Raw genomic sequence first — 139,969 nt, 5'->3', positions numbered from 1 at the left:
GTCACGGCTACCTGGGGCAGCTAGGGGTCCCGCCACACAATCAGCCTGCTGTTCCCAGAGTTATTTAAGAGTTCAGGGCATCCATGTTTCCCAGGGGTTGGTGGTGGGTGGGGAGGCATCAGTTCTACAGAGAGGCATTCTCACTGTTCGCTTAGCTTTGATGCAAAAAAGTAAGCAGTGTGCATCTGAACCCCTCGCCTTATCTCTCCTAGACTGCCGACACGCAGCTGCTAGCGTTAAATAGCAGTCTCCGCCTTGGCCTGCCTTCCTGCCCTTCAGCTTAAGAAGCAAACTGCACTTTTATAAAACGAGAGAACCCTAATGCTTGCTGTTCAACGGGCCCATGTGTTTCTTTTTTTGCCATTTAGGGTCTTTTTTAAATCAAATTTTATTGTATTTAATTTATATAAAGTGTGGATGAGCATGTGACAGCAAGCCTATGGCGGGAAGAGGACAACCCATAAGAGTTAGTTTTCTCCTTCCGCCATGTGAAGGTACCTACAGAGACCAGGGGCATCAGATCTCCTGTGGAGGTAGCATGTGCAGGTACCCACCTACCACGTATGCAGAGACCAGGGGCATCAGATCCCCTGGAGCTGGAGTTACAGGTAGTTGTGGGCTGCCTCATGTGGGTGCTGAGAACCAAACTCAGGTTCCTGTAAGAGTAGTTAGTATATACTCTTAACTGGTAAGCCGTCCCACCAGGCCTCCATTTTGGCTCTTTGAGACAGGGTTTCACCTAGTGAGCCACCCTGGCTATCAAATCAAAGCAGCCCTGCTATCTCGGCAGGAGGACTGCAAATACTGAGCTGCCACACCCAGCTTTACTACTTAATGTCTAAGAACAGCTTGCTATCATGCGGTGGTCCACCCCCTGGAAAGATCTCACCCTGTTTCTCGGCATGCTATATGAATATGAAGAATAGACAAGATAAACCCATCCCCAGACTGCCCTGGGGACAGGAGTGAGGGTGCTGGGACCCTCTACCACGTATGCAGAATCAAAACAGGGCAGGATTTGAGTTAAGTCTCCACCCTCACCCAGTCCTCCACCCCAAGCCTAGGATGGACTCAGTGGAGCTGTGGGCTAAGGGGTCATCTGCCAACAGGCTACTCAGCCCCCTGAAGCCAAGGTCAGTGCCTGGGACACAGAGAATTGTAGCGGCTCCAAAGCCTGTGTTGGTAGCTCCCCTGGAACACAGTGGCTTGAATGAAGGCACCCCACTTCCTGCCCAGGACACGGCAGCCCATTCAGGGTCTCTGGTGTGTGTGTGGTGGTTAACGTGGAGGTCTATCTGACGGGATCCAGAATCTCTGAAGAGACTGTGAGGAAGTTTTTAGATTGGGTTGATGGGGAAGGAAGATCCATCCTGAATGTGGGGGGCACCCATTCCATGAGCCGGGGTACCAGACTGAATAAAAGAGAGAGAGTGAGCTGAGCACCAGCATTCCTCTCTCTACTTCCTGATTGTGAATTCGATGTCATTTGGTTTTGAACCTGTGACTGAGGTGCCGAATTAACAAATCAAAGTGGACCTGGCCTTCAGGTTCTCCCTGCATCTGTCCCTATCTGGTACAGGGCCCTCCTGGGGGGGCATATCTCACCCTTTACCCTAAACTCTCCAGTCCAGGGACTGGGCTGCCCTTCCCCCAGTGGCCCATTCTTGGTATTCACTGTCCACCCTGGGACTGTGGATGTCCACTTGGTGGCTGGTGCTCACCACTCAGCCAGCCCTCTCTTCCACTGGGCAGCCACAGATCTGTGTTTGGATTCGGTTCACTCTGATGTCTCCAGCAGGCTAGAGTCGCCTCTACTACAGGAGACTAAGCAGCTCTTCAGACATTGCTCCTGCACCCTGGAGAGGGCCCCTATATCATCCCTCCCCACCACCTGTGAGACCCCTGGAGCCAGAACCCAGGGGAGAGACCACAGACAGAACACAGACGGGCTTCATGGATGGCAGCAGAAACTCTGAAGGCGGGGACCTGCTTTCCTGGTCAATGAGCAGCCCAAGTGGGCTCCCTGCTCCTGTGCAGCTCATAGAAGGTCCAGAAGCAAAAGTGTTCGGGTCAGAGCCATGGAATCTTCAGCGCATGCAGAGCCCTGACTCCGTGTCTGAGGTTCTGTAGACAGCTCTCTTCCCAGCACCACTTACTTGGCCACTGCAGGCCCCAAGCTCCACCCAGCACTCTTTCCACATTCTCTGTGAGCCCCAGCCTTTCCTGTTGGCAGTCACCCTCTTGAATTGCCACCAACTCCACAGGAGTCGCCTGACCCAGAACAACACATGGGACTCCAAGTCAGGAGAGTCATAGGGTGACACCTGACCTAGAGAAAGAAAGGCCCCACAATGGTGCCGATTATGTAGTGTAAGTCACACTCCAGACTCTCTCTAAGATCCCTCATAGCCCTCCTAGAGGTCCCCACCCCCACCAACACTGCCTCGGCTGCTTTCACTTCCTTCCTAGGTGGATATGAGAGATTGAACCCAGGCCCTGGCACAGGTATGCAAGCACCGAGTTACATTTTCAAGCCCTCAATAAATCACATGGAGGACCCAAACCCTTGTCTCAGGCTCTGCATCCTGAAGAACCGAAGAGCCTATTCTTTCAGCAACCCCTGGCTCTCTGCCACAGTGACCTCCTCTGAGGGAAGAGATGAAAATACAAACGCATACACAGATGACTTCATGAGGATGTAAGGAGAAGATGGCATCTGTAAGCCAAGGAGAGAAGCTTCCAGAGGAGCTAGCCCCGTGACACCTCTGCATCAGGCCTCTAGCCTCTGAGACATGAATTGATGGCGCCTGTTGTTGAAGCCCCCATCATGGCATCCCAAGAAAGTTGATGCGCCCCTCCACCGAGGAGAATGTGTGTGTCCTCTATGGTCCAGCTAGACTGGCACCTACGAAACAGGGCTTCCCAGCCACTCCGAGGCAGGGAAAATCACAGTTCCACCTTTCCTTACAGACTTTTCTACCATTCCCATAGGCCCACATCTTCCCTACTCATTTCCTGCTTGGTTTTGGCTGCATTGAGCTCCCAACAGAGCCTCACGGGAACTTATCCATCACTGTATTCCACACCAGATCAGGTCAGCTGTCAGTCCTGGCACTGAGCAGGACAGCGCCCTGAGTAGGCAGGCAGCCTTCTCTCGGGTGTTTGTTGGCAGATCAGATGACATTCTAAATGACATCCTAAATAGCAGGGTCGCCCTGGGCTCCAACACTGACCCCACTTAAATGGCTCTGAGGACAGAGCCCAAGAACTTCAATTTCTCTCCCCCACATCCTCAGAAACACTGACCGAACTCTCTCCAAAAAGGTTACAGAGGAACTTAAGCTGTGAGATCTCCCTTGCTTCCCTGGCTCCTGACCCCCTTTGACTCCTCAGAGGCACAGCTGCCTGCTGGAGCTATCCCTTTATCTGTGACCCCTGCCACCAAGCTGAGACTGTTTAACATAGTGTGAGTGTCACAATGGGCCTATATCACACACGATACTGTTTTTCTTCTTGTTCAGTGAAATAGATATTTTTGTGAATTAGCCAAGAGAAGAATGTGGGGGTAGGGCGTTGTGGGCTCATTCACCCTCACCCTCAAAGGGCCATTGGAACAGGGGTGTGGCCTTATCAAGGGCTTCCTATGGCTTCGGTCCCCTCTTAAACAAACAAATCCCTAGGTGCTTGTCTGAGGAAGACAGGGTGGGTTCATAGGGCCAGAAAGTTCTATGTTGGTATCTGCAGCAGATAGCTAATGTGCCTGGCTCTCCTGCTCCCACCCTCCTCTACAGACCAGGACTGTTCTGCACAACCTGTGGGGACAGAGACTATCACAGCTGTATTGGAAGTGAGGGACCCATCCTGGGATTCCCTGCAGCTAGGTTGCAAGAACAAAGGGATTTTTGTGTAGGCTTCTCCCTTCTAGGACTCAGGAGTCCCTTCGGAGACATCAGAAGTGTTCTGTGCATACACAATAGAGGCCCCCTCCTCCCAGGATGACTGCCTCAGAATATGCCCCCTGATTAAAGTCTCCTGATGAATGGAAGATGAAAGACAAGTTATGGACCTCTGGGAAATTACAGCTCACCGGCTGCTCTTTTCCTCTCTGGCTCGTGTGCATTGCTGGCCACGGGAAAGGAGCATTTTACAGTTTATGAGATCAAGCACGTACTTTTCAACATTTCCGTACAATGTCTTTCCATAAAGCCGTGTCAAAAATATCCTGGGGGCTGGGGAGAGATGTTTCAGGGGACATGAGTGCTTACTGTGCAAACATGAACCCAAGTCCAAAATCTCTAAGTCTCACCTAAAAAGCCAGGTGTGGCCTTGTGAGTGAAATCCAGATGTGTTGAGGGCAGAGGAAAGAAGATGGCTGGGGCTTGCTGACGGCCAGCCTAGCTCTAAGTTCAGTGAGAGAGGCTTTCTCAAAAGAACAAGGTGGATAGTGATAGAGAAGGGGACCTGGTGGCTTCCTCCGGCCTCTGCCTTTATTGGAGAGAAGAAGACATGCACACACAAGAGCATACGTCTCTCTCTCTCTCTCTCTCTCTCTCTCTCTCTCTCTCTCTCTCTCTCACACACACACACACACACACACCTCATATACATGCAAATGCGCTGGCTAATTGGTGCTGATAAAAGGCCATGATACCTCAGTGGTCCAGGGTCACCCAAGGATTCCCTACATGACAAAGTTTCCACATGAGTTTGTTGAAATGCTTGTATCTCTCTCTGACCCAAAGTTATCAAAACAGTCCTGGTCAGGACCAGGAAGATGGCTCAGAGGGTAAAGAGCTCTTGCTGCCAAGCCTGATGTACTGAATTCAATCCCAGGAACTCATGTGAGGGAAGAGAACCGGTTCTCACAAGTTGTCTTCCAACCTCCACATGAACAACAGGGCTGTATGCACACGCGAATAAAGAAATGCAAAAAAAAAAAAAAAAAAAAAAAAAAAAAAAAAAAAAAAAAAAAAAAAAAAAAAAAAAAAAAAAAAAGAAAGAAAGAAAGAAAGAAAATGAAAAAAAAATTATAGAGAGACTAAGTCAGCTGGAGTTGGTTACAGCAGAGCTAGACTCGAGCGCCATGCTAGCTGTTCGTTTTAATGGACCTCAAACAGGCTCGACCTGGATCTGATTAGACCCACTACAGGGGGCCTCTGCAAAGTATAATTATGTGATGCTTTCAGATCCTCAGATGAAAAGAGACTACAAGCACAGAACATTCCAGAACCTCATCAGACGTCTGCCTCTCCACGGCAAACGCTGCGGGCCTTATCTGAACTGTCCGACCCACAGCAGTTGACTCTGAGGCCACAGGCAAGGTCCCTTGCATCCCTGTGCATTCTACCTTGATCAAAAGCAGCTTACGGTTCCAGGTTATGGTCTGTCACTGTGGGGAAATCGAGGGAGGAACTCCAAACATCATACCATATCCTGTCACATCACATCCCCAGTAGAGAGCTTAACGAAACGAATGTAGGCATATTCGCTTGTTTTGGGTACTCAGGTCTAGTTCTCTCGTTTCATAGTCCAGGAGCCCTGCATAGGCGTGGTGCCACCCACAATGGGCAGGGTCTTCCCACATCAATTAATTCATCAAGACAATCCACCTGCCCCCAGCCATGCCCACTGGCCAACCCAGTGTAGATAATCCCTTTTTGAGGCTCTCTTCACAGGTGATCCCAGGTTGTATCAAATTGACAACTAAAACTAACCATCACAATATGGAACCCTGACATAGGACACACCTGGATGAGGTCCTCAGCAATGTTTCTTGACTCTGGACTGTTACCACCCAATGTTCTTATCCTCAGCAGTGCCATAAGGGAAAGCTGGCTCACCACACACACCTGGGCAGAGTGCTCCAAATCAAAGGGGTGTTTCCTTAACGTGTGTCCAATGTGTATGTGTGCATGATCGTGTGTGTTTGCATGCACACGTGTGTTCACATGTGTGTATGTATGTGTACACACACACATGCACTCACCCATACAGATATATGCACATGATGGCCAGAGGTCAGTGTTAGCTGTCTTCCATTATTTTCCAGCTATTCTTTAAGACAGACTCTTACTGAACCTGACGCTCCCAGAGAGCCAGGGAGCTCCCAGTGATCCACCTGTCTCAGCCTCCCCAGTGCTAGGGTTACAGGTACGCGCATTATCGTGTCCCCCTTTTTCATAGGTGCTGGAGATCTGGACTCGGGTCCTCATGCACGCATAGCAAGCTCTTTAACTCACTGAACCATCTCCCCAGCACTTAGAGCGGTCTTTCTTTAAAAACAATTATTCTAGAGCTGAAGAGACGGCTTGGTGGTTAAGAGCACTGGCTGCTCTTTCAGAGGATCTGAGTTCAATTCCCAGCATCCAGGTGGCAGCTCCCAACTGTCTGTAACTCCAGTTCCAGGGGACCCAATATCCTCAGAGAGACATACATGGAGGCAAAACCCTAGTGCACATAAAATAAAAATAAATTATAAAAAATAATAATTGTTAATATTCTAGCTAAGTGTAGTAGTTCACACCTTTAATCCCAACACTTGGGAGGCAAAGATAGATGGGTCTCTTGTGAGTTAGAGGCCAGTCTGACCAAGCTCCAGGCCAGACAAGGCTACATAGTAAGACCTTGTCTCAAAAGTAAAGTAATAATATAATAACAACAAAAACAATTATATTCTGTGTGTGCGTGCGTGCGTGTGTGTGTGCGCATGTGTGTGTGAGCGTGGTGTGTGCGTGGGTGTGTGATGTCATGGTGCATGTGCAGTGCTCAGAAGAAACTCTTAGGAGTCAGTCCTCTCCTCCACCACATGGATTCCAGGAATCAACTTCTGCGATGCGCGTTTATCCACTAAACCGTTTCACCAACCCTCTGTGAAGTCTTCCTTAGTGCACAGTCAGGAAGGGGCTCAGCCTTCTGCCTTTGACTGATCCTTTGAAAAGGCTGGACTAATTTTCAGCAAGCTTGGTCTCTAATAAAGGGTCCTGGGACACATGTAATTTTGATCTCTCCCCCTTTCTGTTTTTTTTTGTGACCGGCTCTCACATAGCCCGAGCTAACCCTGAGAAAGCAGAAGTGCACTTTCCCATTTGTGTAGAAGTGAATGCCAAATACACAAATGGGGATCAAGAGAACAAATGGGTTTGAACATGCAAAAAACTATTTTAAATTCTTCCATAATCCTGTGCTCCATAAAAAGCACAGGGAGGGACAGACAGGGGACAAGAGTCATTTGTATAAATAAACGGCACTGAGCCACATGCTTGAAACTTCACTACCCCCTCTGCAAGCTCTGGCGCTGGAGGGTGACTCACTGGCTAAGAGCACTGGCTGCTCCTGCAGAAGCCCCAGGTTCAGCGCTCAGCACCTGCAATGGCGGCTCACTGTAATCGTGTATAATCCCACTCCAGGAGATCCAGTACCCTTCTCTGGCCTCTGCGGGCACTAATGCACATGACACGTACATAGACAAGCTGGCAAATACATATGAAATAAAAATAAACAAGTCTTTTCTTAAAAAAGAAAGAAAGAAAGAAAGAAAGAAAGAAAGAAAGAAAGAAAGAAAGAAAGAAAGAAAGAAAAAGAAAGACAACATGATGTACAGGTCAGAAAACTCAGATAATCAAAGTATTCCTGGGAATTCGAGGAATAAAACTCAGAAGAGAACAGGCATCCTCAGGGGCCGGGTCAGGGGAGTACTGGCGAGCAATACCCTGGGCTCCAGGCCCCACAGTGCGTACACCAGGCTTTGGTGGTGAGCACCTGTGGTTCGACAGGAGGGTCAGGAATTCAAGCCCATCTTCGGCCACGTAGCGAATTTGAGAACAGCCTGGGCTACAGGAGACCCTGTCTCAGAAACAAAGCCGACATCCTTAGACACTGCTAAACTGCTCAAAGGGACGAAAAGAGGAAACCCTCAGTTGTGGGACCACGAGGAGAGAACGGGTCCCTCACAGCTGGTGGTGCCCGGCAGAGTCTGGTTTTATTTCTACAAAGTACCCCAACAGTCTCTGTCGCCGCTACTGTCCTTATTGAGGGCAAAGGGCAGACTATGCTATACACTCCTCTTCGTCGTCGTTTTCTGTTGCTGTTGTTTGTTTTGCTTTGCTTTTGAGCATTTGTCGCCAGGGCACTGAGGTCCAAATAGTGTTTCTGGAGCAAGTCTGTGGGGGTGACAAAGGGCACACAGCAGGGACACTGACAGCAAGCAGGTGTGCTTCTTGGCCACAGGGCTTCTCAGAGCTTTGACATGTAACTGCACTGTGAGTACGAAAAGCGTGCGACAGTGTCCCTCCCAGACTCACGTGACTTCAGAATCCATCAAAGAGTCCACACCTGCTAGTTGCCGGGCTGTTCATAAGGAAAGTATCTTGGGGACTGGCGAGATGGTTTGGTGGGTGAAGGTACCTGCAGCCAAGCCTGACGACCTGAGTGTCATCTCTGGAGTCCATCTGGTAGGAGAAGAGAACTGACTCCTGCTAGTGTCCTCTGACCTCCAGGAGCATCCCCCACCACCTATTGGTCTTAGAAGTGATGGTGCACGAGGTACTCCCAAGCAGTCAGGAAGCTGAAGCAGTAGGATCTCCACTTCCAGGCCAGCCTTGAACACATAGTGAGACCCCATCTTTAAACAGCAGTGAAAAGATGTAACCCTTAGAGCGTAGGCACAGACTCGGCTCCTGTTGGACGGGTTCTGTTTGTTTGCAGGCTCAGTGGACTTGACTGGAGCAGAGCCCTGTGGCTAGTCAGGAGAGACCTGCCTCCTCAGCAGCCATCGCTCCTGGACTTGTTATTTGTTAGCAAAACCCACTGGGCTCTGTTCTCATGTGGTCCAGAGACATGATCAGAAAACAATTGCTGGCTCAGGGAAACCAGACCAGAAATGGGGAGAAGCAGAGTCTGCTTCTCTGTCCTTTGAGTCATCTCAGCCGGCTGACCTCCACTAGACCAGGGTTGGGACCAGGCACCTGCACTGCAGGGACAGTCACATGGGTGTGCTCTGGTGGCTGTTGGCCTCAGTGTCCTAGGACACAGTCTGTTTGGAAACTTCTAGTCCTCTCTTAGGCAGGGAACCAGAGGGTCGCCCCACGCTAGACATGGGGACAGGAGGAACTGAGCCTAAGAAAGAAAACTAAAATCTCCAAGATTATGTTGACACCAACACGTTACCAACAATCACAGGACAATGTGACAGTCCCAGGCTCACAGGGCCCATGGGACTGAGAAGATGGAGACTCACAGCTTAGATACCAAACTGGCCCATCTCCTTCCATCCCCATTTCTCACTCCATCTCTTAGGATAAGGAAGAGAGAGACACATAAGACAAGATGTAGTCCCCAAAAACACATCCCCAGTTACTATTTCCTCCGACTGAGCCCCACTTCATCCAGCTGAGCCCCACTTCTGAGTGTTTCCACCCTCTCTTAGGAAAGCCACCAGATTATAAGCCCAGAAATGAGGCCAGCAACACCGGACCCATCTATGATACGTGACCGCATCCACTAGGTGAGGACCAAGCCTCCAAGGCATGGCACTTCCCATCCAATCTGCAAGTCCAAGAGGATACAAACGCTCCTTGTTTTTTGATGACACCAAGACACTCCTGGCCATGCGACAAACACCCCAACTAGGATGTCTCACTCTTCAAATCGGTCCTATTCCCTACTCTCCTTTCCCTTCTTACAAGGTCCCTTAAGTTCTAAGACCCCAGGGTAAGACACGAAAACTTTGGTGTCCTAGGACTCAGGCAACAGCAGACAACGAAGCTCAACAAAAATGAAACCAGCAAGATAGCTCAACAGGTAAAGGCCTTTGCTGCCAAAACTGAAGACCTGAGTTCAATCCCTGGGACCCACACAGCAGGAAGCACTGACTCCAGTGGTTTTCCTCTGACCTCCAGACATGTGCTGTGGCATGTATGTGACCACACACATACACAAAATACATAAAGATAATTGTTAAAATGAGATTCTGAACTGGAAGGATGCCCAGTGGTATAGAGTGCTGCTGCTGTTATAGAGGACCAGAGTTCAGTTCCCAGATGCCACCTAGGAAGACTCACACCTGTTTGCATCTCCGGCTCCAGGCGATACTATGCCCTCTTCTGGCCTCTATGGGAAACGACACTCACATGCACATACCCACACAACCGCATAATTAACACAATCACACATGCACACACACACATGCACGCACGCATAAAAGAATTCTCTTGGGGCTGGAGAGATGGCTCAGTGGTTAAGAGTATTGCCTGCTCTTCCAAAGGTCCTGAGTTCAATTCCCAGCAACCACATGGTGGCTCACAACCATCTGTAAAGAGGTCTGGCACCCTCTTCTGGCCTTACAGACAGAATATTGTATACATAATAAATAAATAAATAAATAAATATTTTTTAAAAAAAGAATTCTCTTAAAAAAAAAGAGAAAAGGAGACTCAAGGGGAGTGTACATTTTCAACTCAGATCTGAAGAAACAGGCCCCATGGATGTTCTTATAAAATTTCAAGTCTGGTAAAAGACTGCCGAGAGAGTGGAATGAGGGTTCACAGGCTGCTTCGATGGCGGTTGGCAGGGACAAGGTTTACAAGGTTGTTGCATTAACTGTGCCTGCTTCCTTGCATGCAAATTGTAGGCCAAAACCACAAAATTGCCCCCCAATAAGAGGCTTTCTGCTGAACGACCCACAAACCCTTGTTGGCCTTGATCAGCGCTGGGTGCCCTCCTCACAGAGCTTCACGGGTCTGCCGCGCTGTAGAGTCCTCACGGCCTCTAATTTTCCTCTAAGTGCAGCTCTGAGGAGGTCTGTGGGCATCAGGTCAAGGTCTCATGGTAGAGAGACTGTGGTAACAACACGAGCAAGAACGATGGTGAAGTCATTCCAGTGCTGTGCCTTGGGAGTCTTTGAACCCGGGGCTTTCATGGTTAAAACAGACAGACACACACACACTGTTCTACTCTGGCTTCTCTACCCACAGTTGACCTCCCTTCCAAGGTGGGCCTTCCTGGGTTAAGTCCCTCCTCGTTCCTTGGAGGCTGGAATGGGGATGGACTGGGAGGGGACAGGTTGGACACAGACCCTCCAGAAAGCAGCTGTTCCATAGGGCGGAGAGCAACATCCCCAAGCAAAGGAAGGGACACCAGAAGTGCAGTGCTAGGCTCTTGATAGAGCCACTTGAGAAAGAGCTGCAAGCAGTCAGTCCTAAAGACCATGATGCCATGCTGGGAGGACCTGGGTCCTGGAAAGTGACAGGACAGAAATTTAACTCAGGCGAGTAGCTGGTTTGAGTGAAGAGGGTTTAAGACATGTAGAGGTAGCGTTGATGTGTCTTCAGAGAACCTTCGGCAACCATGGGGCACCTGAGTAGGATGTGGTACCATGGGACAACTCGTCAGGTGCAAGGGATATAGAAGACAGATGGCAGCTCTATGTCCCAGGTATGCTGAGGTCCTGACTGCCGTGTCCAGGAAGCGAGAGAGGACACCCTTAAAGAGTGACATACTCTCGGCACTATCGTTTCCTTCAGAGAGGAGCGCCCAGAATGAGGACAAGCCTGGTTCCTTAAGGTGGCATGGCAGCTTGCGGCATGGCTGGGATTTGGTTCTAGGTGACATCCATGTGCTGGCCAGCAGTCTGTGAGCAGGCGCACAGGAGAGTGAGCCTGAAGGCTGCCTAGAAAGGCTCGTGTGACGCTATACTTCTCCTTTCCTGTTAGTTTCTGCTGCCTGATGAATTGTCCCCAAATGCTGTATGCTTTAAAACAACACCTAGATCCTGTGCCCCAGCCCAGGCAATGGAGATCATTACAGGAAGCCACAACCAGTCAAAAGCCAAAAACCACTAACTGGGGGGGTCCCAGTCTCAACTAATACCCACATCAAAGACTCAGGGACCGTCATGGAAGAGGGGGCAGAAAGAATGTAAGGGCAGAGAACACCATCCAGAGGACCAGGAAATCTACTGCGAGACTGCTCTTCTACTTACGACAGGGAAGGACACACGTGAAACTGCAAAGAGACTCAGTAGGAGAGGTGTGTGTGTGTGTGTGTGTGTGTGTGTGTGCGAGTGAGTGTGCATGTGTTAAGGTTTCTATTGCTGCAATGAAACACCATGACCAAAAGCAAGCTGGGGAGGAAAGGGCTCATTTGCTTCACACTTCCACATCTAGTCCATCACTGAAGGAAGTCAGGACAGGAACTCAAACAGGGCAGGAACCTGGAGACAAGAACTGACACACGGACCATGAAAGGGTGCTGCTTACTGGCCTGCTCCTCATGGCTTGCTCAGCCTGCTTTCTTATAGCACCCAGGACCACCAGCCATGGGTGGTCCCACCCACAATGGGCTGGATCCTTCCCCATCAATCATTAATTAAGAAAATACCCTCCAGGACTGCCTATAGCCCAGTCTTATGAGGTATTTTCTCAGTTGAGGTTTCCTCCTCTCCAGTGACTCTAGCTTGTTGACATAAAACTAGCCAATAAATAAATGTGTGTATCACATTATACACATATTTGTAATATAAAATATATATATTTTTTTAAATAGAAAGAAGAGGCCATGAATGGAGGGGCATGGGAAGGACTGAAGGGAGGAGAAGGAAGGGAGAAATGATGTAAAAACTTAATTAAAAATACAATTTTAAAAACAACACCTAGCCGGGCAGTGGTGACACACGCCTTTAATCCCAGCACTCGGGAGAAACCCTGTCTCAAAAAACCAAAAAAAAAAATTAAAAAATTAAAAAAAAAAAAAACCACTTTCTTTAATAAACAAACCCAGGGGGTTAGGAAGCTGTCTGTCTCAATGGTTAGAGTACTTGCTTTCTGGCACAGGACTTGGATTCAGTTTTCAGTCCCTACATGGTGATTTCATAATGATTCACATCTCCAGATCCAGGGGATCCACAGCTCAAGGCTTCTATAGGCACTACACACATATGGTATACATGCATGCAGGCAGGCAACTACCATACATATAAATACATATATTAAATAAATCTTTAAAACATTTTTAAAAACAGGTCTGGAGAGAAGGCTTAGTAGGTAAGAGTACTTATTTCTCTTCCAGAGGACCCAGATTTGGTTGGCAGAACCCACTTGGTGGCTTGCGACCATCTATAATTGCCATTCCAGGGGATCTGGTATCATCTTTGGGCCCCACAGGTACCTTATACATGTGCTGTACATACATGGTATAAAATAATATAAATAAAGACATTATAGGACCCACAGAGCTGGGAGGGTAGGTCAGTCCAGCAAGTGTTTGCCATACAAACATTACTATCTAAGTTCACTACCCAGGTCCCACTTTAAAAAGCTAGTTGTGGACTGGGCAGTGGTGGTATATGCCTTTAATCCCAGCACTCGGGAGGCAGAGGCAGGCAAATTTCTGTGAATTTGAGCCCAGCCAGGACTACATAGAGAAACCCTGTCTCGGAAAAAAAAAAAAAAAAAAAAAAAAAAAAAAAAAAAAAAAAAAAAAACAAAGAAAAGAAAGGAAGAAAAAAGTTAGGTGTGGTAGCACATGCCTCTAAGCCCTGTACTCAAGAGGCAGACAGAGCTCTGAGAGTTTAAGATCAGCTAGGATCACAGAGAGACCCTGTCTCAAAAAAAAAAAAAAAAAGGCCTGGTTTAGGGTGCACACCTTTAACATCATCTGAAGGAGGTAAAGGAGGCAGGTGAATCTCTGAGAGTTCAAGGTCAGCCTGGTCTACTTAGAGAGTTCCAAGGCAGCCAGGGCTACATAGAGAAACTACTTCAGAAAACAATAAAATAAATAAACTAGGTGTGACAGAGGGGCCCTTAGAGCTTGTTGGCCAGCCAGCATAGGCAAATTGGAGAGCTTCATCCCAATAAGAAACCCTGTCTCAAAACAATGGGGTGGAGAGGTTTGCTCTTGAAAGGACCTAGGTTTGGTTCCTATAACCTGAGTTCCAGGAGATTTAATGCCCTCTTCTGGCCTCTGCAGGTACTGCACACACACACACACACACACACACACACACACACACACACACTCAATAAATAGCAAGGCATTATGACACACACCTTCAATTCAAACACTGGGATGGGGAGGCAGAGGTAAGTGGATCTCTGTGAGTTCCAGGACAGCCAGGGCTCTGTTACACAGAGAAACCCTCTCAAAAAGCCAAACCCAAAAATAGATAGATAGATAGATAGATAGATAGATAGATAGATAGATAGATGATAGATCTTTATAAAAAAAAAAACTAAGAAAACAAGAGAGATGGCACCCAATAAATGGCACCTGACATTGACTGCTGCCTGACCCCATACACACACACAAACGCGCCAGCCCTCTAGTTGGAACCAACTGCTGCCTGGCCCCATACACGCATGCAAACACACCAGCCCTCTAATTTTCTGGGCTTCTGATTTAGCACTAGCATTTGTTAGAGTTTCTTTATCCTTTGCTGCTGCCATGATTGGCCTCAGGTCCTGCCTCCTTTGGCAGCACCCTGGCAGGCTTGCTTTTTGGACATAGGATAGTTCTGGGGTTCAGGCCATGGCTCAGTGCCAAGAACATTACTTGCCAATGCATTGAATCTGGTGCCCTGGTCTTACTGCCACTGGTAGCAACAACGAAACAAGAGGTGGGGGCTTTGTGAAGGAAGGGGGAAAAATACAGAAAACAGGTAGGAACTAGGTAGGTGGGACAGCCTGTATCCCATCAAATACCCGTAATACTATCCCCACCTGAGACACAGTCACATCAGGCTCCATCTATTTGTCCCCCCAACCCATATCCTTGTGACAGCCACCCAGGTATTACTGCACTGCCAAGTTCTACACTGAAATTTTTCTGATTCTTTCTACCACCAGCTCCCAGTTCAAACTTTCGCTTAAAAAAAAAAAAAGACCCTGACCCCGGGTTTAGGCCATAACTCAACTGGTAGAGTTGCTCTCACTAGCACACAGGAGCCTTGGCTTCCATCCCCAGCGAGACCTGTGACAGCCACTTTCACCGTTAGCCCTGAGTATCCTCCAGCACTTCTACACAGCTCTGCCTGTCACCTCGGAAGTCTGCCTGGGAATTTGTTGGTGGGTGGGTTCTAGGCTTAGCTTCAGCTCTCCCTGAAAAACCGGGTGTAAGGGCCCAGGCCTGAAGAAGCACTGAGGAGACACATTCCCCAGCACCACACACACCGGGTATGGTGGAGCAAGGTTACCATCCCGACACCTGGAAAACGGAGGAAACAGTATCCAGAGTTCAAGGTCAGCCTAGGCTACTGAGACTCTCTCAAAAGACAAAACTAAAGTAAGCAGGTCACATTCTCTGCCTGCTAGGAGTTAAAAGACAGGAGAACAAGAACAAGGGGGAGATTCCTGAGCTACAGTTTTTTTTCCAATTTAAAAGTTTCTTCTGTGATTTAAATCTCACTCCCATAAACAGCTCAGAAGTCAACAAAGAGAAAGGAGTAGATTCATGATGAAGTCATTTTAAAAATTCTCTTTTTGAATATAAACCAAAATGTTTAATTACTTCCACATACTGCAGGCAGCACACTAGAGCCTTCTGGGTGAATACCCAGCACAGCCCCTGCCCTCACCAGGGCTCTGCTAAAATGTCCAATGCATATTACCTTAATTACTCTTGGCCTCGGCCTGGTGAGGACACTATTACCCTGCACAGTACAGATGGACAGATCTACCCACAGCCTCTCTGGGTGCCCCATCCCATAGGAAGAGAAATGTTTTCTGACTTCCTGGCATCCTGAGAAGCTTGAACATTACTTCTCCCTTTGACAGGTAGCTCAGGCTGGCCTCAAATTTTCATTCTCAAGAGTCCTTAGTGCTGGGATGTGGTAGTCCATGGATTTTCGGCATTTGCCTTGGTTTTTGGTGGTGTTTGTTTTGTTTTTTGCTGTTTTTGTTTCTGAGATAGGGTCTCACTATGTGGCCCAGACTGGCTGAGAACACCTTAGGTAGACCAGGCTAAATTTGAACTCACCTCCTCCTGTTTCTGCCTCACCAGTGCTGGTATTCAAAGCAGGAAGCTGACCTATGGGCTTCTGGGGACTCTGCAGTGTCTGCATCCCACCTTCCCCTTGGAGTGCTGGTATTCCAGGTGCCTGAGCCGGGCTCTGTGTGGATGGCCAACTCGCCAAGCACCGCTCTGTGCTCCAGCCTTCTGAGCTGTTACATGTCTGCAAGGACAGCAGCCACCTGGTAAATCTGGAGGGGGAGGCTTTTCCTCCATCCCACCAAGCAGCTTGGGGCAGGGTGGGGGGAGAGGAGCTCATTTGGGCTCAGAATTCCAGGTTTATAGTCCACTGCTGCAGGAAAATCAAGGTGGCAGGAGCTAGAAGCTGCTGATGGCAAGACATTCACCAAGCAGTGAGACAGGACTGTACGGTGCTCGGTTTCTCACTTTTGCTCAGCCCAGGACCTCGGGAATGTGCCCTCCACTTCCACACTGGGTCTCCCGGCATCAATTAAGGCAACCAAGACAATCACCCACAGCCATCCCACAGGCCTCTTGAGACTCTCTAGCAAGGGAGTCAAGGCTGTGTCAGGTTGACAATTAAAGCTGTCCATTACAGGGCCCAACTACTCCCTGAATTTGATGTGGTGGAGGCAGGTATCCATCCCAGTGGTTAAGGCCAGGACCTGTTATCCCTCCTTGGACTGAGTCTTACCTTTAAATTTTATTTATTTGTGCATATGTTCGTTTATTAGTGTGTGTCTATGTGCACGTATGAATACAGGTACCCTCAGAGTCGGGAAGAGTGTGTAGAATCCCCTGGCTGGAGTCACAGGTGCTTGGAAGCTGCATTATGTGAGTGCTGGGTACTGAACCCTGTCCTCTAGAAATTCAGCAAGCACTCTGAAGTACTGAGCCATTCATCCACCCTAACTCATTAAAAAAAATGGTTATAACGGGCTTATGAACACTTCCCTGTTGGATAAGCACCTTCCGGATGGGGCCTCCTGACATAGGGCCTTAGCCTGAGACACAACTGACTTGGCAAAATGACGAAAATTCAACTTTCAGAAGCAAAGGCTGTAGCTCCTCTCTGGCTTCTTCCGCCGTCAGTCACCACCAGACCAGTTCCTTAGATGGTCAGTCAGTCCCCTTATTACACATACCAGCGGAACCAGGTCAGTATAGTGCTCTGTATAAATGTGAAAGGGCAGTTCCTACACACGGGGGAAGGGGGGCGCAGGCTCGGCGTCTCTAAGAAAGTGCACATATACAGTTTGCCTTGGGAGCGTCCGTGGGCGCTCGCGAGCCCCTGCTGCGCGTCGCCTCCAAACTTTACGGTAAGCGCGGAGCGCAGGACGACCACGTGGCGGCGAAACACCGGCCGGGCGGGAATGCACGGAATGCGCGGTGCGGCCTTGCGCGCTCCCAGCCGTGACCCCGTGGCTCCCGGCGCGCGTTTGTGGGACCGCTGAACCCAGCAAAGGGGTCCGCTCGCGTGTCCTGCCACCAAGAACCACTAGAGAGCAGGGACCCTTGGAAGGGCTCAGAACGTGAACCTAGATGACCTTTTCAGAACCTGGGGCTAAGTTTGCCCTTCCTGGTTGGGTCCCGCCACAGCCGGTGTCCCGAGATCTGGAACCCGCAGAGCCTCCTCCCCGCCTGTGCCTAAAGCCCTCGCTGTCCCCCACTGGTCTAGATTAAGAATGAAAACGCCTAGGTTTTGCAGGAAGCAGGACAGAGAGGCTCTGCCCCCTGACAACCTTCGGGGTGCAGAGGGACCAATGCTGGAGGCGCGGTGCCCCCTAGCTCCAGCAGCTGGGCCCTAGGGCTCGCTCACCCTCGATTGGGCCACGTGGTCCTGCCTGGTCACGGGTAGCCCACACTGGTCCAATCGTGAGGGTTTTCTTCTCCACCTTGGTGCACGCTCCCCACCACTTGATCTGAGACGAGACGTGGCCCAGAGCGATATAAAGTCGACAAATCCCAAAAGGACTTTGGGGTTCGGACTGCTCAAGGCATCTGTGATGGAGGCCGAGCAGCTACCCCTCCCTAAAGCTACAGCTCCACCCTCGAGGTCTCTTTGCTCCGGGGATTGGGTATGGGGGACTGAAACTGACTTGGAAATGCAAGCTCCGGAAGATGGGGTGTTGCTGTCCCATGCGTGTACATGATGAGCCTAGAATACACACCCGTCCTTAGCTTAAGGGTGCCTGGGATCAGCTCAGGGTAACCTAGGTGGAACAGCCGCGTAGCACGTGGGCTGCCCTGCGCGCTCCAAAACGCCTGCAGGGTGCGGGGAGGGGAGCTGCAATGTCCGGGAACCTTGGAGCCAATATTCGGAAGCGTTTTCCAGAGCGACTTAAAGGCTAAATTAACAATGGCTAACTGGAACAGAAGCAGCGAAGTCCTTTCAAGTTGCCGCCAGGTATACAGGTGGCCCCACCTAGGTGCGTCTGCTCACTGCCCGGTCCTCTCCCGCTGAGGGGCTGCTGCCGGAGGCTCAGGATTGTCTCCCCCCCCCCCTCCACACCTTCTGCCAGAGCCCCGAGCTAGGCCGCGCGGGTTCCTCAATGAACACGCTCCCTTCCCCCCCCTCTCAATGAAGTTCCCACAGCCAGGGACGGTGGCAAGTCTACGGGAATCCGCGCTCTCTCTCGGGAACCCTGTCCTGAGGCGAAGGGTCGAGGAGGGAGGAAATCGGAAAGGGGATTAAAGTTACTTTGAGATTTTCTTTCCAAATAACGTAGTCCCCACTCGAATGGACGAGTGGCCTTTTGTCTCCCAAAAGGTCACCGAAAATAAGCGCAGAGCACTTTAAGTGAGCCCAGAGCGTGCAGTTCCTGCTTTGGGGTGCTGGTTTTTTTTTTTTTTTTTTTTTTGGTTTGGTTGGTTGAGTGTTTGCCAATGTAAAAGTTAAAATTGCAAGAGAAAAGTGTATGTTAAATTACTTTTTCGTTGGAAAATAAAAATTAAAAATACAAACGTTTTGTCTGAGATTCTTAAAGCAATTGGCCCGGAAAGAACCCTGAACTACTGCCCCCCTCTAGTGCTCCAGAGCTGGCCGAACGGGGTTCCCCGGATGGGGGATGGGCGCTTCTAGCCGGGTCCCAAATTCCTGCGCCTCCCCCACGGGTTCCTGGACGGCTCCTCTGCACGCTCTCCGACCGGACTTGCACTTTTGCGCCCGTCCCTGAGCGCACAGATCAACGAAGTTCCTCGTGGAGATCTGCCCGGTCCGCCTAGTAACAGCGCTGCGTCCGGATTGGCTCATGCTAATTCCAGTTTCCTGATCTTTCCCGCGGTGGTGGGGGGGGGGTGCAGGCTGCGGGTCGTGAGCTCGTGCTGCCGGGTGGGCGAGCCCCTTTATGCCCCGCTGCCCTCGATGGCGCACCCTGGCTAGGCCCGCGTGCTCCGCTTGCAGGCACTCAGCCGCGGGTGATAGTGCGCAGCCCCATAAATCATGCTTACTGCCGCCCGGTAGGGATTTTATGAATGAAAAGGCAGCCGGGCCGCCCTCGTGCTCAGGCTGAGGCTCCCAGACTTGGCGGGGCCTGTGGCCAGAGCAAGCGTGGGCGCACTGCCCGGGCCACCCACCACCTTCAGAGCTGCAATGGGATCACTGTCCCACAGGACCTAGATATTAGGGACCCCAATGTCGGGGGAGGAGGAGCGGGTAGAATGGGATCCGAAGATGATGAGCGTGTTCGCGTCTTGCATGTAACCTGTCCCCCCTGAGCTCCTTTACCAGTTTCGTCCATTCATTCTTGGGGACACGAAACTATTACAGGGAAAATATGTGACTAGTTCGCCCGACTGGGGTCGGGATTGTGAAAACTTTTTAAAGATAAGGGAATTAAATAATGGGCCAAAGTGGTGGGAGCCCTTCATCCTAAAAACTTATTTGACTAAATATTAGAGAAGCCTGGGAATCCATTCGTCTAACCACGAACATCTATAAGTTTCTTTTAAATATATCGGAGCACACTTGTCTTGATTCTGACCAGCCCCCCAGGAACTCACAAATGCGGCCCCAGTTGCTGTTCTAAAGGTGGAGGGACGGCCACACCCCCAACAAAGCCTATCGGAAAGCTTCCGGTGGTCTGGTTCCTGGCAAAGCGACTAATACTTGCAGCGATTTAGTTTTCTTAATTAAAAAATAAATTAGGAAAGAGCCCATCGTGTCTCAGCCTTTCCTTAAAAGGTTTATTTTTCTTGGGTAAATCGCCCGCACTGGAGAACCCTGGCCAGAATGGACTGATCACTGTAGGAATCAAATCGAAGATACCCCCACCCCCACCCCCGGCGACGAGGAATGAATGAAGGAAATAATGGCCACCATCTTGAGCTGTTTCTGGGGTTTTTTGAGGTTTTATTTTATTTTTGAGCGAGAGCATGCTAGGCTGGGAACCCTTTAAAGTTCAGAGCTGCATCTCTGGCTCTTTGCAACGACCCCCACGGCAATAGGATGGTGCCTGCCTGCACCGGAGCTTAGGGCTGGTCCGGCATCTTCGCATGTTAACAGTTCCTGAATTTTACACGTGTTGATGAAATTGATTTCTAAGCAATCAGTCCTCCCGTGGGTGCCCTCGTGGCGTCCTCGGAAACGTGTCCTTGCGTCCCCAGGATCCCCCATCCATTCAGTCTTCCCTAGTTTGCGTGTGGCCTGGCCTCCCTCCTAGCTGTCCGGTCCAAAGCCAGCACCACCCCACCTCCACAGGTCTCGGAGGACCCACTTGGGTAAAGAAGACACCCCCACCACCACCCTTGCACCGCTCTTTCTTAGCTCCGAAGAGAAGCAGTCCGAGCAATTTGCATATCTACGAAGGTCGAGCGGGGGGGGGGGGCTTTGGGCTTGTCCCCCCCGCCGCTCGCAGCTCCCAAGCCCCCTCCCCCTCCGCCCGCCTCGGCCCTCCCCCTCTCTTTCTCTGCCTGGCTTTGATCTCTGCTTAACAACAGTAACGTCACACGGACTACAGGGGAGTTTTGTTGAAGTTGCAAAGTCCTGCAGCCTCCAGAGGGCTGTCGGCGCAGTACCAGAGAGCAGCAGATTCCGCGCGCTCCGGAGACCGGCCGTAGAGCGCCAGGCAGAGCGCGCCAGCACCAGCAGCCACCGGAGCCCAACCCGGACCACAGCCCTCCCCAGGCGGCCGCGCCATGGAACACCAGCTCCTGTGCTGCGAAGTGGAGACCATCCGCCGTGCGTACCCTGACACCAACCTCCTCAACGACCGGGTGCTGCGAGCCATGCTCAAGACCGAGGAGACCTGCGCGCCCTCCGTGTCTTACTTCAAGTGCGTGCAGAGGGAGATTGTGCCGTCCATGCGGAAAATCGTGGCCACCTGGATGCTGGAGGTGAGGGGCTACAGGTTATTGGCTTGGGACCCCTTGGCAACTTATTGCCCCCACTCACACTCTTCCCTTCCCTTCCAACACGGAGTTTTCCCGGTGTGTTGTTAGGAAAACGGATTCTCAAAATAAATAGATAATGCGGGTCTCTTTGACCGAGAAAGGTGTAGGAGTTGGGATGATGGGGATTCCATTTCCTGGTGGGGGGCAGTCGGGGAGGAGTGCCTTCAAGGGAGGATGGTGCCATAGTGTGCCAGGGACACCTCAGAGGGTGCGGACTGGACGCCTTTTGTGGCCCCCGTTTGCGCCCCATTCCTGCTGCGCCTCGGCGGTGGCCGCCTCCGCGCGTAGCCGCCAGCTCGGGGGGAGGGGGCATAGATTTGATTTTTAAATTAATATCCGTGGACACGTATGCAAGGGCCGCTCGTGCCAGTATTATGCGCCATCTTTGCTCCTTTATTGCAAAGCAAAAGTGTTTATTAATAATTGGGGGCAGGGCGGAGAGCGTTGGCAGGAGTGCTGGGACGGGCACGAGGGGCCTCGCGGCGACGAGAAATCACTAAACAGGACATAGCGAGGGATATTTGGGGGGACCCTTTGTTCAAGCAGCGGATCCCTGGACACCTCCACACACAGGCTGTCTGGCCCAAAGAGCACGCCAGTCTGCAAGGTCGCGTGGCCCCCTAGTTGCTAGAGATTGACTGTGGTCCTCGCGGGTCTGCACTTGGGGGGTACCTACCCAAGTCAAGCCGGGAGACCAAAGCACGTTTTCAGATATTTAGCAGAAGTCTCAAAGGTCCCAAAATATTTTTAAATAATTTCTAAAGTGCGGCATGGTGCCCTTGCAGAGGCAACCGGCACCCGTACCCAGCAAAAGGGGGGCCCCGAGAGTTTGAGTTGCTGGGGCTCACTCCCCAACGTACACCGAGCTCCTGACCCTCGGGTTGGATTAAGGGTCGCCCGATGATTATTTTCGGGCCGTTTTTAGGCACCTAGTTATTTTTTTAATATTTTTAAATATTTTTTGAAAAGATGACGTCTGGGAAATGAGGCGCGGCGGCCTGGGACGCCACCTTTGTGTCTCGCGTGCGCGCGAGCGGCGCCCAACCCCCGGCGTCCTGCCAGCCCCGCGGTGGGATTCCCTGGCCTGCGACCTTCTAATTTCAACATGGGTCGGGGTCTCCGTGGACACTCACTGCTGCTGAGCTCCACCGAGCCAGCTGCCCAGGAACTTTCCCTTTCAGTTTCAGGGTGGGTGGGTACTGGGCACCCGCGCATCCCCGGGAGCTTGTCACCACGACCCATTCCTTTCCCTCTCCTTTCCCTCACGAACCCATTCACTGTGTAATCTACAAAAGGGATGCAGGGTCACATACGAGCGACCCCACCCCCATCCCCGTTGACGGTCATGCTCCGGGTCCCCGCAGGTCTGCGAGGAGCAGAAGTGCGAAGAGGAGGTCTTCCCGCTGGCCATGAACTACCTGGACCGCTTCCTGTCGCTGGAGCCCCTGAAGAAGAGCCGCCTGCAGCTGCTGGGGGCCACGTGCATGTTCGTGGCCTCCAAGATGAAGGAGACCATTCCCCTGACCGCCGAGAAGTTGTGCATCTACACTGACAACTCTATCCAGCCGGAGGAGCTGCTGGTAACCGAGGACTCCACCACCCGCGATCCCTCATTAGCTGCGCGACCCCTGGGTGGTGGGAGATGCAAGTGACAGGAGGCCGAGCCAGCCTCGGACAGACCTCCAGCCCCATGGAAGTCACCCACACTGCACGACACCGAAGTGGCAGTGGGAAGAATCCCAAACCCTCAGAATTCCACCTCTGTGGTCCCCCTCTCCTCCTGGACTCCCCACCATGTCTGTGGTGAAGCCATTCTGAAATGTGGTCTGCGTGCGCCCCCTTGCGGCGCTTGAGCCATAGCCCAGGCCGTAGTGTGTGTGTGGGGGGGTCTTTTTGTCTAGCGCATGTTGTTGCCCACTTGTTAGTTTTTCTGCATTTTGTTGTTTATCTATCTGTGGTGCCCGGTTGTCCCCACTCTTTAAACCTCCCCCCAACCGGCCTGCCCTCCTATTGACCTTGTTCCCCATTTTCTGCAGCAAATGGAACTGCTTCTGGTGAACAAGCTCAAATGGAACCTGGCTGCCATGACTCCCCACGATTTCATCGAACACTTCCTCTCCAAAATGCCAGAGGCGGATGAGAACAAGCAGATCATCCGCAAGCATGCGCAGACCTTTGTGGCCCTCTGTGCCACAGGTAGGGCCCCCACCCCCACTCTTCCCCAGGAGATCTCAGGCTCCTTGTGGTTCCCTGGCTAATGCCTCTTTCCTTGCTGTCTGTTCTGTGCCATGTGATGGTCACAGGCACGCCTAGAAGGGGGTCCCCTCATCTCTGTTCTGAGCCCAGGGTGTGGGTAACTTGTTGGGGATAGATGGTGGGGCGGGGGGGGGGGGTACATTGAAGGACAAACAGGATGACCCAGCCTCCCTATCCCATGCTTTCTGAAAAGGTTTTTGCCCCTGCTCCTGGGCTGTTTGCCCTCACCTACCTTCTGTTCTGTCTTTAAGCAGCCTCAGCTATAGGGGTAAGGGTAGGGGTTCCTGGTTTCTCCCAGCCTTGACCACCTGTCAGGGGTGGAACAAATGGCCCCAGTGCCAGCCCCAGGTGCTACAGTACAGTCCCAGTACAGGGTGACCAGCTCAGGAGTTTAGAGAGCCTCTTTCCCCACCCCACCCCCAACCAGGGCTGCTACAGGGCCCTGGGAGGGCTGGTTGGAAGCAGAGAGACAGGACCTCCGGGTAGTTCCCCTAAGGGACCCAACCTGGCCCAGAACTCAGGGTGGACAGACATGCTGGAACACAACACACATAGACACCCTGCTACCTCTGGGTGGTCCCAGTACTACATCTGACAGCTGCTCCCTGCCCAGGAGGCTTAGAGGTGCTGAAGGGGTCCAGCACTCCCCCACCTGCTTAGGATCCCCCCACCCAGGTAGCCCTGACCGCCCCAGCTGCTACATCTGTTTGGAGCTCAAGCTGGGCGACCTGTAGCATGGCCAAAAGGCAACGTGGTATAAGCAGGACATGTGGTGTCTTCTTCCACCTGCCGTCTCTGGCACCTTCTCAGGTCTGGCAGCCCCCGTGGCTAGTGTTCCTACACCGCTGTGGTGGGTGTGAAAATTTGGAGATTCTAGCCTCCCAGCTACCTGCTGAGGGTGCCAGCCCCTCCCCAGAGGCCTAGTAAGCAAGGGGGGGTGGCAGATGGGAGTGCCAAGGCCATCAGTAGTCTGGAAGGATCTAAGGGGCGGGGGCGGCCCTACTGGCTGGCAGGCAGGGAGGCGTCTGGCTGGGGTTCCTCTGGGGAGAGCAGAGCCCTTGGAGGCTCCAGGAAGCCTTTTAAGGAGCTGAAAGTGGCTTCGAGGAAGCTGCAGAGTTTCCCAGAGATAACATGAGGGATGGGGTGACAGAGCCTCCCCAGGACGATTCTGGCAGCAAAGTGCCCCTCCCAGGACCCCTGGATACCAGCAGGGAAGCCAACAAGCATTAATGCATTGTGGGTGCGGCTGGACCCTGCTTACTGTATTGCCTGTGCCTATGATAGCATCCACTAAGAGCCCCCAGAAGACAGGTGGAGGCAGAGCACAGCTTGAACTGCAGTAGGCCAGTATTCTGGGCCCAGAGACTTTGTCCCCCTGAAGCTCCTGTCACATGGGGGTCACCCTGGGAAGGGGTCAGAGGTCAAGGCCAGGAGATCTGCCGTCCATGTGGCAAGGTTTCTAGGAGATGGCAGGGTGTGACTTTTCTTCTCCCTTCTGGATACCCCCAGACCTGGGTCATGACCGTGTGAACAGTACACTAACCTAGGGTTGGGGTTGGTCACATTGGCATGCACAGGTGACCAGAGTGCACGGGAAATTGAGCTAAATGAAGGGTGTTGGTATGTGCCACTGAGCTGGGTGACAGCTGAGCCAGCAGCAACCAGGCAGTGTGAGGGAGCAGATGTTAGGGCTCCTTACAGGACATAATGGATCCATACCGCTGCACTCAGGAAGGGGAAAAACAAGTGGCGGGCTGGGGGCTCTGGCCCATGTGCCAGCTAGTGGTTGGAGTTTCTCTCCCTGAAAAAACGATGTCTCCGTTCACTGGACTGAGTGAGCTAAGTCCTTGGGACCACCTGGAGGTCTTTCTCCCTTCTGTGTGGCTGCTCTTCCTGGTACTCCCCCCCCCCAACCTTTAAGAGCCAGAGCTGTACACTCTGTCAGGGTAGTCTCCAAAGGGCCGCCTCACCACGCCAGCCCTCTCCCCTCATGGTTCCCGTACACTTTCTTAAAGCCTCCCTGTCCCAGGCACCGGGTGACACCTGTTCTTTCCCGTGTCCTCCTCTGGCATGGAACCCCTACTTCACAGGGAAGCAACTTGTGGGCTTAGCGTTGATGGGGAGGCATTCCATTGGTGCGGCACGCCACTGCAACGCTGGGTCCATTGGGTGAAAGAGGCAGACAGCTGGTGACCCCAGATAGAGTCCTGAAGTGACACCCCGCTGCAGTACTGTGGGGGAACATGACCCCAGCTTTCTAACAGTGGGGCAGGCTGGCACTCCCCTGGGGTTCCCCCTTGGGGCCTGTGCATATGAGAGAGACTTCCCTCACAAGGGACCTTGGCCTAGAGTTCTGGGGCTACTTCCACCTGGTTTACCTGGTCTGGAGTCGCATGTCCTCTGCCCTAACCTGGCATCCGTGAACCAGGACAGCAGCCTGAAAAGGATGCAGGACAATGTTTGTGACTAGAGAAATGGCTTTGTGGGGGTTTCTGAGAGTCAGTCCTCTGGAGGAGCATCCCTTCTGTGGCGGCTATCCTAGCCTTCTGGAGGCCTGCTCCTGTCACCCCTGCAACTTACTGTCATCTTTCTGAGGAGCAGCCTTGGCGTGCTGCCAGACTGGCTCTGGAACACACAGCATTCCCCCTGCCTCAACCTCTCAAATACTGGGAATGCTGATATAAAGCACCACATCCGGCTCTGGGTTAAAGGGTTAAGAGCCTGCGCCTTTTGAATTCGGTACTGTGTCCTCTTCCTTAAACTTGGAAGTGCTTAAAGCCACAAAGGGGACCTAACCAACTCTTCCTTAGTGTTTGCTTGAGGTGCTGGGGTGAAACCCCGGGGCCAGGGTCAGCCACTCCACTTTTTAAAGCGAGACAAGAACTTGCTTAGAACTCTTGATCCTCCTTAGTGCTGGGGTGGCAGGCCTTAACACTATGCATCTAGCGCCACCTAGCTGTCTCCAAAGGAGCTGGAGTTAAAGCAAGCATGTAGAGGTTTGGAGGACTGACTGGGTGAGGCTGTGCCGAGAGCTGGGTGGGGACTGAATCACGGGCTTGTAGTTGTCCCCACTCACAGCCACCTCTGTCCCTCTCTGTTGCAGATGTGAAGTTCATTTCCAACCCGCCCTCCATGGTGGCTGCTGGGAGCGTGGTGGCTGCGATGCAAGGCCTGAACCTGGGCAGCCCCAACAACTACCTGTCCTGCTACCGCACAACGCACTTTCTTTCCAGAGTGATCAAGTGTGACCCGGTGAGTGAGTCTCACTGATGGAGGCTGCCTCTGGTGAGGGCCAGGGAACCCTGCTGGGGGCAATGTCAAGACGCTGACCAGGCTGAGCCTGTGAGAGGTGGAGCACTGACCTCTGTAGCAAGAGGGAGCCAAACCAGGGCCCCCACCAGCCTCTTCCCAGACTTGAGGTTTGGGGATCTTCCAGAAGCCATTGATCCTAAAAGCGGGGCAGGGGCATGATATACTGTCAGGTGAAGCTGAAGTCTGGCCCAGCTACCATAGGACCACATCTCCCTCAGTGTAGTCTATAGGCCTTCTACTTGCAGAAGACACATTCTAGAAATCTGGGGGTAGGTGGCATGCTGTGCCACACTGGAGCACCTTCTCACCGAGGGGTATGGCTGATGGCTGCTTGGAGTGCTGGCCATGACGGTGTCCTCGAGGACATTGCAGGCTGGCATAGGCAGAACAGACAAAAGTCCAGTTCTGGCTTGGACTCAGCTGAGAGTTCGGTGTAGGTCAAAGTCACTGGGCATGTGGAAGGCTTCTGACATCAGCCACAGGGACCCCTAATTCCCGCACTCCTCCAGTGTACCTCAGCATGCGGCCTCCTTCCCCCAAGCATCTGGGGCTCCTGAGAATGGGGGGGGGGTAAGTGATATAGGTGGGAGCCTGCGGACTTCAGAGAGAGGCTCAGGGATGCCTGTGGGTCCACACCAGGCCACCTGTGCTTCAGTTGCCCCTTCTGTAAAATGGGGCCATTTGCCCTGCCACCCTCCTTAGGCATAGTACCTGTCAAACAAAGGGGAACAATACCCAGACTCTGAATGTGGGGGCTCCCCAGGGTTTCTGCAGAAGTACTACTGGCTTGAGGAATGTACACAGTGCCCTAGCCTCATCCCATCTAGGCAGGGCTTAATAAGTTCATCAGTCTCATTCCGGGCAAAATGCTTTCCAGGCTCCAGTGGTGACCCTGGAGCTGGATTCCCTCAGAGGCCACCCGGGGCAGAGGCTGTGAGGGAGAGATAGGTGCTCCTTGTGGGGAGTACAAGATACAGCCCCAAAAGAGGAACCTGAAGAGGTGGAGGTGCATTCCCTCAGCCAGGCAGAATCTGTCACAGGTGCTTATGGTAGGCTGGGTTCACCTCCCAGAACCACCTACAGAAACTGCATCCAAAAAAAGGTGGAGTTCCCGGGAGGATGTGTCAGGCAGTGCTGCAGGAGGCCCGGGGAGGAATCTCTGCTGGGTAGACCTGGGGTGGACAAGCAGGTGTCCCGTGACTCGGGGGCAGGGGCAGAGGTGGCACTCTTGCTCTCTAATCCTTTGTAGTTAGTTCTCTTACTGCTCACAGATTTGGGGGTGGCTCGAGGAGTTTCTTCCAGCCTTACCCTTAGCAAAGCCTGCCTCGCAGGTCAAGGCCCTGGCCACTAGCCTTTGGCTAAACAAGGACCCCCTCCATCTCCGCCCGCCTCTCCAGGACTGCCTCCGCGCCTGCCAGGAACAGATTGAAGCTCTTCTGGAGTCCAGCCTGCGTCAGGCCCAGCAGAACATCGACCCCAAGGCCACCGAGGAGGAGGGGGAAGCGCAGGGAGAGACTGACCTGGCCTGCACACCCACCGATGTGCGAGATGTGGACATCTGAAGGCCACCACCGGCCAGGCGGGAGCCACTAAGTAGTGGCAGCCCGCGATGAGAAAGGAGCTAGCCCGGGGTGCTCCTAACGATGTTCCTCTTAGGGACATTTGTTACCAGAAAGGGAAGTTTTGTTCTCTTTGTTGGTTGTTTTTCTTTAATCTTTCTCCTTTCTATCTGACTTAAGCAAAAGAGAAAAAAAAAAATACCTGAAAGTTGTCTTAAAGAGAGAGAGAGAGAGATAGAATTTGCATCACCCTGAGTGTAGGGCGGAGGGTGCTACAAAAATAGGATTTTATACCCCAGTAATCAACTAGTTTTCTATTAATGTGCTTGTCTGTTGTAAGAATAGGATTAACACACAGGAAGTGTCCAGAAGGATTTTGATTTTATGTGTTTAAAAAGCTTGAGAAACATTGCTTTAAAAAAGGAAGAAAAAAAAAAGGCAAATAGAGCAAACCGTTGTTAAAGTAGAAGAGTTTTAGCTAGAGAACGTGCTCGCTTTGCTGAAAGACACAGCTTGGGCGGTCCTCAGCCTCGCTCCCCTGCATGTTCATGGCTGCCACTGCCAGTCACCTGTTTCCCAGGGATGAGTAGACTTCTTCACTTACTGATGGTCGGTGCGACCTCTAGCGGTCTTGCAGCGTGTGGCACCCCCCAGGGCTCTCTCCCAACGTGCAGGTCCATAGCAGTGTGCTCCAGTAGAGCAGGGATGAGATAGTGGCATCGTATATTCTATTTTTGTAATCTTCCTATTTTGTAGTTCCTGTTTAAAGAGACGCTGGTTTTTGCCTGGCGGCCCTGCAGCCCACTCACATCAGGTTAAACCCACAGCTTTTCTCTTGTGTGTGTGGTTTGTTCTGTTTTCTTGTGTTTTCCTTCTCCATGTTCCAAAACCATTCCATCTCAAAGCACTTTCGGTCAGCTAGCTGGAGGCAGTGTCGCTAGTGTGTGTGTGTGGGGGGGGGGGGAGTCCTAATGGAATGGTTGGGGGTATCCACACACTCATGGCTTCTCAATAGAGTGGCACAGTAGGGCTGGTAGCATGGGGTACTTGGGAAGTTTCTTTGGGTCAAGGAGAGAGAACTCTGTTCTCGCACCGCCAGGATCTGTCCTACAGAGAAGGTGAATTGAAGGGATCCTTTGGTGCCAGCTGGTATTTGGAAGTAGGAACTGTGGTGGCATTACCTGGACAGTGAGGGATTTTAAACACTAAAATGTCTAATTTATACTTAAGGCTACAGAAGAGTATTTATTGGAAAGGCTGCCCATGGCCAGTATGATTTATACAGCAATGTGATCTCCCTTGATTCAAATGCACACCTTCTGCCCTTGCTGGCGAAGGTGCCATGTCTGAGAAATTGGTCTTTTAGTGGGGAGGGGAGGGATTCTCAAGAATCATATAAAGACGGGCATTTGGTTTGCTTAACTTTCCAAACCCAAACGGCCCCATTGGAGAGCCATCCGAACTAAGGAAAACTAGGGGATCCCAAATGAGTTTTATTCTGGCACATTCTTGCCGCCCCCCCCCCAACAGTAGGTAATTTGTATTGTGCTTTTCTAATTAGAAAGTGTTGAAGGGAGGTGACAAGCGGGAGGCTGGAGAGAGGACGTGAGGGAAGTGTGTGGAGGGTAGGGACCACACGGGACAGGCTGCGGCTCCTTTCACAGTGCTGCTACCGATGGCTCCCGGCATCCCGGACGTTCGGACCCAGATTCGCGTCGCTTCGTATCTTTCACATTGTTTTCGCTGCTATTGGAGGGTCAGTTTTGTTTTGTTTTTTTTACAATGTCATAGACTGCCATGTTCAAGTTTTAATTTCCTCATAGAAGATTGTATTTACAGATGCCCTTTTTTTGTACTTTTTTTTTAAGTTGTGATCAATTTTGGCTTAATGTGATTACCGCTGTATTCCCAAAAAAAGAAAAAAAAAAAAAAAACAGGTTCCTGTTCACAATACCTCATGTTTCACCTAGCCATGCATGGGCCTAGCAGGCGGGTAGTCTGCCTCCTGGGACTGGTCTGGTGGGGATCATCCCCCTGCACCTGTCATGCTGGGCCCTTCATTTGATCTGGGACATATAGCATCACAGCAGTCGGGACAACTGTATTTTTCTTTGTTAATTATCAATATTGTTATTTTTGTAGCGGCCTGTTGTGCATGCCACCATGCTGCTGGGCCCGGAGGAATTTGTTCTGAGTCTCCGGTGCATCATTTATTGTTAGGTTCTAGTATTCTGTCTTGTTTTGTGTTAATTACAGCATTGTGCTAATTTAAAGACTTCAGCCTCGGCAAAGCCAGCTCCAGTGCTGCAGGCCTCCAAATTCCCTAGCTAGCTGTCAAACCAAAATGGTCACCTCCAAGGTCACCACCAACCTAGCTGAGGCATTTGAACCAGGCAAGACCCTTGAGGGCCACTGTGTTCATGGTGATGGGTGAGGGCTTGGCCAAAAGGCCAAAGGCTGGTGGTGGGTCCACGGAGTCTGCCCTGTGACATGAAAGGCTTTGAGGGGCTCTGGCTGATGGCCAAGTTGGGTTTGTGTATTTCTGGTTGACACACCATGGCGCTTCCCAGCACGGACTTGTGACCAGCATGGTCCAGAAAAAAAAAAAGACACAAAAAAATCTAGAAATAAAATTGGTAAAATCCCAGCTTGGTGTTGTCTGTTTTCTGGGCCTTGGGGAAAAGGAATTGGGGATATATCACTGTTACCATAACCATGTGGGACCAACCTGGGTGGGGTTCCCAAAGGAAAGGGTGTTTGCAGGTGGCAGCCTCTGGCGTCAGGGAGACCGGCGGCAGCCACTGATGAGAAGCGGCTCTGAGTCTGTCGCTGCCAGCTTGCCCTCCTGTGTGTTTGCAGATGGAAGATCAACAGAGCCCGCGTTCACTGCCCCTTGTCTGGCACAAATGGGTGTTTGCTCTGGGTGAATCACCATCCTTAGGTGCTGCCAAACGCCCAGAGAGCAATGCTGAGTGTTAGGGCCAAGGCCCAAGGTGGCCTTTCACACAGTTACAGGGGACCTGAGTGGCCTGGCTGGACTCCTTTGACGTCCTCTGGGTGGCAGTTCATGACTGGCATTGTTTGCCAACCCTTGGGGAATAGGCGGCATGACTCTCCCTAGCACTGGGGGTCCTCTGCCATCACCCTATGTAGCCATTTGGGAGCCACCTAAAGACCTGGGTCTCGGGTTGGCTGTGTTGGTGCCAGGCTGGCCCCTGCCCTTCTGAAAGATGGGGAATGTAGTTAATGCCTGGCCTGAATGGTGCCACCCAAAGATGAAAGCAGAAAGGGACGTGACCCAAAGGCAGATGGAGCCCCTACCAGGCATCCTACCCCCGAGTTTAAAGGAAATACTAGAGCTGGAGACTCCTGTGTCCCCTCTGGTGGCTTAGGAAGACTTAGGAAGTCCTCATCTTGGGCAAAGCGGCTACCTGAGGGCAGGGTCCAGAAAGGTGTATCAGCTCCATCCGAGCTTCAGAGCCTGTTACAAGGCTGAGGACCCAGGAACTGGCAGAGCTCTCCCCACAACCACACATGTCCAGGAGAGTTGGTATAGGGCCTTCAGCATTCCGGGAACAGGCCAAAGGGCAGGGAGGTGGAAGAGCTGCTTTCCCATTGGATCTTAGAAGCACCGAAGAGCAAGCTTATCACATTCAGGTGGGCTGATGGGAAGGTTAGTATGGGAGACACAATAAACTACGCTGGGATGAAGCAGGCTGGCGGCCAGTGCAGCAGAGTGGTCCTAGGAATGCAGACACCAATAGTGTGGGGCTGAGCATACACTAGAGGAAGGCAGGCTGCTGCTGCTGCTGTTTTCCACCATTGCCTATCAAGGGTGGTCGTGGAAGGACACCCAAGTGGAATGGGTAAGCATCACCATCAAATGCGGAGAGCTCACACCATGATGTGGTCTCTAAAGGTGCAATTGGCTTGTGTCTTTATCCAGTGGTCTGTGGTGCCCAGCTACGGCTGATGTCCAAGCCTCTTTACATGGCTCAGAAGTTAACCCCAGATACCAATGGCCTCCAGGCTCTGATTCTAACCCTCGAATTTTGCTGATAAAACTGGAGGGTAGGCTGGGTGGTGACAGTGCACGCCTTTAATCCCAGAACACAGGAGGCAGAGGCCAGCCTGATCTATAGAGTGAGTTCCAGGACTGGCTCCATTGCTACTCAGAAATACTGTCTCGAAAAACAAAAACAAAAAGACTGTACAGCAAATCCCCAGTGGGATGAGTAGACACTCGTGTTCATGGGGTGATGGTACAGTGGCCTTTGGACAGCCTCAGAAACAAAGGCTCAGGGAGTTGGCCCGCCCAACTGTCTCTTCTCAGAAGCCCAAAGACCAGCTCTCTCCATTCTCTGCCTCCACCAGCTCCACGGATCCTTGCCCAGTATCCTGGCCAGGCTTCCTACATGCAGAGAGCCCCCATCCTGCTGAGCCATCCCACCCCTCTCAGCCAGGCCAAGGTCTTGAACCTGCCTGGCCTCGGTGAACCTCAGCTTCCTGACTCCCGTTCTAGGTTACTTCACTGCCTGGACCTGCCCGAACCTTCATTTCTGCTTGACCTAGAGGACTCAAAGTGTGGCCTCTGTGGAGCTTCTGCATAGCATTACACAGGTGACTGTGTGGCCTCCCCTCCTGACCTCACATCCTGGGGCTGTGAGGAAGTTAACCTGTTGCTCACAGGCCAGCCCAGCTGCAGCACTTTGTCCTAGAAAGCAAGCCACCTTCACTGACCCTACAGAGTACCTGGGCTCCTGGGGCCCACGAGATGCCAGCAGTGGGGGCTGAGGACTTCTGGGATGGGACACAAGGCAGAGGAGCGGGACCGTGTGTCCTCCTTGCGATGCTCCAGAGCCCTTGCCATGGCAGTCCAGGAGACGGACAATGTCTATCAGGCTCCACAGGACTGGATCTGGCCTCTGCATTTAGTGGCATGGCTGTGCAGGCCACACAAGGCCAGAGTTGGGAGCTGGCACTGCCAGGTGTGCCTGCCAGGCAAACCTGGACTTGGGCTGTTGTGACAGCCTGTGTGTGTCTTAGGTGGTGTGCACAGACTGTTTAACACGAGGTAGACAGGCTTGTATACAGGGGCCCCGCAGGGCCACAGCACAGTACTGGTGGGATGCGGTACCCCTGGCTGAGCTGAGCTGGCCTCTCAGGGCTGTCATCCCAGGAATGTCTTTGATCAAAGGGTTGTGCAAGAGGGCAAAGCAAGAGCAGGACCTCTAATCCCTTCCCAGCTCCCTGGCCCACAGAGCCCCCGCAGCTCAGCACCACACTACAGGGCCAGCAGACAAAAGCCTCGGGTGGTGGGGATGGTGGGCAGGCAGCTCAGGGCTGCAGACCTCGGGGCCCGCATCTGGGGGCATTGTTACTCACAGGGCACATAAGAAGGATGGAGTGAGAATACAGAATGCTCTGCTGAAGGGGCTTCAGTGGGTCTTGAGCCTCTTAGACTGTGGCATCCATTAAGCCTTTGAATTGTCCCCAAGAGACAGCTGAGACAGCCTGTCAGCTGGGAGCCACTTTAAAACTGAGCAAGCTCACCCTTGGGGTCATCTGTGTGGGGCCTCCCTGCTCAGGGCTCAGGGCACCCTTCCTTCCCTTATTCTGTCCCAAGTGGCTAGGCCAAGTCTCTGACAACTGGGTCTTTCTGGACACCTGCCTCAGTTCCCTTTTCTGCTGCTGTGATAAACACCAGATAAGTGCAAGTGGAGGGGAAAAGTTTTATCTGGCTCATGGGTGAAGGTGCGGTCCATCATGGTGGGAAAAGCACGACAGCAGAAGCTCCAAGCAGCTGTTCACATTACATCACAGGGGAAGCAGGAAAAGATGAACACGGGCACTCAGCTTGCTCTCGCCAGGACTCCAGCCCAAGGGATGGTGCCTACCATACTTAGTGTGGGTATTCCCATCTCAACTAACCCAGTCAAGAGAATCCTTTAGGGGCTGACAGATGGCCCAGCGGTTAAGAGCACTGGCTGCTCTTCCAGAAGACCCAGGTTTGGTTCCCACATGGCAGCTCACCCATCTCTAACACCAGTCCAGGGATCTGACACCTTCTAACCTGCGTGGGTACCCGGTATAAGCATGGTATAGACATACATGCAGACAAAACATGCATACATATAAAATTAAATTAAAATAAAAAATAAATCTTGGCTGAATATTCAACATCTTTTAAGAGTCAAACATTTTTTTGGTTAAACATTTTGATTTTATAGTTCCAGGGCAGGAACCAAAAGCTACAGAGAATCCCTGTCTCGAAAATAAAAAAAGTTTTGATTTTATAATGGTCAGTGCTAAAAGTGCCACTTCACACAAAACACAGAATAAGAGTGCTTAAAGCCAGTTCAGACATTGGTGAAAATTCTGTCCTAATCCCAAGACAAATTTCACTGAACAATTTTTTATGAACATAAAGCCAGCCAGGCAGTGGTGGTACGCGCCTCTAACCCCAGCACTCAGGAGGCAGAGGCAGGCAGATCTCTCCAAGATTAAGGCCAGCCTGCTCTACATTCCAAGTTCCAGGAAGAAATAACAGCTCTGACAGGGAGAGGGACCTGGTGTCAGTGTCCTGGGTCATCCTTGACTAATGACATGATTTGAACAGCATGAGCTGACTCTCTTCAGGGGGCTAAAGGTAAAGCTGGGTATGGCTGGGCCAGCCCTGCTTCTGGAGGGTTCCTGGCCAGCCTTGGTGTTACTCACCTGGAGCCCTCCTGTTTGCAGGCCTCCTTAGGTCTGTATGCTGCATAGCCTCCTCTTCATGACCCCCCCCCCCTTTTAAGGAGCCAGATGCTTCCCAACTCTTAGCTGATACCGAGTGTGGAAGTTTGAATGTAATTGGCCCTCAGAGTCTCAGGAGTAACATAGGTATGGTTTTGTTTGGGATGGGTGTGGCCTTGCTGGAGGAAGTGTGTCACTGTGGGGGCAGGCTTTCAGGTTCTCTATGCTCAGGATACCACCCAATGTCTCAGTCAACTTCCTGTTGCCTATAAGACGTAAGACTTCAGCTACTTCTCCAGCACCACGTCTGTTTACACACCACCATGATCCCAGTCATGATGATAATGGAATGAATCCCTGAAACTGTAAGTGAGCCACCCCAATTAAGTATTTTCTTTATAAGAGTTGCTGTGGGTCATTGTGTCTCTTCACAGCAATAAAAACAAGTATGACAGGCCCCAGCCACGCTTGAGCAGGCCTTCCTCACCCAAGTATAAACACAAGCAAACTCCAGCTGGACAGGACTGCTAAGACCCTGCTGCCAAGCAGATGCAGTGGACCAGCAGCAGGCCCCTGCGCTTGAGAGCAGGCTTGGGAGCTCGTTTTTCAAGGGTACAACGCCCACTGGCAACAGTAAGGCCCCTGCTAGGAGAACTGCACCAGCACTTCCAAATCTTTAGTCCTGTCTTCAGACCCCTGGGGCTCACTGATGCATATTCTCCAATAGAGGCTATGAAGACCCCATCTAGGAAGTCACCTACCTACAGGGTGAGTGCTCCCCTATCTCTGTGCTCCCAGAAGGCAGTGGTGTTCATCATGAAAGATCCCACAGGTTGGGTGGTTGGTGGTTACATGCCTTTAATCCCAGCACTTGGGAGGCAGAGGCAGGTGGATCAAGTTTAAGGCCAGCTTTAATCCCAGCACTCGGGAGGCAGAGGCAGGCGGATCTCTGTGAGTTCGAGACCAGCCTGGTCTACAAGAGCTAGTTCCAGGACAGGCTCCAAAACCACAGAGAAACCCTGTCTCGAAAAACCAAAAAAAAAAAAAAAAAAAAANAAAAAAGTTTAAGGCCAGCCTGGTCTACAGAGCGAGTTTCAGGATAGCCAGGGCTACACAGAGAAACTTTGTCTCAAAGGAATGAAAGAAAGAAGGAAGGAAGTGAGGGAGGGAAGGAGGAAGGACCCCCACAGAAGGGTCTGGAGCATCTGACAGCCCCTTCAGTCACTGTTCCTCCTGATATGGGTTCCTTCTTTATAAACCTGTGTTTTCCTGGATCTGCTAAATACAAGACCTAGCATGGGCTCAGCCAAGCCTGAAACCAGTCTGGAGCAGTTGGCAAAAACTACTCTTGCCTGCTGTGCTTTGTGCAGCCATTCACAGTCACTCCGCCAGCCCATGTTGCCATCCTTAGTCTTGCACATGGAGACTAAGTAGTGGAGTAGTGGTATAGAAAAGTCAGGACTAAGCCAGGCGGTAGTGGCAGACATCTTTAATCCCAGCAATAGGGAGGCAGAGGCAAGTGGATCTCTTGTGAGTTCGAGGCCAACCTGATCTAACATTACAATTGATAACAGTAGCAATTACAGTTATGAAGTAGTAACGAAAGTAATCTTATGGTTGGGGGTCACCATAACATGAAGACTGTATTAAAGGGTCGCAGCATTAAGAAGGCTGAGAACCACTGTTTTAGAATGTGGGGTGCTCCATTACTAGCCACTGTGGGGTTGAAAGCACCCAGCCAGAGCTTCTGGGGTGTTTAACCTTGCTTGTGTCTCAAAACTACAATTCTACAAAATCAAACTTGACTACAGGGCTGGAGAGATGGCTCAGCAGTTAAGAGTGCTTGCTGCTCTTCCAGGGGTCCTGAGTTCAATTCCCAGCAACCCCATGGTGGCTCATAGCCATTTGTAATGAGATCCGGTGCCCTCCTCTGGTCTGCAAGCACACATGCAGGCAGAACACTGTATACATAAGAAATAAATAAATCCTTTTAAAAAAAAAAAAAAAAACAACAGCCGGGCGGTGGTGGCGCACGCCTTTAATCCCAGCACTCGGGAGGCAGAGGCAGGCGGATCTCTGTGAGTTCGAGACCAGCCTGGTCTACAAGAGCTAGTTCCATGACAGGCTCCAAAACCACAGAGAAACCCTGTCTTGAAAAACAAAAACAAAAAAAAAATTAAAAAACAACAACAACAACAACAACAAAAGAGTGCTTGTTGCTTTTGCAGAGGACCCAGCTTTGGTCCCAGTGCACGTGGTGGCTCACAACCTTCTGTAACTCCAGTCCTAAGGCATCCGATGCCCTCTTCTGATCTCTGCATGCACTGCCACCATGCGGTGCAAGTAAAAACCTCATACACACTGAAGGAACTCTAGCAGGCCCGAGCATGGCCAACATGGCTCTGGCAGGCCTTGCCCTTCCCATTCCCTCTGCTTTGCTGAACTATTAAATTCATTCCTAAAGCTAGCCACCAAGGTCTATTCCCCTTATTTGACCACACAAACCCCAGGCTGATTACCAAGGTCCAGTTATCAAAGTATTGAAGTCCAGCAATCAAAAGCCCTTTTTGGCTGCCCTAATTAACACGCCCAATCAAAACAAAACACTTCATCCTAACACAGAGTTTCCCCCTCTAATCTTTATAAACTGCCATTTGCCTATGGGCCATGTCTACCTCCTCTCCAGAGACAATCCTTCGTCCCTCTGGGACAGATTCCCCTACCCCTCTCCTTTGTTCCTTTCCCTCATCTTCTATCTCCTGTCTTTGTCTCTTATTTTCTGACCTTTGTCCTTCTGTAGCAAATAAATTTCCTCTGTGCTGATTTATTTATATATTGGTTTCTCAAAACTGGGTTTCTCTGTGTAGCCTGGCTATCCTGGAACTCACTCTGTACACCAGGCTGGCCTCTGACTCAGAGATCAGTCTGCCTCTGCCTCCCAAGTGCTGGGATTTAAGGGGTGTGCCACCATCGCTCAGCAATAATCTTTATATTTTAAAAACTCCTCACTAACACTAGCTTTACAGGGAAGAACTTCATTCTGCATTTAGCCTCGGGCTGAAATTGGTACCATAGCCGCAAAAAGGCTGCCTGTTAGAGGTCACACGGTACTTTTGCAGGTCTGAGGCCCTGTATTTAGTGAGTTTTCTCATCCTTGCTGTGACAAAATCCCCCAAAGTGGCAAGCTAAAGGATGAAGGAGTTTATGGGGCCACAGTTAATAAGGTGGCAGCTATCAGGGTGGGGAGGCATGGCAACAGGAGCCCGAGGCAGACGCTCACATTGTATCCAGTCCGGAGGCAGAGAGACATGTACACTGGCGCCCAGCTTGCTTTCTCCAGTTCATGGGACACAGCACACTCAGGGTGGGTCTTCCCTCCTCAGCTAAGCCTCTCTGGAAACACCCTCACAGCCATGCACAGAGATGTGTCTCCTAGGTGATTCCAGATCCTGCAGAGCTGGCGGTCACAAGCCCTGCCCTGTGACTGCAGATAAATCTGTAGGTGACTAAGGGAGAATGAGATCACTGGTAGTCCCTATTCAGTCAGGACACAGCTGTGCAGGAGACACGGGCAGCAGGCTCAGCAGAGAGACTTGGGAGGAGCCAATCCAGACACCTCTGGCCTCCAGCATGTGACACACTGCCGCTCATAGGGGATGGCATCAAAGCTAAAGTCATAGCAAAGCCACTCTGCCAGAGAGCCGGCCAGAACATGGTAAGATGGGTGACAGAAAACAGTCCAGCAGTGGAGACACTTAGAGCTCACAGGACATGGTCTGAGAAGGCAGGCAATTAGCTCGCAGCTCAGTAGTGACATTAAGGACACACGTTCCATGGGTGCCACTCTACCACACTGAGGTGCAGCTTCACTGCAGCTCCCTGTGGTTGTCTATGGCAGTTCCGAGTATCACCTGCGTGGGATGACATTTAGAAGTAGCAACCTTTTCATGACTATGTCACCTTTCACAGTAGACACAGCCATATCAGCGGGGGAAGGGAGGGCACACCCACATGGCAGAATGCTCCTCTGCACTGTCTATACTGTGATCCAGAAGACCTTTGGGGTAACCAAAGCATGCTGGGGATTGGATGGGGCTCTTGAGAACACAGGAGGTATCAGACAGGTGGCTGTGGCAATGCTGACGGGTGGGAACTCTAACACCTATCTACAAGGTAAGGGGAATGGGGGAACAGACAAAGCTGAGAGGGAAAGGGGGCAGAGACAAGAGAGGAACTAGTAACTGCTACCTATGGTAGCAAATCCAGGGCAGAATGTGGCTGGAATGCTGGGCCCACATCTCTGAACAGAGATCCTGACATCAGCATCTTGGTACTGGAGGACTGCAGCAGCTGTCAGTACAATGATACCAGACAGACTGTCGCTGTAAAACACATCATTTATTCTTTTCTCCAAAAAGAAAAGTAAACTATGATCAAAACAGTAGCCACAGCTCTCTGAGCTCAGCACCCAGAGAAGCTCACTGAAGAGCACCCCTGATCCTGGGAGCAGCTGGAGGATGGTCTGAGACTCCAGAGAGGCCACTGCCTGGCTCAGGAAGCCAGATGCGTGGCACCCCGGGCCTCAAGCACCAACACCATCCCTCTCTGGCTAGGCTGGGCTGACGGAACGAGGGAAGAGCTCCAGCTGTACCTACTCTATCAAGATGCTATGAAATGATATTAAAAACAGTGTGCTAGGGCCACAGGCCTGAGATCCCAGCACTCATAAGGCTGAGGTAGGAGGATCACACTTCAAGGCCAGCTTGAGCTACACAGTGACTCTGTTTCTAAAAGAAAATAAAAAAAAAAAAAAAAAAAAAAAAAAAAGAACCCAAACCAAAGTGGCACACATCCACGGTGACCCCTTCACATCATGCCCTAGAACTGAAGTAGGGACAGTCAGGGTACAATGGAGCCACCCAAAGGAGGGCATATCAACGCATGCTGCCATGTGTCCACGTCTGTGAAATGGTATATACTGAGCCTACTCCTATTAGCTCACCTTATACCTGCCTGTGAACACCATGCAAGACTCGCAAGCTGCTGCTAAAGAAGCAGTGGCACAGAGGCAAGCCCCTGGACAGTCACAGTGGCAGTCACCATCTGGTCCTGCTCTGGTTCCCAGTAATCCCCCCGCGGCCAATTCTTAATGTGTAGAGCTCATTCCACACTTGGGGACAGCGTGAAAGCCATGCCTCGGCTTCCTAGGGATCTGACTGGCCTTGCCTTCTCAGCTGGGCATCCAGAGGCAAACCAAGCCCAATGGAGTCTGAACCCTGTACCCCTGTACGCACTGCAGGAATCTGGGCCTTCTGCAGCAGAGGACAGGGTCCCAGTGGTGCAGGCAATGACGACACACGTTCAAGGCAGAGGCACTGTATGGCACTGCAGGACGTGGATCTGGGGTAGCAGGCAGCTCTGATGGCAGGCTGTTACACTAGGTGGGTCTACTTCATCACCTCTAAAGTGGAATGGCACCCACCTCTGGGACTCCAGGGGGGCGGAGTGAACCAAAGGAAGCCCAAGTGTGGTCAGCAGAAGCTCAGCACACAGCAGAGAACCTGCTGCGGCTCCCCAATAAGGGCTTTTACATCAGCCTGCCTGAGTCCTACCCTCAGGGTGATCCAACCCAGGACCACTGGGATGACAAAGCCACTCACTCTGGCCAGCGGCGAGCAATCTCTTGAGGGTGCTGCCAGGACCCTGTGCAGAAGGCAGGGTAGTGTTACCTCGGCCAGCCAGCCAGCAAGAGCCTAGGGAAGAGGCCACACTGGTCCTCTCACAGAACAATGAGGGCCACTCAGGCTGCCTTTAATCACTGACATTATATGTGCAGACATCTGCTCTTCTGAGTCCTCAAAACGCAAGTCTGGAGGTTCCCGCGGTCACCCTGAAGTCTGGCTGCACGTTGAGCAGTGAGCATAGCTGAAAGTACCCAAGAGATGGTGTCTCACCAACAGAGTCTCACACCCCTGGACTTCTGTCAGGCTGAGGACACACCTCTGCTAGCCCCACTTTCCCTATCCCAGCACCACCCCACAGGCAATGTCAACACACCGTCCCCAGCCTATCTCAGTCTTCCTACAAGGGGCAGGGGAATGAGGCCCGGACACATGCTGCCCAGCACAGCCATCACACAAACCTTAAGGCCTGCACCCGCCCTGCTGTTACAGTGCACTCAGGCACACCCCAGACAGAGGCTATGGAGCACAAACCTGTCTGAATTTCCCTCTGATTATGTCCAGGTCTTCATGGAGCCTCTCGTAGGTGGGGTCATCAAAGGGGAAGTGCTGCAGCAGTGTGATCAGCGCCTCCACCACCTTCATCTTCCTGCTGCGATGCATGGGGGAGAGAGGCTGTCACCCAAGGCCCTACTCCATCCTTCATCACATCTCAGAGCAGTGGGCAGGCTAAGCTGCCTCTCTGCTCCTGGCAGTGCTGGCCTCCACCTGCTGTAGAGCAACCACTCACCACAGGGCCCCTACCCCCACCTGGGGAACTGCAGGCTGGAGCAAGGGAGACCACCGCAAAAGGATGGCAGTCGGTCTCGGCTGTAACTGCCACCAGTGGTGGCATGAATAGCCAACATCATTCCTCCAGGATCAGTCGGCCTGGCCACTCCTAAAGCCACGAAGTTAAGGACCTTGCCTCTCACCTGCTCACACTAAAAACACAAATAGAGAGCCAGGCATGGTGACCCAAGTCTTTATTCCCAGCACTCAGAGGGCAATGGCAGAAGGATCTCTTTGAGGTTTTTTTTGTTTGTTTGTTTTTTTAAAGTTTATTTATTTATTATGTATACAACATTCCTTCCATGTATGCTTGCATGCCAGAAGAGGGCACCAGACCTCATTATAGATGGCTGTGAGCCACCATGTGGTTGCTGGGAATTGAACTCAGGACCTCTGGAAGAGCAGTCAGTGTTCTTAACCTCTGAGCTATCTCTCCAGTGTCCGATCTCTTTGAGTTTGAGGCCAGCCTGATCTAAATAATGAGTTCCAGGACAGTCTGGACTAAATAGACCTTGTCTCAAATTTCACAAAAGGAGGAAAAAGGAAAAAAAATGCCGCATAGTATGAATTCCTTTAATCCCAGCACTCAGGAGACAGAGGTGGGCAGATCTCTGTGAGTTTGAGGCCAGCCTGGTTTACAGAGCAAGTTCCAGGAGAGCCAGGGCTACACAGAGGAACCCTGTCTCAAAAAACAAAGAGAAGCCAGTAAATCATGTAGTGGATAATCAGAGCGAGAACCCCAGAACCCCACAATTAGTCACAAATACCTTGTTCTTACTTTTGAATATGAGCGTGGTATGAGTCCTAGACACTCAAAGTGTCAAACAAAAGGGTGAGTCCTACAGGCAGGGAGCTGCCATCCTCTTTGCTTGGTTTGCTAATACCCTCCTCTGGGCCCTCCTATACCAGGCCAGGAGCTATAGGAAGACTACAGAATGCCAGCCTAACCCTATGCTTCTGCACACGAGGGAAATATGCCTTTCACTTCAGGGCTCCCTCCCAGCCTCGGGAAGCAGGCAGATGGGGCAGCTCACAGGACCAAGGCGGGAAGAACACAGTAAGGCAAGGTACCAAAGCTAACACAGCTCAAAGAACAGTGACAATCACTAGGAACTGTGTGTGTTACAAAAAGGATGACTTCAGGATGACTTCTGGCTGGCTGTGGTGGTACATGTCTGTGAGCCCAGGATATAAGAGGCTGAGACAGAAGGATGGCTGTGAGCTAAAGGCCAGTCTGGGCCATAATATAAGCCCCTGCCTCCCAAAAAGATAATACTGTGTTCTGGTTGGCTATGAGACACCATGGACAACAAAGCCAGCATTTCTTTCTTTTTCTCCTCTCTGGTCCTTGCTGTACTGGAACTCCTATGTAGACCAAGTTACCCTTGAATTCATAGAGATCTGCCTGTCTCTGCTGAAATAAAGGCGTACACCACCACGTCTGGCACAGCCAGCATTTCCGAGGCCTCGTTTCATTGACAGTACTGCAGTCTGTTATCAGACGCCTAAGTGAGAAATGGACAGGAAATAGGATCCACCTGACATTACCCTAGGTGTGACATCACACAGCGCTCATCAAGTACCCATGAGGTACCTGTCACATTTTACTTATTATTCTTTGAATAACAAAGTCAAGTTGGCCATTACTATTTTCTGTATGAATGAATGACACAGATACCTATGCACACATTAGGAACACTCAGAGTTCCTCCCGGCCTTTTCACTGATGGCATGCTGATGGGAGGTGGGAGGAAAATGGGGGGGGAGGGAAAGGGGTGGAAGGGAAAGGGGTGGGGAGGAAAGGAGAAAGGGAGCCTCAGCCTCACCTGTCTTTCTCGCATGCACCACTGTGTAGGAGATACTTCCATGCAAGAGCAAAGCCACGGTAGCACCCAATCTGTGAATTGAAAACCAGCCCAGAGTGAAGGCGGTAAGCAATCAGCCACACCACACCAGTTACCAAGATCTCAAAGCTCAGGGCCGGACAGAGGGCTGCCACAAGGCTTCTTCAGCTATTCTGGAACCTTTGAGTTTTTGGGCAATGGAAACTGAATGGTGACAACCCCAGCGGGTGAGCCAGGCCCCAAAATGACAGCAGTGATGCTCATCCTCTATATGATGCTGTGGGCTGGCTCCTTGCCCCTTGTCCCGGGTTCATGTATGCACAACAGAACAGAGGAGAGGAGTGTGCTCAGCTTCTGAGGACACAGAGGAAGAAAGAGTTGTCTAGTTCCTGGGGCTGGGTAGAAAAAGCAATGCCACTTCTGTCTTGTTCTCACAGGCTACTTGCTCTGGGGTGTCATGAGGACACCTGAGCAAAGGACACCAGTTACAGGGTGTGCTACCTCGGGAAGAGATTCCCTGGTCCAGCCAAGCCTGCAAATGAGACTGGAGCCCTGCTGACCGTCAGACACTGTGTGACATAACCAAAGATGGTTGTTTTAGGCCCACCAGTCTGTTTCGTGGCATCAGGTACCTGATACTGTCATGACCTCCTCAGCCAGTCAGGGTCAGTGATCTGTAAGAGGACAAAGGCAAGAGGAGAAAAACTATGGGGCTTATGGAATTCCACTGTAAACATGGCACCCCTCTGGGTGAGGACTGAGCTGGCTGAAGACGCAAGACAGCACTGTGCTACTCCTATAACATACTTTGGTGGTTCTGTGCTAAGAATTTTCTGTCTGGTCTATGAATCCCCACCAAAGGCCTTGCAGTAGGAAGTGATTAGATGCTTTGGCTTCAACAGCAAAGGAAGCAACTGTAGAGGAAAATGATCCATGCCTTTGTTCTTTTCCTCTAGGCCACTGATTTTCAACTTGAGTCTTGACCCCTTTGGGGTCACATGTCAGATATGTATACATTATGATTCATAACAGTAGCAATATTATAGTTATGAAGTAGAAACAAAATAATTTTATGGTTGGGGGGCCACCACAACATGAGGAACTGTTTGCAAAGGTTGCAGCATTAGGTTGAGAACTGCTGCTCTAGGCAATGTTTCAAAGTTATGGCTAAGCATGCTGGGTACATCCTCTGCCACTGAGCTACTTCCTCAGCATCTGTTTTTTGAGGCAGTAGCTCACTCTTTAGCCCAGGCTGGCCTAGGACTCCTGCCTCAGTTTTCTGAGTCTGGGATCGCAGAATGGATCCCCTGTGACAGAGGATGGATCACTACACTCATCTATGAAGTTCTTTCTAAGTGGCCCTCCCACTTACCTCAGATCCAATTTTGGCTCCATGTAATGTGCCATACTGCCTTCCTTCGACGATCCCCAAGCTGCTGCCTTCTTCATAGCCTTCCTGATATCCCTCCCCATGGAATCTGTGACAGAGAAACACACTTCATCAGGTAAGACACTGTTCCTTGAAAAATCTTCCCACCTTACATTATCTAGATTCCCACAGGACACAGCAGAATACAGGAAGAAAGGGTTAAAATTCAAGTCATGCCAGGTGGTGGCACGTGCCTTTAATCCCAGCTCTCTACTCTCTGGCCCATTACTGTGCCCCAGCCCTACTGCTAAGACAGCTCTCACTATGCAGGTTCTAGGTCTAGCTCTTCTGCTCTCTGGCCCATTACTGTGCCCCTGGCCCATTACTGTGCCCCACCCCATTGCTGAGACAGCTCTCACTATGTAGGTTCTAGGTTTAGCTCTTCTGCTCTCTGGCCCATTATTGTGCCCCAGCCCCATTGCTGAGACAGCTCTCACTATGCAGGTTCTAGGTCTAGCTCTTCTTCTCTCTGGCCCATTATTGTGCTTCAGCCCCATTGCCGAGACAGCTCTCACTATGCAGCCCACGCCAACCTCCGTCAAGTAACTCTTTCCATTTCTTTTTTGTTGTTGTTGCTGTTTTGTTTTATTGGGGTTTTTTGTTTGTTTGTTTGTTTTCGGGACAGGGTTTCTCTGTGGCTTTGGAGCCTGTTCTGGAACTAACTCTTGTAGACCAGGCTGGCCTCTAACTCACAGAGATCCACCTGCCTCTGCCCCCCAAGTGCTGGGATTAAAGGCGTGCGTAGGCGTGCGTTACCACCGTCCGGCTCTTCCCATTTCTTGAATGCTGAGATTACAGGTGTGTGCCACCACCTCCATGTGAAACCATGATGCGTATGGGCTTCATGCATGCTATGAAAAGCACTGTACAAACTGAGCTACAGCCCCAACCCCTAGGGACCCAACCGTGGGTAGGATTCACGAGTGACTTTCAAACCGGCAGAGCACAAGAACCCACAAGAAAAATGTAAAAATACAAACTCAAGCAAGCTTAGTCCACACTAGAAATCTACTTTTCAAAAAGAGTCGGTGTAGCTGAGCCTACATGCCATCCTAACTCAAGTCTCTGTTTCTAAAACACCCCCAGGATGCAGGAGTAACAGAAAATATCCGAAAGATCATCACAGTATGCCAGCACTACGATGCTCTGACTAGATGGTATTGTCTCTGAGGAATCAACCAAAAATTGGCAGTAACTTGAAGTCTGCACTGTGGAAGGAATGCTCTGGAAGCCCCCATGAGGGGTGAACAGCTCCCCACTTGGCAGGTGGGTGGCCTGGGGAGCTCTTCTGCCTTCACAGATGTCAGGACCCCACTCCCTAAACAGAGATCGAGCAGTCACCCCGGAGAGGTGAGCAGCCGTCCAGGAAAGGCCAAGATGCCCTGGACCACCGTTCCGCCCAGGCATTTCCCCGGGGAACTTTCCACATCCAAAGGGGCCTGCCCGACACATCCATCAGCAGGTCCATGAATACTGCCGTATGTGCAGCAATTAAAGAACAAGAAGATGTGGCAGCTCGCAGATGGCGAAGGCGGGTGTCCCCGAGGACAGCGGGACTCCGCCAAGCAGCTGCCGGGGCGGGGCGGAACTGGGCCGCTGCCTACCTCTCATCCGCCATCACGACGGCGTCGAACATGTCCTGCTCCACAGCCATGGCAGCGGCCCGGTTCTCCCCGGGCTCTCGCACTTCTGCCATTCTGTGTAGTAGTCGCCAGCCGGCGAGGAACGGCTACAACCGCCCGGCTTGTCAGCTGGAGGAAGCCACTTCCACGTGTGCTGCGCGGAGCACGGCGGGTAAGGACGGCAAGCGAAAGAAGCCAAAAAAAATAAAATAAAAATAAAATCTTTACTGCGCATGGGCAGACCCCGCTCCTCCTCCCAGGCACCTCCCTCTCCTCTGAGAGTGGGGCGGGTCCGGCCGTGCAGGGATGCTTCGCTGTGCCGCGCGCGGGGCCCAGGCGAAACCAGCTTTTATTTTCAAAAACCAAACAAATGGGACCGAATTTACAAACGTAGGTCTTAAAGAAATGAGAAAAATTATCAAAGATCTAGCACAGGACCATTCCCAGGAAGTGGAGGAAAGGCCCCAGCTGCAGGCAACATGGAGGAGGGTGGAGCATCCAGCAGCCTCAGCTGTCACCCGGCTGTCAATCACTACATCTGCACACCCCACAGAAGACTCTTCTGTGGGCTGGAACCGATTTGATACTGCGACATCCTGAAGGACAAATAATAAATATTGCCCCCAGCCAGGAAAATGTCCTGGGGGGCGGGGGATCTCTGAAAATGAAAAAGGTTGTGTGTGCCAGTTACCTTGTTTTTTTTTGGTCTTTTTGTTATTTTGTCTTTTTTTTTTTTTTTTTTTTTTTTTTTTTTTTTTTTTTTTTTTTTCTGAAGCTGAGGACCGAACCCAGGGCCTTGCGCTTGCTAGGCAAGCGCTCTACCACTGAGCTAAATCCCCAACCCCGAATGCTGGCTCTTGCTGCCAGTATTTAAAGCAAAACTGAAGTATTTCATACACAGTCAAGTATCAGGTGGCACCGAAGGGCTTGCCAGCAGGAGGAGCCACTCTGTCTAAGCGCTCCCGATCTCATGGGCACCCACTCTCCAAAAGGCAGAAACTGAAGTTAGTCCATTTCCATCAGAGCTACCTTCCAAAGCAGAGCTTTAAAGAGTATGCCAGGCTGTCAAGACGGACACGTGAGGTACCAGGAGCCCTCGGGTGCACATAAATCAGAAAAAAAAAAAAAAAAGAAAAGAAAATTCTTATCATACAAGATTAGGCACCAAGGAGGACAAGGTGTCACTACGGCAGCACCCACCATGACAGCAAAAGACGTCTAAAATAGCAAGGGCCGGGATCCACCAGCCGTAGCCTGGGCCAGAGTGCTGATGGGAGTGAGGCTTTATGGGGGCCACGATAAGTTTCCTAGACCACAACTGCTGACAAGTTAAATAGCCTTTGCGTAAAGGAGACCAGAGACACACCATTATACTGGGTCAGAGGGCTGAACCCGTGAACAGCAAAATTCCATGGGATTCAGAAGCTGCTTCCAGTTCTGAATTTCATCTTTACGGATGAGAATAACTATAACAAGGTGGGTTTTGTTTTTGTTTTTTAATGAGAACTGCCATATCAGATACAAAAAAGCTTAAGTCTCATATGAGCACAGCATCATCATGTTGGCTGAAGAAGAGCTGAGCCTAGGGAATAGACTAGAAAGGCCCAAGGAGGAAGTCTCATATGAGTAAAACTCCACACTGATAAAAAAAAAAAAAACAGAGTCACAAGCTCTGTGGAGGACTGGAGCACTAACCACTAGCCATGTTGGGAATGTATTGGTGTCTCAGGAAAAACAAGTCCTGTGTGTACCTCACACTGCTCATCAGAACAATTCCACGTTCCATAAATAAAGATGTGACCTTTAGAAAGGATACTGGGCAGTGGTGGCGCACACCTTTAATCCCAGCACTCGGGAGGCAGAAGCAGGCAGATCTCTGAGTTTGAAGCCAGCCTGGTCTACAGAGTGAGTTCCAGGACAGCCAGGGCTACACAGGGAAACCCTGTCTCAGGGAGAAAAAAGGTCTTGAAAATGGGTACAAAGTAGACTTATTGGAGAAGCAGGCAGACAGCTCCCATCTGTCATTCCAGCGTGTGAGAAACCGAGGCAAGAAGACTGTCGTGAGTTCAAGGCCAGCCTGGGCTACAGAGTGCATTCCAGGCTGGCCTGGGCAAAAGAAAGAGACTATATCTCAAAAAAAAAAAGTTTAAGAATAGATAAATGAATAAATTCATCCTAATAGGGTAAATAATGGGCCTTTTTTAAGTCACATTTTTTAAATCGGGGAGAGTCTTACAAGGAACAGAAGGAATGCCTAGGAAGAGCATCAGAGGCAGCATCTCCTTCCGAGATGTTTAAAATCCCCCTACCGCTCTCTGTTTTAGTTTTAAAGGGACTTTCGTGTTTTAGTTTTAAAGGGATTTTCATTCTAGCATGAGCACTGTGCTAAGTCTTGTAAAACTGAGCTGGGCTTGGCGACACACACAGAGAACAGTGCACTCAGGCCCTCGGAGACTCTCTTAAACTTAACACAAGTAAAATGGAAAAAGGTCAGCTGTGGCCCCAGTGACCTTTGAACTTCTTCCTTTGTGGTCCTGGAACAACATGACTGTATGGCACTGACCAGTTCTTTCTCTGTGCTAGAAATCCCAATGATGCATAGATTTTGAAGGTAGAATGAAACAGGTTCTCCGCTGTTTCCTAAATGTCTTTTACATTTTTACTTTTTCTTGATCAAATAAAGTCACCGAATACCTGTAATGCAGAGAGTGGGAAACAAGCAAGCACAGTAGTGCGTTTCTCCAGTTCCCTGATCGCCAATTTCTTTCCCCCTAAGCTTCTCCCCATAAATTTATACCCCCTCTAAAAATGTGCACACCACTGTGCTTTCAGCATGTCTCCATTGCACTTATTATTGTGTGCATATTCGAAGCATAAAAACTTTTAGCTGAAGCCAGGAGGTGGCGGTGCACACCTTTAATCCCAGCACTCCGGAAGGCAGAGCAGGTGGCTCTCTGTGAGTTTGAGGCCAGCCTGTTCTACAGAGTGAGTTCCAGGAAAGCCAGGGTTGTTACACAGAGAAACTCTGTCTCGAAACAAACAAACAAAAAACTATTAGCTGAGATAAAAATAACAGATAGTTTTGACATAAGAAGATGGTTATATAAGGAGGAGAAGGGAGAGGACTACTTACAGGTATAGCCTGATGTTGGGGGCTGCAGACCCCTGGCCCCTTGACTTTCTTTGCCTGCCTCAGACCCTTTGCCTGCTTGAGTGAGCTGAGCAAAACAACTTGTTTTCCTGTGCCTGCAGCTGCTCTGAGCACGAGACCCTAATGGCAGGGGAGTGAGTTCTGGTGAGACCTGCAGCTGAAAGATCTCGAAAGCTGGGGTGTGACTATCAGTTAAGGATCCCTATATAAGTTGACATTCTTGTATCAAGGATGACTCGTGTCCCCATGTCTCTGTCTGTGTGCACGTGTTTTTAAGTCTCCAGCCTAGTTCCCGGTTGGCGTACCATAGAGCATAGAGTAGTTGTGTTTTACAGCCTGAGGCTAGGATTCTACAGAAGAATGTAACTGCATGTCATATTTTTATATAATTCTGTAAAGTATGGAGAAATAACATATATCGCAAAACTCCAGACTATTGGTTGTGACTCTTAGTTCGGAACATGGCTTTGGTGAGACTCACCCCTGCTCACCTTGGTTTCGGTCCTAAATATCTTTTGAATCCAGCTTGTCACAACATCAGAAGCAAAGAGACCCATAATGCTAACTTGAGTTGTTAAAGTCCTGTTTGTAAATTGCTTTATTCTCAATAAGGTCCAGACTTTAAAACTGGGATCTTAAAAGCAAGAAGGGGGGGGGCTGGAGGTGTGGCTCAGTGGCAAAGCACTTGCCTAGGGTTCACAAGGGTATGGGTTTGAGGCTCACCTCAGTCAAAGGAGCTTCCAAAGAGCCAGAGGTGGTAACATTTTTAAAGTACAAATATTATTGCTTTCAAAATTCCTACATAAGTTTCAAATTTAATTTTCATTTTAGTCACTGTACATATTAAAGTTGTGTGGGAGAAAACTGAAATGTTCTTGCTGATGTCTGTTTTGGGAGGAACCAATTGTGGCAATCACTTCTGTAACATGGGGGAATTACAGCCCAAATGATAACGTTGGACAGATGGCCTGAGAATGCCTGGAAGGGGTCAACAAAAGACCCGAGCACATTTTTAGGTGTCTGAAGAACTGTGTGAATTCTATTTAGGTTGGTAGTTTTAGAATGCTTTTGCTGGACTAGAAATATGGCTTGGTGGCAGGGCATTTACCTACCATACATAAGGTTTCTGGTTCGATCCCCGGCTTTGCTAGCATAAAGTTATTATTAGTATTTTATTTTTGACAAAATGCACAAAGGGGATGGCAGATCAGCTTCCAGAAAGCCAATGTACTAATACTAAACACTTTTTTTGGGGGGGGGGGTACAGGGTTTCTCTGTAGTTTTTTTGGAACCTGTCCTGGAACTAGCTCGCTCTCTCTCTCTCTCTCTCTCTCTCTCTCTCTCTCTCTCGACAAGATTTCTCTGTAGCTTTGGAGCCTGTCCTGGAACTAGCTCTTGTAGACCAGGCTGGCCTTAAACTCACAACGATCTGCCTGCCTCTGCTTCCCAAGTACTAGGATTAAAGGCGTGCACCACTACCACCCGGCAACACTTTTTTTTTTTTTTAAGGACAAAGTTTCACATATTCTTCTTTGGGTTTAGAGAAAAGCCAAGACAATACAACTCAAGTAAAAAGCAAATTCCTCCAAGTTCAGTAATGAAGTGTGATCCCTGTAGTAACTCATACTTGTTGCTATTTTCTTGGTCATTTGTCTATTTCTTGGTTTGCTTTGAGGCAAGGTCTTTGCAGCCCAAGCTGGCCTCAAACTCAGGGCAATTCTTCTGCCTCAGTTTCTGGAGTGTTGAGGTTATAGGTGTGAGTTCATGCGTGGTTTAACAGTTGATTTTTTTTTAATGTTATATCTGCAACTGAATAGTAAGCAGGTGCCAAGCCAAACCTGGCTGTGAGGACCTACCGTGATTAGCCTGGAAGCATCCATGTTGTTAGAATGAAGAATAACAAGTAAAACAAAAATGGCTCACTTGCTCTGATTTTGGTCAAGAAGAGACCCTAGAAATATAAACAGGTTTCGGACCAGTGCTCAAAAGGCAGGACTCCTGGGGTCACATGATAGCACTGGGTAATAGGTTTTTTGTTTTTGTTTTTCTGTATCTGGTCATTTGGAAAGTGTGCCCTTTACTTTTGTGTGAAGCAGGTAAGCCTTCCATATTCAGTTACAGGGAGGCGGGGGAGACTTGAATTCTTCACAGGAAGCTATTAAATAACCATTCACTTTATTTTTTAAATTTATTTATTATGTATACAGTGTTCTGTCTGCATGTGTTCCTGCAGGCTAGAAGAGGGCATCAGATCTCATTACAGGTGGTTCTGAGCCACCATGTGGTTGCTGGGAATTGAACTCAGGACCTCTGGAAGAGCAGGCAGTGCACTCAACCTCTGTGCCATCTCTCCAGGCCATAACCGTTCACTTTAAAGGGCTACGTTTGCACCTCTGGTTACAGATACGTGACAGATAAGTAACAATACAACTGGGAAAAAGAGGTGTCTTAGTTTGGATCCCTATAGCTGTGAACAGACACCATGACCACAACAACTCTTTTAAAACACTTAATTGGGGTGACTCAGTTTCAGAGGTTCAGTCCATTATCATCGTGACAGCGAGCATGGTGACATGCAGGCAGGCATGGTGCTGGCTACATCTTGGCTTTCAGGAAACAGGAATTCCACTGAAACCCTGGGTGGTATCCTGAGGTAGGATACCGCCTATCAAGGCCGGCCGACAGTGACACCCTTCCTCCAGCAAGGCCATACCTACTCCAACAAAGCCGCACCTAATAGGGCAAACTCCCTAAGAGATCATGGGGGCCAATTACATTCAAACGACCACAAGAGGCAACTGGGAAGGGGATCCAGACTCATTTGGGCTTTGTACATGAGCCCCTTTCCTGCAACTTCCCAAAGGAAGAAAGAAAGCCTGCCAGAAAGTCTCATTTCCGACCTGCCTGCTGGGGAACCCCGTTCATAGCACAGCACACAGACGGATGTAGAAAGCCATATCGCTGAATACCTGCCCCGCTAAAGGAGAATCCTGGCTAGTAGGGACATTTCTGCCTTGTTCACCCCCAAGATGGCAGAGCATTGACTAGGATTGTGGGTGTCTGTGGTAGTCTGCTGAACTGGAACAGGGCTCTGCACCCCAAACACATGAAGAGGCTGAGGCTTTCCCCTCAGTTTGCTCTTAGGGAGATCCTGCCCCCGCTTACATAGACGCAGAGGAGCATCAGGAGCCGGTACCTGCTGTGTACCTTCGTGGCGTCGTCATGATGGTGCTATGACAGAAATAAGGGAGGAAAAGTTAGTTTGGCTCCTACTTTAGGACTGTGCCGCCATCATGTCGGGTAAGGGCTGGATCCCCGAGTCACTGGAGGCAGGAGCTTGCATCCAGCTCCTCACATCTTGAGATCAGGGAACAAGGTCTGTCTCTAGGGGCCTCATCCCTAAGGCCACACCTTCTAGGATAGCCCGCCACATGGGGAAGGACTCCAAAATGAGAGCTTGTGGGGCACACTTCACCTTCAAGCTGTGTTGACCTATGAGCCTGAGGCTCATAGGTAACTAACAGTAGGTAACTAACAGTGGTAATAGTAAATAATAAAAGCAGGTGGGATGTCAGCGAGGACCGGAAGGGTCTACTCCCTCGCCAGGAACAAGCGTGCCGCCGCCAGGCAAGCAGCAGAACAGAGCTGGAGAAGTGGGGCGGGGAAGAGAGCATCTGCTCGCAGCCTACTGGCCAGAGTTGATCACATGGCTTCCAAACAGCAAGGACACTTGGGAGATGGAGTTCGGTGGGCCAAGTCCCGCGTAGTGTGTTCTTGTTATTGTAATTTTCCCTTTAAACCTTGGGAGCGTGTGACTTTACTTTAAGAAGAAAGGCGAGAGTCACGTGCTTTGGCAAAGCCAGTGATCCCAGCACTTGGCAGGTGCGAACGGGAGGCTCAGGAGCCAGCAGCCCTCCTTGGATACCTGCTGAATTTAAGGACCGCCTGGACCATGCCAGACCCTGTCTCAGAAGGGCAAAAAACGGGAGGTGGGAGGATTGAGGTGAGGGGCTGCTTAGCTGTTGTAATAAGAGGGTGGGATAGGACGGGAGGTGGTGGCGCGCTCCTTTAATCCCAGCACTTGAGGCAGAGGCAGGCGGATCTCTGTGTGTTCGATGGTAGCCTGGTGTACAGAGCTAATTCCATGACAGCTAAGGCTGTTACACAGAGAAACCCTCCCTCGAAAAGCAAAACAAAACAAAAAAGGGGGTGCTAGGCCAACTCTCCTGGCCCCATTAAACAAAACACCACGGATCTGTAAGCCAGAGGTGTCAGAACAAAATCCTACCGAAAACGGCAAAAAGTGGGTTTCTTTAAAGCTACAACCTTCATAGGTTTGCGGAAAGCATGGCTGAACGTTAGCCGACAGGGCACCCCAGAGCTAATCCTCTAGGGTCTAGTACACGGTGTGCTCAATACCAGAGACTTTGGAAGGCAGTGTGTGGGTAACTGAGATCCCTCGGTCCCATCTCCCCCCTCCCAGGCAGGAGAACTGGGTGTGGGGGGGGGGTAGGGTTGGGGGCTGAGCTTGCTGTGGGGTTTGACCATGACCTTAGAGGCAACAGTGTAAGCAATTTTCTTATCAGAGCTCAGAGATCTTTTCCAAAATGGAGTCAGCCTCAGCAAGTTCCGTCTCTCCCAAGAGATGAGAAAAGGGGCTATGGAGGAAGAAGTGCTAGGAAACCACACAGGGCTTGTGAGCAGGACACTCTGAGCTCTATTCTGACTTTGTCTGGTTGTGTAGCGGGCATGATCTACTCCCATTACCGGCTCCTCCCCCTTGGGGGAGGCGGGTCTTCCACTATGACCAGAACTTCTTCACCTCTTGACTGGCTCTCACCTCTGGGTCTCATTGCCTCCAGGGAACATTTGTTTAATGATGCAAAGATATGTTGCATTTGTTTAACTCTGTAAAGTTGTGTTACTTTGCCTATTTAAAACACCTGATTGGTCTACTAAAGAGCTGAACAGCCAACAGCTAGGCGGGAGAGAGAAAGAGGCAGGGCTGCCAGGCAGAGAGAATAAATAGGAGAAATCTAGACTCGAAGAGAGGAACATGAACAAGAAAAGGAGGAGAGGAGGACGCCATGGACCAGCCACCCAGCCAGCCATGGAAATGAGAGGGAAATAAAGATACATAGAATAAAGAAAAGTAAAAAGCCCGAGACAAAGTGTAGTTAAAGAGAAAGAGGATAAATTACGTTAGAAACAAGCCAAGCTAAAGCCAGGCATTCATAAGTAAGAATAAGTCTCTGTGTATTAATTTGGGAGCTGGATGGCAGACCCCCCAAAGAGTAAAAAAAAAAAAAAAAAAAAAAACTACACCTTCCTCCATCTAGAAGTCTCCCCCTTCCCACCCACCTTCAGCCTCCCAACCCCTCCCCCCACAAAGTGTGGAGAGGGTATCTATCAATCAACCCACGAATCAACCCAGCAATCAGCAGTCTAGAGGCTAAGGCAGGATTTCCACGAGTTCAAGGCCACCGCTTCCTCCTCCCCCCCCCCCCCCCCCCCCCCCCCCCCCCCAGGATTTCTCTGTGTAGGTTTGGAGCTTGTCCTGGAACTCACTCTGTAGACAAAGCTGGCCTCGAACTCACAGAGATCCACCTGCCTCTGCCTCCCGAGTGCTGGGATTAAAGGTGTGTGCCACCATTGCCGGCTCCACTCCCTCCTCTATAGGCAATATTCCCTTCCAAACTGGACCAGAATTTTTAGGTGAGTCCGTCTAGATCCTTACACTTTCCAGAGCTGCCGGCCTTCTCCTTTGTGCCTCTAGGGGGCAGGCTGACTCAGGCGCCAGCCTTTGAACTTTGTAATGCTGACTGGGCCCTGGCTGTGCAGGAAATGATGGCAGCATCTGTATTTATCCCTGATCATGCAAATAAGTACTCGTAATAGTAAAGAAATTTTGTGTGTGTGGTGTGTGTGTGTGTGTGTTTTAATTTTGTTTTGGAGAGTGTGTTTTGTTTGTTTGGGTACGTTTTCCTTGTTTGCCTGCTTTAAATTTTTCTTTTTAGCTGTGTTTATCGGGAGTGGGGGAGGAATCCCACGGCATGTATGTGGAAGTCAGAGGACATCTTGCTGGACTGTATTCACACACTCCACCATGTGGGGCCCATGAATCCAGCTCAGGTCATAAGGGTTAGTGGCTAGTGCTTTAACTCCGCTGAGTTGTCTCTCTGAGACCCTTGTTTGCTTGACTTTGGAGACAGGGTCTCATGTAGCTTAGGCTAGCCTCAACTCACGATGGCAGGCCGTGAACTACTAATGCTCATGACTCAACCACCTGAGTGCCGTGGTGACAGATAAGCAACCAGTATAGTAAACTCTTTTTTTGGGGGGATGGGGGTGTCAAAACAGGGTTTCTCTATATAACAGCCCTGGCTATCCTGGAACTCGCTCTGTAGACCAGGCTGGCCTTGAACTCACAGAGATCTGCCTGCCTCTGCCTCCCGAGTGCTGGGATTAGGATTAAAGACATGCGCCACCATGCCCGGCTCACAGCAAACTCTTCTTGCAGGCCACTCTGGGATTGTGGAAGGGACTGAGCACCTTTTAGCTGCCTGTAAGCTCCGGCCCCAGAACCTCTGCACATTGTCTGCAGCTGTGGGCAAGTAGAAGCGGTCACCAACGTAGATCAAACTGCGATAAGGGCCCAGCATGTCATGCACCCGTTGAATTAGCTTCCGGTAACCTCACAGGTTTCAATCCTAACCCCACGCGCATTCGCGTACGGGGCAACGGACATTGCAGGACGCGCCCACAAGTCCTGCATTTCAGACTAGCGCGGCAAGTTCCGTGAACGACCACCAGGGGGCGCGCTTGCTCTTTGAACGCTGGACGGCGCCCCCACCCCGCTCGCAACCTTCTCATTTGATTTTTCCTTTCCTAGCCATGACTGTTAAGGACCTGGCCTTACTCTTAGACTGAAGAGGGACATGGCCGGTGTCACTCAGGACACACCCTGAGTGAGACGCCTGGGACCACACACCTAGACGCTCAGCCAGGACAGACACACTGGAGTCCCCTTCAGCCTTTGTTCAGGGCACTTTAGTTTCAGCATCCCCATGAAAATGCCCAAATTGGCCCATGCTGACCACTGCAGGGTGCACTACCCACCTCCTTACCCGGCCTTCAGCTGTGCCACCGTACCACAGGAGGCACATAAACTCCTTGACTACTCTAAGGCCTCCACCTTTCCTCCTGGAAAATGGGAGGTTGGATGCATACTGGTATCTGCTGGGATTGCCAGAACAACATCCCACGGAGAAGTGGGTTAGATGCAGTGTCACTCTGACGTCAGGAGTCCCCATGGTCAAAGTGGGCAGGGTTGGCCCCTGAAGCCTGTGTCCTGCACACACACACCTGGGTCATCTTAGTCAATTCTCTATTTCTTTCTTTTGAGACAGGGTTTCTCTATTTAGCCTTGGCTGTCCTGAAACTTGCTTTGTAGACCAGGCTGGCCTCGAACTAACAGAGATCCACCTGGGTATGTGCCACCACTGCCCAGCCTACTTCTTTAATTTATTTTTATGTTTATTGATGTTTTGCCTCTGTGAATGTCTGTGTGAGGGTGTCAGAAACCCTGGAACTGGAGTTACAGACAGGTGTGAGCTGCCATGTGGGTGCTAAGAATTTAACCCCGGGTCCTCTAGAAGAGCAGTCGGTGCTCTCAACTGCTCAGCCATCTCTCCAGTTCCTTTTCTGATTTTTGAGTCAGGGTCTCACTATGTAGCCCTGACTGTCCTGGAACTCACTAAGTATACCAGGCAGGCTTCGAAGTAACAGATATCCTTCTGCCTCTACATCCTGAGTACTGGAATTAAAGGCATGTGCCACCACACCAGACCTTTTTCTTTTTCTTTTCTTTCTTTTTTTTTTTTTTTTTTTTTATAGGTTCTCATTATGTGGCCTTGGGTGACCTGGAAGTCACTATATAGATAGACCAGGCTAGCCTCAAACCTCAAATTTAGCTCCACCTACTTCTGCCTCCTGCGTGCTGGCAATGAAGGCATTTTTATTTTTAAGTGTACACACACACACACACACTTACAGGTACCAACCAGAGGCCAGAGGTGTGGGATCTCTGGATGTGGTCCTCTGCTAGAGCAATAGGAATTCTTAATGTCTGAGCCATCTCTCCAGCCTCCATATTCCATTGATTTACTGAGTGTGTGAGTGCGGACGGTGGAAGTCAGAGGACAGTTTGTAGGGTCAGCTCTCTCCTTCCACCAGGTGCACCCCTGGGATTGAAATCAGGTTATCAGGCTTGTGGGGCCGCAAATGCCTTTGCTGTCTGAGCCGCTCCTCTCTCTTCCTCCTTCCCACTTTTCCTCTCTCCTTCCCTCCAGTCTCTTTCATTCCAGGCTGGCCTGGAACTCCTTGTGTAGCCAAGGGTGACCTTAGATGCTCGAGGGATCACAGAGCCATGACCGGTTTATGTGATAAGGGACCTAACACTGGGCTTCATGCAGGCACCCTCCGCCTTCATGGCCTGTCTGTCCCCAGCTCCACACAGCCTCAGGAGGAGTTTTGGGGAATACAATTCAGCCCCTTACACTTTGGAGACACTGCTGGAGATCCACCCAAGTCCTAGGAAGGCTGAGCACTGGTCCCTACTACTGAGCCACACTCCAGGCCCCTCTTTTGTTGTTGGTTTGTTTTGTTTTTGTTTTTTTAATTTAGAACTGGGGCAGTGGTGGCACATACCTTTAATCCCAGCACTTGGGCAGTGAACTTTATGAATTCAAAGTCAGCTGGTCTACAGAGCAAGCTCCAGGACAGCCAAGGCTACACAGAGAAACCCTGTCTCAAACAAAACAAAACTGTACCAGAACGGCTCTGTTATTATATTTTATTTAATTTTTTAAATTTATAGTCAGGCAGTGGTGGTGCACACCTTTAATCCCAGTACTTGGGAGGCAGAGGCAGATGAATCTCTGTGAGTTTTAAGTCAGCCTGGTCTACATAGCTGGCTCTAGAACAGCCAGGGCTACACAGAGACCCAGTCTTGACAAAGAAAAAAAAAGCACTCATCAGAAGCGTGAAGACTGGATCTGTTTGTTTGTTTGTTTTGAGGCAGAATCTTTCTATATAACCCTGGCTGTCCTGGAGCTCTGTAGACCAGTTTGGCCTAGAACTCACAGAGATCCTTCTGTCTCTGCCTCCCAGCACTGGGATTAAAGCTCCTCTCACAACACCGGGCTACTTTATTATATTACAATCTCACATAGATTTGTCTTTCTAGCCTGCTTTTAGTTACCCCTCCCCCATGGCCTTTCCAGCACTCCCCTCTGGCTGGTTCCTGGTACTTGCTAGCTTGTTAACTCATTTCCTACCCCTCCTGCTTTTGTGTGTGTGTGTGTGTGTGTGTGTGTGTGTGTGTGTGTGTGTGTGTGTGTGTGTGTGTAGAGGCCTGAGGCTGATGTTGGGAACCTCTAACATTCTTCCACCTAATTCTTTGAGGCGGTCTCTCACTTCAACCCGGAGGTCACCAGTATGGCTAGTCTCCCTAACTGGCTTGCTCTGGGGAGCCTCTGTCTCCATCTTCAGGGACTGGAATTACAGATGGGTGCCGCTTCTACCCCAGTTATGGGTACTGAGATCCAGTCTTTATGCCTCGGCAAGTACTTTGTCTTGTTTTTGGTTTTGCTTTGGGTTTGTTGTTGTTAGTTTGTTTGGTTTGTTTGTTTGTTTTTCAAGAAAGGCTTTCTCTGTAACTTTGGCACCTGTCCTGGAACTTGCTCTTGTATACCAGGCTGACCTCGAACTCAAAGAGATCCACCTGCTTCTGCCTCCCGAGTGCTGGGATTAAAGGCTTGTGCTACCACCACCTGGCCTGACAATTGTTTTAACCACTGAGCCATCCCCTAGACCTCTCCTTTTTATTCAGGTCACATGAATTCCATTTTCTTCCTCCTCAAGCTCCTTCAAGATCTCTTCCTCTCCTCTCACGACCCCTGTCCAGTCTTATGACACACAGACACATACACTCATATAAATATATTCTTTTTTTCTTCTGTTCTTATTTTTAAATTGTTTTTTTAAGTTCTATGTATGGATGTTTTGCTTGCATGTGTATGCATGTGCACTTCCTGTGTGCAGTGCATGAGGAGGCCAAAAGAGGTTGTAAGATCCCCTAGAATTGGAGTTCCAGTTTGCGAGCCACTGTGTGGGTGCTGGGAACTGAACTTGGATCCTCTCCAAGAACAACCAGTGCTCTTAACTGCTGAGCGGTTTCTCCAGCCTCCACAATGCACATTTATTTATTTATTTATTTATTTATTTATTTATTTATTTATTTATTTATTTATTGTGTATACAACATTCTGCCTCCATGTATGCCCACACGCCAGAAGAGGGCGCCAGATCTCATTACAGATGGTTGTGAGCCAGCATGTGGTTGCTGGGAATTGAACTCAAGACCTCTGGAAGAGCAGCTAGTGCTCTTAACCACTGAGCCATCTCTCCAGCTCCACATATGTACATTTAAATCTGGATTCTGTGTACTAGAGAGAACAAGTTATGTTTGCTTGTCTGAGTTTGGTTTTGTTTTTAAGCATTTTATAGATTTGTTTTGTGTGTGTGCACATAGGGAAGCCAGAGGACAGTTTGCAGGAACCAGCTCTCTTCTTCTGCAGGATCTAGGGATAGAACTCAGGTGTCTGGCTTGAGGGCGAGCCAGTTACTGGCTGAGCCTCTTGCTGGCCAGAGTCTGTCTTCTTCCATTTAACATGATATCCAGTTTTCTCCTTTTCTGCAACCCCCTCCATATCTTTTTAAAGGGTTTTTGAAAAAAGAAACACAGAAGAAGGTTATAGAGGAAGACTTCTAGCACCTCCCTTGTCCCCGAAGGCAAATTCTTACCTGTTTCTGTCTTTTTACAAGATGCCCCAGATGGAGCCCGGAGCCTCTTGCCTACTCAGTCCATAATCCACCACTGAGCCCCCACCAACCATCCCTGCCAGTTCTATTCCTTATGCCTTCTTTTATTTATTTAGATTTATTATGTATACAGTGTTCTGCCTGCATGTATGCCTGCAGGCCAGAAGAGGGCACCAGATCTCATTACAGATGGTTGTGAGCCACCATGTGGTTGCTGGGAACTGAACTCAGGACCTTTGGAAGAGCAGGCAATGCTCTTAACCACTGAGCCATCTCTCCAGCCCTTATTTATTTATGTATTTATTTAACATTCCAACCACAATTTCCCCTCCCTCCTCACCTCCTGTTCCTTCCCTCCCTCACCTCCCTTCTACCTCCCACCTCCCATTCACTCCTCCTTCTCCATTCAGAAGGATAAGGCCTCCCACCTGAGTCAACAAAGCCTGGCACATCAAGCTGAGGCAGAACCAAGCTCCTCCCCCTTCATCATCTTGTGCCTTCTTTTGCCAGTGCTCTACATTGAGCCGATGTATGTGATGTATGTTTGTGCCCCTCCTTTCATGTAGTCCCGCTCTTATCTACCCCTCCTACTTTGTGGCACACCCTGAGACTGTGCCCACAAGACTGCGCAGCTACCCTGAGAGGCTAGCCTCAAATCTCTATGACTCCACATAGCTGCCCAAGGTTTGCTCCCCAGCCACTCACAGATCCTGTATCCGCTGCAGGCCTCGGGGTTCTGCTCCACATGGTCATACAGGGACCCAGAGGTGGGCAGAAGATGCAGGGCAGCCAGCCTTTGCAACCTCCTCCAGGAGGGAGATATGCAGAGAGCCTGTCTGGGGCAGGGGCTGGAACTCACAGTTCAGTAATGAGCATGCACAGGCTTGTGAGGCCCTGGGTGCTATCTCCAGCCCAAACAACATCAAAAACATGCACGTCGCCAGGCATGGTGGTGCATGGAGGCAGAGGCAAAAGGATCTCTGTGAGTTTGAGACCAGCCTGGTCTATACAAGTGAGTTCCGGGACAGCCACGACTACACAGTAAGACCTTGTCCCCAAACAAAAACAATCCACACCTCTGTGTCTGGGATTCTTTTTCAGTTATTCATAGACAGATTCATATATGTGGAGACCATGTCCTCTGCCTCTCAGCCCTTGACTCTGACTGAGATGAGATTAACTCTCTGCTTTTGCTCCACAGTCTGCAATACTTCCCTGTGTGCTGCTGACAGATATCACTGTGCTCTTTTAGGTGGGGACGGTAGCTTCGTGGCAAAGCTCTTGCCACTTGTTTGTGAGGTCCTGGGTGGCAGTATTCAGGCATCAGTACTGGCCTGCCCTTAGGGCCCTAACAGGATACCCTAGCTACTAAGAGCATCTTCGTGCACTTGAGTTCCCTTTTGCAAAGGTGAGCTTTGCCCACATCCTGTCATCCGTGTCTCCCCCCCCCCCCCCCCCCCCCCCCGCTGCCCCCCCCCCCCCCCCCCCCCCCCCCCCCCCCCCCCCCCGCCCCCCGAAGCTGATATCCCTCCTCCTTCCCCCACTTTCCNTGGTTGTGAGCCACCATGTGGTTGCTGGGAACTGAACTCAGGACCTTTGGAAGAGCAGGCAATGCTCTTAACCACTGAGCCATCTCTCCAGCCCTTATTTATTTATGTATTTATTTAACATTCCAACCACAATTTCCCCTCCCTCCTCACCTCCTGTTCCTTCCCTCCCTCACCTCCCTTCTACCTCCCACCTCCCATTCACTCCTCCTTCTCCATTCAGAAGGATAAGGCCTCCCACCTGAGTCAACAAAGCCTGGCACATCAAGCTGAGGCAGAACCAAGCTCCTCCCCCTTCATCATCTTGTGCCTTCTTTTGCCAGTGCTCTACATTGAGCCGATGTATGTGATGTATGTTTGTGCCCCTCCTTTCATGTAGTCCCGCTCTTATCTACCCCTCCTACTTTGTGGCACACCCTGAGACTGTGCCCACAAGACTGCGCAGCTACCCTGAGAGGCTAGCCTCAAATCTCTATGACTCCACATAGCTGCCCAAGGTTTGCTCCCCAGCCACTCACAGATCCTGTATCCGCTGCAGGCCTCGGGGTTCTGCTCCACATGGTCATACAGGGACCCAGAGGTGGGCAGAAGATGCAGGGCAGCCAGCCTTTGCAACCTCCTCCAGGAGGGAGATATGCAGAGAGCCTGTCTGGGGCAGGGGCTGGAACTCACAGTTCAGTAATGAGCATGCACAGGCTTGTGAGGCCCTGGGTGCTATCTCCAGCCCAAACAACATCAAAAACATGCACGTCGCCAGGCATGGTGGTGCATGGAGGCAGAGGCAAAAGGATCTCTGTGAGTTTGAGACCAGCCTGGTCTATACAAGTGAGTTCCGGGACAGCCACGACTACACAGTAAGACCTTGTCCCCAAACAAAAACAATCCACACCTCTGTGTCTGGGATTCTTTTTCAGTTATTCATAGACAGATTCATATATGTGGAGACCATGTCCTCTGCCTCTCAGCCCTTGACTCTGACTGAGATGAGATTAACTCTCTGCTTTTGCTCCACAGTCTGCAATACTTCCCTGTGTGCTGCTGACAGATATCACTGTGCTCTTTTAGGTGGGGACGGTAGCTTCGTGGCAAAGCTCTTGCCACTTGTTTGTGAGGTCCTGGGTGGCAGTATTCAGGCATCAGTACTGGCCTGCCCTTAGGGCCCTAACAGGATACCCTAGCTACTAAGAGCATCTTCGTGCACTTGAGTATTCTCTGATAATGCCGAGCCCGGTCAACAACACAGGAGCTTCCCATCCCCTCACCTCCCCCCCCCCCCCCGCTTCCCCCCCCCCCCCCCCCCCCCCCCCCCCCCCCCCCCCCCGTCCCCAGAAGCTGATATCCCTCCTCCTTCCCCCACTTTCCTCATTCCCCTTCCCCTAATGAAAACCCCTGCATGTGGGCTCTGTCATATGGCATCTTTCTCTCTTGCTTTCTTAAATTCTAACACTGGGTCTGATTCCCCAACACCACCTTTGTTAATGTATGTATCTGTGAGCCTGCACATGGGTGTACACACATGTGTGTAGGTGTTCAAGGGGGCCAGAGGCCTTGGATCTCCTGGAACTGGAGTTCCAGGCCATTGTGACTTGCTGTGGGGGTGCTGGGAATGGAACCTGGGTCCTCTGCAAGAGCAGCCAGTGCTCTTAACACTGCTGAGCTATTTCTGCAGCTCCAAGATTTTGTTTTTGTTTTTAACATAAAATGCTACCTTCTCACAAGCTAATGTTATGCAGTATCCAGTCAGATCCATGTAATCAATCTCTATAAGGCGCATCTCCTGAAGCTGTATAGCGAGGCCTCTGCCTGTCACCCCAGTGCTAGGCAGAAGCAGAAGGCTAGAGAGTTGGAGACCACCAGCTTGAGGTCTGGAGACCCTCTGAGAAGAACCCTGGCCATTGCCCAAGACCCTGGGCCCCACCGCTAGCATCAACTTAAGTTTCAATCCAGGGACTGAAGAGATGGCTCAGTGGTCAAGAGCACTTGCTGCTCTTGCAGAGGACCCAGGTCCAATCTCAGGACTCACAGGACAGCCCTCAACTATCTATAAGGCTAGGGGATCTGATGCCCTTTTCTGGCTTCCATGGGCACTGTGTGCATGGGTGTGCTGACCTACACCTAGGCAAAACACCCATATACATAAAATAAAAATAGACAAACCTGGCATGGTGGCACGTGCCTTTAATCTCAACACTCCAGAGGCAGAGGCAAGTGGATCTCTGTGAGTTTGAGGCCAGCCTGGTCTATAGAGCTAGCTCCAGAACAGCCAGGATAACACAGAGAGATCCTATCTTTAACTGACACCGTGGGCAGAACCTCTGACCACCACCAAACAGCATTCACTGCAGGGGGAGGGGAGCCCAAGTCTGAGGAGGAAAGACTCAGTTTCCCTAATGTGTATTTACAATGCAGATTCCTTTCACAGTCTCTCACCTCTACAAAGTGACAGCCATAGGGACACCCTCTATGTCAGTCCCCTGCCCAGGGAAGCAGCAGCAGATCCTGCTGGTAGGCTCCCCACCCCCAACTATCACTCCTCCTAGTTTGGCCCCACCGACAAGTTTGGAGTCCACCAGTGACCACTCTTCCTGGGTTTCCAATAATTTGATCTACAAACCAGCAGACTGTGTATTTATTATGATTTTTTGGAGACAGGGTCTCAATACCTATCTCCGGCTCTCCTGGAACTCACTGTGCAGGTCAGGCTGGCTGTAAACTCACAGAGATCAGCTTGCATCTGCCTCCCAAGGACTAGGATTTAGACTCAGGCTGTTTAGTGTAAAGGACGTTGACAGACAGACGCAGGGAACCTGAGCTAAAAGTTCAGAAGCTCCCAGAAGCTTCTCTGATTCAGGTGCTAAATGTTCCTGTGGAGACTTCGTGGAATAGGCACGTACAGATAACCTGTGTTGGCGTTGGTGATCGGGTCAACATCAATCTCTAGGCCTCCCTGAAATTGGGGTGGGTGGGGCTCCAGGCTTGGAGGGTGAGGGATTCCAGCTCAGGAAGGCTATTAGCATACCAAAAGACACATCTTCTCTGAGATTCCCGGGATATCTGAAGCTGTCTGACAGGAAATGGGGACCAGGACAAAATACAAACCTCTGCGGTGTCACAGTCTGACCCGTTCCCATCTCTGGCTCCTGTTCCCCTGGCCACTCAGCCCTTTCCCACCTTCTTCTCTTCTGGTCCTTGGGAGCTTTTCTAGAGTCAGTTTCTAATCTAGAAGAGGTAAATCAAAGCTGGGTGATGACTGCCATGCTTGGAGAGACTGAAGATCTGAGCCCTCTGCTTCCCTTGGGGAAGCCACTCACTTCTCTGAGTCCCTAGGGGACAGCAAATGGAAGTCCCTCAGAGCCACCCGCTCCTGCCCCTCCTCCAGAATTGACTCTTAACAGCCCTAGTTCTTGAACCCATCAGCTGAAGGCACATGGCCACATTGTCCTCACCCTGTCCTGCATCCTTGATCCATTTGGCAATAGCATCTGAATCACACTTGCTCTCCCAGCCTGCCTTGCTGTTGGGGGAGAGTGAATATCTGGCTCTATGGTAACATCCTGGTTCCTAGATGGCAGAGGAATTCAACAAAATTTTAAGCAAGCTTTGGCAGACAGTACAGGCATCAGGACCTGGGCATAATGCCAGGTTCCCTCTATCCTTGATTGTGAACACAAAGACTCTGCATTCTGGTGACTCTCCAATACATACATACATAGATGGGTATAGTGGCACATACCTCTAATCCCAACACTAGGGAGGCAAAAGAGGTGGATTTCTGTGAGTTAGAGGCCAGCGTGGCCTACTTAGTCCTAGAACAGCTAGAGCTGTATAATAAAGAAAACTTGTCTTATAAAGACCAAGCCTCCCCGCCATCCCACCAACCAGTGTGTCCTCAAATAGCAAAAGCCTGGTCAGACTTTCTGACTTAAGCTATTATGTCCCCCTAGCCTAATCTGGTGGTCTGAGCAGGCAGAAAGGGAGCTACTCATTGCCAACAAAGGAGCCAGGCCCCCTGTCTGGGACAGGGCTGTCACCCTCCCGTGGTTCTTTTCTGCCTCATTTGCATCCCACTTGGAACAGAACAATTTGATACAAACCAACTGCTTTTTAATGTAGAAAACAAATGTCATGTACATAAATATGATCTGGGGCATAAATAAAGTAAGAAAATAAGAGATGTCTACAAAATAAATTACTTATAAATATCACACTGCCCAGTAAGTGCGGTGGAGAGGCTCCACGGCTCCCCTGCAGCTGCTGAAAAATTTAGGGCTTCCCAATCTTGTTATTCTTTTGCAAATGCAGGGTGCAGGTTGATACAGGCAGCAGGGGACACAGCACCGATCCACACAATGCCTGGTGACCAGAGGTAAGAGCCAGGAGCTGGGGGGGAGCACAAGTGGCCATGGCCGGCCCATGAGCTCCATACTCTGGGGCTGGAGAGCCCAGGTGAGCTCTGAGAAGGGGTGTGACCTGGGCAGATCTGGAGTCGTGTGACCAAGATAAACTGCTGGGGCACAGGTGGCAGCTTGGCTACCCACTCAGCTGAGGGTCCACTCCTAAGCCTGGCTGAGGGTCACTTCCATCTGACATCTAGCAGTAAGGGAAAGGGGAATTAAGTGGTCAGCTGGAATTCTTAATCTCAAAATCATCCTGCAAGGCTCCCAAGGTTTTCCAGGCTGCTCTTTGTTCCGAGTTTGTGACCCCCATCAGTTCTAGTCAGGAGGCACTTGGGGGCAAGTTGTGGGGTCCAGCCAGTCAACACATACTTCTGAGCCCACCTCCTGCACATGAATTTTAAGTAGACTTCACATTTTCTGGCTACCCTGCTGAAAATGTCCAAATCACACAGATTTGGCTCAAAATTAAGAATGTCTCATAGGAGTGAGTTCCCCATTAGTGGAGGTATTCAAACAGAACTGGAGTCACCTAGCCACAGGTCAGCAGCCGCCTAAGTCAGTGGGACTCAGATGGTAGCTGGGCAGGTAGTCAATTTAGGTTCACGATCAAGTCTAGCCACTAAAACCACACACGGTCAACGACACTTAGAATATGTACAGCTTCTAGCACATCCTCCTAAAGGGGAATTCATGGGGTATTGGGGTTTTCTTCATCCTGTGGGAAGTCTGTCACTTCTGGAAGCTGGGGCTCTTCACCTCCACGTCTTCCACCATCCCGAATGGATCCATGCTGTCGGGATCCAGGGGCAGGGGAAACAGTTTAGACTCCAGCTGGTCCCTGGCTTCCAAAAAGGACCGGGGAAACACGGGGATAAAGTTGGAGGGCGCTTTGTCCTGGAGCTGTTGCCTGTATTTGGACCTGATGAGGATGATGTGGAGGCGGTGCTTCGGGGATTTGTACTGGTTGTAGCCTAAATAGTCCAGTTCCTCCCTGAAGGTGCAATCTTCCTCCGAGTAACGAATCTTTGGAGAAAGAGACAGACAGCCATGAGCAAAAGCGCTGTGATGGTGGCCTGTCCCCATGGCCACCAGTGTGCTTTTCTAGCAATTGCCTTTAAGCACATAGAAAAACAAAATCACCTCTCATCCCATAACTTGGTTGGCAGAGATAAGAGATCGGGAGGTAAAGGCTAGCCTGGGCTGCCTGAGACTAGCCCTGATAGTCCACTCCTGAAGTACCCTAGCACTTTCTCTTTTAGTTTTATTGATTTTTATTGAGCTCTACATTTTTCTCTGCTCCCCTTTCTGCCTCTCCCCTCCCCTTCAACCCTCTCCCAAGGTCTCCATGCTCCCAACTTACTCAGGAGATCTTGTCCTTTTCTACTTCCATATCGATTAGATCCTAGCACTTTCTCTTGAGACAGAATCTTAGTAAATGAAGCCCTGGCTAGCCTGGAACTCATTAAGGCTAGCCTTGAACTTAAAAAAAAAAAGATCCACCTGCCTCTGCCTCCGGGAGTACATGGATTAAAGGCATCCAATAGCTTGTCAGGCCTGGATTTTCATTTTGAAACAGTCTCACGTGCTTTATGCTGACCTTGAACTCCTGATCCTCCTGCCTTCCAGTCCCAAGTGAGGGAGCAGAGGTGCTCAGATTATGCAATGTTCAGTTGAACCCAGAACTTGGAGCAGCTAGGCAACAGGGCCCGACCAGCTGAGCTCTGTTCCCTAGTCCTGGCACATCTTTAAGAGAGGGTCTCACTCCATAGCCTTGACCTTACAGCAGTCCTCCTACCTCAGCTTCCAGAGGGTTGGGCTGGCAGGTGTGTGCCAACATGCCTGGCAGGTACCAGTTATCCATCCCAGCCTTAGGCTGGGCAGTCCTCTCGCAGCCAATGGCAGGGTGCAAGTTTCCCTGGCTTTTAACTAGTGACATTAAAGTCTGGTCGTTATTTACCAGCTTGGAGAACTCTGCTCCCACTTTTAGGCGTTTTTTCGGGTAGTAACTACAGCTTTGCCTGGGGCCCCGGGGATAAAGAGGGAGTTCCTGTCTAGACCTGCAGCACAGGAAGCTTTTCTAATGCTGAGGTGATGGAGTCTCCTACCATTGTGAGTAGAGAAGCCCCCCTCACAGGCAGCAAGCCAGGATCTGCCTGATAATCCGCAGCCCCTCCCCCACGCCCAGGGCCAAGCCCCGACCCTGTGGGTGGCCGGAAACTTGTGCCGCAGGAAGCTGTCCCTGGTCCCCCATCCTCAATACCAGAACATTCCTAGTCCCCCAGGGTTCAGGTACCAGTGGCAGTCTCCCAAACTGGTGCCACATCCCTTTGGGGAGCCTGGATGGTTCTGTAAACACAAGCCGCGTTTCTCCTGAGCCTGCCGAGGTCGCTGAACTGCAGGTGGAAGAGCGATGGCAGATAAGGCTCTGATAACAGGCTAATTCCGCGATCGCGCGGCTCCTGCCCTGGCTGACAGCACGGGGGTAGAGCCACCAGGCAGCAGGGGCCGTGCTCCCTGAAAAAGGTGCAGTGTAGATAAACCCAGGATGTGTTTCTCTTGGAGAATTCTTAGGGAGAACTGGTCACCCTTTCTTCATATAGGAATAATAGATTGTGGGGCTTTTTTTTTTTTTTTTAAGGTCAGGGAGAATTTGTGACGGACTGTGTCCGTCCAATGGATTCGGAGTAGTACTGGAATTGAGGGGCAAAGCTCCCACAGGCCTTCCCACCCCATTGAGATTAGATAGAATGGAGGTCGAACGCCCCTCCCAGCACCCTCACCACAAATATCTCAGGAAACACTGTGATGGGAGATTTCTTCGGGCCTGGAGTATCAGCTTTCGGACAGGCACCGGACCCCCTTCTTTGTAAACCGGCTCCTTTGCAGAGCCCTTCCCTCCCCGCAGACCCCTCTCTTCTCTGCTCTCCCTTTTCTTTCTTTGTGGTCTTTTCATGTAGAGAAATCGACCTGAAGAGCCACAAACAATTTTGAGACTCTTAAAGAAAAAGACAAACGACAAAAACTTGGAGCCCGGTGGCCATCGTTCCCCACAGGGGACCATCTACTACCTCTGGTTCCCTCTCCTTCCAGGAGCCCAGGACTGGTTGGGAGGCCTTGGCCAAGGGACCTCACACGGCTGCCTCCCATACTGCTAGAGGGAGGGCTGGAGGCTTCTTTGAACTCGCAGCCTTTGTTCCCCAAAAGCCTTAGCCTTCCCACTTCCAGCCTCCCGGATTTCAGGGGTACCTAGACCTGACCAGCTCGCCCCACCCCCAGCCCCCTAGCTCCTAAGCAGGTGAGCCCTTTAGGGACATTCTAAAGCAGCCTAGTCCTACATCACACCGTGTTCCAAGGACATAGAAATTGACTGAAAAGACACTTCCTTTCTTCTGTTTTTTCTTTTGCTTGAGGAAGAGAAAGGATATCGAGGACCACACACGCAATGGCTGGAGAAGAAAAGGGCAGAGGTGGGTTTTCCTGTTCAATATCAAAGGGGCCGAAAGCTGAAAGGGACCCAGCAGCCAGCCGAGCTCGCCTTTTGGAAGGATTAGACATGCTCTGCTGGCCTCCTCAGACCCCCGCTACAGCCTGGGGCCATCACTTTCCGCGGGGGGCGGGGGGGAGTAACATTAGCTTCACTAGCACTAGATACCTGGCCCTCGACGTTCCCTTTGGGCCCGAGCAGGGGGTGAAAAGACCCAACACGGACCCAGCGCGGCCCCGAGCATTCCGCCGCGTGGGGGACACTCACCAGCCCCTGTATCTTCCCGTCCGCGCTCATGCAGAGGTACCGTACGCTGCTGACGTCCTTGATGGCAATCGTCTTCAGAGCCACCGCGCGGAACTCTAGCAAACCTGCAGGCAAGAGAAGGAAGAAGCTGCAGCCGGTACCAAGCAACACGTGGGAACCACACTATTTCTCCCCTCCTCAGACCCAGTTTGGGAGTCCAGGGGATTTGTTAAGGCCAAGTTAGCACGCCCGCGAACTCCTGGGGGCGCAAGGGACCCCAGGGAACGCGCTGGCAGCCACTCACTTCGTTCGTTTTGTTCATCCTCGCAGTCCACGGAGCCGTCGCTCCGGATATTCAGGAAGCAGTTGGAGATGTGGGGACCAGCGGCGTACAGGTGCTGCAGGCGGGTGCTCTTGCCCCAACCGTAGAGAATGAGTGGCTCTTCATCGGACAGAGCCAGGGATCGCCGGACCAGGGGACGCCCAGCCACGGCCAGCCACAGAGTGGCCAGCACCAGGGCTCGGACCACTGCACGCCCGTTCTGCGTTCTCCACATGGCACCAAGGGAGGGCTCGTGAGGCGCGACTACAAAGGTGGCGTGGAGGCTGCGGTGCAGCGCAAATGGCAGGCGCACAGAGTCCGTGGCCAACAAGGCAGCTGGGCGCTTGCGGCGCGGGGCGCGCAGCGCTGCTGCTCCGACGGCTCTGTAGCTTCGGGCACGCCGCCTTATATACGTTTTATCCCGCGGGCCCGCGGGTAGGTGACCGTGGCATCAGAGCATTTCTCCTCCTAATTGCATCAAGTCTCCGCCCCCCCCGTACACACCCTCTCAGGCCCAGCCCAGTGACCCCGCCCAAGTCGACCAGATCTGCCGAAGGAGGAGCCCCCACTCTGCTTGGCCACCGCGCCCCGGGGAGCAATTGTTCAATGTGTATCATCCTGGTGGTTATTATAGAATAGGCGGTTTTAATTTCACTATTAATTACTGAGGTCTCCCGGTCCTGGGCTCTCAGAGGGATGCGCTTGAGACGGTCACTAGAGACAGCCAGGCTTTTAGAACTCTGCCTCGTTGGCCTCCAGTTTGAGTCTTGGGTCCTCTCCCTTAGCTTATCCTCGCAGATCCGACCCTCCCACATTCTCCCAGCTCCAGATCTAGGTCCCCTTTTCCTGGATATTTGCCTTGGACAGTGGAGACGCCGTGGGAGCGCGTCGCGCTCACTAGGTGGCGCTTCAGCCCCAGTTTCGGCTTCCACTGTGCTGCCAACCGCGCTCTGCGAGTCCTTTGCCTGCCTCGCGCGTGATCTCCACAAGGAGAGAGTCACTGGGGCTGCGGTTTTCGAGGAGGGTGGGCTGGCCAACATGCAGAGGCCACGGGTCCCCTCTTGTGTGGGTGGTCAGGCCCTCGAGTCTGCGCGAGGGGGAACAGCTTCCTGCCAGTGAGGAGGGAGGCAGCTAGGAGCAACGGTGGATGCGGCTTGGCTACTACGGGTCAGGTGGGAGGAGAATAGGGGCCCCTCCGCGAACCGCTCTTGCAAAGAAAGGAGGCAGCCTGCAGAGAATTCCCCGGCCTGGAAGAAAGGGTCCTCGCAGGGGGCTTTGGCTCGACCCTTATCCTTTCTCATTATGCCTTCAGTCTTCCAACTCCTGGGTGTGGGGCCCCCGAGGCTGGTTTGGGGAAAGAGGTACTGGCCTCGCTCTGTGGTGATGGGAGGTCTGTCTGCAGGGGCGGGATGATGGCAGGTCTGATGAATCTCAATGAGGAACACGCCACATTCAGACGCCGTCAGTGGCTGGCGTTAATGACGGAGCGCTGGGAGAATGTCACCAGGAAAGTCTTTACAAAAAGACATCCTCGAAGGGTCTCTGGACCGGGGACTCCCATGCTGTGAGGCTTGGTTTAGGGAGCGGTGCCTCCTGTAAAATCTAATTACTTCCCCTTTGTGATTCTCAATCGGCAGCGCAGACTATTAATCTTAATTGCCCTCTCCTGCCGCTTTCGTTTTAATGTCCGCGATAAATGTGGGGTGCTGGGGAGGTTGGCAGAGGCTTCACTGAGGAGTCCCCCCAAATTGGGCTGGAGGGTGGAATATGGCTGATAGTATCTCCCTCCATTCGGCTTCCTTCTCGGAGACACCCGGAAGAGTTGGCGATGTTGGTAATGGATGCCCAGAGAAACGTCTTTAGGGTTCCTGAGGTGGGTTTTAACTCCCACCTCTGATCAGAGGGACACAGGGACTCTGAAAGGTAACAGTGCTGCCCCTCCGTGAGAGGTGGAGATGGGGCCTTGTGTGTGTGACAGGCAGGATGGTCTGTCTCAGGGCTTGTGGTGACGGCAGACCCACAGCTGGTCACTCCCGGGGCACCTGATGAACTCTGGGCCAGTTGCATCAGCCTGCTTCTGGGCTTGCCTTGTGGGTGGTGTGGAAGAACCGGCATAGAGTGCTCAGACCTTTCTTCATATATAGAACAAGAGTCTGGGTTGTTCACACACAGAACGAGAGTGGGTTATAACTGGTCTTTCGTAGTTCAGCAATGGTCTGGGAGTAAGGGGTGAGTCCTGAAGAAAAAATGAGGCTTATAGAGACCGAGAATGTCGGGGTGTGCCCTCACGATCCGTTTCTGCCGGTACACCAGTGAGAAAAAAGGAAAGGGGAGAGCTGTTTTGCCAGCAGGTGGTGCTGTTGCCACCTTAAGACTCTCCAGGTGAGAGAGGAAGGGGGGGGGGCTGCCTTTTGTAGCTTCTGGTCGCAGATCTGAACTCCTGAATCTCCAGTGCCCTGTGTGTTGCTAAGCCTGTGTCAGGCTGACACTTGACAGAGTTAGTGTGATGGCATCAGTGAGCAGGACTCCTGGGACCTCTACTGTTTTCTCAGAGCCCTCACGAGCCCAGATGGCCAGAAGGGCTTGGCTTAGGGGCTTTCCTATTGATTAAAAAGAAAAAAACAAGTTTTTTTTTTTGTTTTGTTTTTTATCCTTTGAAAGTCTCTTACTATTTTTTTCTTTTTTTCTTTATTTTGGTTTTTCAAGACAGGGTTTCTCTGTAGCTTTGGAGCCTGTCCTGGACCTAGTTCTTGTAGACCAGGCTGGTCTCGAACTCACAGAGATCCGCCTGCCTTTGCTTCCCTAGTGCTGGGATTAAAGGCGTGCACTCTCCCCCCCCCCCCCCCCCCCTCTTCTTTCTTTAATTATGTGCATGTGTGTCTGTATGTGAGAATGTGCCGGTAAAGGCAGGTGCCCGGAAAAGGCCAGAGGTGTGACAGACCTCTGGAGCTGGTTATAAGCTGCCTGATGTCAGTGCATCAGCCCCAGCCCCAGACAGTTGTGTTAATTATGGTCCATCTACCGCGACCTCCCTTCAGCTCCCCTAAAGCTACCCCACAAAATCTCCCTCCCAGCTTAGTGTCCTTTTTTTTCAATTATTCATTTATTTATTCCTCTATTTATTTATTGTTATTGTTTTGAGTCAGGATCTCTCTGTGTAGCCCTGGCTATCCTGGAAATCACTAGGAAGCCTAGGCTGACTGTGATTTTGAGGCAATCCTCCTGCCTCAGCTTATCATGTGCTGGGATTGCAGGTCTGAGCTGCCATAGCTGACTGTATTATTTCCTTCAAAATCCAGTGTCAGACTCAGGAAAGACAGGTAGAAGGGAAGGCCAGTCTGCAGTCACGAGGAGAAGGGGTGGCTCACCACTCATGGGGAAGAAGGTCATTGTAGGTCACTAGAAAGTTCCATATCATGAATGGGGGAAATATTTGCTAAAACTCTTAAAATTAACCACATGATGGTGGCACATACCTTTAATCCCAGCACTCAGGAGGCAGAGATAGGTGGATCTCTGTGAGTTTGAGGCCAGCCTGGTCTACAGAGTGAGTTCCAGGACAGCGAGGGCTACACATACACACAGAGATGCTGTCTTGAAAAACCAAAACCAACAAACCAAACAAAAAAACTCTTAGAATTGTGCCCTGAGGGGCTGACAAGATGACTTAACAGATAAAAGTGCTTGCCTGGGTTCACTCATGTATGCACCGTGGCATGGGCACACACACACACACACACACACACACGTATTTTGCCCTTCATATCAGGGTGGAGGGTGGAATCTGTGGTGTAATTTCTAAATTTTACAGAGTGGGCTGCATCTGAATCTTAAACGTGCATTAATTTAGAACCTTCTGTTTTGTTTTGTTTCTTTTTCATCGAGACACTACACAGAATGTGCGCGGCCGACTGTTTTCCAGGCGTCACCTGTCATTGTAGAAGTAGGTGTCACCCGTTGTCTCCAGGACCCCTTTCAGCTTGGAAAATGAAACTTCTCAGAGGGTACATTTTATTTTAGATCACACCTTCAAAAATCTCATGGGAGGATCCCCTGGGCATCTTGGGAATGGCCCTTGACTCAGCTTCCCCATCCAGGAAATGCAAGAAGACCCTGCTGCAGGGGATGTCTGAGACTGTGGGTGTCTACTCCTGACTACAGAAGGTTAGGCCCACGGAGCAGGAAGGCAGAGCCACCCAAGCAACTCTGGCTGAGCAGAGCTGCTGTTGGGACTCACAGCACCTACCTGCTATCCCCGGATTCACCACTAAGGGCTCCGGTCACCGAGTTGTGATCAAGTGGTCTTCCTGTTGGTCTGGTTCCTGGCTTTCCACCAAGGGCAGACCAGGGTGTGAGAGCAAATGCCCAGCTCAGGTTGTGCAGGGTACCTTCCCACAGCCCCCTGGGCTGGGCTGGCTCTCAATTGTTTCGATGGGGACAAAGCATAATCCTAGTCACAGCTGGGAGGTTGCTCTCCTGGGGTCGAGTGCCGAGCATGCCCCACACAGCTGGGGCCTGTGTGGTCCTAACTTAATGTGGCTCAGTCTCCTGCTGACTGTCAGCAGAACTCTTGCTGGTGGTGCTCCAGGGGAGCCCAGCAAGGTGGGCGGAGTCACCAGGGTAGAAATGCATCCCTCCATTTCCAGTGCCTGATTCCCACGCCTTCTGTTTGTTTTAAGGGATCCTTCTGGATGCTTCCTCGTGAGACACTTAGTTACAGTCTCTGTTCCTCTTGAACTGGGGCCTGGTGGCTTCGAGTGTGTTTATGTGACATCTCCAGGGATTCAGTGCTGAAGTCTGGCTCCTGCTCTTCTAGCTGGTGCTGGGTTTGCTGTGAGTGACTATGACCACAGGCACACTTGGTAGCATCTGAGAACCTCCAGAAGCCTCTACCCACTCTCCAGAGCTCACACTGAAGAGCCTCCTTAAGGGCAGCATGGCGCCTTTCCTATTCCAGAAGTTTCTGCTCAGCAACAATCAGCATCTATGAGAATGGCCACAGTCATCTTAGGACACAAGTCACCTGACAGCCCTTCCAGAGTGACTGCTGTTCCTTATACCAATCATGAGGGGATGATTTCCACACACTGACCAGTTGCAAGCAGCAAACTCGGGGCCACAGAACTCTATGGACCCCTCCAGAGCTGGGGCCAAATGACCATTGGCCCCAGCTAACAATGACTTTCATAGACATTGGCCCCTCATAGCACCCAAGGCTGGAAGTCAGAGATCCGGGTGTGGAGGTGCGTGCCTGTCATCCCAGCACTTGAGACATAGAGGCAGGAGGACCAGGAGTTCAGCATCATCCTTGGCTATATAGCGAGTTCAGGGCCAGCCTGGGCTATAGGAGATTTTATCTCAAACAAAATTTAAACAAATAATAATAAATAAGTGGGGGCTGGAGAGATGCTCGGCTTTTAAGAGCATTGGCTGTTCTTCCAGAGGACCTGGATTTGGTTCCCAACACCCACATGACAGCTAGCAGCTGTCTGTAATTCTAGTTCCAGGGCATACAATAGGTATGCGGTGCACACACATGCATGAAGCCAAAACACTCATACACATAAAGTAAACTATGTATAAATCTTTTCAAAAGTCTTTAAAATAAAATAAAGAATGGTTACCGGCAGCCTTACCCGTTTTCAGGTGCCGAGACCTGCTCCTGGGCCTCGTTGACTCCAGGTCCCCCTTGGCCTTCATCCCCAAGTAGTCTGTCTGTTTACTTCCTTCCCTGCTCTCCCTGAGTTGCTGTTGACTAGATGTCTTTGAGATTAGCCCCACCCTCAGCAAGGATGTTGCTTCTCTCTCTCTCTCTCTCTCTCTCTCTCTCTCTCTCTCTCTCTCTCTCTCTTTCTTTCTCTCTGTGTGTGTGTGTGTGTGTGTGTGTGTGTGTGTGTGTGTGTAGTGTGCTGTTTTTGAGACAAAGTCTCTCTGTGTACTTCTGGCTGGCCTCAAACTCACAGAGATCCCCCTGCCTCTGTTTCCCAAGTGCTGGGATTAAAGGCATATGCCCCCTTACCAGCCTATTGAAGTTGTCTCTTTCACTCCCTGCAGAAAGGTCCTTTGAATGTGGACATTCACTTTGGGGGGTGGAAGAATGCATCCTGGGGATCACCATTCAGCCTGGCATTGCCCTGAGGAAGAAGTTGTGGGTAGTGGGTTCCCAGAGTATGGAGAGAGAACTCCCTGAGTGCAGTCTGAGGGTCCTATAGTCAGGAACATCTTGGTGGGAACTGACAAGGCCTAGGAGGCCGGACTCTGAGAGTCCCCCTACAAGGGACCTTCATTTAGTGACTACCGACCGTCATGGCTCCCCGAACCTGATTCCTGGCCTGACCCTGGCTGTCTCCAGCATATTACACCTCTCATCTGTGATGGGATCCTGGACTTTCTGTAGCAGGGGAGGCCTGTAGGGAGGTGGAGCAGAGGGTCCCCAACTCTCCCTACCCCTGAGAAATTCCCCAGAGGCGACAAGATGGTGAGTCTCTCACAGATGGCAGAGGCTCCCGTATTTGTGCCAGCTCCTGCCTTCTGCAGAGTACTGGGCTCCTCCCCAAGGACACCTGGAAAGGCTCTTGCAATAGAGTGCACGGAGTGGCCCCTTAAGGTTGACACAGCGAGAGCTAAAGGACAAGGCTTCCTCTTACTCAGCTGGCCTGGCTCACTTCAGAGGGTTGGCAGGTGATACAGTGGAGAGTCCAGCATGGCTGCCCTTTTCCAGGGCCTGCCGACACGTCTATTAGCCCCACTCCAGCCTCCTGTTCCCACCAGGATCAAGATGGGACCCAACAAAAGCCTTTGAGCCTCACTTATCTGGAAAGAGAAGAGCCCAGAACTGCTCCCCAGGCTCAGGCCTGTGTGCAAGGTTTTCAAGTGCTTATACCCAAAGACAGAAACAGCCATAACGCCCGTCAACAAAATCCTAAATGTGCAAAGACATTCGCTGGAGCCCAGCGCAGAGCAGACGACAAACCCCTGTTTCTGCAAAGGGCTGGGCTAGAGATGAGTATTGTGGCCCTGAGGGGGTGAAGGCCTCCAGCGATGCTGGGGGACAGCGGGGCTAGCTCTTTCCTGTCTTATTTCTCGTCTTTTCTCTCACATTCCCCATAGTGAACAGACTGCTCTCCTCGTCACAGCCCAGAAACTGTGAAACCTACAAACGATATTTTCAAAGTGACCCAGGGCCCCAGACAAAGGAGTTCGTGACGTGGTTGAGTGACTCCATCAGTCAGCACTGAGTAGCCACATTTGGGGACGTCAGTGCAGCTCCAGTGGTCAAAGGCACACGGACAGCACCTTCTCACACGTCCCTGAAATGTCACCTTCCTCCGAAACAAAGCCCTAGGTCCCTGCACAATGGCCTCCCAGTCAGGCTTCTCAGGCCGGAACCATCCTGGTGTTTTCCTTCGAGGGTCAGAGGCGCTGCCCTGGGGTGGAATCTGAGTCCCAGCTCCACTGCCTCAGCGGCCTGGGCTGTGACCTCACAGAGACACTTGCCGGGCCACTTTGTGCCTACTGAGGAATCTTTTAACTTTTCACGGCTCCGGCCTGATGTCTCCAAAGGGCTCCCGAGACCCTCGGGGACCCGGCAAACCTGGGAGTCCCCAGTGCTTTGATTCACAGGACAGATGTTTGCCAGGTGACACTGGGGTGGAGGGAGGCGGGGTGGAATTGAATAAGAATAGGGGTGTCAGCTCCCAAAGCTTGCAGACTTCTGCTCCCAGTTCAGGCTGCTAATGGGCAGAGAACAAATTGGGGCTACCACCTGCGGTCGAGCTGGGGGGGAACTGACTGGGGATCTAGAGGACACACAGCAGGTCAGGACGGTCAGGACTTCCTCTGACCCAGAAGCTGCCTGGGTCTCCCCTAGATAGCTCTCTACTCTGTAGGATGTTCTAGGTGTGATGGAGAGGTCCCCCTTTCTTTCTTTCTTTCTTTCTTTCTTTCTTTCTTTCTTTCTTTCTTTCTTCCTTCCTTCCTTCCTTCCTTCCTTTCTCCCTCTCCTTATTTCTCTTTCTCTCTTTTCTTTCTTTTTTGGCTCAGTGTCTCAGTGTCTTACTATGTAGCCCTGGCTGGCCTGAAACTCAGTGTGTAGACCAGATTGACCTCAAACTCCCAGAGATCCACCTTCCTCTCACTCCTCAGTGCTGGCGGGATCACACTGTGTGCACCACCATACCAGGCCTAGGTGCTTTTACTCTTTAATTATACCCCCTAGCCAGCCACGAGAAGACCCAGGAATGGATAAGCCCTACCCTTCCCTCTTACAGCCAAGGGCTTCTTTATTCTTTTTTAATTTAGGGTCTTTTTTTTTCTTTTTTTTTTTTTTAGACAGGGTTTATTTGTGTAACTCTGACTGTTCTGGAACTCCCTTTGTAGACGAGGCTGGCCTCGAGCTCACAGAGATCCCCACCTGCCTCTGCCAATGGGTTTAAAGGTGCAGGCTACCATTTCCTGGCAGGTTTCTTTCGTTGGTGCAGTACCCACAGAGACCAGAAGAGGGCGTCAGAGCCCCTGGAGCGGGAGTTACAGAAATTTATAAATCTACAAACCTGGGTGCTCAGAACGGAACTTGGGTCCTCTGTAACCAGCAAGTACTTTTAACCGCTCAGCGGTCTCCACCCCACTGGCTTGTTTTACCACAGCGGCTACAGGGGAGGCTAAGCTTGCAGCTGGTACCTGTGAGATAAAGGGTTCAGGGTTACACAAAAGTCCTGCCGTATGAAGGCACAGGTGGTCACCACACAACTCAGCAGTGGATGGACTAGTAGGTGGGAAATCATGGTGGTCATGCCTGGATAACTGGAGGCTCGCCGAAGGATTGAGTGTGGTGAGCCCAATCGCCAGAGTTGCCCAGCCTGCAACCCCACCACGGTGCAGTATGACCCTTTTATTTGTGTGTTTATTTTCTCCTTGTAGCGTCTTTTCCACTATCCCCTCGCAGGGCAGGCAGTGACCTCTTCCCCCTTCAATTCAGCTGCTCTCTAGTACCTAGCTCAGGCTTTCATGGCGTGAAGGAAGTCCGGTTGTAATGGACAGCTGGGCGAAGGGAGCCTGGCCAGTAGAGAGGGTAGGGAAGTCAGCAGATCTGCTCGGGCCTGGAAAGCTACAGGATAATCTGGCTGCCTCTTATCCCAGTGCTCGATAGGCCAAAGAAAGAGGATTGCTGCTAGTTTGAGGCCAGCCTGAACTACAGGGCAAGACAACAGACAGTGGGTTGGTGGGGCCCAGAGCCACCCGGAGCCAGATCCCAGCAGCTGGAGAGACCAAAGGCCTCTGCACAGGAGCTGAGCACACCTGTAGACTACTCGCATCGTGGGCCAAGCACAGACCCTGTGCAGTGGGCACTAGCTGTCGGCACACAGGGAACACCTTCCTCTCTCCACGGTTTTTTGTAGCCCATTGACAACAGGATTTTGGTGACGGCCGCTTTTCTTAGTGACTTAGTGACTCACAGAGGAATCCCGTGTCAATCTGTGTGTGTGTAGAAACTCTCCCTAACTTTCTTTTTCTTTAAGAAATTGTTTATATTTGTTTGTTTGAAGCATAGTTTATCTGTGTAGTCCTGGCTGTCTTGGAACCTGTTCTGAGGCCAAACTGGCCTCAAATTTAGAGATCTGCCTGCCTCTGCCCTCCTTGTGCTGGGATTAGAGGTATGCCGCTACCACGCCCAGCTTCTTTTTCTTGCTAAGGTATGTTTGCAGGTGGAAATCAAAGAAAGACCCTGGGTGTCATCCCTAGGAACGCTCCCTAAGACAGGCTCTTTCACTGAACCAATGCTGAATTGCCTAGCAGAGACCCCTCGGCATCCTCCTGCCTTCACCTCTTCAAAGATGGAGTTGTAAGTGGGTCCCACCACACCTGGCATTCCTGTGTGGGTCCTGGCCTTGAATTCAGGTCCTTAGGGTTGCCTTGCAAGCACTTTATCGACTGAGCCACATCCCCAGCTCTTACTTTGCTTTTGTGAGGTGCAGCTGAAGGACTGCTGGCTCTGACTACCACTACAGACATTTCCCTCATGACTGAGGAATCCCAAATTCTGACATCACCGTGACCCCAAATGGATTCCTAGAGATGGCAGAGAGGAAAAGACAATAGTGGTGCGGAATATTATACAGCAAAGAAACACAAATAGTTTTAACACCCACATGTGTGGATCTGAGAGATGTGATGAAGGTAGAAAGGGCAAAATGTGCAGAGAGAGAGAGAGAGAGAGAGAGAGAGAGAGAGAGAGAGTCAGAGCCTGAAGATGAAAGGTAGCTCACTAGAGAGGTGTGTCTGGGCCGTTAAACTACAAAGCAATCGGTGAAGGGGCAGAAGGAAGGTTCCCTGGGGCAGGGAGGCCAGGCTGGGGTCAGAAAGGGCATAGGGTGGGGCGGTGGGGTAACCAGTCCCTTCCTGGTATTGGCTGCTGTTGTCCTAAATGGGCATCTATTTTAACATGACTCGCAGAGTCTCCCTGTGTGCTAATGCCCTGTACTCTCTAGGGTACTTCTCATTGTCCCAGCTGCTAGGGGATCCCCCCGAGGGGCGGGGCCAGTGACCCCTGAGGGGCGGGGCCAATTAGCCTGAGGGGCGGGGCCAATTAGCCCCAAGGGGCGGGACCAAGCGGTTCCACTTGGATGTTAAGGATTGAAGACCATAGCCAAACTGTGCAGGGCTGTGGCTTGACAGCTGGCCTCTAATTCCCACCTCCAAACAACTGAAGAATGGTGTTTATGGTCCCTGATCACACCTGGAGGCCTGAGTCCAAGGAGGAGGGGCCTCTTTCCTGGGCTCTTGGCTCTGAGCAGTGCAGGACGGTGTGGCCATGCTTGTCCTGGCCTCTGGTGCCAAATGGCTGGGCCACCAGGGCTCTGAGGTTGTCCTGGGTGAGGGGACTGTACTGTCCTTCTTGGGTGCTACAGGCCAACTATAAGGCCCTGGGAGGCCAGCTGTCACTTGGACACAGAGTAACACCCTCAAGAAGGTTCAGAGGCCCAGAAGCTGCCCAGAGGTGATGGCAGCTGGGGACACTAAGGGCCAATTTATAGGGGGCTGCTACTTTTCTGAGGTGTGGCATTCCACAAGGTGATGGCTTCAGGCTCCCGGGTTGGGGACCTGGACTGAAGGTGGTCTTGGGCTCTGAAAGGGTCAGAGGTCGCGGGTGGAGTTAGATTTCAGAGGCAGCATCAGAGGGGCTATTCAGGCACATTCCAGGTGCTGTGGAGCCTCTGAGGAGCTGGCGCTGGGTAACAGAGTCGGCCAACACCTGCCTACGCACCGACACTGGGCACCTACACCATATGAGACTGTCACCTCCTGTCCCACAGGGATCACAGCCTCAGGTTCTTCATGCGCCTACTGTGCTGTGGCTGCTGGAAATTTAAGCAGCGCAGGGATCCTATCTGCTGTGGGGAGAAAAGTCCTGCATTTCCCACGAGGAGCTGAGCCTGAAGCAAGGCCAACCCACCAAGGTCCTGCAGGGCCAGGAACCAAGTGCTGTGGTCTTCTCTGAGCTCTTCCAGAAGAAAAACTTGTGGGGATGCCCCAGATGACATGGCCTGTGACTTGTCTCCCTCCTAGGACAGTTTCAAGAGGCATTTGTTTATTTATTTTATTGTTTATTTGTTTTCAATGCTTGGAGTTAAACTCAAGGCACTACACACTGAGCTAATCCACACCTCTCTTTCTGTTTTATTTCAGCGTAGTCTTACTAAGTAGCCCAGGCTAACCTTGAATTTATTCTGTAGCCCACATACATGGTGGTGACCCATGCCTTAAATCCCAGTACTTGGGAGGCAAAGGCAGGTGGATCTCTGTGTGTTCAAGGTCAGCCTGGTATACAGAGAAAGTGCCAGGACAGGCTCCAAAGCTACACAGAGAAACCCTGTCTCAAAAAACAAACAAACAAACAAAAATGTTCCATCTTCTTGCCTCAGTTTCCCCAAATGCTGGAATAAGAGAGCCTGCTAGTTGTAGGCTAGTTGTAGGTGTTAAAAGAGCCTAATGTAGGGTGTGCATCCCTGGCCAGCTCAGTGGCCACATGACATGACCCTCTCCTCAGCTTCCTAGTGGTCACCCCCTGTGGTGGTAAACTCATGGAGGCTGGTGGCATCTGGACCCACGCAGAACTTCTTGTTACTGCGGGCAGAAACTGGCCTGGTCTTTTGGGTCGTGCCTAGGGCACTGGAGACACCCCACATGAATTCTATCTGTGTGACACCACTGTCTGGCCCTGTGGGAACACACTGAGAGCTGACAGTCCCAAATTCACGCTGATAAGAGAGTTAGAGAAACAGGTGTGAGGAGTGGGGGCGAAAGCCAGAACAGGCCTGTGAGCCTGGTTGGCACAAAGGAAAGGGTTGGCAGCTCTGAAGTCTTGCCCACTGCCCCGCGTTTGTGCTGCAGGGGGGAAAAGCCGCTCATGCTGGGCACATGGCATGACAAGCAGGGGGAACACTGGCCAGAAGCCAGGAGTCCTCGTGCAGGCCCCAACCTGCACAGCTGTACGAGGCCTGCCTGCCTGCCTGCTGGGACAGATGTGTGGGATCTTGCCCACCTGTGTGTGTGCATACAGGTGCAGACAGTCCAGAGACACACAGGCTCATGCATAAACATGCACACACACACACACACACACACACGTTCTCACAACCTTGTACTCAGGTCCAGGATGAGGGTGAATAAATGATAGGAGCCCTGGAAGTTCCCTGGGCCAATTAAGCCTGATAAATCTCTGTAGAGCAGTGGTTTTTCAGCCTTCCTCATGCTACGACCCTTTACTACAGCTCCTCATGTTGTGGTGACCCCCAACCATAAAATTATTTCATTGCCACTTCATAAATTTAATTTTACTATTGTTATGAATTGTAATGTAAATATCTGATATGTGACCCCAAAGGGGTCGCAACCCATAGGTTGTGAACTCCTGGCCTAGAGACTGGCCTGGGGACTGAAAGACCCAGTTGCCCACCTAGGATCTTGGCGTAGCTGTCCCTCTGATGGCACTTAGCACTGTGGAGGCTACAACTGACCCCGTTGTTGAGGCTTTCATAGGCTCGCCCAGGTCCCAACAGCAGGCAGGAAGAGCGTTCTGGGCCCAGTGTCCATGTGTTGCTTCCATCTGGGGCTGCACCCTGTAGAGCCCAGGACATGGGGGCACAGGAGGACCTGGCATGGAAGTATGCCTGCCCATTGCATGCCCTGGCACTGTCCAGTAAGCCACCGCCCCAAGTCTCTCCAGTGAGGTCATCCAGACATCCATGCCAGACCAGAGGGCTGACCTCTTTGTGACCAAGTCAGAGGAACCCTGGGACCCCAGTAAGAAACTTCAGACCCCTTGGCCACCATCTGAAATATTGCTTAAGGGTTGATCCTAATCACCCCTAATTTAGAGGACAAATGGCCAATTAAGGGACCATTTGAGAAGCAGAGAAGCAGAAGGCTAGTAAGGAGACAGACAGACGCGACACAGCCCCCTCCCCCATCCCATGGTCAGAGTCTGCTTGCCAGCTGAGTGGAAGACACAGTCTTCTCTCCGGACATCGAGGAACAGGGAGGGGTACCCCTAGGGCCACCAAAGTCCCCATGGCAACATGCCCCAAAGGCCCTGCAGCTCATGTAGCCCCTGATTCTGCCTCTGACACTCAGTGATAGGGATGTCTACACAAGGTCCACACTGGGCACTTGTCAGGGACAGCCAAAGCTTGAGTGTAACCTTAGTTTTGTGTGTGAAGGGCTGGGGCTGGAAGGGGGCAAAGAAGAAATGAACAAGCAGTAGGTAGAGCAATGGCTGCACAAGAGGGAGGGCCAAGTCCTGAGGCCCAGTTCCTACACGAAGACAGATGTGGTGCTTGTGTCTGTAATCCCAGGAGGCACAGACAGGAGACTCCCCAGAGACTAGTGAGCTGCAGGTCTGGGGTACATGGCAGAGAGCAGGAAATCTTGCTTCTTGGCCCTCAACACCACAGAGATGCTGAGACATGACTGACCACCCCACAAGCAGGCCCCTTTTGGGGGGGATTCCATGACTCCTTCAGGCCCTCTCAAGGCCATTATCTTCAGTGTTCCTCTGGTTCTTGGGTCCGGTGTCCACTGTGAGCAGGTGACCTTTGACGTTCCTGTCTCCTGGTTGATCTGTGAGGCCCTCCATGGCAGGATGAACCCTCGTCATCTGATGGCCTTGGCTCAGACTAGGGCCTTCTGGTCCTTGTAGAGCCTGTTGGACAGATGACTAGGGAGCCTGCAGTCCACCAAGGCCTGTTGAGGGTGCATGACGCAATGCACTGAGGGGGCAGGCCAGCTGGAAGAAAGTCTCTTTGCTCCTGGCAGACCTTGACTTCCTCGGCACCCCCCAAGGCAGGGGTGTAGAAAGGGACAGTAATAGGAATCCCCGTACCAGTGCACAGCTGTCGGAACTCCAAAGAATCACATGCCTTCTGAAGGCATAGACCTACACGCAGGCAACACACGCGCACACACACACACACACAAAATAAAACAAGATTTTTTTTTTAAAGGAAAAAGACAAGAGGGAGGGAGAGAGAGAGCCACTTTAAGCTGCACTTCTGGGAGAGGAAGAATGAAGACTTTCATGGCCCTTGGTGGCAGAGCGGCAGCAGAGGAATTCCAGACCAGTGACCTTTGCGGGAATATGCCACTCCTCAGCTGCCCGAGGCTCTGCGGGCGTCGCCCATGGCCTCTCCATTCTCTAGATGACTTGTTTCCCCAGCCCTGACATCTGAAGACAGCTCGAGCTGGGGTCTGCTAAGGACCTAGGTTCTCCTTCATGTAAGATAAGATGGGCCGATGACCAATATGACCTCTTCGCCCAGTGAATTGAGCCCTGATGGCTGCTCACTCCTCCTCAACCCAAAGGAGGCTTGGGCAGGGCTGGTGACTGCGTCTGCAGTGGGGGAGGGGTGAGCACAGAGGCAATGACCTGATCTGGCTATGACCTCCACTTTGCTTTGATTTCGTGGCCAGTCTTTTCGGGGTATTTGCAGGGTTTCTCTGATCTCTTGCTCTATGGCCTGCCTCCCCTAAACTTAGCTCTCGATGCCCATCTTGGGACTGGGAGATGTTTACTCAGTTTGGATCCCTTGCACCCATAGCTGGGTATAATGGCACACACTGGAGCCCAGCACTGGGGAGGCGGAGACAGGGGGATTCCTGGAGTCCATTGGATAGCCAGCAAAACTGAATTGTTGAGGTCCAGGTTCAGTGAGTCTCTCTCTGAGATGGATCTATAACTCCAATTTCAAGGAATCTGATGCCCTCGTCTGGTCTCAGCTGGTACTGCTGTGTGTACAAGGTGTACAGACTTATATGCAGACACACACTCGTAACATACAAAATAAAAACACATAGGGCTGGAGAGATGGCTCAGAGGTTAAGAGCACTAGCTGCTCTTCCAGAGGTCCTGAGTTCAATTCCCAGCAACCCATGGTGGCTCACAACCATCTATAATGAGATCTGGTGCCTCTTCTGGTGTATATATGTTAACAGAACATTGTATGCATAATAAATAAATCTTTAAAAAAGAAAAAAATAGAAAAACACATAAACCTTAAAAAAAAAAAAAAGAGGAGGTGAAGATGACCCCTGACTTGACATCTGGCCTTCACATACGAATGCACACATGTGCACATTCAACACATACACACATGCATGCACACACACATGTACACATACATGCTTGTGTTTGTACACCTTGCTTCAGGGCCAGTTCATCTCTCCTCCCTCCTGTCCCACGAGGAAGTTACAATGCACACTGGGATCATCTGTATCTGAAATGATATGCATGGTATTGCTATTTTGGAAGGCCGTGGAACTTACAGGAAATTGGACCTAGCTGAAGGAGGAAGGTTCCTGGAACAGGCCCTTGGAAACAGATTATCCAGGACCCCCTTTCTGTCATCTCTGCTTCCTAGCCCTCATAATATGAACCAAATCGATCCACCTCAGCCTCACACGTGTTGAGTGCTAGGTATAAGCCTGACTTGCAATGGTGACATTCTGATGCTCCATACAGACACGAATTTTGGGGATCACGATTCAGCTGAGCATTGGTTTTGCTGTTTGACGTGTGTGAAGGCCTGTGCTTCAGAGCAGAGCTGCAGGCTGCTGAGTTACTCCTACCCACATTGGGAAAAGAGACCCAGCAAGGCAAGGTGCTTGACTGAGCGCGCACTCACACCAAGTAGGGAGCTGGCTGAGTAGGAGTCAGTGTTCCCATGCAGAAAATGACTCTCGGGTAGGCCTCGCCACCTTCACGGCCATGGCCTCCACCACAGGTCAGGACTATTGCCAGACAGGGTCCTGCTCCTTCGACTGTCATCCCACTGAGAGCTGGCACTTCAGGTGGCTGCCCTGCGAGCCCCTCCAGGTGGGCTCCAGGCCTTCAGAACACGGTAATGATCAGGAGTGTTCTCTATCACATCCCCCTTAAATGGTCCATTAAAGGCAAGTTGGGGCCTAATGATTACAGGGAGAGTTCTACTGGCTGTGCCTTTGAAATACACGGAGGCTGCAGGCACTGGGCAGAACTGGGTGTTTGAAGTGGCGGTCCTTCCAGGAGCGTCTAGAAGGCTGGACTGCCAGCATTACAGACACCGGCACAGCCGCTCTCAGAGGGGCCCAGTGCTGTGCTGGGCTCTGCTCTTCTCCCTGGATTTGACTCATCCCAACCCCAGGATGCTCCTTTAAGTCTTTCTTTGGTGTTGGGTGTGGAAACCTGGAGGGGGGGGGTTAAGAAGGGTATTTTTATTTATTTATTTATTTGGTTTTTGTTGTTTGTTTGTTTTAGAGACAGGGTTTCTCTATGTAGCCCTGGCTGGCCTGGAACTCATTCTGTAGACCAGGCCGGACTCGAACTCACAGAGATCTACCTGCCTCTGTCTCCTGAGTACTGGGATTAAAGGTGTGCACTACCACCGCCTGGCTTTAAGGAGGGGATTTTTTAATTTAATTTTATTTTTTTCATTTGTCTCTGAGCTGAACTTCAGGGAATGTTAATTCCAAAGAACCAGGTTTGTCTTATTAATTCAGGTCAAGCCAAGAGATAACTATGGATTCTGGTAATTAGTTTAAAACAAATTGACATTTGAAGTCAGGGGCATCCTCATCCTCATTGAAAACCTGGGGCAAAAGGCTAAATTTGGGGGACTAGCAACTTCCATTTTCCTACACACCCATACATCCCCAAAATACTTATCAAGTACCTATTTTGTGTTCTCTAACGGAGACAGCAATAGACACTCTGGGCTCCGTGGGAGTTAGGAGAGCCTAGGTGAGAGATGACGTGGGACAGAGACAAGTGCGCTTGGGAGGAAACAAATGGGAGCTGGTACGGGTTGTGCTGAGGGTTGTCATTTAGGAACGAAGGTGAGCTAAGCCAAAAGGTCCAGACAGATCTCCACGAGAGGGGAGCCCGCCTTGTGAAGACACGGAGGAAAATAGTGAGCGAGTGCAAAGGGGCAGAAAATACTGGAGTCTTGCAGATCAGCCCAGAAGTGTGACTGGGAGGGCCTGGCTGAGGTTCTGTGCCCCGGGCACCATGGGGAGTTTGGGTGGGGAGTGACATGGGTTGAAAGTCTCTTACTTGAAGTGTCTAGTTTCTCAGCTTCCTATTTTGGAGAGTACTACCAGACGGGAGCTTGCAGCCTGCTCTGGCATTTGTATGAAGTTGAACCTAACCTACCGAGTCAGAATCCAGCTTGCTGCAAGGGGAAGCTGTGCCAGGGCCTGCCAGGGTCTCCCAGACTGGCTATGGTGGGATTGGAGAAGACACAATCCTGCCAGAAAAGACTCCTGCGGCCAGCACCTGCTGTCAGACACGTGGGGAAAGCGGCGCCTGCTGCCTCAAGACCAAGGGTGGCGGGGAGTGGCGCTGATTCAAAGAGCCAGGCCTCCCCTCCCCTCTCTGCCTTTCACGGGGGCCTGCACAGGTGCCTGGCAGGTGTGAGGCCCCACGGAGTCACAAGGGAGTGACGTGAGAAGTCTGTCTCACTACCTCCCTGGCCAACAGGAGACTCCGAGGTCCTCTGGTCCGCTTCTCTATCCCTTCCTGGAAAAGGGAGGGTGGCTGGGGGTGAACAGATGGGAATGGACTGAGCAGCTCCGTTCCCCAGGAACACCCGGGCTTCCCTGGCGGGACTTGTGCTTCCCTGGCCTGTTTGAGAAGTGATTTGCTGTGTGATTTTGGCAAAGGGAAGAAAGGCTGGGCCTGGACCGTGTGTGTGCCCAGGAAAGCCCTCAGTGAGCCTGGCACCGATAGAACCTGAGCATAGTTTCCACCTTTCGAGTTCCTTCCCCATCAGATGCAGCGGCTCCCTGTCTACTCCCCCTGACCTTAACCCCCACTCCCTTTATCCTTCCTTCCTTTTTTATCCTGGTTTGGTTTTTTTGTTTTGTTTACTGTATAACTCTGGCTGATCTTGAACTCATTAAGTAGACCAGGCTAGCCTCACACTCACCTGCCTCTGCCTCAGAAACACTGAGGTTAAAGGTGTATACCACCATACACGGCTTTTCTTTCCTCCCTCACTCTCTTTTTTTCTTCCCTTCTTTTTAACAAAGAAAGATTCTCCTGCTGTAGCCGAGGTCTCGGCTTCTAGTGCCCACTCAGCAGCTGGCATCACAGGTGTGTGCCACCACGCCCAACTCCACTACCAAAGTGTTGATTTTGTTGCTGTTGTTTGAGCTTTTGATGTTTTAAGACAGGGTCTCATGTATGTAGCTCATGCTGATCTTGCACTTGCTATGTAGTCAAGGATCATCTTAAACTGGCTTCAGAAGACCACAGGAATTAAGAAGAGCAGAGGTCAGGCCACCAGCACCGAAGAACAGTAGGGCAGAGGTGGCCCTATGTGGGGACAGCGGATCAGTTGGCCTGGCCCAGATGTCAGAGCTTCAAATGCAGCATCTGTCTGTAGTCAGCAACGGTGGTCCCACAGTCTCTGCAGGAGGCAGAATGAGGGGACAGGAAAGAGGTGGCTTCAAGAAGTGCAGCTCAGAGATGCCTCTCAGGGCCTGACAGTGTCCCCAACTAGTGTGAGTGGCCCCAAGACCCAGCCTTATCCCACAGCAGAGTACCCCCTCCCTCCTCTACCCAAGGGTTTGCATCCCTGCCTGGGCCAGGGAGTGTCTCACAGGGGCAGGACTTTGTACTTCAATCGGCCTTTCATCTGAAGCCCCCAGGACCATGCCAGCTGGCTTAATTAGGGGCCCCACGCCACCTAAGTACTGTTTTGTAGCTGGACAGAGCACAGAAGACAGGGATTAAGTGATTTGTCCAAGATTATACTGCAAAGGTGCAAAGATCCCTCTTCTGGGGGATAGGGACATCCCCAGCTTCTGCCTGCCACCACCCCTTTGCCTGCTGAGTCTTGTCCTCTCAGGGCCCTGAGCCCTCAGCTGATGGCCTGAAGCCAGGGAGAATATCTGTAAGGGTCTCTGCCTGCGCAGCCACCACACTGCTGGATACTGACTGCTCAGACAGTGATTGAGGGACCTATCCAAGGATCTCTTAAAAAACAGACATAGAAGGCAGAGTCCAGAATCAGCTCCAATAGGACCCACAAGGCCTCCCTCGGGGCTGCCGCTGGCTCTGAGCCTCAGGGTGCTGGGCTGGCAGGGGTGAGGGGGCCGGATGGAGATGCCTGGCTGTGAGACAGCCTGTCCGTGGGCCCTTGTCCTGCTGGGAAATTCCTGGCGTTCTTTCTTCGGTTTGTGAGCTCATGACAAGGGAGGTGGGTGCCTTTAAAAGCCGGAAAATAAACTGTCCGTGGCAAAGAAACAAACAAATGCCGCTCTGAGCTGAAGCACAGTCCCTCTGGCCCAACTTGGGTGGAGTGGGGGATTGTACGGGGATGGGGATGGGAGTCGTCATTGCCCTCTGCGGTACGTGCTGAGTCCCGCGTGGCCACTCTCCCTCCTTGCTTCCCTACACTTGTCATTTCCTGGTCCCTGCTGCTGCAAGAGAACAAGGCTGGTCTCGGTGTCCTGCTCCCCGCAGCCTGGTCTCAGGACAGATTCTGCCTACCAAGTAGCCAAGGCCCCTGCCCTGCTTCAAACAGCCCAACAGCTCAGGTGTCACTCCTAGTGGGTGTTCAGGGCTGGCAAGGGTCCCCCACACCCTTGGCCTTTTTCTGCCACCCCAACATCCTTTCCTACGGCTATCTTGGAACTTTTCCGATCCAGTCCCCAGCCCACTATGTCCTGCACTAAGAGCACCTTGCCCACCCTGGAAGTGCTTGCTGACTCCCTGCTGGCTTCTGGGCCTCTCCTGAGCACAGCTTCCTGGTGCACCTGGAGCATTCCCCAGAAACCCCCATCTCCTTCATTGGCTCTCACTACTTCTAAGACAATGTCCCATTTTCTTATTTTCTTTCTTACCACCAGTTCCCTGCCAGGGGCTCAGGCCCCATTCTGGTCTGACCACTCCTCAGCTCACCACAAGCTGAAGGAGCCCCTGGCAGCGGAAGGGTACAGTGAGCTCAGAGGGCTGTGTGTCCAGAGTCAGCATGCCGACGGTCCACGAGAATCATAGATCAGGCAAGGACAGGGTGGTGACCAGGAGGAGGAGACCACAGAAGGAGGCCAGAATGATGCCACTGCTGGCTGTGCCCACACTGGATGCTCCTTCCAATCCCTCCGATGTTCTCTATACATGAGCACAGTCCCTCAGCCATGATTAAAGCCCTGTCCAGGCTTCTCACCACTCTTAGCCCCATTGGGAGGGTCATTGTCCCTTTGCAATACAATCCCTGAGACAGGAGCGTGGGAGAATCCATGTGGCTCCAGAAAGAAGAGCTGAGAAACAACTTCCTGGGGGAAACAAAACAAAACAGGAGGCGGGGCTGCGTCTCGGCCTCCGATAACCTAGCAACCTGGCTTGGAAGATGCTTATGATGTTACTTGTTTTTGAAATGGTGTCTTATGTAGCCCAAGGTAGCCTCCAACTTGCTAGGTAGCTGAGGATTACCTCAGATGAATATCCTGTCTCAGTGTCCTGAGTGTTGGGATGACGGACAGCAGCAGTTTGTCAGAGAACTGGACAAACTCTCTCTGAAGACCAGACTGTTGAACATTTGGAGTTAGTTCTACCAGCGGCGGCGGCAGGGGGAGGGGGGGGGAACCATAGTGCCACAGGCCGGGGACCCATTTCTCCAACCTTGTTTGTTCAGAACCTGATGCTGAGGACAAGAGCAACAGGGACTTATTTTACAAGTAAGAAGAGGGAGGTTAGGAGAGGATATGGCCACTGGCCCATGTCTCACGGAAACCATGTGACCTGACTGGGCTTCCCTGAGCACCATGTCACACGCTGACTGGAATAACTGAGGCCCAAAACTGAGGGTGAGGGATAAAGGGTTCTGACATCCATGGCCTCCCTGCGGGGCAGGAGCTTGTGGAAGAGAGCCTTCGGCCCCCTGGATGGCTTCCTGGCAAACCTTGGCCCCTCAGCGTTCCTTCTGGTTCCTGTTTGTGGCAGCCATTAGGGACAAGACCCTGCGTTAGCACATGAATAGCCAGGGATTTCCTGGGCCAGGTTGCTCGCGAAAATGCACATTTCTCACCAAAAGGGCCCTAGTTGGGCACTGCACACACCAGCAAACGGCCAGCCTGAGCCCTGCACCAGGTGTGAAGGCAGCTTGATGCTCTCAGGGGGCTGCCTGGGTCTTACCTAGCCAACCTCAGCTCTGCAGGAACAGACACCAGGGGTCCCCCAAACAGACCCAGGCCTTCACCCCCAACAGGAAGGAAGGCAAGGTTTAGAAGTATTCCCTCAGACCAGAGCTGCCTGGGACCAGATCCTGGCCTTCTTGTTCATGCTCATTCATTCACGCCACAAACCTTTGTCCTGTCCTTCCAGCATGCTGGTTCCTGCTCTAGATGCTGGGGTGCTTCAGCAAAGCAGGCAGAGATGGGACCCCGCTCTTACAGGCTCAGAGCCTGTGGCAGAGGCATAAAGAGTAGAAAGATAGATAGATGTGTGGGCTTGGGAGGCCTGCTTCAGCAGGGCTCAGGAAAGACAGCCTTTGAGGCAATGAAGTGCAAAGGCCCTGGGGCTTGGCTGGACAGAGAGAGCTTGCAGGGCTTGCTCTCTTGCTCTGGCCCCGCTGAGTCCAGTGTTTAGTGATCCACTTGAGTATGGTGTGGTCTCTGCTTTAATCCCCGGACACTTTCACACAGGGCCAGCTCCTCTGTTCCCTGTGCCTGGGGCTGCAGGCCAGGTCTATGCTTGCTCCATGCACAGCCCAGTCAGGTCGATGGAGCTGGGATAGGGAGTGTTTCCCCAGTTGTAGGAAGCAGGATGTTCACCCTGCTACTCCCCAAAAGATAAGTCTACCTCTTAGCTTCTGGAACCTTTCTCGGAAATGGGGGCTCTGCAGAGGCAACATTGCTGAAGTTCTCAAGAATATCATACTGGGTTCTGAGCAGACCTAAATCTAGCAGCAGGTGCCCTTTCAGAGAAGGGGAGGGAGGCACCGGGGGACAGTCATCAGCACCCAGTCCTGGAGCCCAGGAGCTTCAGGGGCAGGCAAGAAAGAATCTGCTGGGAACCTGGGGAGGGATACAGCCCTGCCCACTCCACTGCCAACTGCTGGCTGCCAGGACTACGAGGAACTTAAGTCTGTGTTGTTCAAAACCACTAACTAGAGCCTCGTGTGACCTCACAGGAAGCACACACACACACACACACACACACACACACACATCCTCAGAGTCCTCAGCATCAGCATGGATGGGGCCCATTTTTAGACATTCACAAATTCTTGTCTGCTAGGAGAAGGCCTCAGGAGACTCTGGAGTGACATGGCTTATCCATCCATCCATCCATTGTAGTCTCTACCTGCGGGGAGGATATGAGGGTGGGAGGTGGATGGGGGTCCAGGAGAAAACATTGCTTCAGCACATATGCCTTCCCAAGTCTTCTGGACAATCTGGGGCCCAGGGTGAACCTAGGCTGGGCCCAGGCTTAGATCTTTCTGGAGCCCCCCACCCCCACCCCGTGCTCTTCTGAGTCTGAGGGAGGCAGAGCAACTCTGGCTAGCCTCTCTGTGGCCCTACTCTCCCTCTGGAAGGCAATTCGGGGCTATTTGAAGTCATCAGCATATTCTGGTGGCAAATGTAACCTTAATGACATTAGCTCTGAAGTACAAATAAGCCCGGCCCTGGAGAGGTTCAAAGGGGCTCAGGAGGGTTGGGGTCTTCTCCAGGGCTGCTTGCCTCTCTATAAACCTCCTGGACTGGTTCAAGAGGCTTGGGAGAATCCAGGGCTCCCTGGGGAATGGGAGGGAAACTCTCACCTCATCATGCGAAGGCAGGTCAGGGGGCACTGACCTTTTTAGGTGATTGGCTCAAGGGCCTGAACCTCTCTTCAGGCTCACCTGTGGTGAAGTGCTGAGGCCCTGCTCTACCTCATCCGTCTTCACAGGTATGCCCTCCACTCTGCACTTCCTAACCTGGGATGTGGACAGGCTACCAAGCCCTGAGGACTAGAGGAGAAGCCAGGGGGTGACTCTGTGTACTGCACATGAGAAGGTTTTGTTCTAGGGGACCGGGTCTCCAAATGCTGGAGGCCTAGCCCCCAGTAGCTCATGATGCAGTAGGACGGGGCCACTATTATGGGACCTGATCCCACAGAGCTGGTATTCTTTTAGGTAGAGATCAGGGCGCAGACATAAAGAAAAGGGATGTGTTCAGACACAGGGAGAAGACAGTCTGGGAGCTGCAGGCACAAGGCAGCTAGCACAGCTGTGGCTTTCCAGCCTGAGGACACAGAACATCGAAGGTGGCTATCGAAGCCATTGGCTGTGGAGCTCTTCCCTAGTGGCCTGAATCTGCCTCCAAATTCCTTGCTTTTCTTTTGTGACAGGGACTCACTATGTAGCCCCTGGCTGGCCTGGAACTCACCACGTAGACCAGTGTAGCCTTGCACTCTTAGAGATCCTTTCGATTCTGTTCACCGAATTCTGGATTCTGGGATTAAGGTGTGAACCATCACTCCCAGCATTTTTGTTTGTTTTTGTTTTTTGTTGAGACAAGATCTCATTCAGTCCAGGCTACTCAATTTGTAGCTAAAGATGGCCTTTACGTCCCTATTCCTCTGCTTCCAATACTCAAACACACATGTACATTAAAAGAAAAATCTAGCCAGGAAGTGATGGCGCATGCCTGTAATCCCAGAACTCAGAAGGCACAGGCAGGTGAATCTCTGTGAGCTCTAGGTCATCCTGATCTAACCAGTCAGAGAGTTAGAGGTCAGCCAGCATGACAGAGTGATACCCTGTCTCAAAACTGACCAACCAGTCAGCCAATTAATTAATTAATACTTAGTGGTTTAAAAGCGTAAGAACACCGGGCAGTGGTGGCGCATGCCTTTAATCCCAGTACTCAGGAGGCAGAGGCAGGCGGATCTCTGTGAGTTTGAGGCCAGCCTGGTCTACAAGAGCTAGTTCCAGGACAGGAACCAAAAGCTACGGAGAAACCCTGTCTCGAAAATCTCCCCCCCCCCCAAAAAAAAAAGCGTAAGAACAGGACTAGGATATAGTAGCTAAGTGAGTGGCAGGGGGCTGGCCTGGCATGAAAGAGGCTCTCTCTGAGTTGGATCCTGTTTTAATGGTCAATTCAACATAGCCCACAGTCACCTGAGTCTCTGCTGAGGAAGAGCTCAGAGTATCAGGGCCTATAGCCATGTCTGTGGGGAGTTGTCTTGATTGTTAATTGATGTAGGAGGCCCAGCCCACAGTGGGTGGCTCCATTCCCTGGGCAGGTGAAGCCTGGCTAATTTTTGTTTGTTGTTTCTGTCTTTGGGAAAGAGTCTCATTATATAGTCCTGGCTTTCCTGGAACTCACAGTGATCCACCTGCCTCTGACTCCCCAGTGCCAGGATTAAAGGCATACACAATAGGGCTTGGTGATCCTGTGCTATAAAAGAAAGCCAGCCAAACATGAGCCCGAAAAGGAGTCGGCAGGCAGAGCCCTCCATGGTTCCTGCTGCCTTTCCCTGGCTGTGTGTTTTTGTTGGAGGTGATGGCTTCAAGCTTGTGCCTTGACTTCTCATCTCTCATGGACTGGACTTGGAAGCAGAATAAACCCTTTTGTCTCCTAAGCTGCCTTCGGTCAGGGTGTTTTATCACAGCAACAGAAATGAAATGAGGACGGGTTCATTTGTACTGAAAAAAATAGAAATAAGAGCATCTCCAGATGTCAAGGTAACAGTCTTGGCCTGTGTGCCCTCTACTGCTCACATAACCCCGGCACTGTGATTTGGGGTATCTGGATGTGTTCCTCAATGAAGGTACTCTGAGTATGGTGTCTGCCACTTAGGAGGTTGCTGGGAGTCTCTTCCCCCAGCAGCTACTCTGTAAGTGGCTGGGTGACTTGCTCCCGTCTGCTTTGGGTAGCTTCTGGCCAAGGAGAGAAAGGATGGCTGTCCCAACACTCTGTAGGGTGGCCCAGTTTCTCCCTGAGCAGGTACTGTTTTCCCAGGAACCCAGTGCTGTTCAAAGTTCCTACTTCCTGGCATTGGGACACTGAGGCAGGAGAATGAGGAAAACTGGGACACTAAAGCAGGAGGATGAGGAGGTGAAGTGGACACTGAGGCAGGAGGATGAGGAGGTGAAGTGGACACTGAGGCAGGAGGATGAGGAGGTGAAGTGGACACTGAGGCAGGAGAAGGTGAAGGCCAGCCTGGGCAACATAGTGAGATCCTGTCTCACTATGAACAAACAAGACATTCTATTTCTATCTCATCCACAAGAGTGAGCCCCATGGACAAACTCAAACTCAAGGAATAAGAAAATATAAGGCCAGGTGTGTAGGTGCAGGCCCATCCTTGGTCTCTGAACTCAAAGCCTGTTGGGACAAGTGAGACCCTGCCAAAGAAAGCAAAACAGGAGAACTGAACACGATCTGCAAAGCTAATGGCTATGAGAGTTCTACTCCTGTCTTGATGAGGGCATCTCTGTTCCTTTGTCCTGTCTTGTCTTCAGTACTGGACTGGCTTTCCCCAGGCAGATGAAGTGTTTTGGGCCAATGGAAAATGTTCCAGGCTATTGGAACTCTGTCTTCCCCCGGCCATGTCCAGCAGGGTGAGGGGCATAGACTTTGGGACAATGGAAGGCCCATATTGTCTAGGAAGGCCAGGGGACCCATAGGAGGAGGAAGGGCCCAAGTGCCCTCCTTCCACTTTCCCTAGGAAAAAGTAACTTTGCAAAACTGGGCTAGGTATAAGTGGCTTCCCTCTGCCAGTTCCAGAGCCTGGGGAGTAATGGATGCCCATCTGCGGTCCTTCCTTGCCCTCAGGGTCCAGCCGGAGCTGGTAGCCATCTGAGGACGCCCAGTGACTGAGGGCTCACTTTGTCCCTTTTTTCTGTGGGAGTGCACTCAGGACAGAGGCTGATTCTGCTTCTGCCAGAAGACTCAGGGCCAGCAAACCTTGCAAGCTCTGCTTGTCCCCAGAACCATCAATAACATAGGACAGCTAACCAGGAGCCCAAGTCAGAAAGACTCCCATGAAAGAGCACTCCCAAAAGTTCCTGTTTTAATTTTTGATTTTTGGTCTTTGATACAAAGTGTCACACAACCCAGGTTAACCTTAAACTTACTGTGCAGCCCTGGATGACCTTGAACTCCTGAGGTTCCTGCCCGCAGCACCTGTTCCCCACCACACCTGACAAGCCTCCTACCTCTACTTCGCCACTGCCGGTTTCTGGTTTGTCTGTTTTTTAAGACAGGGCCTGAGTGTAAACTGGGCTGTCATTATGTCTTATGTCTTAGCAGAGCATCCGCCTCCAGGGCCTGCTAAGTGAGCCTCTACTTCCTTCTGGGACAATAGACGCAGGACCTTGGGTGTCCAACCCTGTAGTGGCTCAGAACACTGAAGGTGGCCTGCCTCAGTCACACAGAGACATTTCTGCTCATGCTGACATGAAGTGGAGGGGCACAGATGCCTCTCAGTGAGAAGAGAGCAGAGGGGACAGCTGACAGAGCTGTGTCTGTCTCTGTCCTACCCAGGACTCCAGCATCCACCCAGCAAACCCGGGGTGCATATATGCAGACTGTTCTACTCTGGGCTTGGCCAGCTGTCCAGGACCTCTGACTGTTTTACATGCTATGACCAGTCCTTAAATAAAGGAATGAGGCCACCTGTCAGGTGCCATCTCCCTCCGGAGACACCTGCTTTGCAAACTCTCCTAGGGATGGAGGCCACTCCACTCAGGGAGGTGAGGGTGCAAACAGCCTTGGCTGATGGCACCCTGTGGTGTGTCTCCCTGCCGTTCACTAGAGTGCCAGTCTAGCTCATGTGGAACCCTGACTGGGTAGCACCACGCACTCACTCAAGACAGCTTCAGGTGGGCCACAGCCCAGTGTGCCAACTGACTTCCCTCATAGCCATTGTCACCAGAAGAAAAGTCTCTATTTGGTCAGAGTGACTCTTTAACACTTGAAGGTTTTCCTGAAGAAAGGGAGTGAGGGGAGCTCCAGGCTCACCCACCTGCGACACTCTAGTTGTGCTGAACTGCGAAGTTTCCCCGAGTGTGAGAAGCTGGACCTCATAACCTGTGGTAGTGGGGACTGTGCAAGCTCTCAAATTAAACACCAAAGATTGTCAGGCTTGGTGGTGCTGGTCTTTAATCCTAGCATTCAGGAAACAGAGGCAGGCAGATCTCTGGGAGTTCAAGGCCAGCCTGGTCTACACAGTGAGATTCTATCTCAAACAAAACAATGAGGAGCAAACTCAAAAACAACCCAAAAGCCCTAAAACCTGGGCCAGTGAAATGGCCCAGTGCATAAGGAACTACCAAACCTAATGACTTGAAGGTAAGAACTTTTTTTAAAAAAGATTTATTTATGCTCTCCGTGCTTGGCTTAGGTTCCGACAACAGGGCTAAATGCACCAAGAAGGTCGGGATCGTCGGGAAATTTGGGACCTGCTATGGTACCTCCATCCGGAAAATGGTGAAAAAAACTGAAATCAGGGCCGGGCGGTGGTGGCACACGCCTTTAATCCCAGCATTCGGGAGGCAGAGGCAGGCGGATCTCTGTGAGTTTGAGGCCAGCCTGGTCTACAAAGGGAGTTCCAGGACAGGCTCCAAAGCTACAGAGAAACCCTGTCTCGAAAAACCAAAAATAAAAAAAAAAAAACTGAAATCAGCCAGCACGCCAAGTACATGTGCTCCTTCTGTGGCAAGACCAAGATGAGCCGTCGGCATCTGACACTGTGGTTCCTGCATGAAAACGGTGGCTGGCAGGGCCTGGGCCTACAACACGACTTCTGTCGTCACAGTGAAGTCTGCCATCAGAAGACTGAAGGAACAGAAAGACCAGTAGAAGTGCTACTGTTTGAGACCCAAGCCTACTCAATAATGCACAGCCAACTAAATAAATGGGTTAATTTATGTAAAAAAATTACCTATTTATTAACTATACAGTGATTTGCCTGCTTGCAGGCCAGAAGAGGGAACCAGACCTCATTACAGATGGCTGTGAGCCACCATGTGGTTGCTGGGAATTGAACTCAGGACCTTTGGAAGAGCAAGCAGTGCTCTTAACCTCTGAGCCATCTCTCCAGCCCTGGTTTTGGTTTTTCAAGACAAGGTTTCTCTGTGTATCCCCGAATGTCTTGAAATTCACTCCCTGTATCTGCCTGCCTCCGCCTCTTAAGTACGAGGATTAGAGGTGTGCACCACCATTGCCCAGCTAAGAACTAATCTTAAACAAACAAAACACTTAGTTGTCCTAGAACTCAGAGATCCCCTGCCTCTGTGCACTGGGATTGAAGGTGTCATCACTATGCCTGACCAAGAACTGATTTTTTATTTCAGGTTTTTCGAGAGAGTTTTTCTGTCACCCTGGCCTGGAACTTGCTTTGTAGACCAGGCTGGCCTTGAACTCACAAAGATCAGCCCCCTGAGTGCTGGGATTAAAGGCACACGCCACCACCGCCAGGCAGACTGACTGTTCTCTCTGTGCCAAAGTCCTACACTGAAGCCCATGTACAACAAACACAAGGAAAACCTCAAAACCAAAGCAGAGCAAAGACCACAGCTTACTCAGTGCCTGCCACGGAAGCCATACTGTTCTTTCCTTTCTTTTTAACGGGCCTTGACCTCACTCCCATTATCCCTGTGCTGGAGGTCGCCAATCCAAAAGCACCAGTAGGTCAACAATGGGCTGCCATTGGCAACCCAAGTCACCTTGTTTGACTGGAACAGCCTTGCGGAGGACCCCAGGAGCCAGCAGGACAGGGTCCGCTCAAGATTCCAGCTGCTTTTGACTGTGTGAATAACACCTTCACCACCCTTCTCCTGGGGTGCTCTAATGGGGTGTATGGAGTCAGCCTGGCAGCTGGGAGTCTGAATGGATCAGGTGGACACTCCAGACTCAGGCAGGTCCACACCTTTCTGCTTGAGGTGTTTCTCTGGAATTTGCCCTGTGCCTGGCCTCCTTTGTAAGAGGACAAGTCACATAGGTGAGCCCATCCTTGTCATTTATTATTACTACCACTAGTACTACTGTTATTGAGATAGGCTCTCACATAGCCCAGGCTGGCCCCCAACTCACAGTGGAGTGGAAGATCACCTTGAAATTAGGATCCTTCTGTTTTCACCTCAGTTTTGGGATTACAGCTGTGCACCACAACCTACTCAAGAGATGCTGGGGACCCAAGGCAAAGCCTTCGTGTGTGTCAGGCAAGCACTCTGAAGCCACTGAGTTAGTCCTCTAGCCCCTATCTATCTATCTATCTATCTATCTATCTATCTATCTATCTAGCCATCCATCTATTTTTTTTTCTATTTGTTTATTAATTGGCAGAGTTTCTATGTGTAGCTCTGGCAGTCCTGGAATCGAACTCAGACCTGCCTGCCTGTCTCCTGAGTGCTGGGATTAAAAGGTGTACACAACCTCACAGCCTTCAGGGACAGTACCTCCTTAGACTCCATTGTGGGCTACAGTTCCATCTTAAAAATGAAGGCAAAACAAACCCAAAATTGTAAACATGCCCCGATATAGGCAAGTTATAAATGTATAAGGACAACTAACACCAAATTTTAGCCTGGTGCGGTGGCATAAACCACCTCAGTACTTGAGTGGACGCCATCTTTTCCGGCTTCTAATTTGATCCCACCTCCTCACTGAGAACAGTCAACTGAACTAGCCTAACCCACAGGTATCGCCCGTGACTGTCCTCAATCGGCCCCACTTGGCTTTGGTGATTATGTACCCACCAGGGCTGTGGGCAGACTTCACAGACCGAGGTAGGCAGCAATAGAGTCCCACTGAGGGGGGACATGGATGTGACAACTGTGACATCCTTGCTTCCCGGTTTTCAAAGCCACATTAGCGTGTACACAGCTGGCTAAAATCTGTCTCCCTGCCCCCATCCCTGCTCAGCTGCAAATAGAAAAAAGATGAAGCGGACACAGGGGCTTCGAGACACGTTTGCCATTTTTAATATCTTCGCCAATCATTCCCATCTCCCGTGGGGCTCTCTATACACGATCGAATGCCTCTCTCCAATCCAGTGTGCACAGCACATACTCTCTGGGTCGGCACCTGTATTAACTACAGACCAACTCTTTGTAACCAGGGCAGATACAGAAACCTTAAACCCATCCCACAACAAAATTGCAAAGGTACAGCCTTGTCCTTGGACACAGACAGAAAAGGAAGCTGCTGAAGAAACGGACCAGGATGTTAGGGAGGACCACAGCCTGTCGGAGGCAATATGGCCGCCAAGAACCCCATCAGAGCAGGGCAAGTGCCTTCCACCTGTAGTCTCAACACTTGCTGACTCAAGCAGGAGCCATTCCGGGCTACAGAATAAGACTCCGCCCCTCATCTCATCCCTGCCTCTCCAAAAAAGAGGGAGATATACTTTTGATTGAGTGGCCTGGCATGTGCCTGACTTCAGCCCCCAGCACGTAATAGTGTGTGTGGCCCTGCACCTGTAATTTTAGCACTTTGGAAGTGGGGGCAGGAGGATCAGAAATTCAAGGTCATCCTCAGTAACAGCAAGTGAGGGCGAGCCTGGGCTGAGTCCCTGTCTTTAAAAAAAAAAAAAACAGTAACAACAACAACAACAAAAGACCTTCAACTACCTTTCCCCCCCAACACTCTTGGAGTCTAGGGCCTATTTTCAAAAACACATAATCTGTATTGTCCTGTAAGCCAGCAAACATCAAGAGAAGTTTGGGACATTCTCCCACCTCAGCTTGGGGCGTGTCCCCTTCTTTCTTGGGCTGTGGTACAGAATAGTACTTAAGTATTCGATTAGCATTCAAACAAAGAGTTTTTGAAAGGAATGTGAAAGACAAAAAAATGCCAATCAGATTTTCCCCGTCTTGCTGTCTGTAGCCTCCCATAAAGTTAATTTGGGACGTGGCTCAGAAGCCTCCCAGCAAAGTCTTAACGTCTTGGGGAGAAGCATTTGGGGCATTCGCTCTAGCGAGCTAAGGTCATTTTGTATAAACTCCAAAGAGTCATTCATTAAAATTAAATGTTTGCCCTCACCTCAGCCCTTTTTTTAAATGCCGCCGACCCTGCCTCTTCCATCTTGGTCTCAGCGACAGGGGTTACATTCGTAAAATATATAAAGAAAAATATAAGGGTTACTTGACTTGGTGACCATATAGTGCACTCCGACAGCTGGCCGCGCATATTTTCACCATGAATACCCCTTACTAAAAGTAAATCATTGGGTAAAGATAGCTGGAACGTGACAAGAGTCCAGCAGGGCGCACGATGCCACATGTGGAAGAGAAGCCGGCAGGCGCACCCGGCAGAGTCTCCAGCTTGATCACCAGGCGCTCAGGAACTCTGAGGTAGATGGGAACAGAATGCGAACGCGTTCACACTTGGGACTGCACCGGAATGCGAACTCCTGCAGGCAGAATGCCTTAGGGCTAGGAAGGACAGTTGACTCTCAAATTGTGGAGTTCCAGTACAAAGCTCCCCAAATTCAGGGAAGCCTGTTTTTCTCCTTCTGTTATATCCTGACAGGCCATCCTCTATCACAAAAAGTAGAATTTCATCCCTAGAGTCTTGAGTTGTGGCACATGTACCTCCTTGTCCATTCCTAGTTCCTTTCCCGGCAATTGACAAAGTTCAATGGCTACAAGCCACGTGCTCTGTTTGGCCAGTCCAAAAAAGGCAAACAAGAGTTTATAAAGTTGTCTAAGGGTCTCTCCCATCTGGTAGGTCGAGGAAGATTGACTGCTAGAGAGTTCAAAGATCAGCCATGGAGATCTAAAAACAGAGGCGGGAGGACTTCCAGGACGCACTTCTGTCCCTGGAGTAAACCGATCCGTTCGGGTTCATACCAAAGGGAGCTGAGGGAGCGGCTGCTTCAGGATGCTCCCGGACTGGAAGGAGCGATCGCAGGGTCCTCCTCTGACTGGCTCAGAGGCTCTAGGCAGGCCTTTCCAGACACAGAGAGGCCAGACACCCTTGGAATCTGATGTCACCGAGTTTTAAGAGACTCACACATGAAATAGCAGCACTTCCTGGGCTTTGATACTGAAGCAAGTCCGTCCCCACTGCACCAAAAAAAGTCTTAAACTTCATTGGATTTGTTTGTTCTTTTGGTCATTCCCCCCCACCCAGAAAATGAAAAAAAAAACACAGAATTATAAATAATTGGGCATCAGTATATACATATTTAAATAATTAATTTAAATATCTTACACCTCTTTTTGCAAACAGTTCTCCATGGAGAGAAAGTGCTCCTCCTGAGGGGTGGGGTGTGCTTCCGAGGCTGAGGCAAGGCTCCGGAGGGTCACAGTCTAGGAAGGAAGTGGGTTACCTTCATGGTAGGTGACACTCGGTTCCCTTTCTTGGTCCGCCCGTTCTTACTGAGGGCCATGAACATGCCGGGGTGTGCGTAGGATTCGTAAGCGTTGTAATTGTTGGGCAGAAGAATCTCTCTGAATTTACACTCGTCGGTAAAGAAAGGCTAAGAAAGAGGACACAGGGTGAGCTAGGGACCTGTTGCAGCAGGGCCCAAGAGGTCTTTCTAGGCAGGGTGTCAAGTCTGTCTGTCCCAGGCTTCAAGGAGTTGTTAAGCCCACGCTAGGCGGAGCACAGCTCACCTGCCCTGTCCCCATCAATCTAGTATCTCCTGCCGCGCGCGTGTTCTGCCTGTTGGGACTCATCTCCGTTGGATCCGCCTCTCTCCTAGGTTGCGTTAAGTACCCACGTACGGCTGGCAGAAATAGGGTGGGGCAGTCCCTTTGGTCTGGAAATGCAAGCTGCTTCTGGCTATTTTGGCTGAAAACCTCGAGACCCGGTAACCAGACACAAGTGCGTGCGTGTGGGTGGGGTGTGGGTTTTACAATCCTGCTAGCCCTGTACAATGTCTCCAGCAGGTGCCCAGCAAGAACCCCCGGGTACTTACCACACCGAAGAGCTTGCCCCTGCTGCTCATGGCCACGAAGAAGCGGCTGGCCACTCCGAAGATGCTCACCACGCCCCGCTGCACCGGGGAGAGCTCCAGAAGGCCTAGGGTGGGAGTGGGGGCGCAAGTCAGAAAAGCGTAGGTGACCCTGGGCCCACACAGACCGTCCACCTGTGAACCTCTGGAGACCTCGATGCTGGGGAGAGTGGAGGTGAAAAACTCGGGGTCCCTAGCGCAAGCATTAAGAGCTGGTAGCCCCCAAGGCTGGCCTCAGTCTGGGCACTTGTCCCGGGCTCCCGTGGGTGCGAACGGGCGAAGGCGCTGGAATTCGCGGCCCCGGGAGCCCAGGCTTCCGAAGGCGGGAGGCGGGGCCCGGCCGGCTGGTGCGCTCCCGGTCCTCGGGTCCTAAGGGACGGAGCTTGAGCGGCACAGTTCCCGGGTCTGCTGCTCGGGTCCTTAACCCTCCCAGCACGCCCCGCACTTACTGTCGCCGGTGTCTGCGTGCACGCCGCCGATGCGGCCGTCGGGCAGCACCTGCAGGTGGAATCCGATGCCCACGTTGCAGTAGAGCCGCCGCAGTCTTTTGAGGCCCAGCAGGTAGTCCCCTGCGCCGCTGCGGACCGCCGCTTGCGGGGGTTGCGCGGCCACCGGCAGGCGCGCCAGCGAGCGGGCCACCAGGCCATCCCAGCCGCGCCCCAGTTCGACTGGCCGCGTGCCGTTGGGTGCGGCGGCCCCTCGACCCACCAGGGCCACCAGCAGGGCCACCAGGACCCTGGGCAGCAGTGTCCCCGTGGCTGGCCCGCGCTTAGCCATCCCGGCCCGCGGGCCGTGCGTGCGCTCGAGCGACGGGCCGTGAGTCCGGCGAATGCTGCGCGACGGTCGAGGCTACGGGAACAAACGGGCCTGCAACGGTGGCGGGACAGTCCTCCGCGCGCCCAGCCCCGCCGAGCAGCGGTATATATAGCCGGCGCCCCCTCCTACTCGCTGGCCCGCGGGGCGTCGGTCGACTGGGAGCCGGGGCGCAGGCCGCCTGCCAATCACCGCCGGGGAAGGAGGCGCGGACCGGGTGGTGCTTACTGTCACCTGGAAAGACCCCAGCCCCTAGCTTTTGGCTCCGCCCAGCACTCGAACCTGTTAGTCCCGCCCCTCGGCTCTTTGCTCCACGAGGCATCTCTCCGTCCTGCCTCCTTGCGCGAGGACCTTTGGGGACCCGCCAGAATCTGGATCCTTTCTGGTGCGCCAAGGATTGACCTGGACTGAGGGTGGGAAGTAGCCTAGCCACACTGTAGTTTAGCTATCGGGGTAAACTCCCAGGGCGGCACGATCGATGGGGAACCAAGTCTAGGATGGTCCCAGAACCTTGGAAGTTTCCAGGTCTGCCAAGTAGAGGGTCGAAGCCCGAGCAGCAACCACGGAGTGGGCGCTTCTAAGTGAAATCGAGTTAAGGTCATCTGGGGATAAGTTAGCCCAGACTTGTGCTCCCCTCCCAGGCACCTCAAGGCAAGGACAGAATGACAACTGGCGGGACATTGGACTCTTGGAGTCATCAGTTCCCTCCCTCCAATTCCAAAACAAGGATTTTCGGGTGTGGAGGCCAGACTTTCCCAACCCGGTAGCACTCCAACCCTGAAGGGCTCTGGAAAGGTCCCTTCCCCCATCAGTACCCCCCCACCCCCGCTGTGGCCATTATGGCTTGATGGGGCTTACTGGGCAGAGCTCTGGTAATGCGCACCTAGGTGTGAATGTCCCTGTTCTGTGTTCTGTGGTAGCTGAGGAGCCTGGAGCCAGCAGGTGACCAGGCTGCAAAGCCGAGGGCTCAGAGCCTGCTACACCCCTGACCTCACAAGCAGTGATTGCCACCAGAGCCTTCTCAGGGGGCAGTGGTTTCCTCCTACCCTCGGTCCCTGGGCTTGCACCAATCTTTCCTGGACCTTATTCAGAACGCCAAAGGGAATGGAGCCAGGTCCTGAGATTACCTAGTCCTTAGTGGGGGGTTACACCGTGTCTCCAAATCCCTTGATGAGGCATCTTGATGCACTTGGTAGCCTGGGATCTCTGGGGCCTCCAGTGGCCTATAGAGCTGCTGCTGGCCTTTCGGGCTCCCGCCCCACACACATCTCTTCCTACCTACGGGTCCCCAATTTCCTTGCCGGCCTTGGTCTGAGCACTCCTGGGTGCTCTCTGATCAGACCTAGGTCATTGCCCTGTACTAAGGCTGCTGCTGCTGGTGAGCAGGTTCCCCACCCCCACCTCAATCTGGAGATGCATCCGTGACTCTGTGACACTACAGGAGGAGTCGCTGGCTACCTCACTTTCTGGGTGCTCTTGATAGCAGAGACAAGGGGGGCGGGGCTAGGATTGGACACTATCATCCAACTGCGCTGGGGTCGGGTGCTTGCATCTGGCTGTGGCTCCAAAACCTACAGTAACTGCTGCAGGCCCCTTACCCTCCGTGTTCATCAGTGTCAGGGAGAATATGGAAGCATGGGTAAGGTAAGAGCCCCATGGACTGAGCCCAGCCTGTCATCATACCCTGATGTTATACTTGTCCAGCTTCCCTCCCTTTCCCTAGAAGGAAGATCCAGAGATCTTCTGGCCATGACTCCTGCTTACCTACCCTAGGGTCGCATCCTCCAGGATGCCTGTGTGCCTCTACTCCTCCTGCTTAGCCTGCCCTAGGGTAGCATCCTCCAGGATGCCTGTGTGCCTCTACTCCTGCTTACCTGCCCTAGGGTAGCATCCTCCAGGATGCCTGTGTGCCTCTACTCCTCCTGCTTAGCCTGCCCTAGGGTAGCATCCTCCAGGATGCCTGTGTGCCTCTACTCAGTCCATTTGCTGCCAATTCGCAGCTTTTAAGAGTCTTACTGGGGTCAGGCTTGGCAGTCTACACCTTTAATCCTAGCACTCAGAAAGCAGAGGCAGGTGCATCTCTGAGTCTGAAGCCAGCCTGGTTATATTGTGAGTTCCAATCCAGCCTGAGCTACAGAATTCTCAAAGGGAAAAAAACAATCACTACAAAAGTCTTCATTTATTATGTGTCCCTGTCCTTTGATATTGTCACCATCATGGTGTGACCAGTCTGGGCCTATCTCCAGAACTTGAGACACAGTAGGTGTTCAACGGTGCTTGTGGATCAGTAACTACTGGCTAAGCCAGGCCTGGAGCAACTCTTCTAGTAAATGCTGGGCTCAGTGCTAAAGCTTCTAAGTGTCTGGGACAGACAGAATGGAGTCAGGTGACTTTAGCTTAGATGAGTTCAGGCCCTGAGCTGCCCTGCCACAACTCTGAATGTCTAGTCTATCACAAATTTGGGACATAGGAAGATCTTGAAGCCACCAACTCTGGGTTCAAGTCCTGCCTCTAGTCTGTTGGTCACAAGTGACCTTTCACTTACAGATTGCTCCCCGTGTCCCAGTCTACAAAATGAGCTGAAGCTGTGAGCTGTGGATGTGACTCATTTGGTAGCATGTCTATCTGCCACGCGTGAAGCCCCAGATTCCAGCACTGATGACCCAGGCGTGGCGTGATGGTGCTCACCTACAATCCCACCTCTAGGGAGATCGAAGCAGGAAACCAGAAGTTCAAGGTCATCCTCAGCTACAAAGAGGGTTGAGGACCAACGCAGGCTACAGGGTGCCAGCAGAGGCAGAAGGGAGTCCTTTGAGAAGAGGCTGAGCAAAGTCTGGAGTGGAGTGACTCCCATAGGACTGGGCTGACAGCACGCGCTGGTCTCAGAGAAAAAGCCAAGGCCCCGTTGAAAGTCTACACACAAATCACACTGCAGTAGGCTGTGAGTGGAGGCTAATGGGTGAGCGGGTGCGGATGGGACAAGGCTCTGCACTGAAGCACACAGTCAAGGCTCAGACCAACGACCCTCAGAGTGTGACCTTGCATGACCTGTGTTTTCAAAAGTCCCTGTGCCATTCCCTTGAATAGCCACTTCTCCCTGGGAACAGCACTTCACCTTGCAGCCAGTTTAGCTGTTAAGAGTTCAGCAGCTTCGTCGTCATAAGAATAAAAATGCATGAAAATTGGGTTCTAGGCCCGAGTGGGGGGAGGAGGCTCTCCTCAAGGGCCCAGGGTAAGCTTTACAAATCACAGCAAGGCTTTCCCGATTTAAATCCATCTTCTGGCCTCAGCAATCCCTTTATGCAGATGGGTGGGGGGTGGGGGAGACCTGGCAGGTGGGTCTGCCCAGCCTCCAAGAAGGTGACACTTACAGGCCTCCAGAGTAAGAAGGAGGTCGGCTAATATTTTCCTTAAAAAACAAAACAAAACAAAAAAACATAAAATTGTCTGAGCTTGGTGGCACACGCCTTTAATCCCAGAACTCAGCGGGCAGAAGCAGGAGGATCTCTGTGAGGCCAGTCTTAGAGTTTCAGGCTAGCCAAGGCTACACAGGGAGACTCTGTCTTTAAAAAAGAGGATTGCCCTCCAGATAAAGACGCAGTGCACGACCCTGGGCCTGACTGTCTAACTTCAAATCCAGGAATCCGCTTGGTAGAAGGAGAGAAGTGACTCTCACTGCTGGGCTGCCTCCCCACCATCCAGCTCCCCAGACTGAAACTCTTTCCCCTTAAATGCTGACTCATCCTCTCCCCTCCCCCTTGAGCCCACATCCTGTGGAGCCTAGACTCTAGGGACAAGCCATCAGCCTAGCTGCGTGGGGCCCTTTGTGCCGGGCCTGGCTCACCGCTTGGAATTTATTCAATGTATTCAGCAGGTACAGCTGCAGTCGTGCCTGGATTCCCTTCCTTTTGAAGACTAAATAATATTCCATCACTAAGGGACCGTGTTTTGTCCCCCCTCCTTGTCTGTCTGTGGACCCTTGGGCGTCTATCCTGGGGCTGCTATGATATACTGTACCACTACCCCCCCACAACCCCCCCCCCCAAAGGGCACACACTTATCTGACTCCAGCCCTTCCCTGGATTGCTGGGTTACATGGTAATTCTACACTGACGTTTTAGGGGCACTGCTGTCCTTTTCAGGCACTATCCTTAGCAATACGGGGGATTGATCCCACGATGTCATACTGTGAGGCCAATACCCTGCTTCTGAGCAACAGCCTCAGTCCATTTCAGATTTTAAAAAAGATTTTTTTAAATTTTTATTTTATATATATGAGTATTTTGCTTATATGTATGTCTTATGTATGTGTGCTACATGCATGCACAATCCGTGAAGGCCAGAAGAGGAAATCAGATCCCCTCGAACCGGAGCTACAGACAGTTGTGAGCTGCCACATGGATGATAGGAACTGAACCCCAGTCCTCTGCAAGAGCACTAAGTTCTCTTAGCCACTGAGCTGCTTCCCCAGTCCCTGTTTCAGTTTTTTTTTTTTTTAATTATTCCAGGCCTGGTGGCACACATCTTTAATTCCAGCACTTATGAGGCAGAGACAGGTGGAACTCTGAGTTTGAGACCTCCCTCGTCTACACAGGGAGTTCCAGGTCAGCAGGCGGTACACAGTGAGACCCAGTCTTAGATTTACTTAGTGATTTACTTATTTATTAGTGTGTGTGTGTGTGTGTGTGTGTGGTGTGCACGTGTGCGCTGTGCATGTGGAGGTCTGAGGTTAATTTTCCAGAAGTTGGTTTGGTTCCAGGGATTGAACGCAGTTTGTCAGGCTTGGCGGCAAGCCACCTTTACAGCCCTTCAGGGGTCCCCACGTCCCCACGTCTCCACGTGGAGCAGGCTGACCTTGACTTTATCGCCTTAGCGTGGCTAAGAGCATTTTTAAAAAGGTATCCTGAGGTTGGGGCTGTAGCTCAGTTGGTAGAATGCTTGCCTAGCACACAGGAGGCCCTGGGTTCAAGCCCCAGGACCAGGACAACACAAGGTTGGGCGTGGTGGTGCTAGCCCGTGGCCACAGTATTTAAGAGGTGGCGGCAGGCAGAACTGAAGTTCAAGGTTATCCCTCCCTACGTACAGAGCTTGAGACCAGCCTGGTTACGGGAGACTTTGTCTAAATAAACAAAGTCACCTTTATTTCTCGGCAACCACAATTCTAGACTCCTGGAGGCAACCACAATTCTAGACTCCTGGAACTCTCTCTCTCTCTCTCTCTCTCTCTCTCTCTCTCTCTCTCTCTCTCTCTCTCTCTCTGTGTGTGTGTGTGTGTGTGTTTCTTTCTTTATGTAGTCCTTCCTGTCCTGGAAATCACTCTGTAGACCAGTCTGGCTCCACAGAGATCCACCTGCCTCTGCATTCCAAGTACTGGGATTTAAGGTGTGCTCCATTGCCACCTGCTGCTTATGGAGGTCTTGTGTTCAGAAATTGCCTTATGTTTCTCTGCTCTTTTTTTTGCCTTGGAGCTAGTCCCACCAGGTCTGGAGATAGACTATAGCAGCTCCTAGAGTTGCAGCTCAGTAAAGCAGAGTCTCTCTGGAGCAAGTGTGGGGATCCTGCCCACGTGAGAAGTGGGTGGTATCCAAAAGAAGGCCTCAGTTTCTTCACCTGTCAGATAGTGATGTTGAACCTGCCACTCTGGAGACTTCTCGGAGGTCTACATGGGTCCATCTGTGCTCGGTTCTAGAAAGGACGGGATACCAGAGATGCAGACACACTACTACCTTGCCAGTATGTGGTGTCTGGGCCACGTGACCCCAGTCTTCCCTCCTGCCTGGCCTGCTGCCTTGCTGGCTAGCCACGGTTACCTGGCTGTCTGACCCTCTGGGTTCTGATCTGCCTTCTGCGTTGCACCTTCCCCACTGGCTGAGGACCAGGTGACGGGCGCTCTGAAGCCCTCTTCTCTGGGTAAGTTCATTGAGTTAGGTGTGAGTGGCTTAGCCAGGCTGACCACTACCTTTGCGTGACCAAACCCTGTCAGAGGTCATCTTATTGTCTCTGCGGCGGTTGTTCACTGCAGTGTACAGCACTGGGCAGCTGGCTCAAGGTTACAGAGACACTTAGTGACAGCGTAAGATTTAATTCTGCCCTGGGGTGCCTAAGGCAGGCTCCAGACCATTCTGTCCTTGTCCAGTTTCTTCTCCTGCGCTAATGATCTGAATCATGTTTGCTACTGAATATTAGGAACTCAAACTGTGCAGGCCTGAGTAGGGGTCAGGTTTCGTGAGGTGAACGATCACCAGGAGCCGCCTGCTCACTGGGAGCCCACAGATGTGACACCCAGTCCTCCTATCCCTCAGCAAATCAAAGACACGAAAGCCAGAGACTCTGCACGGCTTGAGGGAGGGACACCTTTCCCCACCATCCCCCACCCCCATCCTCAGAAAATAGTAGTAAGCAAGGCCAGGAGAAAGCCAAGATCTTCTGCCCACCATCCACTCCCTTAGGTGGGACAAGTCATTGACAGTCCTGAGGAAGGGACACCTCAGAAAGACCCAGGACTGAGAAAGAGTGGCCTTCAGACAGTAGATGCTCCAGGTGTGGGGGCGTGCCAGGGCAGAAGTGGGGGTCGTGGGGGAGGTCTGGGAGAAGTGGGAGGAGTGGAGGGGGGGGTCTTTCCAAAGGAGATTTGTCGCTTGGATTCCTGGTCTCCATTTACCCCATGAATGTGTCTGGAAGTTTTCCAGGCCTCAAGTCCCCAACTGAGTCTCAGTGAGCAGAGGGACTGACTGCACTAGGAAGGCTGAGGGCAGCTAAGTAGGGGGTGGCACCCCTCTCTTAACAATCAAGGCTTGGTTTCTCCTGGAGACCCAAAGAATCCGCTCCTGGTACAGGCACAGGATGGGGGAAGAAGGAGTCTAGGCTTGTGTGTGTTGTGGAGGAGAGGCTAAGAGTGAGAACCCACCCACTCTTCTGCCCACAGCCTTGGGAGGCCTCAGAGGAATTACCACGGAGACGGTAAAAGGTCATTTTAAAGGTCAGACTTGGCCTCTGTGTGCCCCGCCCCCAGCCATGGATAGGATAGACTGAGCTCAAGGAAGGTTCTAGACAGGGCTCTTGCTGGGAGTGACATGTTGCCCCAAAAGGCTCTTTTGCCTTTCTCTTCCCCAAAGGGAGAAGGAAAAGGGGCAGGGAAAAAAATCTTTCCATTTCCCTGCCTGGCATGACTCCATTCCCCAGCCTAGAGGAACATTCACAGGTTCCAGGGCAAGAAACGATGATCTTCTAAATCTGGCAGAGACTCTGAGCAGACAAACTGGGCCCCAGTGCCTGTTCCTTCCCTGATGGGCTGTGTGGCTTTGGGGAAGTCACTTACCATCTCTGAGCCCCACAAGTTTACTGTGAAGTTGGAATGCTAATGATGTTTCCTGGTAGAGTTTTAGGAAATCTGTCATGAGACAGGTTGGTCCCCATCAAATGGAGACCTTATATGTGTGACTCAGTGGGCTTTTCTCCCTCCTGTCCTTCCTTTCTCTCTTTGAGTCAGAATCTTATGTTGTAGTTCAAACTGGCCTAGAACTTGCAGTAATTCTCCTGCCTCAGCCTCCTACCATACCAAGCATCCCTTGTACCTTTTAAAGCTGAAATTCAAATTTTATTGTCAATTATTATACACCCCATAACCTTTAGCACACCTCAAACACTGAAACTGTGAGAGATAATTCTTCCATAACTTTCATGACTCATCCAACTGTAGAGATGGAATTCAATGCAGTGATTTTTGGAACACTGAGAGGCTGAGCAGACAGCACTAGCATTGTATCTGTGCAGCTGTTACCTGTATGTGCATCATGTGTGTGCAGTGCTCTTTTAGGCCACAAGAGGGACCCACTGGGACTAGAGTTACAGACATTTGAGAGCCACTATGTGGGTGCTTGGAATTTAATCCAGGTCCTTTGTAAGAGCAGTAAGTGCTTTTAACCATTGAGCTACCCTCTCTAGAACTTTGTTCTTTTGTTTGTTTGAGACAGAGTCTCACTGAGTAGCTCTGGTTGTCCTGGATCTCACTCTGTAGACCAGACTGGCCTTGAACTCACAGAGACTCACCGTCTCTGCCTCCCTAGTGCTTGGATGAAAGGCGCAAGCCACTGAGCTTGTTTCTTCAGAACTTTTTAGTCTCTCTCTCTCTCTCTCTCTCTTTCTCACACACACACACACACAAACACACACATAAATACACACCACAGTGCTTATGTGGAACTGTGGAGGTCAGAGGTCAGCTTTGGGGGTCAGTTCTTGCCTTCTGCCATATGGGTTTAAGGAATCAAACTCAGGTCTTGGTAGAGAGTATGTTTACTGGCTGAGCCACCTCACTAACCCTATCTATCTATCTATCTATCTATCTATCTATCTATCTATCTATCTATCTATCTATCGAATCTCACTCTGGACCAGGCTGGCCTTGAACTCTGGAGAGTTCTGCCCATAGGTACTAGCCACCACGCCTGTTTTTGTGGTGCTGGGTGTGGTATTAGGGAAGAGCTCCACCGGCCCTCTGCTCTTCAATTAACTAATTTCCCCTGTGCAGGGACTTGAGCCTCTTTTGATTTGTTAACAGCTCAAAGGCTCCCTCCCTCCCCCAGGTGGCAAAGTTCCTGGTTTTGCCTTTCTTCCCCCTGGACTGGGTGCACGCACACTCTTGTGTGGGACCCATAAGCGAACACCAACTGTATCTGCCACTCCTCCCTGGGCCCTCCTGGACCCGAGTAGAGGGAAGGAGGTGGCTGATGGCCCTCTTTCGGTACAGTCCTTTCTGGGCTGTGTCTGTGGGTTCTGTATTAGGGTGTCTGCCAGCTGGAAGCTGCATAGAAGCTGGTCCAAACTGACTCCCTGCTCTTCTGGCTGCACTCAGCAGGGATGTGCCCGGAGGCTGCACCGCTTCTCACCGGTTCTCAGGGCTCTCCAGTCTGCCATGGTGTATGTTTGGAAGATACAGTCATTGGAAGAAAAAAAAGACCCCAGCAGGCTCTGATCCTCTGTTCCCCCAAGATATTAGAGGTGCTCTCCAAAGCCACGGTTACTATTCAGGGCTACCTTGGGTCTGAGTGAACTGGGAGGGTCCTCCTTGTCCTAGTGTTTGGTGCCCCAGGGCCTTTGCACCTGAGCTCAGGTCAACCTTTCTTTTGTTAATTGGAAGAAAGTAGCTGAGAAAGGGAATGTGGAGAAAGGGGAACTCCTAGGCCCTTAGCCATTCTCTCCAGAGCCCCTCAGGGTGCGAAACTGTTCCCTCTCCTGACAGTAGGAGGTGTGGGCCGAGCTCAGCTGACTGCAGGTGGGGCCTGGGAACCTTCCTTTCCTGGCTTCACTCCACCTCAGCCTGTGGGGAAAGACTGGTCTGCCCTTGGGTCAGGCTCATCCCAAGGGGACCACAACAGGTCTGTGAGAGCACTTTGGGGCAGGGTTGGGTGCAAAGTTCACAAGAGCTCTTCTGGGACAGGGCTGAGTGTCCTGTGGGGGGGCTTCGAGTGGCTCTAGGTCACCTGCCTGTCCCCCTACTTTTGCCTCTTGTACCTAGTCCCAGGAGCAGCCCCAAAGGCCAAGTATGTTCACAGGCTATGGGAGGAGGGTTCCCTGACACCTGTTCCTCCAGGGTCTCAGTTTACCTGGTGATCTGCCAGCTAGCTGGGAGACTCTCTGGATAAAAACAGGGGAGATTGCCTCACTGACAGACCATCCCACATGACTCTACCATACAGGGCAGAGTGTCTCTGCTGGCTCACTGATGGGAACCCCATCTTCTCATTCACCCTCCTCATAGCCGTCGGTGGGCAATGACTTGCCTCTCTTCAACAGGAGGGAGCGAAGCTCAGTGGGAGGGAACACCTGTGAGTATCAGGGCCAGTCTGGTATCTTGGAGGCAGGATCTGAGTAAATTTGGCAAAGTGGGGCCTTACTGAGCCACAAGTGTTCTGGAGAAGTCCCTCTGGAGAGCTACAGAGATGATAGATAGGTCTGCAGTTACCTCTGGAGAGCTACAGACACAGGGCTGTAGTTACCTCTGGAGAGCTACAGACACAGGGCTGTAGTTACCTCTGGAGCCTACAGACACAGGGCTGTAGTTACCTTTGGAGAGCTACAGACACAGGGCTGTAGTTACCTCTGGAGCCTACAGACACAGGGCTGTAGTTACCTTTGGAGAGCTACAGACACAGGGCTGTAGTTACCTCTGGAGCCTACAGACACAGGGCTGTAGTTACCTTTGGAGAGCTACAGACACAGGGCTGTAGTTACCTCTGGAGAGCTACAGACACAGGGCTGTAGTTACCTCTGGAGCCTACAGACACAGGGCTGTAGTTAACTGTTCTAAGGCTCTTGCAGAACCCAGGTCAGGGTCCCAGTACCTACACTAGATGACAGCTCACAACTGTCATTCTCTCTGTCCGCTCACCACTGACAGTGGCTGCAGCTCCAGGGACTCCAGCTATCTCTTCTGGACTCCGAGGGCACCTCCACTCACACATGCGCACACATATAGGTATTTTTTTTTTTAAATATCTAACTTGATGCAGTGGCCTATACCTTTAATTCCAGCACCCAGGCGACAGAGCCAGGAGGACCTCTGTGGTTGCAGGCGGTCTACACTGTGAGATCCTGTCTGACAGAAACAAAGACAACTTTTTTTTTTTTTTTTAGAAAAAAAATTTTCAGAACCTGGCTTCTTGCCAGGTCCTGGGTACCCACAGTCCTGCCTTCACTGGAACCAAGGGGCCTTGCTAGGTGACAGACACTCTATCTCACACCTTGAGTGAGACCCTGACCCCTCGGTCCTCCTCAGGGAAGGGGTTACATTCTCATTTCACCATAATCTAGAAAGAAGGGGAACCACCTAGGTCCCCTGAAGCCTGGGACTGCTAAGGACCCCTGGCCCAATCACTGCTTTGAGGCCAGTTCCTTGGATTCTCAGGACCTGGCCAGCCCTCCTCAGCTTCCTCCTCCCTGATGTCAGCCTGCAGAGCTAGGGACACTGGCCCTGTGAGGCAGTCCAAAGGCCATTCCTGGGCCCCTGGCCTGGGTGACAAGCGGCCTCTGCCGCCTGCTTGCTGATAGGCCACACGCCTGTTCTAAGCCTGCATGCGATGCCGTCTAAGCCAGGGCAGACCCGGCTGCTATTTTGGGGTCTTCTTTCAACTATTTTGGCAAAGACCAAATGGCAGCCTCCTTTAAAATAGCTGCTCCGAGCACAGGGGTCACCCCCCCGGGAACCAGGTTGCCCAGGCCGGATGGCTTCTCAGCCGCTCATTTGAGTTAAATACAGACCCGGCATCTGGAGCTCTGAGCCACTCATGGAAATCCTAACAGCAAAACCTTTGCAAACCGAAATAAAGCCTTGCTGGCCCTGATAGCTCTCAGAGGAGTCTTGGCCATACAGATGCTCCTGTGTCCTTGGGAAACCACCCGGAGGGGGGGGGCAGCTGGAGGAGGTGTCCAGAATATAAGGAGACTTGTCTCTAGCCTACAAGTTGATGACATGTGTGGGTCCCTTGCATAGTTCTGTGAACAAATATGTCTTGTTCAGAGATGGACCAGGACCCCCTGAGATCAGAGAGTCCTAGAAAGAGCAAGCCAGGCTCCCCCAAGGCACCATCACTCCAACTAAGGCTGTAGAATTTGCTAAGATGTCAATCACTGCTGACCTGGTCCTGGACACTGCCCATCTGTCCCCTAGGCTGCCTCCTTTAGTGAAGATAGTGGCATGGCCCATGATGCTCTCTTCCTTATATTCTGGCCCTTTCATGATCTGTCCACACATGTGGGACTGATCTAGGGCAAGCATGGGCTTTTGGAGCCCTGCTTGAGCTCTGTGAACCTCCAAAAGGCCCCCAGGGTGTCAGTGGGTTGGGACAGCCACCTACCCATGAGGAGGCCTGAGATTATTGTCTTTTGTGTCTTGGGCCTGCTATGGTATCAGGCCAAGAATTTGGGGAACATTTGACTCAACGTTCCCCTAGCCATTCAGCAAAAGTTGGCTGCTCCGCTATTTATTTAATTTAAAAAATTTTATTTTATTATTTTTATTTATAGTCTATGTATGTGTGTGCATTTGTGTGGGTGTATGTGTACATGTGCACTTGTGTTCAGCTGCCTGCACAGGCCAGAAGGTGTTGGATTCCCTGGATCTGGAGTTATAGGTAACTGAGCTGTTCAACCTTGGTGCTAGGAACTCTTGGCCCTTTTAACCACAGAGCCTCTCTCCAGCACCTCCCTGGCCCAGCTTTTCAATTTAAAGACAGAGTCTCAAGTAGCCCAGGCTGGCCCCAAATTCACTATATAAGGCAGGATGGAGTTGACCTGATCCTTGTGCCTCCACCTCCAGCATGTTCAGATAAAAAGTATATGCCTCCATGCTGAGCTTTGCCCTCCTCTAACAGATTATAGTGAACAGGGAAACCAAGGCACACTGAGACTGGGTACAGACAAACTCCACTAACACCGTGCCAGCCAATAATATGTGTTGCTGGCACAGGAAGGCCAACCAGGCTTACATCTGCAATCTCAGCCTCACAAAACTGAGGCAGAAGGATCACTGTGAGTTCATGGCCTAGGATACCAGTGAAACCCTGTTTCAAAACAAACAAACAAAAAGACATGTACTCTCTTCTCCTACCCAGCGTGTCACCCAGAATCCTGCAGACCCTCTGGGGTGGGGGGTCTGGGGCTTGAAAGGCAAATCCTGTTGGTGTTTATGCTCCTTTGCTCTGCAGGGATCAGGGAGGCAGCAAGAGCAGGTCAGTCATCAGCCACCCAGGCAGCTTGTGGGGACCAGGCTGTGGCCTCTAGCCTGACCACACTGGGGACAAAGTGCTGAGACCCTGGCCAGGCCCTGCCTGGGTCTTTGCACTGGCTGCCACCTTCTTTGCATTGTGTCTTCTTGTCCCTTGGTTCTCAGCCTTGATGTTGACGTCCTTGTGCTCTTGGTCTGAGCATCATCTGTTGTCCCTGCGATGTCACTCGGGCACCATGATGGAATCTGCATGATTACAATTTAAAAGCATCTCCCAGTTTGACCTCTCTTGTTGATGTCAAGAAGGTGTGGGCCACACTGCTCTGGCCTTCCCTCTCAGGGGTTCATGGAGTTGGTGCTTAGGGGAGGGGAGGGAGCAGAGCAGGAGTGGGTGGATGTTGTGTGCAACAGCACGTGGGCCTTCCCCACTGTAGCAAGTCCTTTTCTGTTCCACCAGCCAACTTCCAAATAGCGACACAGAGACTTATTAATTCTGAAAGCTGGGCCTATATCTTAGGCTCGTTCCTAACTAGCTCTTATAACTTAAATTAACCCATTTATATATTAATCTACATCTCACGTGCCTTTACCTCTCTTCCATTTTGTACCTCCCGTTTCCTCTCTGTGTCTTCTGGCTTCCCCTGTGTGCCTAGATTCCTCCTCCTCCTTTCTCTCCCTGCCTGGAAGTCCCGCCTATACCTCCTGCTTATTTATTGACTATTCAGCTTTTTATTATACCATTCACAGCAATACATTTTCACACAATGTACAAATACAACATTTCCCCTTTTTGTCTAAAGAAAAAGTTTTAATGCTAACATAGTAAAACTATATATGATAAGAACAATTATCAGCTAAGAATTACATTTACAATGTCCAGACCGTCTTCTATTAGGCAAACTTAGAGAAAATATTTTACTTTTTATCCTATCTTAGTGAGTCAAAAGTTTTGTACCTAATTTACTTTCTATCCTAACTTGTATTACTATCTTTTTAGATCTTAAAACATTTTTTAGATAAACAACTTAATCTTTTATGTCTCCAAATCTTGTATACTTAATACCTCTTTTGTGAGTTTCTTTTCTGAATTTGGTAACAAGGAAAACTGTAACTGTAACATTCTAGTTTTTAACCCATCCAAAACTAGAGAAGGATACAATATTACCTGAGCAAACAGGAAGTGAAGAGTAAATAACTTTCAAAACTATAGAAACTACAGAAACAGCATCTTTAGGGCTTCTTGAGAAAACTGGGATAATGGTCAAGTCCTGGGAGAACTAGCTGTATTTTTTTTGTTTAGTCTCTGTGAGATGGGAAAGTGTATAACTTATCTGAAGTCTTGGCTGGGGTAGTCTGTGAGTTTGGATCATCTCAGCCAGCAGCTTTAAAGTTGTTCTGGATACAGAATTTTGAGGAAACTGCAACAGAAGCATTCTGAGAGGCTGGATCACCTGGGCTATTTGTCTTCATTGGTGTCTGGTTCTTTTTTTTCTGAAAACACATAAACTTTTAAAGGTAACATACATATCTGCATTAATACAGTATGGAATGTATGGTGATTTTTTTTTGCTTTATGTTTGCGCAGGTAAAATGCATCTGTCAACTTTATAAGTCCTTTTGAACTGTATAACCAAACCATAATATAAATCTCTGTGCATGCCATATGAAAAGATGACATCTAACAGTAAATCATGAGGACTCTGAAACCAACAAGATTTACCATGTCTCATCCAGTCTCAGAGGTGTTCCCATGTAGAGAGATCAGCATATATGTCGTTTGTCCTGTAGTCTTCCTTGGATTTTTTTTTTAAATATTTATTATTTATTATGTATACAATATTCTTTCTCTGTGTATGCTTGCAGGCCAGAAGAGGGCACCAGACCTCATTACAGATGGTTGTGAGCCACCATGTGGTTGCTGGGAATTGAACTCAGGACCTTTGGAAGAGCAGGCAATGCTCTTAACCGCTGAGCCATCTCTCCAGCCCCCTCTTCCTTGGATTTTTAGTTCATGTCTGTAGCCAAGATTTTTAGGAGGTCTCCCCCAATCAAATCTGATCTTCATTAATCTTGAAGAGAACTGTAACTTTTTGTTTCCTTTGGAAATAAAGTCATAACCTCTCCCCCAGTGCAATATATATTTTGATTTTCATTTTGAAGTTAAGACATTTTAAAAATATATAAGTTGATTTAGCAGTTTTCATAGTTCAATGTCTCTCAGCAAATTTTTTTGTACATTAGCATTTAAAAAATTCAAAAACAACAAAGTACCATTCAGGATCTAGACACCATGTGTATTTCCCACCTTTATGTGGTTTATTTTTTTATGTTACTTTACTCTTTAAGACTTTTTTTTTTCTTTTTCAAATTAATTTTTTATCTGGGCATCAGATGTCACTATAGAAGGTTGTGAGCCACCATGTGGTTGCTGGAAATTGAACTCAGGACCTCTGGAGGAGCAGCTAGTGCTCTTAACTGCTGAGCCATCTCTCCAGCCCTACATTATTATTTTTAAATTGTTCATTTTGTATGTGTATGTGTGACTGTCCTTACTTGTTTTGTTTTTTTTTCTTTTTTTTTTTTCTCTTTTTGTTTTTGTTTTTTACTGTGTCTGTCTAAGTTTTCTTGGTCTAGATCACTTTACTGTCACTGAGACCAACCAAATGGCCAGGCCAGCTGCCAAGCGACTCTGGCGACCCTCTCCACCCTCTCAGTTCCCTGAGAGCTTAGCCTCATGCAGACAGGTTCACCGCCCCAACTCTGGAAAGCTGCTGTGAGCACAGGCATTTTCACCTAGCACACTAGTAGCCCAAGTGCTCTTAAGAGCCCTGCCTCTGTACACGGAGCCTATCTGAGAGACTGCTTTCTTAGCCCTATGTAGCTATTCATGCCTCATCTTGGGCATCACATGTAACAAGTCTTTTTTTAAAATTTTTTTTAAAGATTTATTTATTTATTATGTATACAACATTCTGCCTCCATGTATGCCCACACGCCAGAGGAGGGCACCAGATCTCATTACAGATGGTTGTAAGCCACCATGTGGTTGCTGGGAATTGAACTCAGGACCTCTGGAAGAGCAGACGGTGCTCTAAACCACTGAGCCATCTCTCCAGCCCAGTAACAAGTCTTTTTCTGTCCTGCCAGCCAATTCCCAAATAATGACACAGAGATTTCTTATTAATCAGGAAAGCTTGGCTTTTAGCTTAGTCTTGCTCCTAACTAGCTGTTATAACTTAAATTAAGCCATTAATATTCATCCACATTCTATCACATGGCATTACCTCTCTTCCACCTTGCACCTCCTGTCTTCTCCTGAATGCCTAGATTTCCTCTCCTTTCTCTCTCTGTCCGGAAGTCCCACCTGTACCTCCTGCCTAACTATTGGCCACTCAGCTTTTTATTACACAATCACAGCAATACATTGTTACATGGTGTACAAATATCCCACAACACCCCACTCTATGGGAGACAGCTTCATCTGATGCCGGAGGTGGCCACAGTGCTAGCCCTAAAAGCACTGTCCTAGTGGGCTCAGAAACAGCACAGCAAGACAACCGGAGCCTAAGCAGACCTTGTGTACCACAGCCGAGCAGATGAATTATTACCCAACAGATAAAGAGGGAAAAGGTGGGAATCTCCCGGTTCCCTGATGTGGGGTGGTGGAGTTTCTCCCCTGGGTCTCTCAGACCAGGCCTCCTGTCTAATGCCTCAGTTTCCCCCATCTGCGAATGGAGATCATTGTGGCCGAGCTTGAGGATCACCAGGAGAACCCACAAGATGATGGGTGCAAAGGTCTCTGTTGACATGAAAGTTCTTGGTGTGCCCACTGAGTACACAGGCATTAAGGTACACTTTAAGTTAGGGGTTCCTAGCTGGGTATGGCAGCAGACTCCTTTCATCCCAGCACATGAGAGGCAGAGACAGGTGAACAGAGTTTGAGGCCAGTCCTATCTACATAGCAAGTTACAGACCATCCAGGGCTACATAGTGAGATCCGGTCTTAAACAAACAGCCGGGCAAGGGGGGGGGGGCGGGGTGGTGGCGCGCGCCTTTAATCCCAGCACTCGGGAGGCAGAGGCAGGCAGATCTCAGTGAGTTCAAGGCCAAAGTGAGTTTCAGGACAGCCAGGACTACACAGAGAAACCCCGTCTCGAAAAACAAAACAAAAATGTAAGTCAAGAAACAAAAAAAAAAAAAAAAAAAAAAAAAAAAAAAAAAAAAAAAAAAAAAAAAAAAAAAAAAAAAAAAAAAAAAAGGAAGGGCTGAAGAGATGGCTTATTGGTTAAGAGCACTTTAGAATAATAGATAAATAAATAATAAAATAGAAATAAAATAGGGGGTCCTGGCTAGGAAGGTCACCAGGCATTAATAAGCAATCCAGGACCCTGGCATTATATCCAGACCATCTAGGGAGGAGAGCCTTGCTAGGAGGTCTGTATTTGAGAGCCACAGTTGACTGGTTGGTTTGAGATAGACTTTGATTTGCAGTCCAGTGGGACCCAACTTACCACCACCCCACCCTACCCCCGCCTCAGCCTTCTGAGTCTTGGGATGATAGGCCTGTATCACTGTGCCTGACTAGACCCCTGGTTTAAATCCAGGGTACTAGGCAGGAAACTGCCACGTGAGCCAGCAAGGTCTAGAGCCCAGGTGCCTGACCACAGCCCTCCCCTCCCCCATCCTGGACAAACAGTTTCTTCTCTCTGAGCCTCAGCTCCTCTTCTGTCACATGGGGGAAACTGAGGCAGTTAGCCATCATGGCATGGCGTGGAAAACGTTTCCAGCCCCACTGTTCTTCCAAGCTCATCGGCCACCTCCTACCTTGTGGCAAGAGTGGACCCCTGCTGTATCCCTGACCTGGATTCCTGTCTACTGGTCCTGCTCCTGTGGATGCGCCATCTTGTGTCATCCTGAGCCTGCTGGGATAGCCTAGCACAACCCACCCAGGTAGCCATTCCTGCAAAGATCCTATAAGAATCCCCACCTGGAAACGGTGGACTCCCAACCCCCAGTCACTCCACACCAGAGATCATTTCCTGAGATCACTGCCACCTGCTGGCGGGTAGTGGTACTGTACAGGTTGGGCCTGACAGTTTATCACGGGAAGACCTGGGAGCATGAGGGTTCACCCCTGTTATTCCAGCACTCTGGAGGTGGAGGCAGGCCAGTAGCCAAAAGTGCCAGACCAGCCTGGGTTAGAGTCCCAACATCAGTTTCCCATTAAAACAACCTGCACCTTCCCTTTGAGGTGTGGCCTCGATGAATCTGTGTTCAGCACGTTGCCCTGTCACTAACGCCCTCTTTCTAAACACTTTCTTCACCTGGAGAGGGTCCCACCCACGTACAGTCTCCTGGTTCCCTGTTGTGAGTTGGGACACTTGCGGGTGTCTGTGTAGACCTGTGCTTTGTCTCCTGCGAAGTTCTGGAGCAATCTCAGAATTCCACACAGCTCTGGTTTGTTTGTTGTTTGTTTTTCTTTCTTGCTTTGCTTTTGAGTCAGGCTCTTTCTACACAGCCCTGGCTGTCCTGGACCTCATTGTGTAGACCAGGCTGGCCTCGAACTCACAGAGGTCCCCCTGTCTCTGCCTCCTGACTATTGGGATTAAAGGTGTGTACTACCCACTCCCAGCTCATTCTGGGGTTTTAAGAGCTGCAGTCTCTGACCACTGGGATCCACTGCCTAGTCTCCTGCTCCACACCAGGCAGGTGGCGGGACAGGCCTTGGAGTTCTCAGATCTTGGCACCAGCCCCAGTCCGTCCTTCACTGACTGTGTGGCCCCAAGAAAACCACTGCCGTCTCTGGGAAGATTTTCTCGTCAGTGACAGCAGCAGCAAGTCTGTGCCACCTTCATGCCCACCATTCATGTTCAAACGTCTAGCTCATGCCTCAAGTTCCAGGCATGGGGCTACAGCCTGGAAGTCCCAGGGCTATCAGTAATTAAACAGCCCAGTGCCTCCCCTTGGTGGGCAATTGACAGAGGATGACCACAAGTAAATAATTAGAGAAAGTAAATTGCAAGGCTCTATGGGAAAAATGCTAGGGCAGGAGTGGCATTGGGACCATACTCTCAGAAGCGATTGTTGAGAAGGGACCGACCTGGGGACAAGCAGAGGGTAGAGAGCCCTCGGCACGTGCAAAGGAGCTTGGGAACAAACTGTGGCTGGAGCGGTGAAGCTGAGCAAGAGCCAGGGATCATAAGGCAAGGGTGAGAGGGCAGGGGCCAAAGAGGTGCTGGGGAGAAGAGGTGGCCTTGTTGAAAGCCCTAGAACGCAGCCTGATTGAAGCGCTCCCCCCCCCCAACTTCTCCTCTCCTCCTCCTTCTCTCTCTCTCTCCCCTCTCACCTCCTCCAGCTCCCTCTATGTGTGTCTATATGTGGTGTATGCATTTATGTGTGTGTGCTTGCCCGTGAGTGCACACGTGTGTATGTATGTGGTGTATGCATTTATGTGTGTGTGTGCTTGTCTGTGAGAGCACACACTGAACCCAGCTGTAGACTTCAGCACCTCCCTCTGTCATTCCTCCAGCTCCCTCTGTGTGTGTCTGTATGTGGTGTATGCATTTATGTGAGTGTGTGTGTTTGTCTGTGAGCACACACGGAGCCCAGCCGTAGACTCCAGCGCCTCCCTCTGTCGTCATTCTCCACTCTTTATTTTTTCCCAGATTAAGATAGGTTCGCTCTATTTAGCCTCGGTAGGTCTGGAACTCTCTGCATAGGCTGGGCTAGCCTCAAACTCACAACTCACGGAGATCCTACAGCCTCTGCCTTCTGAGTGCTGAGATCCACCTTAATTTTTGACACAGGTTCTCTTTGAACTTAGAGTTGAGTTCACTGATTCAGCCAGGCTGTTCAGCCAGACCCGGAGACCCTCCTGTCAGACTCCTTAGCACAGAAATGGGCTTACAGGCAGGTATCACAGTGCTATTCTTTTATGTTGGCATTGGGATTCAAACTCAGGTCTTTAACCTTGTACAGCAAGCACTTTACTCTCTGAGTCATCTCCCCAGCTCCTCCCCTCCTTTCCTTTCTTTCTTAGGTCTCTGGAGCCCAGGCTGACCTCAGATTCACTCTGTAGCTGAGGATGACCTTGAACTTCTGATCTCCTCCCCCACCCCTCCATCTCTTGAATACTGGTTCTCAGTAGTACACCAGCACACCCAATTTCTGTGGTGCTGAGGATGGGATCCGGCATTGCTCCACCTGTGATCGGCAAACATTCTGCCCCCTGAACCATATCTCAGTTCTGTTCAGCAGTGCTGCCCAGCCACTTCTGGAAGCAACGCTGCAGCCAGTCATGGCCCCCACATCACAGTGTTTCAGTTGTCCGCCCGGTGGCCCTCTGGTGGACAGTTTAGCGACTTTTAGCCATCCCTGCATATATCTGCAGAACTTTCTCCTTTCCCTAGACTGCAGTTTTTGTCCCCATCCAAGACATTCCCTACCCTCTCCTGATTCCTGGCAGCTTCATCACACTTGGTTTTTGTGGAGCTGACATCCTGACCATGTGGCCTGGAACCCATTTATGTCACTCAGCATTGAGCCTTCTTTTAGAGTTTTCTTCTTTTTTTCAGGCAGAGTAATTTTCCACACGCATCTGGCTGCAGTTTTTCTGTTGGAGGGGGGGATGGAAACTGGTTGCGCCCCCTAGGGGCCCTCAGTGAGAGATGATGCTGTGAGTCCAACTGTTTCAACCTGGGCCAAGCCCTGCTCTCCCTCATTTGTCCCAGAAAGCTGCTAGGACTATTCTGGGTCCAGCTCTGTGTTCCCAGAGTCACCGCCACGGCCCTCATGATGGTTGCACCATTCATTCCTGACGGGTGTTTGACCCCCCTGGGAAAATCTCCAAGGAGACCTTTCACGGAACCTGAGTTCCCTGCAGAGAGTGGGGGCGGGCAGAAGGAATGGGCTCTTCTTACCCCCACCTCACCCCCACCACTCTTCTTCTGGAGCTCTGACCTACTCCAGTTCCCCCTTGTGGGAGGAAACAGCTTTCTGACATGCCCCTGCTACCCCTAGGCTGAGGCCTGACTCCCAGGAGTTGGGGTGACTTTGAACCTGGGAGCTGGTCTGTCCCCTCTCTGTATTCATCGGTATGCGGTCTTCTTCCTCTTAGGGTCACCCAAGGCCAGGCAGCCAGGCCTGGTACTACTGTGCTGGGGAAGCCGAAACAAATGTCACAGCAGCATTGGGGTTCAATGGCCTGTCTGGCATGTTCTAAACCTCAGATCCCATCCCTAGCACCCCAAAACACAAACAGTCGCCCAGCACCACACACACACACACACACACACACACACACACACACACACATACACACACACGCACAAACACACTAACCAACCAAACAAACAAACAAACAATCAAACAAAAAACCCAGAAACAAACAAAATATCACCAACCTGGTGGGGGCTTAAACAGCAGAAATGTATTACATCATAGGTCAAAGGCCAGAAGTTCAAGGTCACGGGAGTGTGTGAGGCTAGCTCCTTCTAAGTGTTCAAGGCTCTCTTGCAGTGCCCTCCCCCCCAGCTACTGGAGCTTTGGCGGCCTCCAGCCACTTAGCTGTGGAAGCTTCACCCTGACTCAGTCCCCTGGTCCACACAGAATCTCACCAGTGGGATGCTCTAAGTGTCTTTGTATGCCTCCCCCATGGGTCTCCTTTGGGTGTGCCCCCTACTCCCATTCCAGCTATGGCCAGATCTCTCCATCGGGACCCTAATGGCTTGGGCTGGCACCTTCCCTGAGCCTGGATGGCCTCCCTGTAAGGACCACGTATCTGGTACCCAGTACCACCCCTCTTAGAAAAGGTTGTGTTGTGTCAACTGGGGTCAAGCGACCAAGATAGGAACTGAGCAGGACGTGAATGTACTCCTGCCTCCCTCCTAGCCCAGGCCTGGTGTGAAGCCACTGACCTCCCAAAGGGCTGGGGACAACCCCCGAGAAGGCAGTCAGCTGCAGAAGTAGCCCAGACTCCTGTCGGGGGTCAGTTTTAAATAGTAGCTAACAGACACTTCCCCATCCTCCCAGCCCTCCCCAGGGCTGCTGAGGTGCCTGGCTCATTCTGGGAAAAGTGAACCCCCATTACCACTGTCACCATGTCATCCTGGATGCCAGTTCAGGGAACAGGTCTGGGGACTGGGGCTGCATCTACCTATGCCAATGCTGGGGGCAGCTCCGTGACAAGATTCCCTCAGAAAGATGCAGAGCTGAGCCTGTGGAGAGCCCAGAGCCCTGGAGGTGGGCGGCAAGAACAGGAAGGAAGGGACCTCCGCCTGAAGTGCTTCACCTGCTGAAACCGTCCTTCTAGGGAAGGATGCTTCATCTCCATGGCCATCCTGACTGGGTTCACAATCACCTAGGAGACACGCCTCTGTGCTTGTCTGTTAAGGTTTCCAGGGAGCTTTGATTGAGGAAAGACCCACCCTGAATGTGTGTGGCAGGGGCACCATCCCATGGGCTGGGATCCCAGACTGAATAAAAAGGAGAAAGTGAGCTGAGCACCAGCGTTCTTCTCTCTCTATCCCCTGACTGTAGATGCCATGTGACCAGCTTCCTCAGGTCCTGTTGTCATGGCTTCCCCACTATGATAGACTGTACCCCCAAACCATGTGCCTAAAAAGAAAAAGAGCCAGGCACTACACTCATCTCTCTCTGCTGAGCCCCAGGATCCCCCTCTCGCTTCCTGTTCCGTAGAGATGTGAGCAGGCTACTGCACGCTCCTGCTGCCGCAGCCTCCATCCACCCTCATCACCACACTTTCCCCTCACTGTGAGGGACTGTGTTCTTCAGACTGTGAGCCACAGTAAATCTGCTTTCCCTTAGGAAGCTTCTTGTCAAGCATTTGGGCACATTGATGAGGAAATCACCACAAAGGAAAGAGCAGATTCTAAAACAGAGCAAGTCTCTATTCTTCTCTCGATCCACACACACTCGGGAACACACCTCACACACACAGAGGCCTGGAAGTCAGAAGTCCAGGTCAGTTTGTGTGCATGCCTCGTACACACATAATAGCCTCTTGGGAATACAGCAACACTCTCCTGCACACCCTTGTGGATATTTACAAACATGAGAACTCACAAACACAGGCACACGCATGCAGGCAGCACCTCAGCCCTTTCTGTGTACACAGCCTGCCTGACACAGTGCAGTGAAGCCTGCAGACTGCTGCCTGCCCTCCCCCCGCAGAATGTCTCAGTCTGAGTCTTGAGGTATCCCCAGCCTGAATCCTAGCTGTTAAATAGCCAGACAGAGTGACATATTTAATGTTTGAATCACAGCCCCTTCCAGTGTCCACTGCCTCAGGTTGCCAGGGCCGTCTGTCTGCCTCTGGCTGGGCTCCACCAGCAGGTCACCCCTGCAACAAAAGCTCCCTCCCATGTAATCCCATGTACATCTTGAACTTCAAGTCTTTCAGGGGCTTTGACTCATACCCCTCGGTGGCTGGCCCTTGCTCTCCGAAAGCCACCAAGGACAAGCAAGTTTTTGGTCCCTCAAGCAGCCAACCCAGTGACAAGGGTGGGGAGGCCAGGCCTCCAAGATGATGCTGGGTGCCTGCGGGGGGTTGACCTCAGAAAGTTCTCAGGGTGGCCACTTAGGCCACAGCCAGTTCACCTGTCTCCAGATGGGTGCCTGGAACGACCCCAGGAGACAAGGGTTCCATCTTGCCATGGTCTCCTGGGCTCTGCTTCTTCTGCCGCCGCTGTCTGGGCTGGCTGCCCTCTCCTGCAGCTCGTGGCTGGCCATTCTGCAGCAGCCGCACCAGCTCATGGTCTTTGTGGCCCAGCACTCGGGGTAGGAAGAGGGAGGACTTCTGTGTGCGGCGGGTCTTGAAGCCCCGGCGTGGCCGACCCTTGCCATTTACAGACACGTACCATGGTCTCTGGGCACCAGGCTGCCGCCGAGTCCCTGGCCCACTGGGCCCTGTGCGATACAGGCGGGAGGCATAAGTATTGTAGCCCAGCTCATGGATCCGCTCCACGAACTCACACTCTGCATTGTAGTGCTCCTGTCAGACAGAGGCCACAGATAACAGCCATGGAGGCCATGATGTCAATAGGACCACACCTCCCCAATGCCTCCCTGCCTCCTGAGGTTGCCTGGACCATCTGTCCATGCCTGCCCAAAGTCTATGCAGCCTGGCCAGCCTACCTTTCCTAAGACTGTGCTCTCTGTTCCAAGTAACTTGCCCTCCTATGAGGACAAAGGGAAGTTCTCTCTTTTTGCTGTAGGTTTGAACTGGGTTCAGTGCTTGGCGTGTGCTAGATAGAGTATGATGGAGGTGGATGAATGGGTGTGTTAGTGAGTATGGATGGATAGGTGGATGGATGAGTGGTGGATGAGTGAATAAGTGTATATGGATGGATGATGGGTTGAGTGGTTAGGTGGGTCGATGATAGATGTCTGGGTGGATAGATGGTTGGGTGGATGGGATGCGTACATAGGTAGAAGAATGGCTGAGTGGATAGATGGCTGGCTGAGTGGATGGATGAATGGATGGATAATAGACAATGAACAGACAGGCTGGAGGACAGAGAAGCTACAGGGCAGTCATCCAACCCCAAGGTTGTTGCAGCTCCATGTGGGAAGGGACAGGCCAGTGTGACAAGGTACTGCTTCTGGGATTGGGCGGCAGGAGGTAAGGAGAGGTGCGTGTTGAAGGTATCAACTCAAGGAGCACACCTGAGGACCTGGAGATGGATGGTTATGGGGCTAAGAGAGGAGGAGGCCCAGCAAGGCTCCTGATTGGCTGAGCTGGAACCAGTGTCACCTGAGACCACTAGCTGGGCTGAAGAGAGCACTGAGTTTCACTGTGCTGGGGGGAGGATTTGCCTTTTGCCAGCTCTCCTATCCCTGAGCTTTCTGGGCTACTGTGATCTATAACTCAGGGAGGTGGGATGGACTGTGGGGTTGTCACTGGCCCATGGTGGCAGTGCATGGGCAGCCACGTTGGGCATGCAGGAAGCCAGGCACAAGCCTGCAGGAAGAAACCTTAGAGGCCAACAGTCAGGTCAAAGAGGCTGGGGCCTTATATAGGCCCAGGTCTTTCTGTAAGTTTGTGAGATCATCTCTGATGTGTTCTCTGGAAAGTTCTACTCCAGCCAGCCATCAGGACCCCTGACTTCACCATCCCCTGCTCCCCTGAAACGAGGAGACCACAGCCATGGTCCCACCCCACTATGCTCTTTTCTGTGGGCAGAAAGATATAAACTGTCACTGAGGACACCTGAGACCTCACCTCATGGCAGAGTTTCTGGGGAAGGGCCAGGTTCACATGTAAAGTCAGCTGGGTTCGCTCACACTAGAGTGGGACAGGACACAGGGTCCGAGAGGTGGGGAAATCGCCAGCACAGCTTTGCAGCAGCTGGGACCCATCACTCAGCCAAGGGTGTGTGTCCATCAGGAGTGTGGAGGAGGTACCGGAGCTCCTGCTTCCAGGTGGCACCAGGGCCATGTGCATGGAGGCTGATTCACCAGGGAGCCTGGGAACGTCCTGTCTCCTCCCCTCTAGTGCTGGGGTGACAACACTTTGGCCAGTTTTGATACATGGGTGCCGAGGACTCACTCCAGCACTAGGCTGACAACCATTTCTGCATCCCTTCCCCTCCTGAGCCAGACGGCTCTTGCCTTCCCACCCTGAGAACAGGCCAAGCACCCATCTTCCTCCTTCCACAGACGCAGGGCAGATTTGCCCTGATCTCTCCTCCCTCAACTGCACAGTTATCTTGGGTTATTCACTCTCATGGAGGTCTGGAACCTTGCTGCCATGTTCCCTATCTCCACCGTTGTAACTCAGAGAGAGACTGACTTCAGACAGGTTGGGTGGGCACTCCGAAGCAGGGGGGACCTGGACCAGCTTGAGTCTGGAAGCCAGGCATTCTACTGCTCATGTTCCTTCTGGCCCCCAACCAGATGCTCAAGCCAGATGGCTATTACACCTGCCCACTAGGGATGGGACTCACCGAAGCATACAGCCGTCCTCTCTTGTTCATGGCCAGGTACCGCCCAGAGAAGAGCCCTTTGATGGCCACCACGCCCACTTCCACCGCAGTAATCTCCAGGATGCCTGGAAAGAGTCAGGAAGGTTCAGTCACCTGCCCCACCTGAGCAGAACCTCAGCCTGCACTAACTCTCATGGGCTTAGGAAGCTGGGACAGGAGGGCAGCCATGACGCCAAGCAGGTCATGGTGGAGGGGTTGGAAGTCCTAGTAGGAAGAAAGCATTGGACAGTAGGTGAAGAAGGGGACATTCAGCCACTGTGCCCAAGACATTAATCCTAACCCCAGGAGAAGACACAGTGGGGGTGTTCTGCCCCATCGGGCATCTTGGGTGTAACACAGATCAATTCAGTTTGTATTGGGTGCCCCCTTGTGAACCGGCTTGTTCTAGAAAGCTGAGGCTGAGGACAAGTGATTTGTCCAAGGTCACACATAGTGGCTGGGCGATCCAAACCCTGGGGAAGAGGGAGCCCCAGGAGAGGAGGTGTCTGAGACTCCTGGTGGAGCCAGTGCTTAATGCAGCCCAGCCAGAGAGTTACCCACACTGTCAGGCAATGGATCCAATCATGGGTGCAGAAAGGTAGCCTGGGGTAGAAGAGCCTAGGTGCAGAGGGAAGGTGACCGGGGCGCATCCAGGCCTAAGAGTAGGTATAAAAGTTAATGGTTCCCCAGATCAGATGGCTGAGTAGCCGCCAAGACTGCCCATCTGAGTTCGGTCGGACCCTTATGGTGGAAGTAGAGAACCGACTCCAGCAAGTGCTTCAATGATCTACATACATATCGTGGCATACAAAATAAATAAAATATAAAACCAAACAAACAAAAATCCTCCAGGCGCCTTTCCTGTGAACAGGATAGTGCTTTTGGGAGGGGAGGGCAATGTCCCCTGGGATAGTGGTTTGAGGATTAACTCCCTTTCCAGGGAGCGCATCTCTGATGCCCGCCCGCCTGGGCCCTAACATAGTCCAGATAACCAGGACCAATTGGGTCCTACCCTATACACGGTTTGGAAGGATGCAAGGGACGACCTTTAGAGCTTGCGCCAGATGAGCACACCCCCTACCCTGGGAAGACTGTAAAGGTGCCTCTCTTCTGCATCTGGAGCCCGCCTGGACGAGGCAACTGGGGAGGGAGTGTTCGTGAGGAGCCCAGCGCTCCAGGCCGGGTCGGGGCTGGTCCCCAGGACGCCCCCGCGGGGCTGCGGCTTTGAAGGAGGAAGCTGCGGTTCCTACAGCCGCCCTCGCCCCCCACTCGGCTTCCTGAGCCCCGGGCGCGGTGAGTTCTGCAGGCCTCCCTCCCACGCGGCGCGCAACACTCAGGCCGAGCTCGGCTCGCGTGTACTGCACCCACGGAGCCAAATCCTGCAGTGCTTGGGAATTGGCGCTAGGTATCATCCAGCCGCGGGACGTTTAGGTGCGTGCTGGCTGCATCCAAAATACGCGGAGACGGCTTTCTGTCCTGTCGCGTGCTCTCCTACAGAGCGCAGGACAAGGGAGGGATAAGCCCGTCGCCGGACGCCTAGTCGCGAAAACCAAGCTCTGCCCAGGGAAGTGTCCTTGGCGCACCGGCTGAGAGCAAAGAGGACGGAAGGGACTGGTCATGCGCCCCGGGGTCGTCAAAACAATAAAGAGGGCGATAAATCCTTATCCAGCGGCTTTTCACTGAGAAATAAAACCTGTCAGAATCGTGCTCGCCTCCCGCGCAGCCCCTGGGGGAGCGGGAAGGGCAGGGCATGTAGATGGGATCTGTAGCTGGGACCGAGGCTTAGTCTTCGGATGGACTTCAGCTCTGCTCCCACCTGGGACGCCGCGACAGGGGGCCGAGCCCGCCTGTCCCTCCCGCCCACCTCTGGCCGGACACTCACTGTAGGCGCTGTTCTCCAGGCTGCCGTTCACGCGGCCGCTGGGGTGCAGCTGGAGGTGGTACTTGGTGGCGCAGTAGAGCTTGCGGCGCCGGGGCGCCCCGCCGAGGTGCTCGTAGACGCCCCCACGGCCGCCCGCATCCCGCCGCAGCCGTGTCCCGGGCCCCGTCGCGGGCCAGCCCGGTTCCAGCAAGCTAAGCAGCAGAAGCCAGATCAGGCCCATCCCGGCATCGCGCCCGCCCGCGGCGGCGGCTGCGCCAGCGCGGGGCTCACGGAAGGAGCGGCGCTGGGAGCACACGCCCGCGCGCCAGGCTGTGCGGACTGTGGCTGGGAGGGAGAGAGAGGGAGAGGAAGACCGGGAAGAGGTGGGGGACAGGGGAGGGAGGAAAAGAAAGAGGGAGGGGAGACAAGGAGAGATGGGGAGAAAGGGGAGATGGAGAAAAGGACTGTGGAGAGAGGGAAAGAAGGCTGGAGAGAAGATGCGGAGAAAGGGAGAGGGAGGTGGAGAGAAAAGACTTCGAATTTTCACCCAGGAATGGGGGAATGTTCCCTTGCCGCACACAGCTCCGAAGAAAGGGCGCTCGGCAACAAAAGGCGGCCGTGGTCCCCGGCGGGGCGCGGGGCTCAGGCCCGGCGTCGCCTGCTCACAGCGCCCCGGCCAGCGCCGTCGGGCAGCCTCTCCTCCGCCGCGCGCCCTGCGCACCCCCTCCCGCTTCTGAAAGGTCCCCGCCCCGCCCCCAGACCAATTATGCCTCGGAAAATTATAGAGCGAGGCCTAAAGGCAGCCGCCCCAGGCCCTGCCACCCCCTCCCGCCTTACATCAATCCTGGGTGCACAATGGGACCGCGGATGACTGATGTCTGCGCAAACAACTTGCGGGGAAGTCTAGCTGACAAACGCTCATGAAAGGCGGCGCCTAATCGAGAGCGATTGCGGAGGGCGGCGCGTGGGGAACCCAGGGTTGGGTCTGTGCAGGTCGCGGCTTCTCACATGAGCCGCTGAGCTGTCCTTAGCTGCCTAGTCTTGTGGCCCAAGGGCCCAGGGTCACTTTATCCTGTAACTCCCTAACTGACTGAAAGGCACCAAGTGAAGTTTACACACCTTGAGCAGGAGTGGTCTATCCCAACGGTGGTCCAGAGAGCGGAGTGGGCAGATAGGAGCAGGGACAATAGAGTCAGAGAGTCCAGGAGCTCTGGAGACGCAGGCAGAGATGGAAATGGGAGTAGGGGAGGCAGGTGGCAAATCCACTAGAAGAGAAAGAGAGATGAGAGGGGTGGAGAAATACCGAGATGCAGAGGGGCAAGAGAGAGAGAGAGAGAGAGAGAGAGAGAGAGAGAGAGAGAGAGAGTCGGGAGAAGATGCCACAAAGGACCCCAGCATACCCTCCTGGCAGGCTGAGTAAGAGTCCCTGGGCTCTTGACTTCAGTTCCCTATCTGCTAGGGGCCTCAGAGAAAGACTTCCTGAGGTGCCAGAAAAGGTCCCACACCACCTCTGTGGCCTGTGCTTCCAGCGCTCCTCCAGCCATCAAGGAACCTCACATAGGCGTTTTCTGCTGAGTTAGCTGGAGGGTCCAGTGGCCTGGGTCACAGCATTGCTTCCTAAGTTGATCCTGAGCTCCAGGAAGAGTCAGATGACATGTGAGATGCTGAGAAATGTTGGGGGGGGGGCTCCCTGATACAGAGCTGTTAATAGCACACACTGGGGCATTATCAACCCTGAGACCTTATATACAGGGCAGCGGGTCCTCAATGAGCTCTCTCCAGCATCCTGAGTACACATGTCCCCCACAGCTGAGCATCCTCAGTGATCTCGCAACAGCTCTGTCCTGGCTCAGGTCTGGAGGGTCTCTGCCCCAGGGCCAGCTCCTGAGAACTCTTGAGCAGTCTAAAAACTGAGCCACAGAATTGCTAAAGCCCTGGAGTCAGCATTGAATGGAACTTGCTTTACAGGGAGCAGGGACAGCTGTCAGGACAGATGGGTGGACCGGGCAATTTGCCCTGTGTCTTGATAACCAGCACTGGGCTGGTCACATGCTGGCTGCCCAAGCTCCTAAGATGTCCCAGAAGAATCAGGAGGACATCTCCCTGAATGCCTCTAGCGCAGCTCCTGGAGCCAGCTACTGCTCTGTGTCTGGACAAGAGCAGCCTTGAAGCCAGGTGTGCTGGCACAGGCCTGCCAGCTCGGCACTGGTGATGTGGAAGCAGGTGATGCTGGACTTCCTTGCTGGCCGCAACCACAACGCAGATTTGATGTCAACCTCAGCTTGGAAACCCTGTCTTAAAAACAACAAACAAAACAAAGCTAAGAAAAGGTCTGTAGAGATGTTCATTGGTTAAGAGCACTGACTGGTCTTACAGAAGACCTGGGTTCAGTTCCCAGCAACCACATGGTGGCTCTCAAATGTCTATAACACCATCTTCTGGCCTCTGAGGACATCAGGCATCTGGTATATCTGGTACAAATATTTACAGGCAGTCAAAAAAAAAAAAAACCACCACCAACAACAACACCCATACACATAAAAATGAATAAATCTTAAACACATTCACATAACTCACACATACATACAAAGAGGGAAGGAGAGAGAGAGAGAGAGAGAGAGAGAGAGAGAGAGAGAGAGAGAGAGAAAGGGGGGGTCTGGGGGGACTGGTGTGAAGTTTTCCTTTGTTGGTGTCTGGGAGGAGCCAGAGGAATCCCATTGGACAGCCTGGACTCAGAGCCTTCCTCCTGCTCCATGCCTGGACCCCAGGTTCCCTGTTGGGTGTGTCCTTCAGTGTGTCTTCCCCTGGACAGCCCCTGCACTGTAATTCTCTAAATACACAGTTGAAGTGTATGAATGGGCTTGCCTCTCCTTGACACATTGGCTGGCCCATACAGAGTAACTCTCTGAGACTTTGACGTCCCCCGTATGTGAAATTCTAAGGCCAGATCAGAAGCTCAGTGGAGCGACCCCTACCAAGACTCCTGCCACTGCTACCATCAGTGACCAGATCGTGGCACCACCATAGGGACCTCAGGTGCCTTTGAGAATAAAGGACTTCAGTGGCCCAGTAGGTGATCTGGCCCAGGCCCTCTCTGTGGTCCTGGCTGACTTTGGCCTGTTCCTCAGTTGTCCCTAAGGCACCCACATTCCTGGCCCAGGGTCTTCCTCTGGGCCCTATGCAAGGGTTCCTGGGTCCTTCTACCCACCCTCCACTCTATAGTTGGAAGGAACTGCCTTCACCCCTACCTCAGACCCCACCCAGTTTCATTCCCGGGATGGAGGCCTTGGTAAAGGTGGGCTTGTACTGCTGGCCACCCCCTGGCCTGCTTCCTACAGCCCTCTCTTGTTCAGTGAGGTTTCCCTGAGCCTTTAATCACTGACCTTCTTGGCCTTGGGAGTCCCCAGACCCTCCCTCAGGCTATGGGTGGACCCATGGCTTGGTCTCAAATGCCCCCCTTAGCAGAGGGAGCCTGAGTGTGTGCTGTGCTGGGCTAGAGCTGGGCCTCCATTGCAGTCTGCCTGGGCTGGGCTGAGGCTCTGACCTCTTACAGAGCAGGGCCTAGCAGAGCTTGCAGGGGGTGGGGGGCATAATATGGTAATGGACACCCTGTTAATTGCTTCCAAATGGCCAATTGCAGCCGTTTGACTAATTGGTCTCTTCCAGTCCCCACTCCCTGACCTGGACACCCCCAGACCTGGCCCAAGCCTGTCTAACACTGCTTCCAGGGCCTCTGCTCCGGAAGCTCCCTCCTCATCTGATCTGTACTTGGCCTGGACCTCTGCCTCTAGCCCCTACACCTAGAGAGAGAGAGCTAGGGAGAGGAGGGCCAGGCACAGTGCCTTGTGATGTCCCTGCCTCTTGGCCCCAAACTCACTCTATACTCCACCACCAAAAGTGGGGGAAAGAGACCAGCTTGCTTGCTGGGTGCTGACCTGGGGTCACTGTACCCCTGAAATCCTAAAAGTAGGCCACTTTAGCCCTACCAGGTGAGAGATGAGCTGACTGGCTCAGGAATGCACAGTTGGGAGATGGGAGTCACCTGTGTGCCTCAGCTGGCAGCATCATCAGCAGGCGGGGGCTGAGTTAAGCATCCTTAGCATCCTTTAGTTGAGTCTCTGGACCTTTGCTTCTGGTGCTGCATGGGTGGTACCCTAAAGCCCAGGCTCCAGCTCAGTGGAGCCTTCCTGCTTGCTATGAGGGACCAGTCTGGCATTCCCACAGATGCTGTGGGTCATGGTGGGAGATGAAGAAGGACCCTGGACCACACAGGGGTGCAGATGGGCTTTTTCAGCCAGCCCAGGACCATGAATGACAATGGTGTATCTTCAGATTCTCCCGGATATGGACACACATGGGCAGGTTCCAAGTTCCATTTCTACCCAGAGCCCCGCCCACAGGAGGCAGGGTGGATTTTCTCACTTCCTAAGTAGGTAGAGGAACACAAGTTCCTAATAACCAGAGCCTCCCCCCAGACCAATAGGACTCCACCAACTGAGGTGGCAACATAATGAGGACTCCCCCCCACCCTCTCTCCTGGGTTTTTTGAAACACTGTTTCTCTATGTAGCTGTCCTGGAACTCAGTTTGTAGACCAGGCTGGCCTTGAACTCAGAGAGATCCGCCTGCCTCTGCCTTCTGAGTGCTGGGATCAAAGGTAAATGCCACTACCACCCAGCTTAGTGTAGGGCTCTTAATACCACATGTTCCAGGAGCTATGAGTCCACCTGGGGAAGGGAAGAACACTCCTGCCCCATGGGTACTTGAGCCTGCGTGTGTCCAAGAGCAGTACGGGCTGCTGGATATAGAGAGTACCCTTCTCCAACATGCTTAAGAATCTTGGGGTGGGTGGGTTCTGCTCCAGATGTGGCAATGAGAGTTTGGGCAGCAGGTAGGGGCAAATGGGTGCAAGGTGGTAGCTTACAAGTTTCTGTCAAATTTATTTTTCCTTGTAACTTGTTTGTATTGTTTCAATACCAAAATACTTTATTGAGATATTTAACTTAAAGTAGATACTTCAATCACTTTAAAAATATTTATTTTTATTGCACATATGAGTATATTTCTGCATTTATGTCTGTGTACCATATTATGAAGTGCACATACATGCACTCTGAAAGTCAGAGAAGGGTGTCAAATGTTCTGGAACTAGAGTTACAGATGGTTAGAGTCACCATGTGGTTGCTGTGACTCAAATCCAGGTCCCCCGTAAGAGCAGCCAGTGCTCCTAACCGCTGACTCATCTCTCTAGCCTTTCTCTGCTTTTTTTTTTTTTTTTTTTTTGAGACAGGGTCTCATGTGGCTCAGGTTGGCCTCAAACTCACCACCCAGTCAAGGATGATTGTGAACTTCTGATCTTCCTGATTGCAGCTGGGATTCAGGTGTGCATTACTGTATGCAAGCTTTTTTTCCCCCTGAAATTTTAAAAATATTTATTTATTTATTTATTTATTATGGAAGGAGGCAGCGGTGGGGGCGTGTATCATGGCTTACATTTGAAGGGCAGAGGTCTACTGGGTGTCAGTTCTCTCATTCCTTAGTGATTGGGTCTTAGTGATTGAACGTGGGCCGTTAAACTTGGCATAAGTGCCTTTCCTGGATGACCGGCTTGTCTGCCCTTTGTTGAGTACTTTCAGTCCCTGGTTGGTTGATTCCTCAGTTACAGAACTCTTGGACACAAAAGGGCCACCATACTGAAATTCTTCAGACCAATAGCACTTGAACACCAACCCAGTTGAGATTCGGGCACATGGCTGTGTGAAGTGGTTGTGAGCCCATGTTCCCTTCCAGGCCTTAATTTCCTTACCTGTCAAGTAGAAACAGGCAGCTGGTCTAGGTGGTTCACACCTCTGCTTCTAGCACTCGGAATGTAGAGGCAGGCATCTCTGTGAGTTCAAGGCTAGCCTGGTGTATATTGCAACTTCCAGGCTAGCTAGGGCTACACAGAGGAGGGACCCTGTCTCAAAACAAAACAAAACTCAGAATTGTGGTAAACTGTAAATGACAGTCTTGGGACAGTGTGGCCAGTGGGCTGTGGTCCTTGCTGTGAACACATGGAATTAATTCATAGAAGGATCTGGAAGATAATCAAAACAGGAGATCTCCAGGGTAAGGGTATAAGAAAATGGTGGGACCTGCTAGGTGTGTTGACACATACCTTTGAGTCCAGTACTCAGGAAGCAGAGGCAGGGGGATCTCCATGAGTCCGAGGCCATCAAGCCCATCAGGTCTACAGAGTGGACCAGTCAGACTGCACTTGAGACCCTGTCTCCAAACAAACCAAGGTGGGAGGGAGCTCCACTCTTGGGCCAGAGGGAGAGCTCCTGTGTGCTAGGGAAGCACCCCAGCCTGTGCATGGCTGTTGTTACTTCAATAACTAACAAGACAGTCACACACTTCCTGAGCTGTCACTCATGAAGCCCAGATGCACCCAGGGACAGGATTTGGCCCTGGCAACCAGATGGGCTCTCTGGCCCCCCTAGTTAGTATTGCACAGAAATGGATGAGGTACACCAAGAGTTGGGTGTGTGGCCCTTCAGAGTTGGGGGACTTGCTTCTGGGAGCAGACACTGAGCCTGGGGCTACCATGCAGATTCTTTCATGCAAATGATTTAGTACCAAGAAGAGCAGTCCTTCTAGGGCTGGGGAAGATGGCTCAGTGGGTAAAGAGCTTGCGGCACAACCAGGAGGACCTGAGGACCCGAGTTCAATCCTAAGTAATCCATGTAAAAACTGAGCCCCGGGGAGCTGGAGACAAGAGGATCACTAGGGCTCCCTGGCCAGACAGCCTAGTTACTCAGTTCCAGTAAGAGACCCAGTCTGTAGCCAACAATGAGGACCCTAAGAGAGACATACATGGATCTAATCTATGTGGGAAGTAGAAAAAGACAAGATCTCCTGAGTAAATTGGGAGGATGGGGACCATGGGAGAGGGTTGAAGGGGAGGGGAGAGGAAGTGAAGGGAGCAGAGAAAAATGTAGAGCTCAATAAAATCAATTAAAAAAAAAGAGGCCCAGTCTGAAAACAATGTGGGGTTTGGGTTGGAGAGGTGACTCAGAGGGAAAAAACATGTACCACTCTTGTCAAAGTCCCGATTTAGGTTTCTAGCATGGACACTGGGTGACTCACAACTGCCTGCCACCTCATCCCCAGGGAGAAGCAAGGTCTCTGGGCTCTAAGGGCACCTGAATTCACATGAATACACACATGCGCAGATACAGGCACACATGCACATGCATGCATGCACTCACACATGCACACGTGCACACCCCTCTCCTCCTGCTGGATATGCTGGATGCCCAGAGTCCCTTGCTTTGAGGCCACTTCCAAATTTTACAACAAAGCTGACCCTAAGAGATGAATTCAGATCTAATGACTGGAGGGCGGGTGGTTTAAGCAAAGCCCCACTTGACTTCAAGAGGGAACCTGGGGCCACCCAGGACATGGCCGCTTCATTTGTCCCGAGCATGCACAAGGTAGCTAATTGGCTGACATTGTTCTCTGTTGAGTCT

The 139,969-nt window shown here is 51.4% G+C and overlaps 5 protein-coding genes and 1 pseudogene across 6 annotated transcripts; 2 read left to right on the top strand and 4 right to left on the bottom strand.

Moving 5' to 3' along the window:
• Window positions 1–20,857: 20,857 nt before the first annotated feature.
• Ccnd1 (cyclin D1) lies at window positions 20,858–29,873 on the top strand. Its single transcript, XM_050137090.1, has 5 exons — window positions 20,858–21,294; window positions 22,716–22,931; window positions 23,388–23,547; window positions 26,711–26,859; window positions 28,317–29,873. The coding sequence occupies exons 1-5, from the start codon at window positions 21,097–21,099 to the stop codon at window positions 28,479–28,481; spliced, it is 888 nt and encodes a 295-aa protein (XP_049993047.1). The 5' UTR covers window positions 20,858–21,096; the 3' UTR covers window positions 28,482–29,873.
• Window positions 29,874–30,027: 154 nt separating this feature from the next.
• Window positions 30,028–46,808, bottom strand: Lto1 (LTO1 maturation factor of ABCE1). Of its 2 annotated transcripts, none has more exons than XM_050137092.1 (5): window positions 46,603–46,808; window positions 44,942–45,047; window positions 43,552–43,622; window positions 41,429–41,543; window positions 30,028–41,138 (listed from the first exon to the last, which is right to left on the bottom strand). In XM_050137092.1, exons 1-5 carry the CDS (start codon window positions 46,692–46,694, stop codon window positions 41,070–41,072), a joined length of 453 nt encoding a protein of 150 aa, XP_049993049.1. In that variant the 5' UTR covers window positions 46,695–46,808; the 3' UTR covers window positions 30,028–41,069. The 2 variants fall into 2 exon arrangements, with proteins under 2 accessions (XP_049993049.1, XP_049993048.1); XM_050137091.1 differs by having other exon boundaries at window positions 41,429–41,546; window positions 46,603–46,806.
• A 19,607-nt stretch (window positions 46,809–66,415) lies between these two features.
• On the bottom strand, window positions 66,416–70,894 carry Fgf19 (fibroblast growth factor 19). The gene is made up of 3 exons (XM_050137859.1): window positions 70,634–70,894; window positions 70,351–70,454; window positions 66,416–67,622 (listed from the first exon to the last, which is right to left on the bottom strand). Exons 1-3 carry the CDS (start codon window positions 70,884–70,886, stop codon window positions 67,329–67,331), a joined length of 651 nt encoding a protein of 216 aa, XP_049993816.1. The 5' UTR covers window positions 70,887–70,894; the 3' UTR covers window positions 66,416–67,328.
• Window positions 70,895–96,723: 25,829 nt separating this feature from the next.
• Window positions 96,724–98,977, top strand: LOC126498760 (60S ribosomal protein L37a-like; annotated as a pseudogene).
• Window positions 98,978–103,424: 4,447 nt separating this feature from the next.
• On the bottom strand, window positions 103,425–104,855 carry Fgf4 (fibroblast growth factor 4). Its single transcript, XM_050136524.1, has 3 exons — window positions 104,528–104,855; window positions 104,043–104,146; window positions 103,425–103,601 (listed from the first exon to the last, which is right to left on the bottom strand). Exons 1-3 carry the CDS (start codon window positions 104,853–104,855, stop codon window positions 103,425–103,427), a joined length of 609 nt encoding a protein of 202 aa, XP_049992481.1.
• A 23,357-nt stretch (window positions 104,856–128,212) lies between these two features.
• On the bottom strand, window positions 128,213–132,915 carry Fgf3 (fibroblast growth factor 3). Its single transcript, XM_050137658.1, has 3 exons — window positions 132,481–132,915; window positions 130,581–130,684; window positions 128,213–128,626 (listed from the first exon to the last, which is right to left on the bottom strand). Exons 1-3 carry the CDS (start codon window positions 132,698–132,700, stop codon window positions 128,213–128,215), a joined length of 738 nt encoding a protein of 245 aa, XP_049993615.1. The 5' UTR covers window positions 132,701–132,915.
• Between the last annotated feature and the right edge of the window lie 7,054 nt (window positions 132,916–139,969).

The sequence above is a fragment of the Alexandromys fortis genome, unplaced genomic scaffold, assembly GCF_014885135.2.
Source record: "Alexandromys fortis isolate MF-2015 unplaced genomic scaffold, M_Fortis_MF-2015_v1.1 scaffold_3, whole genome shotgun sequence".
NCBI classification, from domain to species: Eukaryota; Metazoa; Chordata; class Mammalia; order Rodentia; family Cricetidae; genus Alexandromys; species Alexandromys fortis.
Note: the sequence above shows the minus strand (reverse complement) of the source record. Positions and strands in the feature narration are given on the sequence as shown.

What these genes read in the sequence shown, in the direction of transcription:
- Ccnd1 (XM_050137090.1), top strand. Translation starts at nt 21,097, where the DNA reads ATGGAACACCAGCTCCTGTGCTGCGAAGTGGAGACCATCCGCCGTGCG. An exon ending in TGGCCACCTGGATGCTGGAG is followed by an intron (nt 21,295 to 22,715) that starts GTGAGGGGCTAC and finishes GGGTCCCCGCAG; the next exon opens with GTCTGCGAGGAGCAGAAGTG. An exon ending in GAGTGATCAAGTGTGACCCG is followed by an intron (nt 26,860 to 28,316) that starts GTGAGTGAGTCT and finishes CCGCCTCTCCAG; the next exon opens with GACTGCCTCCGCGCCTGCCA.
- Lto1 (XM_050137091.1), bottom strand. Translation starts at nt 46,694, where the DNA reads ATGGCAGAAGTGCGAGAGCCCGGGGAGAACCGGGCCGCTGCCATGGCT. An exon ending in GGTGCATGCGAGAAAGACAG is followed by an intron (nt 41,547 to 43,551) that starts GTGAGGCTGAGG and finishes CATGCATCGCAG; the next exon opens with CAGGAAGATGAAGGTGGTGG. An exon ending in TCAGAGGGAAATTCAGACAG is followed by an intron (nt 41,139 to 41,428) that starts GTTTGTGCTCCA and finishes GGGTACTTTCAG; the next exon opens with CTATGCTCACTGCTCAACGT.
- Fgf19 (XM_050137859.1), bottom strand. Translation starts at nt 70,886, where the DNA reads ATGTGGAGAACGCAGAACGGGCGTGCAGTGGTCCGAGCCCTGGTGCTG. An exon ending in GGATGAACAAAACGAACGAA is followed by an intron (nt 70,455 to 70,633) that starts GTGAGTGGCTGC and finishes TCTTGCCTGCAG; the next exon opens with GTTTGCTAGAGTTCCGCGCG. An exon ending in ACGGGAAGATACAGGGGCTG is followed by an intron (nt 67,623 to 70,350) that starts GTGAGTGTCCCC and finishes CTTTCTCCAAAG; the next exon opens with ATTCGTTACTCGGAGGAAGA.
- Fgf4 (XM_050136524.1), bottom strand. Translation starts at nt 104,855, where the DNA reads ATGGCTAAGCGCGGGCCAGCCACGGGGACACTGCTGCCCAGGGTCCTG. An exon ending in GCACGCAGACACCGGCGACA is followed by an intron (nt 104,147 to 104,527) that starts GTAAGTGCGGGG and finishes CTCCCACCCTAG; the next exon opens with GCCTTCTGGAGCTCTCCCCG. An exon ending in GGGGCAAGCTCTTCGGTGTG is followed by an intron (nt 103,602 to 104,042) that starts GTAAGTACCCGG and finishes CCTCTTTCTTAG; the next exon opens with CCTTTCTTTACCGACGAGTG.
- Fgf3 (XM_050137658.1), bottom strand. Translation starts at nt 132,700, where the DNA reads ATGGGCCTGATCTGGCTTCTGCTGCTTAGCTTGCTGGAACCGGGCTGG. An exon ending in CCTGGAGAACAGCGCCTACA is followed by an intron (nt 130,685 to 132,480) that starts GTGAGTGTCCGG and finishes GACTCTTTCCAG; the next exon opens with GCATCCTGGAGATTACTGCG. An exon ending in GAGGACGGCTGTATGCTTCG is followed by an intron (nt 128,627 to 130,580) that starts GTGAGTCCCATC and finishes TCTGTCTGACAG; the next exon opens with GAGCACTACAATGCAGAGTG.